Raw genomic sequence first — 144179 nt, 5'->3', positions numbered from 1 at the left:
AATCCTATTAAAAATGGGATACAAAGCTAAACAAAGTATTCTAAACTGAGAAATATTGAATGGCAGAGAAGCACTGAAAAAATGTTCAACTTCCTTAGTCATCAGGGAAATGCAAATTAAAACAACCCTGAGATTCCACCTCACACCAGTCAGATGACTAAGAGCAAAAACTCAGGCAAGAATAAATGCTGGTGAGGATCTGGAGAAAGAGGAACACTCCTAATTGTTGATGGGGTTGCAAGAGGGTGCAACCACTGTGGAATTCAGTCTGGCAGTTCCTCAGAAAATTAGACATAGTACAAACTAAGGACCCAGCTATACCACTCCTAGGCATATACCCAAAAATTTCTCCATCATATAACAAGGACACATGCTCCATTATGTTCATAGCAGCATTACTTATCATAGCCAGAAGCTAGAAATAATCCAGATGCCCTTCCACAGAAGAATGAATACAGAAAATGTGGTGTCATTTACACAGTGGAGTACTACTCAGCTATTAAAAGAATGACTACATGAAATTCTTAGGCAAATGGATGGAACTAGAAAATATCATCTTGAGTGAGATAACCCAGTCACAAAAGAACACACATGGTATGTACATACTGATAAGTGGATATTAGCCCAAAATCTCAAAATATCCAAAATAAAATTCCCAGACCATATAAAGCTCAAGAATAAGAAAGACCAAAATGTGGATGCTTCAGTCCTTCTTAGAAGGGGGAACAAAGTACCCACAGGAGGAAATATGGAGAAAAAGAATGAAGCATGGCCTGAAGGAAAGGCTATCTAGAGACTCCCCTACCTGGGAATCCATCCCATATGCAGCCACCAAACCCAGTCACTATTGCTAATTCCAAAAACTGCTTTGCTGACAGAAACCTGATATGAATGTCTTTTGAGGGACTCTCTCAGAGCCTTTCTGATACAGATGAGTATGTTTGCAGCTAACCATTGGACTGAGCAAGGTGACCTTAATAAAGAAGTTAGAGAAAGGAATGAAGAATCTGAGGTGTTTGCAACTCCATAGGAAGAGCAACAATATCAACTAACCAGACACCCCAGAGCTCCCAGGTCTCAACCCCCAACCAAGAGTACACATGAGTGGATCCAGGGTTCCAGCCTCATATGTAGCAGAGGATGGCATTGTCTGGCATCAAGAGGAGGAGAAGTTTTTGGTCCTGTGAAGGCCCATTTCCTCAGTAGAGGGGAATGCTAATGTGTTGAGGTGGGAATGTGTGGGTGGGAGTGGGAACTTCTTCATAGAAGCAGGGGGAAAGGGATGAGAGAGGGGAGAAACCGTGATAACAATTAAGATGTAAATACATAAAATATACAATGAAAAAGAAGAAAAGAAAGAAAAAGAGCAGTGTAGGAAGTGTGTTGGTCTGTGATTTGGGAATTAAATCAGTAGGGAGTCAGTGAAATGAATGCAGTGTAGTGAAGTTCAGTTCCTTTATGAGATCATTGAGTTTATTGACGGTCAGAAGATGTAGTTGAAGCAATATAATACGAATCAATCAGAAGATTAGAACAAGTTGCCAAAGTTAGATGGAGGCCAAGGAGAACAATTCTGTGAGAAGTTGAATGAAGCCAGATTTAATCAGTCAGCTTGAAGAAGAGTTTGAACTAGAATAGCTGATTTAAATCAACCAGTCACAGGTTGAGAAAGAAGTAGAAAGGGTGAACTTACTCAGTAGTCAGCCTCCAAGATGACAATTACATCTGGCAAATAAAAATTATTTCACAGTTCTCTATTTGATGTGTTTAATTTTATTAAAAATACATTGAATGATTAAACTTAAAACCACACCTTTAAATTATGATTTCACAAAAATATTCAAGTTCATACTTGAAAATTTGTCAGTATGAATTTATGAGAGTACAATGCTAGCTAAAGAGGTGGTTCCCACTAAAAAGTACAAAAAAAAGCATGGCAATTTGTAATATAGATGAGAAACTTCATGATGTAGAAAAATTAACACTCTAAATTAGATTATAATATAAAATAAAGTATAACATTCAAGCTATTTGTTAAATTTTTCTAAAAGATATTCATAGTCACAGTATAGATTTCTAAGGTGTACTTTGAAAATATATGTAATTACTTTATCTGCTATAATATTGATGATTACATTATTAAAATCAATATTCAAGTGTAAAAAAACTAAACGTTTCATTTGATGTGACTTGGTTCATTCTCAGCTAGAACTATTTTATCTCTGGTTGAATCATATTGCTTAAGTTTTTACTTGTTAGTTATCATAATTGTTTCACTCAGTAGACCTCAAGCTGAGACAACCATTGAAGATCTTCACTATTTAACAAAAAACCCATGATAGTGAAAACTTTCTTCAACAATAAAATAACTTCTGGGGGAATCACCATCTCTAACCTCATGCTGTATTACAAAGCAATAGTGATAAAAACGGTATGGTATTGGTACAGAGACAGTCAGGTAGATCAATGGAATAGACTTGAAGACCCAGAAATGAACACACACACCTAATAGTCACTTGATTTTTGACAAAGGAGCTAAAACCATCCAGTAGAAAAGAGACAGCATTTCCAACAAATGGTGCTGGTTCAACTGGAGGTCAGCATTTAGGAGATTTCAAATCAACCCATTCTTATCAGCCTCCACAAAGCTTAAGTCCAAGTGAATCCAGGACCTCCACATCAAACCAGATACACTCAAACTAACAGAAGAAAAGGTGGGGAAGAGCCTTGATCACATGTGCACTATGAAAAATTTCCTGAACAGAACACCAATGGACTACGCTCTAAAATGGACAAGTGGGGCCTCATAAAATTGCAAAGCTTCTGTACGGCAAAGGATAGTGTCATTAGGACAAAATGGCAATCAACAGATTGGGAAAAGATCTTTACCAATCCTGCATCTAATAGAGGGCTAATATCCAATATTTTCAAAGAAATCAAGAAGTTAGACTCCAGAGAATCAAATAACCCTATTAAAAATGAGGTACATAGCTAAACAGAGAATTCATAGCTGAGGAATATTGAATGGCTGAGAAGTACCTAAAGAAATGTTCAACAGCCTTAGTCATCAGGGAAATGCAAATCAAAACAACCCTGAGATGCCACCTCACACCAGTCAAAATGGATAAGATCAAAACTTCAGGTGACAACAAATGCTGGTGAGAATGTGGAGAAAGAGGAACACTCCTCCATTGTTAGGGGGATTGCAAGCTTGTATAACTACTCAGGATTTCAGTCTGGACATAGCTCAGAAAATTAGATATAGCACTACCTGAGGAACCAGCATATACCCAAATGATGCTCCAACATATACTAAGGACATAAGCACTGCTATGTTCATAGCAGCCTTATTTATAATAGCCAGAAGCTGGAAAGAACCCAGATGCACCCCCAACAGAGGAATGGATACAGAAAATGTGGTACATCTACACAATGGAGTACTATTCAGCTATCAAACGCAATGACTTCATGAAATTTATAGACAAATGGATGGAACTAGAAAATGTCATGCTGAGTGAGGTAACCCAATCACAAAAAAACACACATGGTATGCACTCACTGATAAGTAGATATTAGCCCAAAAGCTCGAATTACCCAAGATACAATCCACGTGAAGCTCAAGAACAAGGTTGACCAAAGTGCAGATGCTTCAGTCCTTCTTAAAAGGTGGAACAAAAATATTCATAGGAAGAGATATGGAGATAAAGTTTGCAGCAGAGACTGAAGGAATGGCCAGTCAGGGTCTGCCCCACCTTGGGATCCAGGATCTTAGACAATATTGATGAAGCAAAGAAGTGCATGCTGACAGGATCCTGATGTCTCCTGAGAGGTTCAGCCAGAGCATGACAAATACAGAGGTAAATGCTAGCAGCTAACTATTGAACTGAGAACAGGGTCCCTATTGGAGGAGTTAGAGAAAGGACTAATCCACTACTCAAAGAGTACACATGGAAAGAGCCATGGCTCCAGCTGCATATGTAGCAGAGGATGGCCTTTTTGGGCACCAATGGAAGGAGAAACCCTTAGTCTTGTGAAGGCTGGACCCCTCTCCCCAGTGAAGGGGAATGTCAGGGTGGGGAAGTGGGAAGTGGGAGTGGTTGAGAGGAAACACCCTCATAGAAGATTGGGGAGGGGGTGGGATAGAGGGCTTATGGATGGGAAACTGGGAAAGGGAATAACATTTGAAATGTAAATAAAAAATATCCAATTAAAAAAGAAAAGATCTTCACTGTTACTATTTTAAAATGCTATCTGCATCTCCAAGGTCCACATACTACAATTTTTCCTTTAGATGATATTTTCTTTGTCTAACCTAAAGATTTTTTAAATTATATTGTTTTTATTTCATTTTGTGAATGTGTACATTAGTGTGTCCATTCCACAGGGGATGGAAACCTGAGGCCTCATCCTTATGACAAGCCAGAAGGCCCTGGTGAAAAGACATAGGTAGTTCTATCCTCAGGGAAAACCCGCAAACCTCACAAGCCTCAATTCCAGGTGTGAGTTATGGCATGAAGACAAATTCTACACTTTGTCACTGTATATGCTGAAAAAACTCCAGCTTGGGCTGTCCTCAAAGGGAATCTGTTATATTTAAGAGATAGGCTGTATGTCCAAGAACAGAGAGCATCTAGTAGACTAGGATCATGAATCGAACCTGCCACAGATCCAGGGGTTAAAAACAGCCTTGAGATGTAGGAGTGACCAGTGAAAGGTTTGATGCTGACAAACAATATTCAGGTTGCAGGAGGATCAGCTAAGGCAGTGTAAAGCATAATCCTACCATACAAAAGGAGCTCTTCAGTGGACAGTAACTAGAGTTTGACTTCACTGAACCTAGAGTCAGAAAGTAGATCTTCCAATGGAGCCATCTGCGTTCCATACCCTGCTGTAGAGCTGGTGAATGCTAAAAGCATCCCACTAACCCTGCGACTTTGAAGAAAGTTTCCTGATCATTACATGTTTACTTTATAGGTCTTATATTACCATATTACATTAAAATATCTATATTTTGATTACTCTCCTATAAACATCTGATGTTGTCCATACTTTATCATAGTTACTTTTCTACTTCTGTAATAAGACATCATGACCAAGGGGACAGAGAGAAAACAAATGTTTTTGTGTTTTATAGTGTCAGTGGGTTAGAATCCATGACACTCAAGGCATAGAGTACTGCACTAAGTAGGCAGGAATGGAGCTTGAACAGTAATGGACAGACAGTTAACATCACCAGAGAGTTAAGTTAAGGGGAATGAATGGTGTGAGGCTTGAAACCTCAAATACTTCTGCCAGGGACACACATTCTCCAACATGGCCACACCTTCTAATCCTTCCCAAACAATTCTATCAACTACGGGTCAGCTAATCAAATATATCAGCCTATGGTAATTTCTCTTTCTCTCTCTCTCTCTCTCTCTCTCTCTCTCTCTCTCTCTCTCTTTACTTTTTCTTAATTTTTAAAGTGATCTTTTTTTTTCTTACTAAATTTTTAATAATATCTAACTTTAGCTTACTATTTTTTTTAAGTTTTGATTTTGTGGCAGTGGTTTGTGTGTGTATGCACACACAAATATATGTGACTGTGTATATAAGTGGTATACATATGTGTGTGTATGTGTGTGTGTGTATGTGTAATAAATGTTTACTCCTGTGGTGTGTGGGCTGTTTTTTGACTCTGTGTGTGTGTGTGTGCATGTGTGTGTGTACATATGTGTGTGTTGTGGTGTGTCAACTTCACGAATCTTCCTTTTTCACTCTCCATCGTAGTTTTTGAGCAAGAGTCTCATATTGAATCAAAAGGAAAACATTTCTGCTAGATTATCCAGCCAATGAGACCCCTGAACACCTGTTTTCCTCAGAGTAGTTTTGACAAGTGTGCAGTACTATGACTTGCTTTATCATATGTTCTACAGCTTCAAACTAAAATCTTTATGCTTCCCCATTAGACCTTCTACTTAGCAAAGATTTTTATTTTATTTGACCCTCTTTATTATATTTATCTACAAGTTCCATGTTTATTTCAGCATCATTCACAACAGCTAAAAACTAGAGCCAACTTACATGTGCATAAATACATGAATGGATAAAGAAAGCATGGTGTTCACATAGAATGAGGCTGTTTATCAGAAATAAAGAAAAATGAAATCATGGCATTTGAAGGAAAATAGATGGGACTTAAAAGCACACTGACAGATAAAGCCAGATATAAAAAAATTCAATTCTTCATGTTTACTTTACTATGTTAAATCTAGATTTAAGGTTTTGTAGTGTGTGGATATACACTTGTGTGTGTGTGTGTGTGTGTGTGTGTTATAAGAAAAATAAATGGTGATGGAAAAGAGAGGAAGGAATAATATAAATGGAAAGAAGAGGATTAAAATAAAGGATGAAGAATATGTGTAGCATGAGCAGAAGCGAGAAGTGTGTGGGAAAGAAAAGAGACCAGAGAGAGTTGGGCAGGAAGATTGCAGTGGGCACAAGGGATTGGGATGGATAAAGGAAACGTGTATAGTAATAAGGCAGAGATGTATGGAAATGATGTAATGAAATCCCCCCTTGTATGCTAACTTTAAAATTTAATTTTAAAAGAAAATATATTCTTATTGGAAGTAGGGATACTACTAAGAATTTCATTAATAGATCCTATTGTTATTAAATTATTATTCCAGTGTAAATTACAATGACTAATAATACAAAGAAAAATACCCTTTATTAATGTGTATTATTAAATTGTTTCTCAAATAAGTTTTTGCATTTGAACACTGAATGTGTGAAACAGCAGCACTTTTCTTAATATTTTGTAATTCTTTCAGTGTTATGCTTGTTTTTACCAGTAAATTAATATTTTACTATAGCATTTTACATTGAATACTTTTCATAGTTTTAGTAGTATAATTGCCATAAAATATTAATTTTTACAAGCAATGAATTTCATTATAGCACATTTATATATACCTAAAGTATGATTTGCTTGTATTCAACCCAATGTTTTCCACAACCACCTCCAGCTAGTTCTTTTTCTTCTCCTGTACTGTTTCTTCTATGTCCATTCTCTTTATTAAAAATTTACTTTCTACACATGAAACTACAATATGTTACTTGTCCCTTTGAGTCTTCTTTATTTAAATTAAGGATGCTATTCCATCAATTTTTATGCTGATGACATGATTTTATTCTCTATGGTTAACTAGTATTTCCTCATATATTTAAATATATGTGTCACATTTTCTTTATTTCATAACTTTTCTCGTGAGTAGTTCTGTAACTGATGTGTGTGTGTATGTGCATGTTTGTGTGCCTGTGAGTGTAGCCTTTGTATATGAGTTGAGGGCATGTGTGTGTGTGTGTGTGTGTGTGTGTGTGTGTGTGTGTGTGTGGTATATGGAATGTGTAGAGTATGTATATTTGGAGAAGAGAAGGATGGGAAGAAGTGATGTTTCATCATTATCTCTATAGTCTGCTGACTTTGATAGTTTATAGTGTTTTCCATGGAGTGGTATATAATAATCTCAATTTTACTGGTTTTGAGGAAGTTTAGTACCGATTTCCATAGTGGATGGACTATCTTATATATCCACCCACACTATGTTAGTCACAGTGCCGTCTTCACCAGCACTTGATACTAATGTTTGCTCAATGATAGGCATTTTAACAGAGATGAACAGCAATATCAATTTTCATCAGGTTTTATTTATAGTTATTTTGTGTCTAAAGATGTTGAATACTTTTCATATGCTGATTGACTATTTGCACTTCTTTTGAAAAATACCCGTTCACTTCATTTTTTTCATTGGATTTTTTTTTTTTGACAGGGGCGGGAGTTTGTCTTGATGATTTAAAAATCATTTTTAAAAATTGGGTCATGTAGATATCAATTCTGTGTTGGATTACTAGCTAATAGATTTTATCCTATTCTTTGGGCTGTCTTTGTTCTGGTGATTGTATCCTTTGCAGTTTAGAAGCTTTTTAATACCAAGAAATAACATCATCCCACCTTTGGTAATATTTCCTGTGCTGCGGGAGTCCTATTGTCTATTAGTCAAATGCTCAGGTCTTCCTACGAGTCTTCACCCAGCTTTCAAACACATTTTGTTTAGAGAGAGAGAGAGAGAGAGAGAGAGAGAGAGAGGGAGGGAGGGAGGGAGGGAGGGAGGGAGGGAGAGAGAGAGAGAGAAGGGGTAGGGGTAGGGGGAGAGAGAGAGAGAGAGAGAGAGAGAGAGAGAGAGAGAGAGAGAGAGAGAGAGAGCAAGCTCTTGTCAGTCTTACTCGCATATAATCAGTCTTCAAGAGCCTTTGGTGAGGGAGGGGCTTTCCCTAAAATGTGTTGCCACCAAGCATTGTGCTGCATCTACCTTTACAATTTTCACAGGATAGTGTTACCCTATTGTAAGATATTGTTTATGTATAAATTCTAGCAGTTTTCTTGTTTGGCAAAGATTTTTAATATTATATTGAATCTGTGAATCAGTTTTTGTAAATTGGCTATTATATCAATGTTAAGTATGGCAGTCGATTAGAATCGGGAATTTTTCTTATAGAATCGTTCATTTGTTTCTTCAGGAATTTGTAATCTTCATGGTGGGGACTTTTACCACCTTGGTGTGTTGAAGCTTAGGCATTGTGAGTGCTTTTTGTTTTGTTGTTTTGACACTATTTTGAATAGGGCTATTATTCTGATGTTCTCTGTTATCAGGATAAGTGTAGTTTAATGTTTATTTGTATCTTGCTTCTTTGCTGAAAATGTTTAATCAGCGTTTGCTGAAGGATTCTTTTGGGCTTTTGAAGTATAGCTTCGTACCGTCAGCACCCAAGAATGATTTGATTTCTACTCTTCCTGTTTTCTTATTTGTGCCCCCACCCCCACTCATTATCTCAGTTTCTATGGCACTTCTAGGGCTGCATTGAATGGTGGTGGTGAGAATAAGCACTTTGTTTCCTTGACTTCAAAGAAAATGCATACACCTTTTCTGCTTAAATATAATGTTGGCTATAGATTGTGAGATATAACCATTACCTATATTGAAGTATTGAAGTACATTTTTGCTCAGTTTTATTGTGAGCTTTTGTCAGTAAAAGAAAGTTGATGTCAGAGGCCATTTCTAAAGCTACTGAGATCACATGTGAATTTTGTTCCTCATTTTGTCTATGTGCCATAATACACTTATTGAATTATGTATGTTCAACCGATCTCGCCTCCCTAAAATCAATTCATCTTGATGGTAGCAAGTGGGTTTTGTTTGTTTGATTGATTTGCTGTGCTGGAGTTTGAACTCAGAGGCTTACATGTTCTAAGCAAATACTCTGCCAATGAGCCACAGCCCAATCCCACTATTTATGGTAATACATTTTATGTTGTATCTTTATCTTGTCCTGATTGTTCTGTGTTAATGAAATTCTGGGTTTACAGAATGAATTGTGGACATAGAGCCAAAGCTATTAGTCCCTAACACAAAATACAGGTGACTGGGAAATAGGCCAGACAAAGTTCAGGAAGCAAACATCAAACTAACATCTAAACATTTGCAGACATGATATCAAGGAAGATGTTTGTAAGCTTTATCTTAGAAGCTTACATATAAAAGATTCAGTGTCTCTGTGCAGTAATTCCATGACCAGTATCTTCCTGCTTCCCTCAGATAACATCCAGTCACCATCCTCCATAACACAGGGTTTCACTGCCTTAAAATTCTCACGTGCCTAGCAATGACTCTTCCTTTTCCCATACGGCCATCACCCTCTCAGACATCATGGCAGCATTTCTTCAACCTTACTAATTTGTACTTGTTCTATTTTCAGGTTACCAGAGTAGTTCAGTTACAAATAGTAGGTTACCTTTCCAGATGACAGATGACTATAGCCATTTGAAATACATCATATTATAGCATGGGATTCTTTTCCAATGATAGCCTAAGGTACAGGAGTCACAGCTACACACAAAGCTTTGCACTGCTCTTATAAATGCTTGTGAGTACGTCAGATAGTCAGTGTCTTGTCATCAGGGCTACCTGGCCCATCTTATGTTTATGACTTTTGGTCCTTTAGCCCTGTGGACTCAGGCTTATCCTTGAAGATAATTGGTTTCCTTGTTCCTTCTGTCTTGCCTTTCCATTTCTCCATTGTTTCTAACTGTTCGATCATCTCTTCCTTGATTCCTAATTCTGTATCTTTCTTTTCTTTCTTAACATATACACTTTCCTGTGATTCATAAACTCTTATCGCTTTGACTCACACTCTTTCCATGAGTTCTGTTTCTACCTTTAACTTTCACATATTTGTGATATGTCTACTGCTAGTAAGCTAGTAAATGCAATCTCTTAAAATATATGCATTGTGCACATGTCTACATATGGACATGCAATCAAGAACAACAATAATACTTGTATAACTTATAGTCTGATCTTTATTGTGGTAAATAAATTGATGTGTTCACTGTGTCAGCAAGATCTTAAAATCATACACAGAAGAGGTGCTCTGAATACTCAACGACTCATTTATTTTGTGGATTTCATTTATTCTACTTATAAAAATGGAGAAAGTAATAAAAAGTTGTCAGACTCAAAGAGGTAAATTCTAAAAATATTGTGGCTATAGGAAAATCTGAATCTTTGGTGTATTTATCAGTAACAACAAAATGTAATTAGCCAACATAGTAGCTGGAAAGTGAAAATTAAGAAGAAAATATAATTTTAGCACTTGAAATGCTGAGATGGGATATCATGAGTTCAATGACAGCCTAAGTAACGTAACATGACATTGTGTCATAGACAACAAATACCCATATATACATGGACACTTATATATAGGGTCAGTAAAAAGCATCATTTTTGTCTTGAGTCATGTGACTTGATTTAAGCTATTGTGATGTCCACCAAGCAATTAGAATCAATTTAAATTTCTACACTTTACAAATAGATCAGATAAATGCTATAAGTATTACAGAACACTACATTTTGGTGGAAGAGTCCAATTGAGGAAGTAGATAAAGTTATATACAATAGTGTATACATACTTACATACATGTATATATAAAATATATAATCATATACATGTATAAAAATACATATACATACATATAAATACATAAACATTCACACATATACTTATACATATATGTACATACAGAAACATACCCATATATACCCATACAGATATGTGTGAAGTGAGGAAAGAAAAATATAAGAGAATTTCCACTAATTTTCTAAAATTAATGATTGACAATAGGTTAGAAAAACCAGATATTTGAAAACTTCTAACAAAATAAATAAAAATATAAAAGGAAAGCATAAATATTTATACCTTTAACAAAACAATAAGAAATCACCTAAAAATTGGTCATAGAAAATAAGAAAAGAGTGTTCCACAAAAGTGGTATTGTTTTCTCCTTGGAATCTTGTACAATATTTTCTGAAAGATTAATGGATTTCCCTTAATATTTACAATAAAAAGGAAGTACTAATCAATGCATATTATTTCATTGAGCTGAAATATACCTTCTATTTAGAAACAGTCTCAAAATATGTACTAAAAATGGTCTGTTGGATGTCTCTGAAAAGAGTAACTACATTTGATTTCTTTATGTTTTTATTGAAAATAGTCTTCTCCCATACAATACATCCCAACAACAGTTTCCCTTCCTCCACTTCTCCCAGTTTCTGCTACAATTCCCTCTCCCTCATGTTCACCCGCTCTCCATTTTCTCTCTAGAAAGAAGTATGCTTTCAGAAAACTGCCAAATACAACAAAGTAAGATACAATGAGAGAAGGCAAAAGCCCTAATATTGAGACTGGACAAGGCAACCAAATAAGAGGAAAAGAGCCCCAAGAGCACATAAGAATCAGAGACATGCCCATTGCCACTATTAGGATTCTCACAAAAATATCAACCTAACAGTCAGAACATATACACAGAAGAACTGATGTAGACTAATGTAGGTCCTTTGCATGTCTCTTTACTCTCTGTGAATCCATATGAACATTGCTTAGTTGATCTGGTGGGCCATGTTCTCTTGGTTTTCTTCATCTCCTCTGACTTCTACAATTTTTTTCTTCCCTTCTTTTGTGGGATTCTCCAAGCTCAGAAGAAAGGGACCCAATAGAGACCTCCAGTTTAGACTCTTTCTCTCCACACTGTGTCTAGCTGTGGATCTCTGCACCCACTGCTCTCTGCTGTCAGAGAAAGCCTCTGTGATGACAACTAAAGGAGGCACTTATCTATGAGGACAGCAGAATATCATTAGGAATAATCTTGTTTGTTTGTTTGATTGACCTGCTTTGTTGGGTTCTACCTTAGTTTTCTGGGCTATCCAGTCTGTGGTTCCTGGATATTCAAGCAGAAGATGGCATGGGCTCCCTTTCATAGAGTGGTTCTCAAGTTAAACCAGACATTTGATGTCCACTCACACAAGTTCTGTGCCACCATTGCCTGAGTATATATTTCAGGCAGGACAGATTGTAGGCCAAGTGTATTGTGGCTGGGTTGATATTTAGTTTTCTCTTTCCATAGCCTTCGCACAGCAAAGAGATTAGAGCATGGGTGTGAAGGATCCATGCATGCAAAAAAAAATCTACCTTTCCTCATCATTCAGTAGTGTAGATGTTGCCCTGGGCAATGAGTTCCACTGTCAGTTTTCAGAGAAAAACTAATTGTCATAGTATCAGCCTGGGTTAAATATCTCCACAGGATCTCCTTGGCAAGAGCTCAACTGAAAGCAACCCATTCCGCCACTGGAAGCCTCACCTGTCTACAAAGATGGCTGAGTCAGACTTCACATCCTCTATTACTAGGAATACTCTCTAGGGTGACCTTCTTAGATTCCAGAAAGTTTCTACTGAACTAGATTTCCACATCATCCCCAAGAGCCCTCAAATCCCAGTACCCACTCTCCCTGTACTCTCTCCCTCCATTTATACCCCACAGCTGAACCACCATCATTTCCCTTCCATGCTCCCAGTCTACTTACAAAATCTATTTTGTTTTTTAGAGAGATCTATGTGCTCCACCCCAGCCCCACCCCCGGTACCCAGAGCTAACATCTCTAAGTCTGTTGACTGTAATTTGATTGCTATATTACTAAATCATCATTTCCTAAACAGCTAATGTCTACTTGTAAGTGAATGGATACTGTTTTGTCTTTATAGGGCTGGGTTTCCTCACTTGGCATGATTTTGTTTTTCTAGTTGCGTCCATCACTTTGTTTTTCTTTTTTCTTTTTCTGTTTTATTTGATGATTTCTTTTTTATTGCTTATTTTATTTATTTACATTCCTATGCTGGGGCATCAAACCTCCATCGGACCAAGAGCCTCACCTCCAATTGATGCCAAATAAGGCCATCCTCTGCTACATATGCAGCTGGAGCCATGGGTTCCTCCATGTGTATTCCTTGGTTTGTGGTTTAGTGCCTGGGAGTTCTGGAGGGGTCTGGTTGGTTGATATTGTTGTTCTTCCTATAGGGTTTCAGCTCCTTAGTCCTTCCCCTAACTCCTCCACTAGGGTCCATGTGTTCAGCCCCATATTGACTGTGAGCTCCACATCCATACTGTTAAGGCTCTGGTGGAGCTTCTCAGGTGATAGCTATACCAGGCTCCTGTCAGCAAGCACTTCTTGACATCAGCAATAGTGTCTGGATTTGGTGTCTACAGATGGGATGGATCCCAGTAACCATCTCTTGCTCCATTATACGTGAAGAGAAAAGAATTGTACATATATTTTCAAATACAATACCTTTATCCAGCTAATATAGCAATGAAAATACCCAGTAGTTAGCCCACTATAGCATACATTTTATCTCATACAGAGTACTTGCTTAAATGCTCTCTGTTATCCAGCATCCTGTAGAGAAACTCACAGTCGAACTTTGGAATTCATGTATTCTTTCTTAAGAGTGTCATCATAAGGTCTATGAGTAAGAACAAAGTGCATATTTTGTTAAGTAAGTATTTAAAGTTATTAAAAGAAATAATTTGTGCTCTTATTTGGCAACTGAAGACTTTATCCAGGTATTGTAGGTGGCAAAATATAAAAAATTAAAAAAAATCTTCTAAGCTAATATTAACAATGCACATAAGATTAACTAAAACTATAAACAGCATTCCACAATAGTGATTAGATTAATTATTTTGATAAAGGTTGGAAAGTTGAAGAAAAACATCTAATAATCAATAAATATTCCATTGGATATAGAAAGACGTTTTAACTTCTAGTTCAGTCTTTAACAAGCACAACTAACAGTATAGAGTCAAAGGTCATTGCTCCTTTTTTAGAGGAGTGTAGATGTGAACACCATAAGAGAATGAGCAGTATACATGTATTACTTGACCCTCTGGACCCAATATACTACATGAGAGAGGGAACGACCTGGTAACATACATGTCATTAAAACACAGTGGAAGAAAGCTCAGGTGAAAGGAATCAATAATCATATGAGAAGATTAAGCTTGCGTTTTCAGAAAAAGAAATTGAATATACAGTGAGGAATGAAAGGTGGAGCAAACAAACCGCCTTTATGAGTCAAGATGGCTAGGATCTGCACATGAGGGAGAATATGATGTTTTTTATACTTTTTTATTCTAAGCTTGTGTGATCTCAAAAGAATATAACTCTAATTATTTTTTGAGCTTCAATTCTCTCATGTAATTTTCAGTTTTTAGTGATGCTTAAATACATAAAAATGTTTGATAGTGAATGTTTAATGTCTAATATGAAGTTACACAGCTTCAAAATGGCTATTGATACTCTATAGGAATTCACTGGGGTGTACCGATTATAGATCAGATTAAATTTGGTGGGTAATTTTTTTTCATTTGTGACTTCTTTTTGATAAAGATTTTTTCCTTCTGTTTATACATTTTTATTTAAAGGTTTTACTTATTTTTAAATAAAAAATTTAAAGGTTTTTAATTTAAAGCTTTAAATTTAAAAGCAAGAAAAGATTCACTACAAAGTGTCAGGTTTATAAAATGAGGTTAGAAACAGTAATATCAAGGATAATCCTAACTTGTTATATATGAATTTTTAAATAATATAATTTTGAAGCTAGTGTGGATTTCAGTTACTAACCAAGCTTAGATATTTTGTTAAAATAATAGATTATAGACAATATTTAAATATTTAGATTTAGCATTCTTTCTTTATACAGATTCTTCAATTCTAAATAAGATCCACCTGCCAATAAAAAAGAAAGTGTAAGCGTGGCTTTGCTTAGAGTTCTGAGTGGTGACAAGAAATAATAGAAACAACATACGCATGCCAGGTAGTTGAGAAATTGTCCCTTCAGAAATGACTCCAAGAACAAAATAGAGCCTGGGATCGAAAATAGTAATTAGAGTAGCTGGTGAAGCAGTAAAAACACATGGTAAAATTTAGAAGGGCCAGCAAGGAAGTTCAGTGATGCCAAGCACTTGCCACAAAACCTTACTTCCAGCCTCAGCTCCCTTTTAAGAGGGAAAGGAGAAAGATGACTCCCCAGTGTCTCCCCATGACTTCCTCCTGAACACACACACACACACACACACACACACACAGATGCACATACAGACACATACAGAGACACACACACACAGAAAGACACACAGAAATAGAGACAGACAGATGGACACACACACACACAGATACACATACAGACACACACATAGACACACACACAGAGACATAAAGACACATACAGATACAGACACACAGAAATAGAGACAGACAGGCAGACACACGGACACACACAGACACACATCGACAGATACACACCTAGACATACATACAGACAGACTGACTGACCCACAGAGACACACATGCAGACAGACACAGATGCATACAGAGACAGACACACACATAGACACACAAGAAGAGAAAGACATAGAGACAGACATAGAGACAGACAGACACAACATAGAAACACACAGAGAGAGGAGAGAGAGAGAAAGAGAGAGAGAGGTGAGAGAAGGAGAGGGAGGGGAGAGATTTCCTGCAGCGAATATCTGCTTTCTTGTTTTTATCATGAGCTTGTTGTGTTCACTAACAGAAAAAGCTCCGTTTTATTTGATGTTCATATCTTGATATCATGTCCCTTTTAACTACAGGCTGATGAAATTCAATTGGATTAACACAATTCCACAGATGTGCTAAACTCTGCTGCTATTCATAGAATTCATGATTCTCAGTTCTGTCTCTTTAAATGATAGGTCTGAAGCTTGATAGAGGAAAGTGGCTGTATTTATTACATAGAGGTGATGCATGAACACCGTTTTCAGGGTGCTTATGTCCATTTAACCATGCATCATCCATTTAGTGTTCAGAGAGCATTCTGGCAAACGAGGCAGATAAAGTGTCAATGCATGGCTTTTGCTAAGCCCTGATATGATTAAGATTTAAAATCTCCATGCAGTGTGAGGGTGGTAGAAAGATTCATTGCAGAGGTGGGACGAAAGCTAGCAATGGTGCAGTTAAAGCACCTAGAGAGAAAGCAGGACAGTAACAGCACCGTGGACACTTATTACATTTGGGGGGGGGGGTGTTGTTACTAAACTGTCGAAGTCTACATGCTTGAAGAGGTTTCTGAAGCTGGCAAGCTAGCTGTCAAGTTCAATGTTCTCTTGTAGGATGCATCTCCTTGGCGACACCTGCAGACTTAGAGCCCTACAGTCCTGCTACAAATCCAAAGACCACCACTCCTTTTCCATAGAAACAAGGTACTTAGAACCTCCAATGCTCAGTAGCTTTTCTATACAATTTGAAAGATAGTCACTTTATTACAGAGGTACCCATGCATCAAATGAGATTATGTATTAACAAGCGCTTTAACATCCATTTGTGTCTAATAAACAATAAAAACATTTACGACCCATTAGCAAATACCAGGCAGTGAACACGTGCTTCACATTTAACGCATCCTCAGAATTTGCAGGAAAAAGTTTGAAAATATCTCGTTTCATGAAAAGTCAAGCCTTCTGAATTTTAACTAACTTGTCTGAGATTCTAGAAGTTGCACATGGTAGAGCCACAGGCAGCTAGCATCCTGCACGCTGTACATAGAGACAAGGTATCAGTGGTTTGAATAGATGAGGAGATTTTTTTTCTTATGGCGGTTATTTCTATATATATTCAGAATAGCACACCCACCATTTTGACTGAATTTAAAGAACTGGCAACAAAAGAGAATGCTTTCTATTAAGGGCTGCTTATCTCTGGTAAACAATGCTTTATTTGGCTCCATCTTTCCGCACAAAAACTAACGATCAATCCTAGTGCCACGAAGATGAAAAGAATAATGATAATTTATAACCTACGATGGCTTATTTGCATGGATCTGTACATAACAAACACATATGCAAATGTATGTAATGTTTCGGTTTGAAATGTGGTAATTATTCACAGTCAAGAGCACAGTTGTATATCAATAAGTCATGTTTCACTGAACAATTAGTTTAATATCAGGAGGGTACTTGTTTTTAATCTAAAGATGAATGCTTGCCTATTTGCTTATGGCAAACTAAATTAGATGCTGTGCCTAGGACACTCCTATTGTCTTAAAACTGTGTGGGCTTTCTGATAGTGTCTAAAAATGAGCAAATACTAGTAAAAGAAAGAAAGCAAGGTAGCCCTAAATTTTGTAGAAATTCTCATTATATTAAAATGTAAACACTCCTAATGAAGAAACCTGTAACAATACTAGAAGGAAAAGAAACAACATGGGAAAGTGTACAGACACTATGATCTCATAATTTCTAGCATAGACAATGAGACCCACCATTCATGAATTGTGTTCATTTTATGTATGGACCAGACAAAATGATGTGAGCACCATTTTGAGACATTTTGTAATATGAACAATTTTAATAAGTCTGTAAACCAGAAATAATATTTCCTTTTCGTCATCTCCTGGGTAGCATTATGAAGACAAATGCTGATGGAAATAGTAATTTGTACATTCCCATGTCATTTAACTAGCAGATAGCATGTCTGCAAGTTCCCATAGTGTTTCCTCCACATCTTGGTTATCTACTGAAGAAGCAGTGCTGCTGTGAGGAAAAGGCTCTCCTCAAGGCTCTCCTAGATGATGAGGGAACACAACAGAGGGTACACATGCTCCCTCTCTCTTGAAATCAGCTGAACAGGATGAAGACTAAAACCAGGTCACAAATAGATGCTATGAGAGCCTCGAGTAAACAATCTCAGGTCATATATTCCTTTTCAGGAGATTTCTCCAAATTTGTATTTATTTTTAGAGTTATTTTTATTTTGAGGCATGTGTATACGCTGCCATGTATAGTATCCCCAAAGGGCATTGCATCCCTTAGAGCTGGAGTTACAGGTAAGTTTTGAACTTCTCAACAAGATGCTAAGAGCCAAATTTGTGTTGATTGAAAGAACAGAAATTTATTTTAAGTACTGAGTCATATTTTGATTTTCCCAATGTCTATCTCTAAATTAGGATTTTTCTCAAATTTCAGCAGACTAGCAGGCTTTGGTAGACTTTTTGACATATTTAACATTATTCTCCGTTCCCAATGAAATAAACCTTTTTATGACTCATAGCAATTCTGGGAAAGTATTATTGTTTAGTGATATTACATTTCTTTGTTGATTCCGGCTGAAAAGTCATAAGAGGATATGTAAAATAAATAAATCATAAAAAATTGTGTCCAAATGAGCTGGGCTCCACACAGTTGCTGGAAATTTCAAGGCATTTGCAGAGAAAAGGGATGCAGTTCCAATAAGAGGACAAACCCTGGCTCTTCAGTGCAAGAGTCATTTCCCCAAGAACTGAAGGCAGCTTCTTACTGTAAACCAAACAATGCCAATGATTAATATGAAGAGGTTGAGTCCAGAAATGGACATAAACCCTAGAGGTAGAAAGTATTTTGAGTGCCTCAGAGTCAAATGGTGCTATGAAGAAAACAACTGGTTGTTTGAGCCAGCCAAGATTTTAATCTTAGCTGGTTGCTAATAAAAACATTTATAGTGACCAGAATTGCATATTAGCCCTTTCTTTTCTTTTTTTTTATAAGATATTTTATGTATTTACATTTCAAATGTTATCCCCTTTCCAGGTCCTCCCCTCTCCCATCCCCCATCCCCCTGCTTCTATGAGGATGCTCCCCCTCCCATCCACCCACTCCTATCTCAACACTCTGGCATTCCTCTATACTGGGGAATTGAGCCTTCATAAGAACAAGGGCTTCTTCTCCTATTGATGCCAGACAATGCCATCCTTTGCTTCATATGCAGTTAGAGCCATTGGTCCCTCCCTGTGTACTCTTTGCTTGGTGGTTTACTCCCTGGGAACTCTAGGGGGTCTGGTTGGTTGATATTGCTGTCTTTCCTATGGGTTGCAAACACCTTCAGCTCCTTCAGTCCTTTCTCTAACTTCTTCATTGGGGTCCCTGTGCTTTCTCCAATGGTTAGCTGCAAGTATTATCTGTGTCAGTAAGGCTCTGACAGAGCCTCTCAGGAGGCATCCATATCAGGTTCCTGTCAGCAAGTACTTCTTGGCATCAGCAATAGTGACTGGGTTTGGTAGCTGCATATGGGATGGATCCCCAGGTAGGGCGGTCTCTGTAGAACCTTCCTTTCAGTCTCTGCAGCCTTATTTGTAGTAGGCAGAAGCTGGAAAGAACCCAAATGTTCCTCAACAGAGTAATGGATACAGAAATTGTGATACATTTACACAATTAGTTACTACCCAAGTATTAAAAACAATGACTTCATGAAATTCTTAGGCAAATTAATGGAACTAGAAAATATTATCCTGAGTGAAGTAACAGTCACAAAAGAACATACATGGTATGCGCTCACTGATAAGTGGATATTAGCCCAAAAGCTGAGAACACCCGAGATACAATTCGTAGACCATATGAAGGTCAAGAAGAAGGAAGACCAAAATGTGGATGCTTCAGTCCTTCTCAGAAGACGGAAACAAAATAATCACAAGGGGTAGAGGGTGCGAGGTACTTGGGGCAAGGTAGAGGAGGAAAAGGGAGGAAGGATCAGGTATGGGAGGAGACAGGGATGATATACAGAGGGTCAGGACAGAGGTGTGAGGGATGGGAACTAGAGGTAGCCCCCAGCAGGTCCCAGATGCCAGAAAAGCAGTAGGCTTCCAGGACCCAACAGGGATGAAGCTAGCACCCAACACAGTGGAGGGAGAACCAGTAGAGACCATATCCAGAAGGTAGTTAAGGCCCCCAGTTGGGGCATGGGGCCACCCACATATTATCCCTTATGAGCCTTATATCCTTGAGTTTATGTTTATGTGTAATCTCCTCTTCTTGAATATGGATGTAGTTTGTGACTTGAGAATATGTTCTGGGAATGTTATGCTAGTATACTACACAGAATTTCAATGCACACTATATTACAATCACGCCTATTCTCTTTCTTCATGGCTATAAGGAAACATGAAGCAAACTATGTTAGAGAAAGCTAAATGGAAGGACACTGAAGGAGGCATGAGTTAGCTGAGGTGAAATCTAAGGAAATGCAGAAGCTCTCAGTCTTCCAGTCTTTACCAACTGAGCATTCTTTCCTCAGTCAAGCCTTCAGGGTAGATTTCTGATCTGATATACATTTGAACTGCAGCAATGAGAGACCCTAAGGAGAGAGATTACATGAGGTGTGCCTCAACTCACGACCTTCAGAAAACACAGACTATATGTATGTGTCATTTTGCATTAGAAAGTTCCCAGCACTGTTGGTGCAAAGTGGGTAAGCAATATACCAGTAACCCAATGGGTCTTCAAAATTCTCACAAAGGGATAAGAGTTGATTCCCACTTGGTCTGGCTGCAATTTTAGAAGTAACAACCTCCATAAAATAAGTTCTCATGCAACAAAGAAGCAAATGTATGTACTGGACTGGTTTATACTGGAGATCTTTTAATACAACGTACAACTCATTCTTAATATTAGGACCTGATACCTTTAGCAGAAGCCTTTCTTTTACTAAATGTTGATTTTATTTATCTGTGTCTGTGGGGGTATGTGTGCATGTTTACATGCATGTTACTCATGGAGGCAAAAAGAGGGTATTGAATACCTATCTGGAGTTCCAGGTATTTCTTGACTGGTTCTTTAGCAGAAACCTTTTCATAGTTAATGATGTGAAATCCCAAGTTGTCTTTTATACAAAAGAAAGAAACTGACTAAAAGACATAAACCATGTACAAGGGATACATATGTAGTAAGAGAGTCCAGGCTGGAATCTCAAGGAAGATTTTCCAATCGAAAAGCACGGAAGGAGAAACATCACTGTAGATAGGAGTGGATTTTAACCCCAACACAATAAACAGAATATACCTGCAAGAAAGTTTGTTTTGACAGTCACAAGAAAGCCTAGATGAGAATTTGGCAAAGGATGACATATGAGAAGTTGTGAGCCACACGATTTTGAAATAATGTAATATGCTTAGCATGTATTAATAAATTTAAAAGTCTAAAATTGCTGTGGGAATATGATTCTGTGCATATATACACTAACATTTGACATTGTCTTTCTTTGAAGCAGAAGTGTAATGTGTTCATTAAATTTTACATTTTATCAAATTATAAGATCTATATGCTTATTTTTCTCTGTAGAGTCTCCAAATTCCTGAGTGATTTTTTTTTTTACTTTGCGTATACTGACATGTGCACACTATGATGCACAATTCCAAGGTTTTGCGAAGACCATACACCATGTAAAATTTATCACACTCTAATTTACCTCAAGATTCTCTATGTCAGGAGTTCTTAACCTTTGGGTCACCACTCTTTGGCAACCTGTATGTCCAAAAATATTTACATTACAATTTATAATGGTGTAATGGTATAATTATAGTTACTTCACAACTATAATTTTATGGTTGGGGATCTCTACAACATGAGGAATTGTATTCAAGGGTTACAGCATTAGCAAGGTTGAGAACCACTAAGGGATCCTTTTCTATTCACCTTAGTCTGAAAACCTCAAATATCAGTACCGATCTCTTGCCGCTCATACAGTTTCTCTTTCCCCTGTACCAGTGAGGATTTATTACCTCAATTCAATGCACTACCCTTATATTCCAATCACATGCCAAGAATAGAAGGTGGTTCCTTGCTGAGGGTGAATGGTAGTCAACTGTAAAAATGTACTATAGTTTGTTAAAATTTGTTTTGGGCATATGGAAATTTGTTTGCTTTATAATGATACTTAAGACTCCAAACAATGAAGTTTTACTCCCTAATGTTTACAGAGGTCAGAGATTCAGCATGGGTCTCTCAGGTAATGTGAATGTGCCAATTGTATTTCTGGGTCTTTCCAGCTTCTGCAGGCCTCTTATATTCCTTGGCATGTGACCTTATTCTTTCATCATCAGAGTCAGCTCTGCCAGACTGAGCTGTCTGACTCTACCTCTTTCCCAACCCCTCTCTATTGTGAAGGATGCTTTTGAGGGGTTCTGGTTCTCCTGGATGATCTAGGATGATGCCTCTACCTTTTTCAGTCTTCTGAGTATTTATAATATTATACAAGATTTTAATTCCACTCTGCCATGTCAACAATAGCTATAAATTTCAAGACTAAAATATAGAAATCCTTGGGGAACCATTATTGTCTTCACTACAGAGATATTTTCAGAGTTAGTAATCATAAATCAGGGTGAACTTTTCAAAATTAATTTGGGCAAATACTTACAAGTAAGACTGTAAATTTTAAACTAAAGAATCTGATTTGCTTTCAGAGTGGGCACCCCATCTGAACTTCACACACACACACACACACACACACACACACACACACACACACACACACACACACACACGAGAGTAGGAAAGTTGGATAGTTAGACTTGGGTAAAGATGGTCGTTTTCAGGAGCTCTACCCATTAACTATGTGAGTAAAGCTGTGTAACTAGTTGACCAATCCAATGTTATTCGTTCCAATCCTTTTCTACAAATTGCACCCATGTGAGGATGCAGAATGGTCTTTCCCTACAGAACTCTGACCTGCTGCTCCACTTTCTGACATCAGCTCTTCTCTGCCTCTCAGAAGTCTTGGTTCTTCAGGAATCTGGCTTTTTAGAATTCATTTCTGCCTCCACTCATGTTCCTTTTACAGCTATATCCTCTTTTTCTCAAATGTGGGATTGATGAGGCATGCACTCAATCATCAGCTCGGGGAACAAATAAATACAAGTGGTTTGCATCTTGTAACTCCAGGCATGTGAACTGCTTCCAATATTTTTATTAATCATTTTATTCATTTGCATTTCAAATGATATTCCCTTTCACCAACCCCTATCCCATCTCCTCCTCCCCTTGTTTGACTCCACAGGGGTCCTCTGCCACCCATTCACTCATTCCAGACTCACCCCTCTACTATCCTCTTACACTGGGGCATCAAGCCTCGCTCCCCTCCCATTAATGTCAGATAAGGTCATCCTCTGCTCTATATGTATCTGGAGTCCTGGCTCCCTCCATGTATACTCTTTGGTTGGTAGTCTGGTCTGAGTACTCTTTCAAAGTCTCCTTTTTTAGAAAGCACCTTTCACAGCCAGCTGCTGTCTAGCTCTCAATTGCACTTCCTTCTTCAAGTTTTTCTCCTTTCCTTTCTCACCTGCTGTAGTGAGCAAAAGACAGGGCCCTTCCCTTCCTTGCCTCTCTCTATCATCCTTCCTATAAACAGTTTTCCTTGTGTCCATCCCCTTCCCTATGTATCTTGCATCAAGTAGATGACTCAGTGTTTCTTTAAAAGGAAGACAGGTGTTTGGGTGAAATAGTTTTTTTTTTTGTTGTTTTTCCCAGGGGAGAGAAGGAGGAGGGAAAATGAGGTCAACAGGCATAAAGGTCATCCTCAGGCTGTGAATCTAGCTTGAATGCAGCATTAAACACTAAACCCAGTTAGAATAATATTAGGTAAAGACAATTGCATCTATTAGGAAACCTACTCTAAACAGGTCTGTCTGGAACCCTGCAGGTAAAGTTTTGCTGGGCAAGCGATGAACTTACAGTAAAACGTAATGTAATAACTGATGAGAAAGGAGGAGCGAAGCCAAGAAACAGAAGAGCATCTACTCAAGGTCCCCAAGATGTTCAGGGAATCCTGGCAGTGATATTGCTTGATACAAAATGGTGCAATCTGACCTTTAAGTGTGGCTTTAAAATCAAACCGAATAATAGAAAGAGTAATACGGAAAGGAAGAAGTCAGGTTAAAACTTGAAAAAAAAGAATGTTTGAAAAATTTGACAAAATAAGCATGGAAAATGCCGTCAAGGAGGATGCTGATAGATAATAATTTGCTACATAAATAGCTAATAATTTGCTGAAGGGGAAATTAGACAAAACAACAACACAGTACTTTGGATGGCAGTGTAGACTTGTAAATGCTGTGCTAGGAAGCTTTCCTGAACCTAAAAGAGCACCAAGGACCTGGATTTTTTTTTAATGTAATTACTTTGGAATCTTTTTACTACACATGGGCTTGCTCATTTCCGACCCACAGGATGTTTGGTGAAAGAGCTTTGCACTTTCATCAGGACAGGTTTTATAGAAAATGGAAGCAAGTGATGGGTGGGAGGATGGTCCATCTTGGAAAGGATCTAACTGAATGACTAGCATACGCTGACAGGTGAGGGCTCTGTAGCAAGACCTTATACAAACATGAGCAGTCTGAAAGCACATCTGAACCAGTCAGACTAACCTTTAATTAACTCCAGTTAGGAAGGAGCTAGGGCCAACGGCAAGCCCTGCGGTTCTTCCTGGTACTTGGGTACAGTGTGGGTTCAGCTGCAGGTCCAGGTTTCTCATGACTTTTTTGTTTGTTTGTTTGTTTTTAAGACGGAAGTCCATTCTAAGGTGAGGTAGGTTTGACTTCTCAGAGACTGGAAAAGAAAGGGAGGTAAAGAAACCCAAAGACACAGAGAGATGTGGTGAAAATGAAGACGTGTGTAAAAGGAGCAGAGATATACAGGGAACACCGTAGAGGGAAAACATTGGTTACAGTTCTCCAGGACAGTGACATGTGTGCTCGGCGTTGTCAATTCTTGTCATTCAGATAAACCAATTAAAGAGTTTCATGATTAGACTGTGTGTGTTTGTGTGAGTCTCCTCTCCCACACTTGTCATACCTATCCTTGCCCAGTCTTTCCCTCTCTACATACTTGGCCATTGGTCAGCCTTTCTATCATTTTTTGGTCAATATTTTAGACTAAGTTCATAATACTCTCAACTATTTGACAATATTTTTTCGAGAAGGTTATGCTAGTAATTTTGTTTATCTTACTCCAACCATGACATACCTACTGGCCAGTTGTTGACAAATATGTCATTATACAAAATCATGTGGGAAGACAGTCAGAGTGCCAGACATCTGTAATCCCAACACACAGAAGGCTGAAGAACCATGTTACGTTTAAATCCAGTCTGAGCTACATGGTGACACAGTGATAAATAAGTACAATGTAAGTAAGTAAGTAAGTAAGTAAGTAAGTAAATAAACAAGCAATAAAAATCACAGAATAAATTATAGCACTTAGGAATAGTGGCAATGCAAGTAGTGGACAGGGCAGGACTTGGCTGTAGTGATTCCTGGGCCACAATCTCTGTCTCAGACTAGGTTATGATTGCCAAATTGCCATAAAAATCAGGTTGTCTAAAATTGTGCATAAATAAATACATTATATATAGTGAGTTAAGGCAATCTTGTTTTTGGGCATCTTCTCTTTTAGAGCGATAAATTAAAATAAATGTTTACATAAATGATTCCCTTAAAGGGTTTTATGCAACTATCCCTTATACCTCATATCACACAGTGTAAGCCTTGTTCCAGGACATGTTAATAATTCCTGGCTTCATTATTAGGATCAAGGATCTCTTTATAGGCCATTCGTAGGTCTCAGAAAATCTACTACTGTGCCTCTGGTATTAAACCAACTCTTAATGTCCCTTTGTTAGACAATAGATCAGTGTATATGGTTTCTCAACCATTTTCAGAGAAATTCTTTTTAGGAGAAGGTGACTAATTCTGAAACCTAACACTTGAATTCCTGTTTTCTATCAGAAATTAATAAGAATAAAGAAATCTACAAGGTAGTGGTATCAAAGTACATCCCTACTGTGTTTAACACGGTGTATCAGGCTATGTGGTGTTTGCTGAAGTGAGTTCATCACAGTTTTTCACAGTGAGAATGTATTGCTATGTTCCCTATGGGAGACTTAAAATGGGTTTTATAATAAATATTTCCTATAAAAAGCATGCCCTACCCAATTAACGATAATTTGAGGAACATTTTGAGAAGTTTGTTAACTTCCAAAACATCTTGTAAATTTATACCTTTTACATGGGATCCTGAAAGTGCAGATAGTGCTTATGTATCTCAAGGCCTTGTTTTAATAACTGTTGTGTCCTGACTTTGTCTTCATCATGAATTTGCTTTTTAGAAATACACACAGAACTAGCTTCTGCACTGTTATCATGTTAAATTCAATTATATTTGCATAACATATCTTTCATTTAATTCTCATGCTTCTTTTCTCATAGTTATTGTCTTGTACAACAATCTTATTTTGTGCTGTATGTATGTTGGTGTTCTACCAGTTACTTTGTATCAGTTATAGCTTTTAAAGTACTCTCCATCATCTCTGAATTTTACATTCACCACAAATTATACTCACCACAAATTAATGTTTGTTTTTGTCTTTTTTCTCAAATTTTATGCAAGAAAAGACATTTTTAAATTTTCTTTTTTTAAGTTTAATTTTATTTTATTTTACTTACTCACTTTACATCCTGCTCATTGTTCTTCTACAGGACACTCCTTCCCATAATCCTTCCCCAATTTCCCCTTGCCTTCTCCTCTGAGAGGGTGTGGCCCCTCAGTATCCCCCAACCTTGGCATTTCAAATCTCTGCTAGGCTAAACACTTCCTCTTCCACTGAGGCCAGACAAGGTAGCCCAGCTAAAGGACTTATCCCATATATGGGCAACAGCTTTGGGGATAGGCCCTGCTCCACTTGTTTAGGATCCACATGAAGACCAAGCAGCACATTTGCTACCTATGTGCAAGGAGGCCTAGGTCCAGGCAGTGTATGTTCTTTGGCTGGTGGTTCAGACACAGAGCCCCAAGGGTCCAGGTGAGTTGACTCTGTTGGTGTTTCTGTGGAGTCCCATCCTCTTCAGTCTCACAATCCCTCCAATTATTCTTTCATAAGAGTCCACAAGCTGCATCCACTGTTTGGATGTGGGTGTCTGCATCTGTCTGAGTCAGCTGCTGGGTAGAGCCTCTCAGAGTACAACATGCTCCGGTCTGCAAGCATAACAGAGTATCATTAATAGTGTCAGAGATTAGTGTTTGCCCATGGGATGGGTCCCAAGTTAGGTTGGTGTTTGGTTGCCCATTCCCCCAATCTCTGCTCCATCTCTCCTGTCTGCATGTCTTGTAGACAGGATACATTTTGGATTGAAAGTTTAATGGGTGGGTTGGTGTCCCACAGGGGTTCTTGCCTGGCTACAGGAGGTGGCCTCTTCAGGTTCCATATCCCCAATGTTGTGAATTATATCCACAGTCACCCCCATCGATTTTTGGGCACTTCCATTATCCCAGATCTCTGTCATGTCCTGGAGATGCCCCCTACCTTCCTACCCCTGTCAATTGCAAATTTCAATTCATTTTCTTGGGCCATCTAGTCATCATTCCTGTCCTTCACCATACTTTATCCTGAACTCCCCCTCCCACTTCCTGCCACACCCTCCCTTCATCTGTCTCTTACAAATCTTTTATTTCCCTTTCTAAGTGGGACTCAAGCTTCCTTACTTGGGCCTTCCTTCTTGTTTAGCTTCTTTGGGTCTATGGAAGTTTATGGCTAATATCCACTTATAAGTGAGTGCATACCATGCACGCCCTTTTTGGACTGGGTTACCTATCTCAGGATGGTATTCCCAAGTTCCGTCCATTTGCCTGCAAAATTTATGATTTCTTTGTTTTTAATTATTGAATAGTATACCATTGTATAGCTGTAGCACATTTTCTTTATTCATTCTTGAGTTGAGGAACATCTAGGTTGTTTCCACCTTCTGGCTATTATGAATAAAGCTGCTATGAACAAGTTGAGCAAGTGTCTTTGTGGGATGTTGAAGTATCTTTTTGGTATATGCCCAGGAGTGGTATAGCTGGGTCTTTGGGTAGAACTATTCCCAGTTTTCTGAAATAGCACCAAATTGATTTCCAAAGTAATTATCCAAGTTTGCACTCCCATCAGCAATGAAGAAGTGTCCCCTTTGCTCCACATCCTTGTCAGCATTGGCTATCTCTTGAGTTTTTTATCTTAGCCATTCTGATGGGTGTAAGAAACTATACATTCTCTTTAGTTTGTATTTTGGATTGTGCTCCTTCATTAAGCCTTGGTCAGTGTGTATCTTCTCACACAGTACATTCCTCAATTTAGCTTCTCCCTGGCATTTTAGGCATTGCTCAGAAGTCCTCACCTCCACCCCTCACCTTATTAAATTGGAGTTAATCTTATATTGTAAGACTTGAGAAAAGACCACCAAATCCTGCATTGGGGATGTCACACTCACAGAGTCACAGAGATGGAAATCGATGTAATAAACAAGAGGTTTTACTAGTCCAGGGCACTGGGGTCGTTCTGCAATTGAATCAGAGGCAACCCCCAGGATCAAAGACACACTTTTTATACTGTTTGATGGGTACAAACTACATCAACAAGGTTACAGTTTAAGCTTTTTGGCTAAGCCTATTGATCTTTAAATCTATTGGCTAGTAAGTATGGCATACATTCAAGCTCCACTCAATCTTTGGTCCTGTAGAGGGAGTAGTGGGGGATCCTCGCCCTATTGCGGCTGTGATACTTCTAGAATGGGGTGTTTACTCAGAAAATTCTTGTGGAGCTCCCCGGTAGGAAGTTCCTTGGTCCTTGGTTCCCTGAGGGAAGTCCTAGGCACCTGATATTTTCTAAGATAGCTTTTGTCTGCTTGGTCTCCACATTCCACAGTATTCTTCTTTGAGAAAGCCATGGCTTTTCCCATTCATTTTGATTTTATTGATGTTATTGTGCTTACAGTACTTTTTGTCTAAGGATTAGACTGTCCTAACATTTGCAGTATTTCAACTAACTCTAAGACTGGACTAGGTAATCTTTTCTAAAGACTTTTGTGCCTAGAATATAGTCATCTCGCACTCATATTTAAAGTACATTCATTATGAAATACTAATCTCTGTGATTCCACAGTAAAATAATATTACTCTTGTGTTCTGCATGAATGGCTGCTGTTGAGAAGCCTTTTGCCAGTTTGTCTCTTGAACAGAAACTTTGCCTTGCTGTAAAATCTGGAGCTTTGCTGCGCTTTTAATGTGCTTTCATTCATCGTCCACATCCTGGCTGCTTTATGGCTGTCATCTTGGTACCTGCTTTTCTCCTGAGTCAGTTGAGGGTGATGAGGTACCTCCAGTCATCACAGTAACCTTCTAATGCCATGCAATACAAAGGGAGAGTGTACCCATTGCTGAGAGACAAATGTGGACGATATAGAGAAAAGGCATGGGTGGATGCTTAGGAAGAGCATCCAGTGGCGCTGTCTAGTGGAGCTCCCCAAAGGCACCCTTGGTTGTAATTTTACATATTTGAATGTCAAGAAATATGAGAATAAACAGAGAGGCTGTGATTATTACATTTTATAATTAAGTGCTGCAAGGCAATTGAAGAACCTTCCAAAAAATTACTTAGTGTCGAATTATTGAGGAAAAAAAAATCACATGTCAAATTTTGATTTTATCAGTATTCTTTGCTACTGATTCAAGCCATGTTTAATAGTTTTTATTTCCCTAAAACTCCTAAAATAGCTTCAGTATTCTTATTTATCTTGTCATTTCACAATGCATGTATATTTTATACTATCAGCTGCAATAAAAAAGTTATTTTTATTTTAACATGTTATAAAGTCTGTGTTCATTTTCCTAAAATAATATTATTTGAGTTTACCTAGACATCAGATTATTCTCCCATGGTTCTTAAATTAGTTTGATTTTTAAAAAAGGTTGCATTTTTAATTTATAGAATTCACCTGTAATTTTTTGAGAGTTTTATTTGTTCATTTGTTCGTTCATTCATTTGTTTGTTTGGATTGCAAACTTGAATGATTTCCCCCTTCCTTTTCCTCCATCCAAATCCTCTTATATATGAGTTTGATGGGTTGAAGAGAATGATTGGATAGGGAGGATCAGGGAGACATACCAGGTTAGACCCTAGAGAAGGATGTGGGAATCTGGTTGGGTAAAGCAATTAGATGCAGGGCAAAGGAAGCTTGTGGGTAGTGCCAGGTAGAAGGGATCCTAGAGTTGGGCTGTAGTGCTAGGAATGGTGGCTATAGCAGGCCAGATCACTGGATGGTGGAGCCATGTTAGGTCTATAGGCTTTGGAAGAAGATGTAGGTAGGGAGGGCAAAGGTGGTTAACTGAGTAGACCCTGGAAAGGGATGCGCGACTACTGGATGGATAGAGAAGGTAAATATACTACAGAGGGGAGCTGTGGGGCTACTTTAATCTTTAAAATCATCTGCTAATTAATTTGTGCACCTTTCTTATTTTTTCTTCATCCTTCAATTTACTCTTTGCTCATCGGTCTTTAATATCAAACACACTGTATGAAACTCTCAACTCATAAAAATATTCAAGAAGAATATACTAATGTTGACTACATATCTAACTATGTCCCACATTTATTCTTGTGAAACATGATACTTTTAGTATATTTATACATTTTTTTCTATTTTGAGTTTTCTCCTTGACTTTGCTATCAACTAAGAAAGCATTATTTTATTTTAGGTGGGTTTTGGCAACTTGCTTTCCTTTTAATTTTAGTCTAACAAGTGTGAGAAAGTGGGTAATAAAACAAATAAAGTTTAAAGTTTATTTAAGACTTACTGGGTTGAGAACTCTTATCAAACACATGTTTCCAATTGCATTACTTTCTTCTGAACATTTAAGCTAAAACATTATTGACTGTGGTAACAGGTAATAGGAAGGAGTTCATCGAAACCATGTATTTCAAACAAATGTACTGTATTCACAATGCTGCTGTTTTCACACTCACAAAGATTCTTTGTCTTTGCATCTGTTCCTGAGGCACAGTGACTTTGTAATCATGTTCGAAGTGAAATGATTAGTCCTTTACTATCTCTGAAAAATTTCATGCACACACACACACACACACACACACACACACACACACACACACACACAAAGACACAAATTTCCAGGGTGTGTATATCTAACTTGAAACTTTTAATTTTGTCCTTAGTAAATATTTACTCTTATTTTTAAATAGTTCAAACATGTAGGTCAGGAAAAAGATTTGTCATATTATCTTTATAAATTATAAATTATATTTAATTTTCATTCCTTGTTTGGGCCATTATTTATGAGATATCCATTTATGTTAAAGACTTCATTAACTAATAGGTGTGAGAATAGTTGGGTTCTTCTTCTGGACATTGTTTATTGGTTATTTGCATATTTTATTAATTAACCACCTAGTGTTTTGTTCCCTTAATTGTAAAATGGAGATAATAATTACTTTTATGGTTACTGTAAAGATAACTAAAAGCAATTTCAACAAAGCTTCTAGAACTGTGGAAAATACATATGTTAATTTCATTCCTCATGCATATAACTAAAATCATTGAAATTCCCCTTTAAATGCAAATTTTTTTTCTATAAAACATCCCGAGGCCAATCATATCAATTTTTTTCTACTGCTGCAATACAAACAAAACAAAACAAATACCATGACCAATGAACCTTATAGAAGAAAAAGTTTACTTAGGCCAGGTCCTAGATGGATAAGAGTTCACTGTGGCAGGGAGGCATAAGAGTAGGTGTCATGAAGAGGAATGGCAACCTGGCAGCTCGGGTCACCAATGCAAACACCACAGCAAGACAACTGGACCTTTAAGGAGGCTCTAAGCTCTCAGATCCTGTGACATACTTCCTTCACCAAGGCCACACTCCCTATGTCTTCCCAAACAATAGCAATAACTCGAATACAGACAGACCAAATGTTCATCTATCGCACACATTTTGCTTTTAAACTACAACAACCATCTAAGCCAACTTTTGTGGGGAATACTATTTACTTTTCTTTGTAGATCTAACACAACCCTCTTGTAAAAGTTTAAAATATATGGCTGTAAATGATACAATCTCCTGGGAATCTCAGGGTATGTATACATCAGAGATCAAGACATCATAGAGAACTCCAAAGTGAGAACATTGTGAATATCTGTCAATAAATAAATACATCAAATAGGGACACTACAAAGGATTCGATTGCAATTATCCCATTATTTGAGAAATGGCTCTAAACACAAAACTCATCTTTCAACACAAAGTCAATCAGGTGCTGTTTTCCCTTGAAATATTGATCGCAGCTTCTAGGCAATTACATGACTATCAGAAATAATCACAGATGGCTATTGTCCAGGCTGACAAAGGTTTGCAATGTCTTGGTTGTTGGCAATGTACAAACAGCAATGTTCACATTGACACAGTTCAGTGAGAGGAGATTTGCTAAATGGAAAAGTTTGTTCTCTTGGGGGCAGGTGGCTCTCGCCAGGAGATGGCTTGTACATTTAGAGCTTGGCCTTCTGTGGCCTCCCATGCTCTGCCAATCCCCACTGAGAGGTAGCTAAGGCAGGAGGCCTTTACAAACCAAAATGCTGCTCTTTTATATTAGATACTTATCACAGCATCTACAGGAAGAAAAGAAAGGTGAACCTGAGTGTTTCTACGATTCTTGGATATTTTCAGTTTTTTCTGACTGAATTTCTATTTTGTCTTGATTAGGTGCATGGTCACAGTTGCTAACTCTTGCCAAATAAGAAATGTACTTTCTGACCTTTTCTAATGAGCAAGGACAATGTATTTTTAAAGCCATTTGTTTACAGTGACAATTTAGACTTGACTGAGAGTGAGTGTATGGTTCTATGGTTTTTAGGAAGGAAGATATCTTCTTTGAATATTTAATATTTAAAGAAAACCAAGAAATGAAGACTGGAAGAAGGGCTTAAGATTTAAGAACACTTGCTCTTAACTGTGTAAAGTGCCCAGCACCCACATGGAGATTCACAAGGGACTGTAGCTGAAGATTGAGGGGAGTTAAAGCTTTCTTCATATCTTCGCAGTATTGTGGTTCTCTCTGTATAGATGCTCCCAGATTTTTCCACAGAGTCCTTGATTAATGTAGATATTTATAGTATTTGTCATCTGTTAATGTAGTAGGCAATCAAATGTGGATTTACATTGTAGTTTTTCAACTTTCTTTTTGGCTTTTGGTATTTAGTGTTTTGGTGGTTTTTGTTTTCTTTTGTATTTCATTTTGTTTATAATGCTTCCTTTAGGAGACTGAGCTGGATAGATCTTCAAACTACTGAACAGAACTTACAGTTTTTGTAGAGGATCTGAGATCCAGCATCCATCAGCTCTCAACCAACTGTAACTCCAGTTCCATGATGTCTGAGGACCTTGTCTTGCTCCATGAGGAGCTAACATGCATTGGTGCACAGACATACATGTAGATAAATAATGTATGCACATAATCCAAAAAGAAATATATTAAAAAACATTAACATGCCATTTCCATATTAAACATGCCTTATAGAGCTGTATCATTCCTTCCTAACTCTAATACTTGAACACTTTTTAAATTTATTTTGTTATTCAGCTGTTTTTCACTCCCAATATCATGTTAGCTTATGTGTACTCTGAGATGTCTTTCTTGGTTGCAAATTCCTATTTTCTCTGCAAAAAATCTTTTGAGTCTTATAAGAAGTTGATTGGTCATTTGCTTTTTTGCTTGATACATGCATGCATATATTGCTGATCACACACAGAACTTTTTACTTCACATTTAAAGACCATGTGATGGATTTGCATGTGAGTCAAAAGTCAATAAATGGTTTATAATTTTCATTTTACTCATCAATGTGCATTTACACTTGCATTTATACTTTATCTGGTACTTCTTAATACCATGTTCCTGGCACTTCAAGTCTTACTCCTATAATATTGGCTTACGTCTTCGTATTAAAACATTAACTGAAAAGCCTTATACTATTTTACTAAGTGATGGATACTAGCCTGTCTCTGCTATTCTTCTGAGTTCCAGGCTTTTATCATGAAAGTAGGTAAAATTTAATATTAACAGAAACCCTGAGAAGGAAAGTATATTTTTGTCTCCAAAATGTCCTCATTTTTGCACAGCATAATATGTAGAGCACTAGTTAGTATTTTATTTAAAGTTACTATGGCTAAAATGAAATAGCATTATCAAGGCAACTTGGGGAGGAAAAGGTTTATTTTGCTCACAGTTTCATGTAAATCTCATCATCACCAAAGGAAGTCAAGATAGGAACTCAAGCAGAGCAGGAACCTGGAAGCAGGAGCTGATGCAGAAGACATGGGAGGGTGCTGGATGCTAGCTTGCTCCTTATGGCTTGCTCAGCCTACACTGCCCTCCCTCCTCTACCAATCACTGATTAAGAAAGTGCTCTCTTATGGAGGAATTTTTTCAACTAAGGTTACTTCCTCCCTTATGAATCTAGCTTGTAGTTAGTGACATTTTAAACAACTTTTTATACTTTACTATTATTTTGTTGAGACAAATACATGAAATATTCAAGTCCTATTCTAATAAATTTAAACAAACACCTGAAAGCTCTGGAAAGAGGAAGGGAAACACGATTGAGCCATGGTATTGATAAATTGAAGATAAACACATTGACAAATAACCTGAATTATTTTTAAAGCCTAGTTCGGAATAAGTTGACAATATAGTGACATTAAGATATAAAAAAAAAAAGCAGGGCACTAGGAAATCACGCCCCAAAAGGGGTGGTGATGGTGGTGGTACACAGATGCATCCACATTCAGTTACCCTAGAGAAAGTCATCTAGGATATAGAAAGAAAAAGTGATGAATGGAAAAAATATATCAGCAGGCTAAAATGTAAAATAGTTATTATATTAAGACAAAGAGATTGTGAGGGTAGAGAGGACTATAGTTTTGTATTTCTTTGTTGTATTATACATATCTCTGTCTTTTTGAGGCGCTGGAAGGGAGTCTATTAAATAGAAGCAAAAAAGAGAGACATATAAGGAATAAGGAGTACACGTCAACCACGTGCATGCCAAATTCTCAAAAAAGAGTCATGCTTAGGTCTCCTTATGATGAAAATTTATACACATATAAAATATATGTAAATAGCTTCTGTACTTATTCATTGTTCTGGCAATCTCTTTTATAAGTCACATTCATATGCATGGATTCTTTTTCATGCTATAGATTACTACTTCTGGTTATACTGTTGAAAGTGAAAGCACATTTATCCGACATTCTTGCAAAACATAAGTTAGATATAGGACAGACATGGGGAGACAGAGGGAAGGAGGAGGGGGAGAGGCAGAGAATTGGTATTTTCCCTTGACAGTCTGCAGGTAGGAATTGTGTTCTGACTTTACGATTTTGTCACACAATTTAAGCTACTTGGGAATTGTAAATCTCTGAATTGCTACAAGATGGCTCTTTGAGTCTTGTAGCTTATGCTGGAAAAGAAACACAAGTGTTAGAATACTCTAGAAGTTGAAGGCAGTGATCAAAGCTTCTCATTTTCCTCCAAATTTCCATTCTGAAAGTAAAGTTCTGATATGGGTCATTACAACAATTGAGCTGTCACAGTAAACTGAAGCATTCCCCAGTTGAATTAATGAGGTTTCAAACATTTTCTTTGCAACTCTCTTAGGGGTGAGTGTGTGTGTGCGGGTGGGGTAAGTTCTTTATTTTATTTTCTCTTTCACTGTTTACATATTTTTCTCTTTGGAGTTAAGATTTTATCTCTGACCCTTTCTTACTGGGACTCACTCATGTCAGGAAGTTCACCCCTTCCCATAACATAATAACACAGGAACCAAAGTGTGCTGGCCAGGTTTTGTCAGTTTGACACCCACCTAGACATGCCTGGGAAAAGTTCATCTTAACTGAGAAAAGGCCAACAAATGACTAGCTTAGGCTTCCCTGTTGAGTATTGTCTTGACTAATGACTGATATTGAAGGGTTAAGCTTCTTGCAGACTATACCCCTGGGCAGGTGGCATTGTGTAAGGAAGCTGGCTAATTAAACGATAAGGAGCAAGGCAGTGTGTGGCACTCCACCACTGTCCCTGCATCAGTTCCTGTCTCTGGGTTCCTATCTTGAATCCTGCTTTGATTCCCCCTACCACCACCATTGTAATTTATTCTTCATTCAGACACTATATCTCCACCTTTCTTTCCTTCTCCCCATCTCCCTTCACCTCCCCACACCTCCACCACACTTAGAAAAAGAACCTGCTTCCCAGGGATAGCAACTGAAGGCTGCATAAAAGTTACAATTGTTCTAGGCACAAATCTTCATATCAAGCCTAGATGAGGCAACCCAGTAGGAAACAAGGGTCTCTAAAGCAAGCAAAATAGTCAGACATATCCCTCTTCAACTGCCACAGAATAACTTAGGAGTTCCACATGAAGAACGAGCTACACAACCAAACATTTATGTGTAGGACTTAGTGTAGTCTCAAACAAGCTCTGTGATTGTCAATGCAGTCTCTGTGTGCTCCCATAAGCCCTGTGTAGTTGATTCTGTTAGCTATGTTCTAGGAGTGTCCTTGATCCTTCTCGTTCCTACAATGTTTCCTCCCAATTTTCCACAGGGTTCGCAGAGCTCTGCCATAACTTTGGCAATGTGTCTCTATATCTGTTTTAATTAGTTATTGGAGGAAACATCTCGGATCACAGTTGGGCTGGGCATAGATCAATGAGTATAGCATGATATCATTGGAAATAATTTCATTGATTTTGGGGGCAGGGTATGGTGTGGATTGGTGGGATGGGAAGTGTTAGTTTCTATCTTAGGTTTCTGGGCTCTCCAGTGTCTATTTCAGTCTATCTAAGCTGTGCTGGGTATGGGATCCCTCTAGTGGTATGGACCTCAAGTTAAACTGAAAATTGGTTGATCATTCACGCACCTTCTGAGAGTCACCATTACCCTAGTTCATTTTCCAGGCAGAACAAATGTAAGTTGAAGGTTTTGTGACTGGGTTGGTGTCATAGTCACAACCTGGGGATCCTTGCATGGTTAGTTCAGGCTTCATATCTCCCATTGACTTCTCTTTCTTGATGGATTATAAAGAAAAATAAAATCCAAATTGCTTTTTAATGGTCGTCATCACAGCAATAGAAAGCAAACTAAGGCACAAGTCATAGCCAAAATGAAACAAATTGATATATTAACATGTCGCTCAATTAATTTCCTGCCTCCCTAGTTACAAAAACATTTAAATTATTTGATTACAAGTCTCCTTGGTAATAAGGTGAAGACTGCTAGAGATAAACAAACCATAATAAGTTGATTGTTGTATGTATTTATTCATGTGTGTATCAGTGTGCATGGTAGACACATGTATGTGTGCATTGCTCTATCACTTTTCACCTTTATTTAACTCTTTAGGGATTTCATGTTATATTCTTATCATAATCTTTTCCAACCCCTAGCTCCTCATAGATCCTCTGTTCCTCCTTACCTACCGAATTTCACAATGCCCACCATGTGGTGATTTTGCAGCAGCACAGGAAGAATAAATGTAAATAGATGAGAAAAAGTGTAGAGTAGTAGGTGGCCCTGGGCATGGAGGCCTGTAATACCGAGACTCAAGAAGCTGAGATAGAAGAATCCTGAATTCAAAGCCAGTGTGGCCTTTATAGTGAGATGCGACCCTGTCAGAAGTCAGTAAAAAATAAATAAATAAATAAATAAATAAATAAATAAATAAATAAATAAATAAGCAAGCAAGCAAATAAAGCCTATAGGATCTTAAAATATAAAAACTGAGAAAAGGACTTCATAGCACCCTAACCATAGAAATAGCAATGAGCAGTTAAACTTAGTTTCTGTTAAGAAAACTCATTATGAAGCACTCGTAAGTATGACACAAACTACACGGAGCATGTGACTTTTTTCTATCAAAGTATGCTCTTCTGATAGTCTCCATTAGGTTATCTGAAGATATGGGGTTCAGTCTTCCCCAGGATATGTCCAAAAGACTGAGCTACTATGATCATAGTAAGTGAAAAGATTTCTACAGAAAAAAAGTGTTGAGAGAAAATTATATGTAATCTGAGCGTTGACTTAGAAACAAATGTCAGGAGTTACAAGGGAACAGCAATTCTCAGCATAGCCTGTTGTCTACATTGAGTTCAACATCTGTAGAAGTCCTGTGGATTCATGCTGGATCCCTGGCACTGGAGAATGTTGCAATAAAGAAGTCAGGAAGATAAACAAAGCATCTGTGTTTTTCCAACTTCCTAGAACATAAAAGGCTTAAGGCACCCTTAATGTCATATTCATCTGCTCTATATGTGTCAAGAGATGCTGCTTGCAACAAAGCCATTAAACTTTCAGGGAGAGACTACATTGCCTTGGGGAAAATTAGCAGGGACACGATGCCTTTGTGGTTCTTCCTGTACGGAACATTTGATGAATGCCAAAGGTATAGCTGTCACTTTTCACACTTGTGAAAATAGACTATCTGTTGAAGAGTTGAAAACAAGGCAAAATATATGGCTACCCCAAGAATCCCACCATTACATTAACAGAGCCTAAAGATAGGTAACCTTGGATAGAGTAGAGTACATATGAGCTTATCCCTCATCTGGCCTGATTCTTACTCCTGTGGCAGTACAAAACCCCAAATGCCAGCTATGCTGCCACCATGGCCCCAGGTTTCCCTAATGGCATTCCTCTCAGTGTTTTAGACAGTGTTGTCTTGATGGAATAAGATCAGACGGATCAAATGGCTTCAAGGGATGGCATTTATGTGAGTCATCTCCCCAGGAGGTTGGCTAATCTCTTTCTATCCAACAAAGCATGTGCTATTGAGAACAGTGCTCACAGCTGGCTGTGTTCGCATTCACATGAATCAGAGGGAATTCAGAGTTCTGCTAAAAGCTTCCAATAAACTTCTGTGTATCATAAAAGGAAGCTCACTTGGAACCAGTTATTCTAATTGTCTACTTTAGAGACTAATATCATGGAAGCTAGTGTTTTGATACAAACACAATTTCATTTTCTATTTCTAGTTCTACTTTATTTATGTGAGAACAGGTAAATTGTTTTAAAACATCTGATTTGCACATCTTTGTTATAAAGGTGCTTTCACAATTACACCCTGCCCACCTCCCAAAAAAGTCATGAGCTTAGAATAAGGAAGAGTGAGACCCAGAGAGACTTGGAGATTTCACTCTTGACTAAGGGTCTAATAAAAAAGAAAACAAGCTTCTGAGGGTGAGTGTGTGTGTGTGTGTGTGTGTGTGTGTGTGTGTGTGTATGAGAGAGAGACAGAGAGACAGAGAGACAGACAGAGAGACAGACAGAGAGACAGACAGAGAGACAGACAGAGAGACAGACAGAGACAGAGAGATGGATCTATAAGAGATATAAGCAAAATAACAGCTGCCACACTACCTCTGGTTTCAAATGCCATTATACCAAGTTGGGACTGAACTACTTCAAGGTATATTTGATAGTACATGGTGCTTTGGTCTATGGAGGATGGTAACTTATAGTCTCTAGGAAATCTGTAGCCCTATATGACAAAGTATGTCTTCAGTTTCCAATATTCCCCTAAATCAAATCACTGTAGTTTTCTTGGTTGTGAAATAATGGCCTACTAAAAGTAAGGTGATTGTGTAGAAAATATTATGGAATATACAATGAAAGAACTATACCTTATCAAAACTGTCCTGGGATGCTGCCAACATCATCCAGAATAAGATCAAATGAGGCAGAATTACTATGTCAAATAGACTAAACCAAGAGCACACATCATATTTTATATCAACCATAGTCTTAAATATATGCTAGCAACATGGTCATGTGTCCTGGTCTCCTTCTCAGGAGACACTTTAAATCAAACACTTCACAGAAGAAACTAAGTCTGGGAAAATTCAAGCAACATAATGTATATCTAGCTAGAGACCTGGAAAATAAAGGGAAGAGAACTGTTGATGTATTAGTTTTCAACAAAAACTATAAACCAATAGATCCAAGAAATTAAATCACAAAGAGTAAGGATCCACATGTGGGCCTGTTGTTGCAGTCCAACAAGATGACCCTGTAGGCAAAAGCCTTGGACACAAAGTCTGTCTATCTGAGTCTATCTAGGATCTACAAGTGAGACGAGAAGCAGCTACTCTGTTTTTTCCTGTGACTTCCCCATTCATGCGGTGGCAAGGACCGATGTGAACTTGAGCCCACAGTCCAAACAAGTACATATAAATATACATCTAAGAAATTTAAAAAATGAAATGTGACTTAACAAAGAACACACCACAGCCAAACTAATTAACATAACAGGAAATCCCTGAGTAGTAAGTAAACACTTCAGATTTATAGAATATGACAATGTCAGAATGACAAATTACTTCCATAGGAACAAATAAAGATAAAAATAGTACAAAAAGGTAATGGATTCATAAACATCATACACACGCATTGTTGAAACCTAAAGGGAAACTAGAAAAAAGCAACTCATTTGAGCAAACAAAATATAAATATTAAGATGTTGATTAACTTAAATGTAAGCACATCATCAGTTGTCATATTAAATAAAGCAGATTTAGATGATGCAATAACAAAGATTGCCAAATAATGTACTTAAATCATGAGTATAATGTTATGATTACAACAAGCAGGCTATGAACACAGGTACAAGTGTGTCACAAGTGCGAGTAGAATTTACTTAAATATTAGCTAGCACTAACTGAAAGAAAGGTGGCAGTCTGCCAGAGTAATATCAGAGAAAAAGAACTTTAAAAACAAAAGCAAACATCTGATACATACTATCATTTTATAACCACAAAGAGTAATTAAATCAAAGATGATGTAGCAATTCCCAATGCTTATACTTTTTTAAAGTATATGAAAATTAAACTGACAAAAGTATAAAGAAATAAACAAATATATACTTATAAAGATTTCAACATTCTCTCTTTAAGTAGCTAATATGATCTAAAGATATACAGAAAACTAGAGTGTACTGATCAACCAACTTGTTACAATTCACATTGATTGAACCATAGCAAAATACAGACTTTCAGAAGGCATTTGGCTGACTTATCATAATAGATCAGAAAGTCTTGATCAGAAAGTATTTGGAGATACTTGGAATGAAAAATAAATTTAAAGTAATTCAAGATACACAAAATGTTATCTTACAATGGAAGTAAGTTAAAAAGCAGCAAAATGTATTAGTAGACATTCAGTTGTTTGAAAATGAACTTATACATTTATTTAGTTCAAGGCAAAGCTCGCATTGCCAACTCTGGAACAAAATAAAAAATATGGCATTCATGTTTAAAACTGTCTTTAGAAATGTACAACATTCAGGTCAGTAAAAACCCAAGGCATGTCCTATTAATGGTATGATGAAGTCTCAACTTTAAGAAACTAAAAAGGGGACTTGAAGGAAATAAAACATAAACATTGTAAGGTGAAGCTCAGGAGAAAAGTTATTGAAAGATGATCTCATATCAGATGATCATAAAAGTAACCAATAAACTGCAAACTATGCTTCTTGAAGATGGACCATTCAGGTTGCACAAACCAAATACAAAAAAGCAAGATGCAAAGACCCGTAATCAAGAAAAATTCATGTTAATACAGAAGCTATAAACATTAAAAAACAGAAGAGCATAATACAAAGAATTTTGTGCCACTTCACTTGACACGTTATAAAAATGGGTAAATTTTGGGGTTGGGGATTTAGTTCAGTGGTAGAGCGCTTGCCTAGCAACCACAAGGCCCTGGGTTTGGTCCCCAGCTCCGAAAAAAAATGGGTAAATTTTGCACAAGATACCAACTCATTGAAACAGAAATCACTTTTAAAAAAATTCTGCAGAAGTAACAAAATATTGAAGATATAATGCTTATCAAAGGCAAACCTTTTTTTAGATATTGAGGGTAATGGCATTTACTCCTTAACCTAGATATATGAATCATAAAATATACAAAGAGAAGAAAATAAAATAAAACTAATGCCATGTACCTACTAACTGCTAAAAGTACATGCAAACATGCTTGAAATAAGATAGCATACAGGTTGTCTCCTGAGAGGCTCTGCCAGAGCCTTACTGACACAGATGAGGACGCTTGAAGCTAACCACCAGATTGAGCACAACAATGGAGTAGTTAGAGAAAGGTCTGCAGGAACTGAAGTAGTTTGCAACCCCATAGGAAGAACAACAATATCAAACAACCAGACCCCCCAGAGCTCCCAGGGACTAAACAGGCTCCAGCTGCATATGTAGCAGAGAATGGCATTGTTTGGCATCAATAGGAGGAAAAGCCCTTGCTCCTGTGAAAGCTCAATTCCCCAGTGTAAGGGAATATCAGGGTGGTGAGGTAGAAGTGGATGGATGGGAAGGGGAGCATCCGCATAGAAGCGAGGGACAGGATGGGAGAGGGGACAAGCGGGAAAGGGGCTAACATTTATGATGTAAATACACAAGATATCCAAGAAAAAAAAGAGAAAAAGGTAGCATATAGGATTCCAACTATATTCATAGATTCATTGTCATCATGCAAAGGTACCTAAGCATGCAAAAAATAATATAGTTCCTAGTAGAAAACTATGTAAAATAAGTAATATGATAACTCATAAAATCCAGAAAAGTTACTACATAAATTCACATGGTGACTCTAGACAAAACCTCACAACATATGATAGAAAACAACAACAACAAAAACCCCCTTTTTAACACAATACAGCTCATCTATAAACTACCTATGATCAGCTTCACACTTCATAGCAGGAATCTCGATGCTTTCACTCTCAACTCAATTTAAGACCAGCTCACGTGATCTTGCCTTTTCTCTTGGTTGGTAATGGTTGTATTCAATGCAATAAGGCAAGCAGACAAGAGGAATTCAGATTGAATAGAAAGAAATTGACACTTTCTTTATTCCTAGATATCATATCAAATCCCACAGATAAATAAATAGAAAGGCAAGCATATAGATAGTAAATGCATCAGTAAATAAATAGACAAATAAATACATCAATAAATAAGCGATTCGGGATTTCATGGGTTCAATAGAGTGAAGGATTCAGGATCACTACGAGGAAAGAAATTGCATGTCCGTACTTGAACATCTCAAAACTGGAGATTAGTCAGAACACAGTCCATGAATGAAGCCATGTGAAAAGACTTCTGAGAGCTTGTGCAAAAACTCCAAGTAGACAAGACAAAAGTCTTGTAACCTCTGTTACCCATACTGGCTTATTCTTGCATTGTGCTTTCCTACCCCTCCCAACTCTAGTAAATAGGATTAGATTTCCCTTAGATTGCCCATCATTTTACCTATTATTTTACCTCCAACCATGAGTTGTCATTCTGACTATGTATAGGCTCAACTCACATGACCTTGCTCTTGCGAATACATACAGCTTTAACTTGTGAACTTTACTGATATGACCTTACCTAACTCACAAAGTACCCTCAGAATAAAAAGTGTATGAAGCCCTGAATAGAGACATAAGACTTTAATCTGCCTCAATTTTAGGTTCCACTCTTCCAGGTTTATACTGCCAACTAGAACAATAACAGAAATTTAAATTAAAAAAAAAACTTTTAAACTGAAAATATGAAATATTCAAGAATAAAACTGTAAAATATGTCTATGATTTAGGTAGCAGAATTTTAAAAAGTATTCATCTGCATATAACGTAAAATAAAATATTATGAAGTTAAACCATATTCATGAATACAAAACTTAATAATATATATGTTACTCTAAAGTGGATATAAAATTTAATATAATACTTGTCAAAATGTCCACATACTTTTTGGAGAAATGAAGTATTTTGGGAGAGGGTGGGCTCCACCTTTCCATCTGGGTGCTGGGGTCTTTTATACCCTGCAGGTTCTTGGCCATGTATGCTCTTCCTTCTCATTCTCTTCAGCAGAATCTTTTCTGTGAAGGACAGATGGGTGTTCTGGGCACTTGCTAATGGCCTTATCTGGGATTGAGGGTCAAGAGAATTTTCTGCTCTTCTTAAAGGCAAGGAATAGTTGATTCAGGCCCGAGAAAACACAGAAGTAAGGTAGAGTCTTGAACAAGGTACCCTTTGTTCACATGAAAGACCTGGACATGCAAGGAATTTTCCAAGTTCTCTCTTTATCTTATACCACTGTACACATTTATGCTGCTGGTGGGCTTGCTACGGGGGGATGGAGGGTGAAGTTCGGGCTCTCAGGTGACCTGAACTGCTCTGAATTGATGCAATAGATTGGTTTAGAATGTGGCAACCTTTTAAAGTCAGTTAACCTTAAAGATCTGTACCTGTTTTAGTCATTCTGTTACTTCCATGACTCGTACATCGCTTTTTAAAATAATTTTATTTTTCTTGGATGTTTTATGTATTTATATTTCAAATTTTATCCCCTTTCCCTCCTCTCTGATGCCCCCTCCCACCTTCCCCTGCTTCTATGAGGATGCTCCCAGTCCCACATCACTTCTACTGGTTTCCTTAACCAACACACATGCACACATTCACACACATGCACACACATGCACACATGCACACATGCACACACAAGCACACATTCACACACATGCACACACGTGCACACATTCACACACATGCACACATTCACACACATGCACACATTCACACACATGCACACATGCACAAATAAAACCAAAACAGTCTATATTTGAAAGAGCTGTCACCATAATAGGATTTTTTAAATCTGATAAGCCTACCACTACTACTATGGATGGGCTTGAAATTATAATTTTGTCTACTGGTTTCATTTTCTCATGAGGGTAATAGGATTGTTCTCTTGCCATTGTTTTCACCTTAGGTCAAAGCAGAAATTGATTCAAACTTCAAGTTGCATGTTATAACTTATTTTCAGTTGAGTTATCTGTAACTGAGGAAGTCTGAATAACTTGATTAAGGTCACATTGATGAGAGGTCATGGGACACTGACTCCCACAAAATTTCTGTCCATAATATCTGTTCAAATAGGAGCAGTGGGTTCAGAAATGTAATATTCTTGGCTGCTAAATCTTTGGTATGGAGTGAATAATAATTGCCAAATTACACACCTAAATTAATCTCAAATTTGATATAACAATTCACTGTAATAAACAATAGCTAATATTTAGTCTCATCATTACTAAATAACAGAAGAACTTAGATTCAAAATGTTTTAGAGTAATCCCCATGAATATAATAAATGTATAACAGTTCTTGAGAGAAAAGAAAATTTTGTTTTTACTTTCAAGAAGGTGTCTCTTAGAAAAATATTTAAAATATTAGAAAATAATAGAAAAACATTGTACACATGATTATAAGTGATAATAATTTATATTTCTATACTCTGTTCTCCTAGGGTATCAGGAGTAAGATAGTCTTAAATGGACTCAAAACAGAGACCCAAATTATGGTTATGACCAATGGCACAAGGTTATGGAGTGGCAGTCCTACTTTTCTGCATTTCTATCATAACATTTTCCTAATTTTCTATTGGCACACACAAACTGAGTTTATAGTGCTAAGTTAGGTTGACTTTTCAAAATTGCTTATTTTCTTGTCAAAATGTTGACAATAGACTATATTACAATTGCCAAATCAATAAGTGTCGAAGACAACTTTGATTTGAAGAACTTTCTAATTATACATCCTTGAATAGCCTTTAACATTTCTCACACTCAGTTTCTTTATATTTATACTTATTCTAATAAGATGAATTTCTCAATAGAATTGCTATTAGATAAAACTTATAAAAGAAAATGAGTCAGTGTTTTATTTTTTTCTAACTACTTGACTTCTAAAGACTGAGTAGTGCCCTTGAAATGATAGAGTGAGTAAAGACAGTTGCCACGGAGCTGTAGTACATACACACACACACACACACACACACACACACATACACAGGCACATGCATGTGCGCATGCACACATTTGGCCCTGGTAAAAAAAAAAAATACTGGAAGTTCTACCTGTAAAAGTCGAAGCCACAGCTCTCACAACCCACAGGTCCAGCTGTGCTGCAATAGTGATTTCTCCAGCTGCGCAGGTCAACAGCCAGGAAGATCTTGTCAGGCTGAAAGTTAAAGAGCAAGGTTTCATCCCAAGGGGGAACTTTTGTTTTAAACTGAGATACCCTGAGAACAGGAAGCATCAGGAATCAGAGAGCTGGAATTCAACCTGCTATAAGCCCAAAATGAGAGACAGCAGATTTGGATACTGAGGTTGAACAAAAATAAGCTGAAAAGTCTCTCTCAGACATAAAGGGAAATGGAGCTTCAACTTAGTGCTTGAGTGCAGACCCTGTTCATGAAGAGTAGAGCTGGACACACTGAATCTGAGATCATAAGGTATAGCAAACTCTGCAGCACAAGTATCAGCCACTTACCTCCTTTAAATTCTAAGTACTCAAATGCTAGTGGGTCCCTTGTTATCATATGCACATTTCTCTGGAAAATAAAAAGACTAATACTTAACAATTTTGAAATAGAGACGGGGCCACTATGCATATCTTAGTGGTGCAATTGCTTCCCCTAACCCAGCATACTTAGAAGTCACTCCTACAGCTAAAACAGTTGCTATGCCAGGGCTGAAAACCTGAAGAGTTTTTGGGAAGTGAGAAAACTTACCCAGGTATGAACTGCAGCTCTAAATATGGTAAAAACTAGCAGAGCTGTCAGGCTTTAGAAATTTCTGCAGTACGGGCTTGGCAATACCATAAACCACAGAAACACCAAACTCCAAGTACTTAACTGATCACCAATGATAAACCCACCAGGTGAAAATAAGACCATTACTACTGTCTTTGAGCCAAATCTGAGGCAATGCCTGTATCCAATTTGGGGCAAGCATATATGCTAGTGTACTTTGTGTCTACAAACCTCTCACTTGGTGTGATCAAGCACATCCTATGCAGTTGGGAAAACCAGTCTTGTTTACCAAACTGAAAACATATGTCTTCTTATCTTACATGAACAATGACCCAAGAATTCCAGAAAGTTGTCTGTCTTTGGGCAAGTGGGCATTACAGGCAAAAGACATAGTTGTTTTACAGACCTCTTAAGCACAGTAATTAAGACAACACATAACTTCAGCCTTCACACCATATCAATACACACACACACACACACACACACACACACACACGAGACAGAGAGAGACAGAGAGGACTCCAATTTTCAAAGATCCATAAAGAAATGTCTCAAATATTTCATTTGTGTTACTTTGTATGGTAGAATGGGGACAAAGCAGGTATAGGTATGTATGCCTCTAAGATTTAACATTGTCATCATTATTATTATTATTATTATTATTATTATTATTATTATTATTACTATTATTATTATCATCACACCATTATTTTCCAAGTACATTCACTTGTCAGAATACTTTTGGAAAATTATGCATTTATTTTTTTATTACTCATCATATGATTACCTAATTTTCTTCCCTGTTTCTTCTCCACTACTGAGTATTATGTCTTAAAGTGCCTTTCTTTTATTCTTTTGGCCCCTTTCATTCCCTCCTTTTTCTTTCTACTGTACTTTTAGCCATATTTTGGCTTTATCTTATTGATTATTTAAAAAAAAAACAACTTTTATCTCTTTTGCTTCTTACAATTTCAAATTTTGGCTACAAATTTTCTTATAATTGACAAATATTTTTCTCTTTTCTTTTGCCTAATTTCTTGCAAGTTTTTCCCCTTTATTACATCATGCACTCCTTTTTCCTTCCAGTTACATTTGTTATTCTTCTGGTTTGGGGAATTTCATTTGGTTGGTTTTGGTTTTTGGTTTTCTGTTTGCCTGTCCTGATCCTTTATTTCATTTGTTCACTATTTCTACATTCACCCTAAAAGGAGTTTCACTTCAGAGCATACTCTGCCTTAGATGTGAATTTGCCTTAAAGGTTACTGGCTTTAAGATAGCGATTGTAGGAGAATGTCCGTGTCTGTGTACTGTGATACTGTTTTCTCCTGAGTTATTGGCCTCTGAAGGTAGAAAGGTGCTCACCATTAAGATCCACAGATCAAACTAGCAGAGACTCTGAATCCACAGAAATGTAAACGAGTTCTCAGAGGTGCAGAATGTGAAAAATGAAGGCAGTGAGGACTGAAAGAGCTTGAAGGGGCTCGAGACTCCATATGAACAACAATGTCAACCAACCAGAGCTTCCAGGGACTAAACCACTACCCAAAGACTATACATGGACTGACCCTGGGTTCCAATCTCATAGGTAGCAATGAATAGCCTAGTAAGAGCACCAGTGGAAGGGGAAGCCCTTGGCCCTGCCAAGACTGAACCCCCAGTGAATGTGATTGTTGAGGGGAGGGTGGTAATGCTGGAGGATGGGGAGGGGAACACCCATGTAGAAGAGGAGGGGGAGGGGTTAGGGGGATGTTGGCCCAGAAACCGGGAAGGGGAATAACAATCGAAATGTAAATAAGAAACACCCAAGTTAATAAAGATGAAGAAAAATAATCAGGAAGGCAGTGAGATCCCCTCCACTGACAAATCGTCAGGTACTGAGACAACTCAAAAACTCTGAAGTAGGGAAGATAGAGATTTCAAAAATGTACTAGTAAAAACAGTCAATGGTCTGAAAAGAGATCCAAGCAGATGAATGATGTAAGACTAATCTAAACTAGAACAGAGAGGAGTCAAAGCAACAAAGGAGGAAACTACAACTAAATACATGCGAACATAAACAAAATGCATTTACAAAGTCAAGACATGAAAGAGAAATTGAGTAAGAAAATGAAAGGTTTTAGGGGATAAAAACAAATAGAAATGGTGGGAATTAAAAGTTCCACCACTCAAATAAAAACCAGGTGAAGCTGGATAGACAGCTCTGTAGAGAAAAGAACTTCTGTGAGAGCTTGAGGTTTTACCCCTAGAAGAGAAAGGCTGAAATAGCATGGGCTGGATCTCCAGAGCTGAGAAGCAGGGCCAGGAGCATCTCAGAAGCTCATTGGCCAGACAGTCTCTCCAAAGTACTTAAGTTAATCTCAGGGGGCATCCCCTACCTTAAATATGCTGAGAAAGAGAGGCAGAAAGGCATTCTGATTTCATCCTTGGCTTTCGCATGCATCCACCACATATACAACAAACAAAAACAAACAGACAGGACAAAGCATTACTCAAAAGACTGGACTAAGAAGAAAAATAGCAACCGTTGGGCACAAGCTCATGAAAGAGTTACTTTCAAGCATAAACAAATAAAATAAATGATAACTACAATATCTAAGTAGCCTTGGTTATTATCAAGAAACCAAATCAAAGATTTTACAGAATACAAAAAAGAAAATGACATTAAACTGTTGAAGGTATATAGACCACCAAGTGCAGTTACCACAGCTCCAGAAAATTCCAAACCTTGTTCTGGCCTCTGCAGGCAAATGCATTCATGTGCCGAGACCCCTACTATACAGAGTCATACACATGAATAAAATAAAAAGAAGATTTTTCAAAGATATTAATCAAGGAACACAATATTAAGCACTGTAAGAGAATAATGCTAGCTCACTGACAAAGTCAAACACATGACAATAGTGTTAAATCTCTTTTCAGTGACACTAATAGCTATGAAGGTCATAAACAAAATAGTTCAGACTATAAAGAGTAAAAGGACTGCTAACCAAGATGACAATTTCAGGCAAAGTTTTGTTTAATTTTTAATGGAAAAATAAGGACATTTCATGATAATCATAAATTGAGTTTATTCACAACTATTTAGCCAGCACTGCAGAAGGCTCTGAAAAGGACACTATTTATAAAGAGAAAAAAATTCATTCATAAAGACTTTATAAAAATTATGATTGTGTGACTCTTTAATTCTTGGGAAGTGTAAGACTAAACTGTTTATATTAGAGGATTCACAGGCAAGATTTTCTCTCTCTGTAAAAACTTTGTAGTCTAGATTACATAACATTTTAATTTCAACTGCCTATTTATAAAATGTTGTCAAAGGTACTCTGCTTTCACCATTGTGATAAGAGCTTTTATCAAAAGACATGATCAATATTTAAGGAGAGACAATGAAAGAATGACTCACAGAACAGTACCTAATACTAGATAGGCAATTTTATTTATCTGTAATTTCTCTAATACTCATACAGTAGCAATTTGTGAAACAAAATGTTCAAAGCAAAATCACAGTGAAAGTCGACGCAATCTCTTGACGGACTACTGACTATATGTAAAATATTATTCTTTGTAGGATCCTGTGAACAATGGGTCAATTGGAAGAGATGAAAAAGGTTCAATGAAGGGGGTGACTTGGTCTCCTTACTATCCTTCATTAGGACTGAATTATTTCTTTTTAAAATGAATGATCTTCTTCAGTTGTTAAATGTGCAAATTTCATTTCAAACATGCACAGTGCTCAATCTATTTAAAGATGGTTTATGCCCAGGAATGGTATGACTGGGTCCTCAGGTAGTACTATTTCGGGTTTTCTGAGGAAAACCCAGACTGCTTTCCAGAGTGGTTGTGCTAGCTTGCAGTCCCACTAACAATGGAGGAGTATTTCTCTTTCTCTACATCCTTGCCAGCATCTGCTGTCACCTGAGTTGTTTGTTCTTGGCCATGCAGACCTGTGTGAGGTAGAATCTCAGGGTTGTTTTCATTTGCATTGCCCTGATGAACAGGGATGCTGAACATTTCTTTGGGTGCTTTGAGGCCATTTGATATTCCTCAGCAATCCATGGGCCCAGTTGCATATGTAGCATAGGATGGTCTTATGGGGATCTATGGGAGGAGAGGCCCTTGGTTTTGTGAAGGCTTAATGACCCAATAAAGGGGAATGCCACAGCAGAGAGGTGGGAGGGAGGGTTTGGGTGGGTGGTGGGGCACCCTCATGAAGGAATGGGGTAGGGGGATAGAATAGGGAGCTTCTGGAGGGGAAACTGGGATGGGGGATAACATTTGAAATGTAGATAAAGAAAATATCCAATAAATAAATGGATATTTATTTTTAAGAAAAATATTATTTTAAAGAAAAGAGAAAGAATATTAAAAGCAGTAAGAGGAAAACGGTCAATTAACTTATAAAGGCAGATCTATCAGAATTACACCAGACATCTCACCAGACTATCAAAGCCAGAAGATTCAGGGCAGATGTCATACAGACCCTAAGAAATGTCAGTCCAGGCTACTATATCCAGCAAAATTCTCAATTACCATAGATGAAGAAACCAAGATATTGCATGACAAAACCAAATTAGAAAATATCTTTCCACAATTCCAGCTCTACAAAGAATAATAGATGGAAAACGTTAACACAAGGAGAGAAAGTGCACAGTAGAAAAATTAAGAAAGTAATCTTCTTGCAACAAACCCAAAAGGAGAGAGCCACACAAGCATAATTCTACCTCTATCAACAATAATAACAGGAAACACTCACAATTCCTTAATATCTCTTTACATGGAAACTAAACAACACTCTACCCAATGCAAACTTGATCAAGGAGGAAAAAAAGAAAGAAATTAAAGGGTTTTTTTGTTCTGTTTTGTTTTAGAATTTAATGAAATTGAAGTCACAACAAACCCAATCTTAATGGACAGAATGAAATCATTGTGGTTTTTTTGTTTGTTTGTTTGTTTTTAGTTTTACCAAATATTTTATTGATGTTATTATAGACCTCCAGTATCTTATGTGGATATCAGTTGAAATATCTGAGCGGCTCTTGGAGTGTCCAATTTTGTTTTGTGGTTTTTTTTTCCTCCATCTTTATTAACTTGGATATTTCTTATTTACATTTCAATTGTTATTCCCTTTCCCGGTTTCCAGGCCAACATTCCCCTAACACCTCAATCTCCCCTTCTATATGGGTGTTTCCCTCATCCTCCCCCCATTACCGCCCTCCCTCAACAATTACGTTCACTGGGGGTTCAGTGTTGTCAGGACCAAGGGCTTCCCCTTCCACTGGTGCTCTTACTAGGCTATTCATTGCTACCTATGAGGTTGGAGCCCAGGGTCAGTCCATGTATAGTCTTTGGGTAGTGGCTTAGTCCCTGGAAGCTCTGGTTGGTTGGCATTGTTTTTCATATGGGGTCTCAAAACCCTTCAAGCTCTTCCAGTTCTTTCTCTGATTCCTTCAACAGGGTTCCCGTTCTCAGTTCAGTGGTTTGCTGCTGGCATTCGCCTCTGTGTTTGCTGTATTCTGGGTGTGTCTCTCAGGAGAGATCTACATCCAGTTCCTGTCGGCCTGCACTTCTTTGCTTCATCCATCTTATCTAGTTTGGTGGCTGTATATGTATGGGCCACATGTGGGGCAGGCTCTGAATGGGTGTTCCTTCTGCCTGTGTTCTATACTTTGCTTCCCTATTCCCTCCCAAGGGTATGCTTGTTCCTCTTTTAAAGAAGGAGTGAAGCATCCATATTTTGGTCATCCTTCTTGAGTTTCATGTGTTCTGTGCATGTAGGGTAATTCGAGCATTTGGGCTAATATCCACTTATCAGTGAGTGCATACCATGTGTACTTTTCTGTGATTGGGTTACCTCACTCATGATGATACTTTCCAGTTCCATCCATTTGCCTATGAATTTCAGAAAGTCATTGTTTTTGATAGATGAGTTGTATTCCATTGTGTAGATGTACCACATTTTCTGTATCCATTCCTCTGTTGAAGGGCATCTGGGTTCTTTCCAGCTTCTGGCTATTATAAATAAGACTTCTATGAACATAGTGGAGCATGTGTGTTTGTTATATGTCTTTGAGTATATGACCAAGAGAAGTATAGCTGGGTCCTCAGGTAGTTCAATGTTCAATTTTCTGAGGAACCTCCAACAGATTTCCAGAATAATTGTAACAATCTGAAATCCCACCAACAATGGAGGAGTGTTCCTCCTTCTTCACATCCTCGCCAGCATCTGCTGTCACCTGTATTTTTGATCTTAGCCATTCTGACTGGTGTGAGGTGGGTTGTTTTGATTTGCATTTCCCTTATGACTAAAGATGTTGAACATTTCTTTAGGTGTTTCTCAGTCATTCAGCGTTCCTCAGCTGTGAATTCTTTGTTTAGCTCTGAACTCAATTTTTTAATAGGGTTATTTGTCTCCCTAAAGTCTAACTTCTTCAGTTCTTTGTATATTTTGGATATAAGCCCTCTATCAGTTGTAGGATTGGTAAAGATCTTTTCCCAATCTGTTGATTGCCGTTTTGTCCTAACAACAGTGTCCTTTGCCTTACAGAAGCTTTGCAGTTGTATGAGATCCCATTTGTCGATTCTTGATCTTAGAGCATAAGCCATTGGTGTTTTGTTCAGGAAATTTTCTCCAGTGCCCATGTGTTTGAGATGCTTCCCCACTTTTTCTTCTATTAGTTTGAGTGTATCTGGTTTGATGTGGAGGTCCTTGATCCACTTGGACTTAAGCTTTGTATGAGATGATAAGCATGGATCGACCTGCATTCTGCTACATGCTGACCTCCAGTTGATCCAGCACCGTTTGCTGAAAATACTGTCTTTTTTTCCATTGGATGGTGTGGGCTCCTTTGTCAAAAATCAAGTGACCATAGGTGTCTGGGTCTTCATTTCTATTCCACTGGTCTTTCTGTCTGTCTCTGTATCAATACCATGCAGTTTGTATCACTATTGCTCAGTAATACTGCTTGAGTTCAGGTACAATGATTCCCCCGGAAGTCTTTTTATTGTTGAGGATAGTTTTAGCTGTCCTGGGTTTTTGTTATTCCAGATGAATTTGCAAATTGTTCTGTCTAACTCTATGAATCATTGTTAAGAGAAATACTCATTGCTCTGACAGCCTATAACACGAAACTGGAAAGACATACACTATCTGCTGAACAACACATGGGAAAGCTCTAGAATAAAAAGAAACAAACACAAAAAGAGTGGATGGCAGGAAATATTCAAACTCACAGCTGCCATCAACCAAGTAGAAAACAAAAAGAACTATACAAAGAGTCAACAAAACCAGGAGCTGGTTCTTTGAGAAAATCAACTAGATAGATAAACCCATAGCCAGACTAACCAGAGGGCACAGAGACAATATCCAAATTAACAAAATCAGACATAACAACAGAAACTGAGGAAATATCAGACCCTACAACAAAAGCCTATACTCAACAAAATTGGAAAATCTGGAGGAAATGAACAATTTTCTAGACAGATTCCACATACCAAAGTTAAATCAACATCAGATAAACCATCTAAAAGGCCCCATAAACCCTAAAGAAATAGAAACTGTCATTGAAAGTCCCCCCATGAAAAGCCTAGGACCAGATAGTTTTAATGAAGAATTCTATCAGACCTCCAAAGAAGACCTAATATGAATATTCTTCTAACTACTCCACAAAATAGAAACAAAAGGAACACTATCCAATTTGTTTTATGAAACCACAATTATGCTTATACCTAAACCATACAAAGATTCAACAATTTCTGACCAATTTCCTTTATGAATAACAACACAAAAACACTCAATAAAATTCTCACAAACCAAATCCAAGAACACAGCAAACAATCATGCATCATCATCAAGTAGGCTTCATCCCAGGGATGCAGGGACAGTTGAATATATGGAAATTCTTCAATGTAATCCACCATGTAAACAAACTCAGAGAAAAACACCACATGATTATCTCATTAGAAGCTGAGAAAGCATTTGACAAAATTCAATATCCCTTCACGTTAAAAGACTTGGAAAGATCAGGAATTCAACGTCCATACCTAAGCATAGTTAAAAGCAATATACAGCAAACCAGTAGCCAACATCAAACTAAATGGAGAGAAACTTGAAGCACTCCCACTAAAATTAGGGGCAAGACAAAGCTGCCCAATCTCTCCCTACCTATTAAATACAGCACTTACAGTCCTAGAGAGATCAATTAGAAATCACAAGAAGTCAAAGGGATACAAATTAGAAAGGAAGAAGTCAAAATATCACCATTTTCAGATAATATGATAGTATACTTAAGTGATCCCAAAATTACAACAGAAAACTCCTAAACTTAATAAACAACTTCAGCAAAGTGGCTGCATGTAAAATTAACTCAAACCAATCAGTAGCCTTCTAAACTCAAAGGATAAACATGCTGAGGAAGAAATTAGGGAAATGGCACCCTTCACAATAGTCACAACCAATAAAAACTACCTCAGTGTGATTGTAACCAAGCAAGTGAAAGATCTGTATGACAAAAATTTCAAGTCTATAGAAATTGAAGAAGATCTCAGAAGATGGAAATATCTTTCATGCTCATCAATTGGCAAGATTAACATAGTAAAAACGGCCATCTCGTTGAAAGGAATCTACAGATTCAACACAATCTCCATCAAAATTCCAACTCAATTCTTCATAGGGTTAGAAAGAGAAATTTACAAATTCATTTGGAATGACAAAAAAAGCAGCGTAGTGAGAACTATTCTGAACAATAAAAAAACTTCTGGGAGAATCACCATCCCTGACCTCAAGCAGTATTTAAGAGCAAGAGTGATTAAAATCTGCATGGTATTGGGGCAGAGAAAGGTAGGTAGATCAATGGAATAGAATTGAAGACCCAGATATGAACCCATACATCTATGGTCACTTGATCTTGGACAAAGGAGCTAATGCCATCCAATGGAAGAAAGACAGCATTTTCAACAAGTGGTGCTGGTTCAACTGGAGGTCGGTATGTAGAACAATGCAAATTGACCTGTTTTTCTCTCCTGGTACAAAGCTCAAGTCCAAGTGCTCAAAGACCTGCACATAAAACCAGTTATGCTGAATCTAAAAGAAGATAAAGTAGGGAAGAGCCTCAAACACATAGAAACACATAGGCACAGGGAAATTTTCCTGAAAACACCACCAATTTCTTATGCTCTAATATCAACAATTGAAAAATGGGACCTCATAAAATTATAAAGCTTTTGTAAGGCTAAGGACATTGTCAGCAGGACAAAATGGCAACTGACAGATTGGGAAATGCCTTTACCAATCCTACATCTGATCGAGGGATATTATCTAATATATAAAAAGAACTCAAGGAGTTAGACTCCAGAAAACCAAATAATCTTATTAAAAATGGGATACAGAGCTAAACAAAGAATTCTCAGCTGAGGAATATTGAATGGCTGAGAAGTACCTAAAGAAATGCTCAACATCCTTAGTCATGGGGAAATGCAAATCAAAACAATCCTGACAGGGCTGGAGAGATGGCTCAGCAGTTAAGAGCATTGACTGCTCTTCCAGAGGTCCTGAGTTCAACTCCCAGCAACCACATGGTGGCTCATAACCATCTGTAATGGAATCTGGTGTGTCTGAAGACCGTTACAGTGTACTCATATATATATATATATATATATATATATATATATATATATATATATATAATCAGTAAATCTTAAAAAAAAAACAAAAACAAAAACAAAAACTATCTTGAGATTCCACCTCATACCAGTCAGAATGGCTAAGAACAAAAACTCAGGTGACAACAGATGCTGGTGAAGATGTTGAAAAAGAGGAACACTCATCCACCATTGGTAGGATTGCAAACTGGTGCAACCACTCTTGAAATCAGTCTGGTGATTCCTCAGAAAATTGGACATAGTATTACCTGAGAACCCAGGAATACCATTCCTGGGCATATACCAAAAGATGCTTCAACTTCTAACAAGGACACATGCTGCACTGTGTTCATAAAGGCTGTACTTATAATGGCCACATGTGGGAAAGAACCCAAATGTCCTTTAACAGAGGAACGGATAAAGAAAATGTGGTACATTTACACAATGGCGTACCACTCAGCTATTAAATACAATGACTTCATGAAAATTTTTGCCAAATGGATGGAACTAGAAAATATCATCCTGGATATGATAACCCAGTCACAAAAGACACATATTATATATACTCACTAGCAAGTGAATATCAGGCAAAAAGCTCTCAATATCCATGATACAACTCACAGACCATATGAAGCTCAAGAAGAATGAAGACCAAAGTCTGGATGCTTCAGTCCTTCCTATAAGGGGGAAGAAATTACTAACAGAAGGTAGAGTTTTGGAGGGACTTGGGAAGAAGAGAGGAGGGCGAGGGGAAAAAGTATTTGCTTTTACTAGCCACCACAGAGATAGATAAAATAATGAAAGAAAATGTATGAAAGAAAAAATAAAGTTAGCACAACAACCTTCTTTTTGGACTAAGTCACTCTGATTACCCCAACTACCTTCATTGCTAGTTTATCCCTTCCAAGTAGAAAAATTTCTCCCTGTGTATAGCCCGAAAATTAGACCCGTTATTATTTCATTACTATGCAATCAGTGGCTGTCTAAATTTTTGGATGCTGCAAAAAATATCACAAAAACAAATTATCTTTTGTAGTATATTTTATTGGTTATATTATTTAATTACATTTTTATTGTGGAAGATATATTATTAATATGTAATAATATTCTACCCCATTTATTTTCATTAATTTTTGCTTGAAATCTATTTTGTTAGATATTAAAATAGCTTTGTAGTATATAGTTCCTAGTACACCACTTTAGGCTATGGGAACATGCCACATACTATCAGCCCCCTCCACCAGCTTGCTTCTTAGTTCCATTTGCTTTGAATATTGTTTTTCCATCCTTTTCCTGGAGGAATGTCTATTGCTGAACTATATTTCTTATATGCAGTAGAAGGATAGCTTCTGTTTTAGGATCTATTCTGTTAGCCTGCCTCCTTTTACTGGTGATTTGAGGTCATTCATATTGAGAGATATCAATAAGCAGTGATGGGAAATTCCTTGTATTTTGTTGGTGGCATTGGTCATGATGGTGGTGTGTGTATGTTTGAGTGTGTGTGTGTGTGTGTGTGTGTGTTTTCCTTCTTTTTGTTTTGCAGTTAATGTGTGATTACTTCCTATATCTAATTATTTTTTATTTATTTTTCCTGGATACTTTATGTATTTACATTTCACATGTTATCTCCTTTTCCCCTCTCCAATATGCCCTTCCCTTGGTTTTATGAAATGCTCCCACTCCTTCCACCCACTCCCACCTCAATTCCCTGGCATTCCCCTACATTAGGGAAAAAATCCTTCACAGGACTAAGGGCTTTTCCTCCTACTGATACTAGACAATGCCATCCTCTGCTACATATGGGGTTGGAGTCATGGGTTCCTCCATGTGTACTCATTGGTTGGTGGTTTAGTCCCTGGAAGCTCTGCTGTGGTCTGTTTGATTGATATTGTTGAAAAACCCCTTCAGCTCCTTTAGTCTTTTCCCTAACTCCTCCATTATTCAGCCCAATGGTTAGCTGCAAACATCCTCATCTATTTCTGTACGGTTCTGCAAAGCTTCTTAGGAAACACATGTATCTGACTTCAGTCAGCAAGCACTACTTGTCATCAGCAATAGTGACTGGGATTGGTGGCTGCATATGGAATGGACCCCTAGGTGGGACAGTCTCTGGATGACCTTTTCTTCAGTCCCTGCTCCACTCTTTTTCCCTCATGCGAGTATTTTATTCTCCCTTCTAAGAAGGAATGAGTCATCCACATTTTGCTCTTCCTTCTTCTTGAACTTCATATGATGTCTGATTTTTTTCTTAGGTATTGCAAGCTTTCGGGCTAATATCCCCTTATCAGTGAGTGCATGCCATGTATATTCTTTTGTGACTGGGTTACCTTACTCAGGATGATATTTTCTAGTTCCATCCATTTGCCAAAGAATTTGATGTAGTCATTGTTTTTAATAGCTGCGTAGTACTCCACTGTGTAAATGTACCACATTTGCTGTATTCATTTATCTGTTGAAGGACATCTGGGTTGTTTCCAGCTTCTAGCTATCATAAATAAACCTGCTATGAATACCTGGAGCATGTGTCCTTGTTATATATTGGAGCACCTTTTGGGTATATGCCCAGGAGTTGTATGTCTGGGTCCTCAGGTAGTACAATGTCCAATTATGTGAGGAACCACCAGACTGATTTCCAGAGTGGTTGTACCAGCTTGCAATCCCACCAACAATGGAGGAGTGTTCCTCTTTCTCCACATCCTCTCCAGCATCTGCTGTTGCCTGAGTTTTTTATATTAGTCATTTTGACTGGTTTGAGGTGGTAAAGACTAAGGATGTTGAACATTTCTTTAGGTGCTTCTCAGCCATTCATGATTCCTCACTTGAGAATTCTTTGTTTAGGTTTTTACCCAATTTTTAATTGGATTATTTGGTTTTCTGGAGTCTAACTTCTTGAGTTCTTTGTATATATTAGATATTATCCTTCTATCTGATTAGTAAAGACTTTTTCTCATTCTGTTGGTTACTGCTTTGTCCTATTAACAGTGTCCTTTGCCATACAGAAGTTGTGCAATTTTATGAGGTCCCATATGTTGATACTTAATCTTAGATCATAAACCAATGGTGTTCTGGTCAGAAAATTTTCCCTTGTGCCTATGTATTCCAGGCTCTTCCCTAATTTCTCTTCTATTAGTTTCAGTGTTTCTGGTTTTATGTTGAGGACTTTGATTCACTTATACTTGAGTACAAGGAGAGGATAATGGGTCAATTTACATTGATCTACCTGCTGACCTCCAGTTGAACCAGCACCATTTGTAGAAAATTTTGTTTTTTTTTCCAATAGATAGTTTTAGCTCCTTTGTCAAAAGTCAAATGACCATATGTGTGTGGGTTCATGACTGGATCTTCAATTCTATTCCATTGATTTACCTACCTGCCTGTCTCTGTTCAAATATCATGCAGTATTTATCATGACTGCTCTGTAATACGGCTTACAGTCACAGATGGTGATTCACCCAGAAGTTCTTTTATTATTAAGAATAGTTTTCACTACCCTGTTTTTTTTTTCTGAATGAATTTGCAATTTGAAAATTGCTGTTTCTAATTCTATGAAGAATTGAATAGGAATTTTGATGGGGATTGCATTGAATCCTTAGATTGCTTTGGGCAAGATGGCCATTTTTTCTATATATCTTTCCATCTTCTGAGATCATTTTCAATTTCTTCCTTCAGAGACTTGAAGTTCTTGTTATACAGATCTTTTACTTGCTTGGTTAGAGTCACACCAAGGTATTTTATATTAATAGTGGCTACTGTGAAGGGTCTTGTTTCCCTAATTTCTTCTCCACCTGTTTATCCTTTGAGTAGAAGAAGGCTACTGATTTGTTTGAGTTAATTTTATATCCAGACACTTTGTTTATCAGCTGTAAAAATTCTGTGGTGGAATTTTTCCGGTCACTTAAGTACACTATCTTAGTATCTGCAAGTAGTGTTATGTTGACTTCTTTCTTTCCAATTTGTATCCTGGTGACCTCTTTTTGTTGTCTAATTGCTCTGGCTAGAACTTCAAGTAATATAGTGAATAGGTAGGGAGAGAGTGGGTAACCTTGTCTACTCCCTGATTTTAGTAGGATTACTTCAAGTTTCTCTCCATTTAGTTTGATGTTGACTAGTAGTTTGCTGTATATTGCTTTTATTATGTTTACGTTATGGGACTTGAATTCTGGATCTTTCCAAGACTTTTAACATGAGGGGGTGTTGAATTTTGTCAAATGCTTTCTTAGCATCCAATGGAATGATCATGTGTTTTTTTTTTCTTGAGATTGTTTATGTAGTGGATGATGATGATAGATTTATTTATATTGAACCATCCTTGCATCCCTGGCATGAAGCCTACTTGATAATGGTGAATGATCGTTTGATGTGTTCTTGGATTTGGTTGTGAGAATTTTATTGAGTATTTTTGCATCAATATTCATGAGGAAAATTGGTCTGAAGTTCTCTTTCTTTGTAGTGTCTTTATGTGATTTAGGTACAAGGATTTTGTGGCTTTGAAGAACAAATGAGCTAGTGTTCCTTCCATTTCTATTTTATGGAATAGTTTAAAGAATATTGGTATTAGGTCTTCTTTGCACTAAACCTAGTCATGGGCTTTTTTTTTTTTTTTTTTTGGTTCTTTTTTTCGGAGCTGGGGACCGAACCCAGGGCCTTGCGCTTCCTAGGTAAGCGCTGTCGTGGGCTTTTTGATTGGGAGACTTTAAATGACTGTTTCTACTTCTTTAGGGGTTATTGGACAATTTAGATGGTTTATCTGATGTTCGTGTAACTTTGGTACCTGGTATCTATCTAGAATATTTTCCATTTAATCCAGATTTTCCAGTTGTTGAGTATAGGCATCTGTGGGAGGATCAGATAAATTTTTGTATTTCCTCAGTTTCTGTCATTATGTCTCCCTTTTCATTGCTGATTTTTTAAATTTGGATACTCTCTCTGTGCCCTCTGGTTAGTCTGGCTAACGGTTTATCTATCTTGTTGATTTTCTCAAAAAAACCAGCTCCTGGTTTTGTTGACACTTTGTATAGTTCTTTTTGTTTCTACTTGATTGATGTCAGCTCTGAGTTTGATTATTTCCTGCTGTCTACTCCTCTCTGGTGAATTTGCTTCTTTTTGTTTGAGAGCTTTCAAGTGTGCTGTCAATTGTTAGTGTATGCTCTCTCCAATTACTTTCTGTAGGCATTCAGAGCTATGAGTTTTCCTCTTTTTACTGCTTTCAATGTATCCCATAAATTTGTGTATATTTTGTCATCAGTTTCATTAAATTCTAAAAAGTCTTTCATTTCCTTCTTTATTTGTTGAGCAAGTTGTCATTGAGTAGAGTATTGTTCAGCTTGCATGTATATGTGGGCTTTCTGTCATTTTTGTTGTAATTGAAGACCAGCCTTCATCCATGGTGATCTGATAGGATTTATGGGATTATTTCAATCTCCTTGTGTCTATTGAGGCCTGTTCTATGACTGGATATAGGGTCAATTTTGAAGAAAGTATCATGAGAAGGTGCTGAGAAGAAAGTATATTCTTTTGTTTTAGGATGAAATGTTCTATAGATGTTTGTTAAATCAATTTGTTTCACAACTTCTCTTAATTTCAGAGTCTCTGTTTTGTTTTTGTTTCCATGATCTGTCCATTGATGAGAATTGTGTGTTGAAGTCTCCTAATATTATTGTGTGTTGTGCAATGTATGCTTTGAGCTTTAGTAATGTTTCTTCTGTGAATGTGGACGTTCTTGCATTTGGAACATAATTGGTCAGAATTGAGAGTTCGTCTTGGTTGATTTTTCCTTTGATGAGTATGAAGTGTCCTTCGTTATATTCTTTGACAAATTTTGGTAGAAAGTCAATTTTATTCGATATTAGAATAGCTACTACAGCTTGTTTCTTGGGACCATTTGCTTGGGAAAAAAATTCCCAGCCTTTTACTCTTAGTGTCTGTCTTTGCCACTGATGTGTATTTCCTGTATGCAGCAAAATTCTGGGCCCTGTTTCCCTATCCAGTCTGTTAGTCTATGTCTTTTTATTTGTAAATTGAGTCCATTGATGTTAAGAGATATTAAGGAATAGTGATTTTTTTCCTGTTATTTTTGTTGTTAGATGTGGAATTATGTTTCTGTGACTATTTTCTTTTGGGTTTGTTGCAAAAAATTACTTTCTTGATTTTTCTAAGGTATAGTTTTCCTCCATGTGTTGGAGTTTTTCATGTATTATCTTTGTACAACTAAATTTGTAAAAAGATATTGTGTAAATTTGGCTTTGTTATGGAATATCTTCGTTTTCTTCAGCTATGGTAACTGAGAGTTCTGCTGGATCTAGTAGCTTGGCTGGCATTTGTGTTCTCTTTGAGTCTGTATGGCGTCTGTCCAGGATCTTCTAGCTTTCAGAGTCTCTGTTGAGAAGTCTGGTGTAATTCTGATAGGTCTGCTTCTTCTTCTTCTTTTTTTTTTTTTTTTTTTTTTTTTTTTTTTTTTTTTGTTACTTGATCTTTTCCCCTTACTGCTTTCAATATTCTTTCTTTTATTGTGTGTATTTGGTGTTTTGACTATTATGTGATGTGAGGAATTTATTTTCTGGTCAAATCTGTTTCAACTTCTGTAGACTTATGTTCATGGGCATTTCTTTCTTTAGGTTAGCGAAATTTTCTTCTATAATGTTTTTGAAGACACTTATTGGTCCTTTAATTTGGGAATTTCTTTCTCTTCTATACCTGTTATTCTTTTTTTTCTTTTTCTTTTTCTTTTTTTTTTTTTTTTGGTTCTTTTTTTCGGAGCTGGGGACCGAACCCAGGGCCTTGCGCTTCCTAGGCAAGCGCTCTACCACTGAGCTAAATCCCCAACCCCTATACCTGTTATTCTTTGGTTTGGTCTTCTCATTGTGTCCTGGATTTCCTGGATGTTTTGGGTTAGAAGCTTTTTGCATTTAGCATTTTCTTTGACTGTTGTGTCAATGCTTTCTATGGTATCTTCTTCCCCATAGATTATGTCTTCATTCTCTTCATTCTGTTGTTGATGCTTATGTCTATGACTTTTGATCTTTTTCCTAGTTTTTCTATCTTCAAGGTTTTCTTCCTTGGTAATATCTTTATTGTTTCTATTTCCATTTTTTAAAACCTGGATATTTTTGTTTAATTCTTTCACCTGTTTGGTTGTGTTTTCCTGTAATTTTAAAGGTTGTTTTTTCCTCTTTAAGGGCTTCTACTTCTTTACCTGTTTCCTGTATTTCTTTAAGGGAGTTATTTATGTCTTTCTTAAAGTCCTCTATCATCCAGAGGTGTAATTTTAAATCCAAATCTTCCTTTTCTATTGTACTGGGATATTCAGTATTTGCTGTGGTGGGAGAACTGTGTTCTGTTGACACCGAGTAGTCTTGGTTTCCATTGCTTAAGTTCTTGCATTTGCCTCTGGCCATCTGTTTATCTCTGATGTTAGTTGTTCTTGCTTTCTCTGGATGGAGCTTGTCCTTCCTGTGGGCCTGTGAGTCTCTGATATAGGAGTGAGAGACCACCTGGGAGACCAGCTCTCTTAGGGCAAGTTTTGGATCCTAGAGCTGTGGGATAGGCCTAGCTTTGGGCTCAGATGGATACCAGAAGTGTCTTGTCCCATGCTGTTCTGTGGCTCCTATGCCCAGTTCCCTCCAGGTGTGTCTCTCCTTGGACAGTCAATGGAGAGAAAGTGGGATCCCACCTGAGGGCTATGGGCTTAGGAGAGGCCTCCTGGCAGACCAGCTCTCTGCTGGCAGGTTTTGTGTCCAGTGGCTGTGGGACAGCCCCAGCTCTGGGCACAGACGGAGACCAGAAGTGTCCTGTCCTAGGTTGCCCTGCAGCTCCTGTGCCCTGTGAGCTCTTGGTTGGTCTCTCCTTTTTACATTTCAAAGGTTATGCCTTCCCATTTTTCCCTCTGAAAATCACCTATCCCACCCTTCTCCCCCCTGCTTCTAAGGGCTCCAAGTTACAGAGTAGATTCCTTCAAAACAACAGTGTTTAAGAAAACAAAAAGCATTTCAATAGAAATCAGCCATAGAAAACATCAACAATCTCAGGGCCCAGTCCTCAATTTATCTTTAAAAATAAGATAATGTATTAGCAATGAAATTTCATTAGCAGGAAAATGAGAAGCTGCCCTTTATTTAACAAATAATGTTACTTGACACATTATGACTTCATTTTTTTTTGTTTGTTTTGGTTCTTTTTTCGGAGCTGGGGACCGAACCCAGGGCCTTGCGCTTCCTAGGCAAGCGCTCTACCACTGAGCTAAATCCCCAGCCCCACATTATGACTTCTTTATACAGACATTTAGTTTCCTTAATACAAATTTCATAAAGCAGCTAAAAGACTATTTCTCTTTTCTATTTCCTCTGATTTTTCTCTCCTTCCCTCTTCATTCTCTTCCTTCGTTCTTACCCTCCTTTTCTTCTATCTGTTCTCTCTCCCTTACTTTCTTTGTCTTACTTAGAATGAAACACAAAGCTTCATGCACAATAAGCAATCACTATATTCTTAGCTGCTTTTAGCTTTTTTTTTTTTTGGCAGGATGTCTCTATGTCAACCTGGTTGAGTTTGATATTACTTTATAGCATAAGCATATCTCAAATCTGACTTGCCATTTCACCAACCTGAGTGAATGGTATCAAAGGTCTTTAATATAAGGTATAGTTACTATAGTAACTATCACTGAGATAGTTAATATTGTTTGTCAATCTAATTATATCTGGAATCAAACAAAATCCACCCAAATGGGCTTACTAGTTAGAATATTTCTTGAAGTGATAGTATGATATGAGTAGAATCACCCTAAATATAGACCACACTTCCTGGTAGCAGTCAATATGAGAGGACTGAGAAAAAGGAAACATGATGTTTGTCTGTTTGTCCTCACTCTTTCTAGGAATTTCGTCTATCCTACTGCTGAGAGTTACCTTTCCCCATATGAGAAACTGCTTCTTTGGGATTCCAAAACAGACTAAAGACCAGCAGCTCTTGAAATATCCTCTGGGACTCCAGCACTAGAGTGAGGCTCAAGAGACATCCTGTACTAAAACATCTATGGGGATCTCGGCCTTTCCATCATGAGATAGCCATTGTTTGGACTACCCAGGCCACAACCTACAACCTACTCTAAAAAATTCAAAGCTATATAGATATCTTACATTTGCATATATATACATATATACATATTTATACACATATACACATATTCTATTTGTTGTTATTTTAAAAACCCTAATTCAACTGTCTCTCTTGCTTAACCAGTATTAAATGAAATTAATAATAAAAGATCTATTCATTTAGATTTCTTATTCTTTTAATTGGTCATTGCATAGTTGCATTGCATAGTTGATTGACGGCATGGTTGAATACCTCCACCTGCTCTTTTTCTTCTTCATATTCAAATGATATGACCACTATGAAGATATTAAGGAGACATGTTGGGACTTCCTGTGAGTCGTTGGTGTCAAAGGCTCTTTCTGATTCATTACTCTGCCATCCTCAAAATGTAAATTCCATCCCATGGTCTTTATGTATTTTGTCAGTTCCGACTTTTGTAATCTACATTCTAAGCAGAGAGGAAAGAGCAAAAACTAAGAGTTTATACTTATTCTTTTCAAGGGCAGGCCCTAGAGATAGTACTTACCTCATGTTTTCTTTTCCTGAAAGTTATGGTTTCACTTTATCCGTAGAATAGAGGAGTAGAGACAGAAGTCTTCAAGTGCATGACTTTTGGCTGTTATGTTTTGAGTATGAATAATTTCCTTAGGATGGTGAATTTAATGCCTGTTTGTTGGCTGGTGACTCTGTTTTGAGAAAAGGTGAAAACTCTAGGAGGTCAGGTTTCCTTGGAGAATGAGTCAACTGTGGCTTGTTAGGAAGATTATGCCTAGTCCCTAGTCCCTCCCTTACTCATGAATACTCATGACCATCAAATGAAGAGTCTCCATAACATGTTCCAGTCACTCTCATTCTTGACCATCCTTTATAACTGAGCAAAACCAAACTCTTTCTTCCTTAAGTCAGTTTTTCAAGTGTTTTGCCATGACAATCGAAGCCTGACTTAAAGTAGCCACATTTTATGATGATTCTATCATGAAGAAAGTGCTATAGAAAATGAGCATTAATGACCATACTCATAATGACCTTTTCAATTACCATAGCAGAGGTAATTGTGTTCACAGGCAATTGACAGGAAAGAGCAACATGTCTGATCCCAAAATTGTATTACAAGAAAAGTAATGATGGCTATGCTAGATTCTGTAATATTAATGCCAATCAATGGCAAATCCAGCTTCATCCTTCTCTCCCTTTGAGCACAAAGTACTTAAGAAGTATTATAAAACCTTGTTGAGTTATTTAGATAAATTTTGCGGGTGGAAAGATGATTTATCAGTAAAGAACACTTGCTGCTCATTCAGAGAGACCTGGACTTGCTTCCTAGCACCCATCCTGGACCCTACACAGTCTCGTGTTACTTCAGTTGTGTGAATCTAATGTCCTTTTATGGTGTTCATGGGCACTCCCTTCAAGCACATAGTGGGCCCTCATGCTCATATAACCATACATTAAAAATAAAATCAAAAAATATTTTTAAAGTTACACATTTTAATTTAGATGATATAACAGCCTAAATTTGGAATTTCTGATAACTGAGTCATTTCTTCATATTTGACCTAACTATGAATTCTTGACCAAAACAGTTAGAAGAGATTTTGTTAAAAGATCAGGGTGGAATAATTTGTGGATTTTGTGCTCGGAGCCACCAGGAAACAAGCAAATTTTATGTGTCAGAGCACTCTATCAAATATAACTCTTATGGTTATAAAGGGCGTACTTTCTAGTTTTAGAGATAGTGTGGGTGGCCTGGTGGCAAAGCAGTAGACGTTTTCCTATTACCTCTATTAAAGTGCGGATTATAATTCAGTAAACCTGCACACATTTCCACCCCTAAACAGCAGTTTCTCATCATAGAAATTATCAGGTGACATATGAATAATGTATAATAAAAAGATTCTAATGTGTATTAGTGAAAATCGTGTTAAATCATAGTTTACTGGTTTATGAGCGAAACATCTGCTCATTCTGAAAATGACGCTCAGTAAAAAAGATCAAATTCTCTGTCATTCCATAGATTTGCCAGAACACAGACACCAGACCATTGAGATTTTTTGTCAGCAGTAACTAGAGCAATAGTACAGGTTCTCCCTATCACCAATGCTCGAACAATAAAAGAAGGAAGATGTTCTATCTTTATATGGGCACTCATGGTTTCTCTACTGAGTTGTTGATAGTTTACCCAAGTGTAACCTCCATACTGACAAGTCCAAATTATGAAATGGTGCTTACAGATCTAATAGTGTCTATCAAAATATTTATAAATGTTTGTGTAAAAAATTTTCAATTCATTATTTACCAAGAAAATATGAAAAATAAGGGAAAAACTCTATTGATATCATCTTTTGAGAACTGATATCCTCATGCTTTGGAGAGAGATAAGTTGACAAGGACCCTTTCATACAGCAGATGTCTTCTAGATTATCTAGTGCCTTAAGAATATTCTTTTCATGATGTTTTAAAGTATCCACAAAGGCTACATAATGCAAAAGTTTTCCCATGATACCCAAGGCTTAATTTGAATGTGACAGCAAAGGGTATGGCTTGAAAGGCTAATCCTATCAACCTGGGCTCAAAGCCCTAATGCTCAATCAGACAGTAGAAAACCTGAATGTTTGACTGTACCAATCTTCACTTTCATTATATCTTTTAGCTTTTTCTTATTCTTCTACTTCTAGTTCTGTTAATGGGACTCAAATGAGGTACAGAAATTGACAAAATCTGAAAAAAAAAAAAGAGCTGACCTGACAATTTCCTGAATGAACCTCAAGAAAGGAAAATAACCAATATTAGAGTCTGCAAAAATGGAAACCTCCTCTGAGCATGGAGGGAGGAAAGTTGCCATCCCTGGAAGGCCTGGTATGTGCCTGGCGCTCCGTGGGTAGCTGAATCAGATATTCTTTCTGTCTGTGCTACTTCGTCATGAACCTCATGTGTTGAAGGCTTACTATGCTGACATTCCTCTAAAATCCAGGTTCCCAGTATCTAAAAAGATAGCCACAGTTTCTCCCTTTGAATGTAACTGTATTTGAGACACTCCCCTTAGTCAATATCAGAATTCATTCACACTCAAGCCAGCCCCTTCACACTCCTCTCCATTTTGTATATGTGCCAGGAAATCTAGTAAGAAAGGAAGACGTAACACAATGGTGGCAGCTTAGACCTGGCCAGTACTGAAAAGCAATATAATTTAATAACAGATAGGAATAGTGCCAGATCTGACTGTATCCAAAGATGTCAAAATTAAAGTTTTCACTGCCAAATAGAAATGGGATCTCATAAAGAAAATTAGCATGTCAGAAAATAGAGAGCCTCAGTTGAACACATCTGTTTTGTGACTACAATTTATTTGTGCTATAAATTATGTCATCTAAATTAGCTAATTGGACCAACAAATCCATATCCCTAACCACACTGTGACAACAGTTGCTGATGAGTTACATTAGGTTTCAAAGACTCCCTGAAGCACTCTTTCAAAGTGGAAAATAAAAGAAGCAAAAGAACTATGGTGGATGACTACAGACTGTCTTTGTATCCATTGTTAAACATGTCATTCCTTAAAATTGACACGACATCACTTATTCTCTATAACCTCACAGGATCCTTAAAATCAAGACAAGCTGTTTACTTACACGATGTGTTCTTTCCAGTCATTCTCAAGTAATCAAAATTTCTAAGGTTCTTTTTTTATAGTTTATCTTCTAATGAATACAGAAGAACAATACACATCAACAGGCTGCTATGGAATTTTTGATATATTCATATATATATATGTATATATGATAGTAAGCATTACATAGCAGCTCATATATATATATATATATATATATATATATATATATATAGTAATGTTTTATGGAATGTCTCAATATGTTAAGGGAAATTATTGTAATGACTTACAGTCAGTAGTCCAGCTAACCCAACAATGGGCAGTTGTGAATGGGAAGCCCAAGAGTCTAGTAGTTGCTTGTTTAGACATGGGTAGTTGTTTTAGTTCTTCTGCAAAAGCTGGTATCCTGTAAAAGTAGGTCCCAGTATGTGCGTTGGCAAGTAAGCTCAAACAGTCAAAGAAAAGCAAGCTTTCCTTCTTTTATTGTTCTTATGTAGGACTCAACATAAGGTTTAGATTTAGAACTTGCTCTGTCCCAGGCTGGCTTTCAACTCAGAGATCTTGTTGCCACACTCTCCTGATTTTAACAGCCTATACAATCTTGCCCGTAGCTAAGATTTTCAAGGCCACTATACCTCTGGATTGCGGGTGTGCCCGCCATTTATGGATTTTAGTTCACTCCAGGTGTAGTCAAGTTGACAATCAGGAACAGCCACCCCATATTCCTCCAAGAAACACATCATCTTGCAACATAATTTAAATGTCATAAATATGCATGATCACATGCAACATTGCTAGGTCGTTTCCCTTTAATCTGTCCATAGGGCGTTTTTCTCTGTTATAGCATCCCTATCAGATGGATCTAAAGCTTATGGTCCTTCAGAAGTGTTCATAATCTTCTTGCATAATGCACACTTATATCCCAGGTATCCACCAACGATTTTTAGTTTGTTTTCCTTCCTGGTCTGCATGACAAATCATCAGTACTGGCATCTTCAACTGTCACTGTTTTATTGCTCTCTCCTTCAGTGAAAATAACCACACCTTATCAGGCCCTTAATACTCACAATCAAATGTTTTACAGTTTATAAGGTTTTTGATTGTTTGGCTTGTTGTTGTTTTCTTTTTAAGGACTTAAATTTTATTGGAACAGAGAGAAAGAGAGACAGAGAGACTGAGAGAGACAGATAATGACAGAGAGAGAGAGACAGAGAGAGAGACAGATAATGACAGAGAGAGAGAGACAGAGAGAGAGAGACAGAGAGAGAGAGAGAGAGAGAGAGAGAGAGAGAGAGAGAGAGAGAACATGTACCATAAAAATTTTTTTCAATTTGCATGTGGTACTGAATTCTTTTGTTATCAGTACATCAGTACATCAGGTCACAGAAACAAGGCTATCACTGTGACTTTTGCTTTTTTGCCTTAATGTATTTATTTATTCATTTACTTCACAGCCTAATTGTAGCCCCCAACTCACCTCTCCTCCAAGTCCTTCCCTTGTATCGCCCAACTCCTTTCTCTTATCCTCGGGGTTGGGGAGGTGCCCCATGGGTACTATCCTGCCCTGGTACGGGATTTACAAGTTTTAATACCAACAGCTCAGTATCTCTCTCACAGATATGTTCAGCTTTACGAATTCCTGACTCTGTTTTTCTCTGCATCTCCATCCCCATCACATCACACTCAGCTCCTGGCCTCAAGCCACAAGCTTATAATATTCTAGTCTCATTCTTCCTAGCTCATGGACAGCAGAAGTTTGCCACCCTATCCAACTTCCAACTACCCTTTGTTTCTGTCTCTCTGTCTCTCTCAAACAGACTCACAACTAACTTTGACCTTCAGCTTTCCCCTCTCTTCACTATCTTATAACTGTAGCTTCCCTTCACCTGTTTTTTTTCCTCATGTTTGAGATAAATTACACTAATTCTTGTGTACATGTCTTCATTCCTTTCCCACTTCATGGTATGTATTACAAAAGCTTATAGCCATCTACTTTAATCTACTTTTTCTATTCTGTACCTGGGTTCATAAATGATGTACAGTTAGAATATATACAAACCTGACTAAAGGCCACTTTAAATCATGGCGGTACACCTACTCAGTTATTACAGTACAACTAATTTTTTCTCAACATATATATATAATAAATATATGTTAATATAATATAACATAAATAATGTAATATAATAATATGTGGGTTATATAATATGTTATATATGTTATATGATTATGTATTATATATTTTATTTCAATGCATATATATGTATATGTATATGTGTATTGTCTTGGTAATGTTTGTATTTTGATTTTAATTCTGCTTCCCCAAGAGGGACTGTCTAGGATGAGGAGTAATCACATACTCAGGTTCACCAGAACCTTTTCCCCATTTTAACTTGTAAAATAAAGACTATAGCCAGTGATTGGGCAGTAGAAGGGAAGATGGAACTGAAAAGTTTGAGGGAGAAGGGGACAACAGAAGGAGAAGGTGGCAGAAAAATGGAGCTGAAGTGCGTGGCCTGGAGAAACCACAAGTTATAAGCGATCTCATAGCTAAGGAGTAGAGTAATGTAGTGGTTGATCTGCCCAATCTAGATGCATAGCTTATACTAATATTAATTAAATTGTGTTTTCTTTGCACAGGCTTATTTGAGTTGGAGAGGTTACTGCAACATATAAATATGTACAAATTTGTATATTATATATTATATACTATAGAATCATTTTATACATATAATCATATGTATATTATATATTTATATTCAAACATGAGTATATATTATATAATAAATATATTCATATTGTTTCATCTATGAAAATATATTGTTTATATATGTTAAATATATAATGTCTCTATAAATTAAAAAAGTATACATATGTACTTTTTGCTCATCTTTCATAGGGAGCTGTTTTTGTGTATTGTCATCTCCTAATTGGCAACATGCTCTGCTCCATGTTTCCTCAATCAGCATTCTTGATGTTTGCTTCACTGAGAGCACTTAGGTGTCTACTGCAGCCTATGCCTACTTCAACCCAGCCTTACTATCACTTACCCTTCTGTATTCTTATGCAAAGTCACTTCCTCTACCTCATTTCTTTTTGTCTCTCCTATGCCTAGTTCTTTCCATTAGTTTATTCCCATTATAGAAAAAAAAAGATTTCATATATTTTTCCAATCATAAAATAAAAATACTCCTCCCCAAATCTCCACAGCAAAAAATAAAACAAACAAAAAGATAAAAACCCTGGATTTCCTTGTCAGTTATTTCCCACCATTGATGCATCTTATGTCCTTTTGTATTGTTTGCATCTTGTTTTGGTGACAAAATACCTAGCAGGCAACTTAAGAAAGGACGGAAAGGAAAGGGTTCGATTTGATACTACAGAGTCCCATTCGGTAGTGAATTCCTCATGTCAGGAAGATGAGGCATCTGGCCCTATCATGTCCTCTGAATGTTTTCTCAAGACCTAGAATCTATTGGTTATATTTTTGTCCTTCTTAAACAACTACCAAAATGCTCAAAATATACTTATTTAATAAATAATGTATTAATATATTAATCATTGAATGTAGGCAATACCTTAATCCTAGATCATGTTTAGGCTTTCCTCTCATTTCTGGGATATTAGGAAATAATCAACATCCAAACTTTTGTAGACTTTCCCCCGACTCAATCATCTGGGATACGTCCTGTGGAAACACTGAAAATACATGTGAATTAGAGACCGTGTCATTGGAATGGGAGTAGGTTCAATTCAATTTCAATCTAAGGCTTCAAGTTTCTCACTTGCCTTCAATTTCTTGTTCCTACTATCAACTACCACACCCCCACACACACACTCAGAATCTGACCTACTTCAGTTCATATTCTGTCAGCATTGTGTCCCCAAGGCATAAAATTGCTTTTTCAATAGCATGTTGAAATATGTCTTACAAGGGCTCTAACTGCTTAACTGTGAATTCAGTCCACCTCTGCTCAGAACAGGATTGAAGAGAAATAGGATTGAAGTCAGTTCAATAAATAAATACTAAAGACAAACCATAATTTCTTCATATCATAGTCCTTTCCCATTCTGTCTGACCTGTAAACTAGGATTCATCCAACTGCAATTTTCATTTAATTGGACAAGTCAGTCTAGACTTCCCAGGACAAAAAGTTAGACAGAAGGGTATTCTTTGGCTTACATACTTCCAGAGCTAAGTATGCCACAATGGACCTTCTTTAAATAATGTCTGGGCAGTCTAGGTTTATGACAATTTTTTTTCATTTCAATTTAATAAATATTTTAAAAGAATGATTCATTATATAGGATTAGTAAATAAAAATATTTTTAAACAATTAGAGTTTTAGTTACTTACTCATAAAATATCTGTATTAATTCCTAAAGTATTTAACTTCCTTAAGAATTTATCTCCTTTGATTTGCATTTACCTTATGACTAAAGATGTTGAACCTTTCTTTAGGTGTTTCTTGGCCATTCTGGATTCCTCACCTGTGAATTCCTTGTTTAGCTCTGAACCCCATTTTTAATAGGGTTATTTGTCTCCCTGCAGTCTAACTTCTTCAGTTCTTGGTATATTTTGGATATTAGCCCTCTATCTGTTGTAGGATTGGTAAAGATCTTTTTCCAATCTGTTGGTTTCCGTTTTGTCCTAACAACAGTGTCCTTTGCCTTACAGAAGTTTTGCAGTTTTATGAGATCCCATTTGTCGATTCTTGATCTTAGAGCATAAGCCATTGGTGTTTTGTTCAGGAAATTTTCTCCAGTGCCCATGTGTTCAAGGATCTTCCACATTTTTTCTTCTATTAGTTTGAGTGTATCTGGTTTGATGTGGAGGTCCTTGATGCACTTGGACTTAAGCTTTGTACAGGGGGATAAGAATGGATCAAAAACAACCCTGAGATTCCACCTCACACCAGTCAGATTGGCTAAAATCAAAAACTCAGGTGACAGCAGATGCTGGTGAGGATGTGGAGAAAGAGGAACACTCCTCCATTGTTGGTGGGATTGCAGACTGGCACAACCATTCTGGAAATCAGTCTGGAGGTTCCTCAGAAAATTGGACATTGAACTACCTGAGGACCCAGCTATACCTCGCTTGGGCATATACCCAAAAGATGCCCCAACATATAACAAAGACATATGTTCCACTATGTTCATAGAAGCTTTATTTATAATAGCCAGAAGCTGGAAAGAACCCAGATCCCTTCAACAGAGGAATGGATACAGAAAATGTGGTACGTCTGCACAATGGAGTACTACTCAGTTATCAAAAACAATGACTTTATGAAATTCATAGGCAAATGGATGGAACTGGAAAGTATCATCCTGAGTGAGGTAACTCAGTAACAAAAACACACATGGTATGCACTCATTAATAAGTGGATATTAGCCCAAGTGCCCGAATTACCCTAGATACAAAGAACACATGAAACTCAAGAAGGATGACCAAAATGCGAATGCTTCACTCCTTCTTTAAAAGGGGAACAAGAATACCCTTGGGAGGGAATAATGAGGCAAAGTGTAGAACAGAGGCAGAAGGAACACCCATTCAGAGCCTGCCCCACATGTGGCCTATACATATACAGCCACCAAACTAGATAAGATGGATGAAGCAAAGGAGTGCAGGCTGACAGGAACGGGATGTAGATCTCTTCAGAGAGACATAGCCAGAATACAGGAGATATATAGGCGAATGCCAGCAGCAAACCACTGAACTGAGAATGGGACTCCCATTGAAGGAATCGAAGAAAGGACTCAAAGAGTTTGAAGGGGCTCAAGACCCCTATGAACAACAATGCCAAGCAACCAGAGCTTCCAGGGACTAAGCCACTACCCAAAGACTATACATGGACTGACCCTGGGCTCCAACCTCATAGGTAGCAATGAATAGCCTAGTAAGAGCACCAGTGGAAGGGGAAGCCCTTGGTCCTGCCAAGACTGAACCCCCAGTGAACGTGATTATTGGGTGGAGGGCAGTAATGGGGGGAGAATGGGAAGGGGAACACCCATATAGAAGGGGGGAGAGGGGTTAGGGGGATGTTGGTCCGGAAACCGGGAAAGAGAATAACAATCAAAATGTAAATAAGAAATACCCAGGTTAATAAAGATGGAGAAAAATAAAAGAATTTATCTCCTTTATCTGTTACTTAAAATACTATGCATATGCTTTAACCTCTGCGTTCTGGAGGCAGACCCACATTCTCTTGACTCTACATCCAGATTGCTCACTTCTGAGGTAATCAGCATTGGCCTTTGATATCAGGTTCATCTACTGAGTATAGCAATTTTCATGTTTATCCCCACGTCCCTTACAAATGATGAGATTTTCTTTGTTACAAACTGAGTGATATAATGTTGGACATTCACATCACATCTTTTTTTTTCTTCTATTCACCTGTGGATGAGCATTAAGGTTGACACAATGTATTGACTACTGTGAACAATGCTTCCACAAATACGAACAGGCACATACTTTTATGCACAGAAATTTTACCACTATTCGAGTTTTACCAATGAAATTTTGATTGCCTTGAATCTGTAAATTGCATTGTCTACTTCAGATATTTAAAAGTCATTGTTTGAACTTTTAAACATAGAGGCATGAAGTCGCTCCTACCTGAGGTGATATTGGCCACTGATGGATTCTTATGAGAGGCAGAGTGAGTTTTCTTCAGGTATTTGGCTTCTGAGAGGCTTTCCTTTCTTCAGTAGACGTTCCTCATGTACATTCTGACAGCACCACAAGGAACCAATGGGCTTTAAAAGGAGCACAGGATGTTGTAAAGAATCACTTCATTGTAGGGGAAAGAAGAAGAATAAAGGGATGGTTCTGTACAAAAAAATAAAAATAAAAATAAACCAAACAAACAAAAAAATACCAAACAAACAAGCAAAAAACCATTACATGTATGCATAAAATTCTCAAACAACAAAAAGAAAAGAAGTACTATGCATGCTATAACTTTTCATTCTGTTTCTCTTCAATTTATTTTATTAATGGTTCATAGATTTCAGGGTATAGGACTTTTCTCTCTTTTAAACCTTTTAAAGTATTTGAAATTAAACCAAAACAAATTGATTTTTTAAAACTTAATTTTTTTCAGATAGTTCACTGATAAACTGAGAAATACTGATAACTTTTGCTCAAGAATTTGGTAATCTATAAATTTCTTGAATAATTGGCTATATTGAACCTCATCTAAAAACAGAGTCAATTACATTCCTTTTCAGTTTAGAAGGCTAGAGCACACTATGCTGAACAGAATGTAAGAGGAGAAATCCATGTATTAATCATAATCTTAGAAAAATTCAACTTCCCACCACTGATACTACCTTGAGTTTACCATAGGAAATCTTTGTCACAGGTGACTTTCTACTCCAAATTTGCTGGCAGTATCTTATGAAAAGATATTTTATTTTCTCAAATACATTTTTATATCTATTGTGATAACTGTGTGGTTTTGTCATTCATGTACTGAATGGGATAATTCTCTATTTATTAATTTCCATACATTGAGTTAACTGATTCTCATATATATATATATATATATATATATATATATATATATATAAGCCTATTAGGACTATTTGGTATTAAATATTTTAATTATAATTTTCCCTGTTGGATTTATATTTGGAATTGACTATTGCTAAACTGATACATATACATATATATATATACATATATATATATATCCTCTAAAAGTATCAAGTTATTTTTTTGAAATATTTTAGTATTAGCTTTATATAGTTAGATGCAATGATGTTGAGTACATATATTTTCCAAGTTGTACCTGCTTGATAAGTTGACTCTTTTATATAATGATGCTCTATTTTCTTTTGTTTCTTTCTTCTTTTAACTAGTGTAAGTATTGGCAATTCATGTGACACATTGCTTTCATCGCAACTCTTGGTTGAGTGTGTCTTTTTTTGCCACAACTCTCTGGACAAGAACATAGAAAAATCTTCACTTTACTCAGCTCTTTAAACACTTGACACTTTTTAGTATTTTTATTTACACCGATGTGAATGCAGTTGCCCATGGAACTGCAATTGTAGGAATTTGAAAGCTGTTTTACATGGGTGCTAGGAGACCAACTAGAGTTATCTTTAAGAGTAGTCTACTCTTTTACTCACTGAGCAAAGTCTCTTCTTGCACATTTGACATTTGTTATTTCACTCCTTACGTTTTTTATATTGTATATCTCTTTAGAAATAAAATATATCATTTTTAAAAAAGTGGTCTTACAAACATAAAATACTATATAGCAAACTTAACCAGATCCACAGTCTACACATCACAATAAACTTTTATGCAGTTAGAAAAGCCACTTCAAAGCTGTGGCACTTCTCATTGGATTTTACACTTTCATTATCAAATATAAATTTTTATTCATGTAAACAATTCAGAGGGAACATGAGGCAATGGGATTTGTGCTGGCTCTAAGATGTGGCTGTGCGAGATACTTTTGCCTTCTTGTTACAATGCAAATGGAAACAACTCAAGAGGGGAAAGACTTACTCTAGAACAGTTCTATGTGTTTCAGTCCACCACAGCAGGGAAGGCATGGCAAAACTGCTTAGTTCACTGCATTCAGAATGTATGACCGAGGCCATTCACATTGCAGTGGAGCGCAAGGCATAAATCAGGACAAGAACCAACACATGATTGAATCCACGACAATTGTTGTGTGGCAAGAGTTTTCCTTGAGAGAGGCAACACATATCTACTCACCTCTGATAGAGGACCCATGACAGACCAAATTCAGATACCACCAAATTCCAATTCACTTTATTGGGGTTACTTACAAGACTATGGGTGAATGATTGTATCCAGAAGTAGAAATGACTCACAGCCAGCTGCAACACCAAAGCCTAGTCCATCTTAGATAATAGCTCACAAAAGCCAGGAACCTCGAATTTACTATACAGCTTGCTGGAAGCTTAAAAGGTTTGACAGTGTCCTTTCCAAGTAACCCAGTTGAAGCTTTTCTGGGAAGCTGGCTGATTTCTGCTTCTTCAAGGCAACTGATCTGTTTTGAGCATCATCTTTGCACCTTGGGTCGTCTAAGACTGACACTCAATAGTTCTTATTGTTTACTCTTAAGAGAGAAGAACCTACCGAATCTGGTCAGTTTTGTGGATTTCATGAAACGATTCTGAGTTGCTTACCTTCTGGTTTAAGGAGCTTTCCCTGCAGAAATGAATGGTTTGATGTCAGAGAAACTGTTCCACACAGAGACCTATTTCTATGCTAATGCCTTGCCTTCTAAAGATTCAACAACCTTTCAGAATAGTGTTCCTAGTTAGAAAGCAAGAATTCAAAACCCAAACCTGTGGGAGATTCTTCAGATTTGAACCACAGCAAGTATGGAAGCTCTATCTGTAGGTAATGTCATGAGATTTGGAGTGTTGTAGGCCAGCTGACATTTCTCTTTATTAAGGGAAGTCTAGAGTTATTGATTTTAAAACAAGTCTCAATTCTGTTACCTTTCTTTTTTCAACATGCAGGGCATTTCTCTCTACACTATTGTGTCTGAAGATAAACGAAAGGTGCCTCAGGTAATATAATCTGTCTTTCCTACCCTTTTCAATGTGCCTTTTCTTATTTCTGTGTGATGTGTAGATGGTGTAACCTCTCACCTGTTTTGTTTAGTTCTTATGAAGGTATTTCATGCCTGGATAGTTGTCTCAATTGATATTTCTGCAGAAGGACATACTCTGGACAGTTCTATTCGGTTGTCTTGGTGACATGCTTCTTGGTAATAGCACATTTTCTAATGCAAGTTGACTTCTGGCCTATATAGGAAAAGTAGTGCAGATTATAAGGCTAAAAATTAATAACTGAAGAACTGGACTCTACATTTTTATTTTGATACAAAGAGTTATAGTTTAGTAATGATTTCTAATGAAATAAAAAAACAGAGTTTCTGACAGTTGAGAAGGGCTTAGAAATGGTTTCTAGTTACAGATATTGTTGTCATAAATAAATGCGACATTATAGAGACTTATTGCTAGTTTCTTAAACTAGCTTATTAAATAGTCTTAATTACAGCCTGTAAACAAGGACCAAAACGGTAGTGGGAGTGATAGCAATGGGAGTGTAGACCCTATGATATATCAAATGGCTTCTAAACAGAAGTGGTGCTTTTAAAGCTGTGGTGAGATGACCTGATGTTATAAGTATATGCAGATTTTTGTAATCCTTGGAATTCCTGTTCTACTTCAGAAAGAATTGTAATTGAACATGTCTAAGAGAAAAAATTCCCATATTTAGCATTTAGAATTGAAGATAGAGAGATGAGGAGAAATATAAACATATCATACAATTCAGGAAGAAATAAGACAAGAATGAAAGTTAATTCTTTACTTTGAACACAGAAGTAATAGAGATTGAGCACAGGACCAATGATGTACAAAGGTTACATTATGTTATATTTTGAAACAAGTAAGAGAGACCCTCAAAATTGTTCAGTAGCCTAGAATATAGTAACATACAAGTGTATGTGTATATGAATTTACATGCAACTTTTAAGGTGATTATTTATTTTACATGTATGGATGTTTTGTCTGATTGTATGTCCAACCACATGAGTGCTCATATCCATGAAGCCAGAAGAGTCTTCAGACCTTAAGTTAAGGATGTTTGTGAATCACCATTTGAGCACCCAGAAGAGCTGTCAGTGCTCTAAATCACAGAACCAATAGTCAAAGACCCCTCACAGTAGCTGAAGATGACAGAGTCAAATAGTGAAAGGCATAAAACTCACTTGAGTAAGGTACATATTTTATAAAACACCCTTTTTCATTAATGAATATGTAAAATCATACAATGAACTTATAATATCTTGACCTATGACATAATAAAGTATTTAATGGCCCTCATACTATTTTTCATGTACTTGAAGATTCCAAAGCATTATATTTCATTTCTTTGATATATTATTTTTATATTATAATTAATAGGGACTATTAGAAAGTTTTGTGATTGGGAATAAGAACAAGACTGAGAAATGTCCAGAGACCAATTGACTACATATTTGTACAATACACATTCTCAGACTTAGAGTTATAATTTTATATTCTACTCATTTTCAATTTGATTGTTGCAACACCAACAAACGTTTATTTGGGATTCAAGAGTTAAATAGGCACACTTGATTTTTTACTCTATTTCCTAATGCAGATCCTACTTAATGACAATAATGAAGTGAAACTACTTATAGTTGTCAGAAATTGGGATTAAGCAAAGATCATGACTTCATGTTTAATTGAAAAAGGGGTCGGGGGTTCAGTCAGAGAAATATCTGTGGAACCAAGGCTGTGTGGAAAAAGCAGCTTGTTTGCTCATGTGTGTATGATCCCAGTTGCAAGTTTAACCCTTTGGTGCCAGTGTTTTCAGAACAACTCATTTCCAGTGCAAATAAACTCAAATATAAGCTATCAGTGAAATGCAAAAGTATTTCATTAGATTAGAATTTTTATCTTCCTTCTTGCTGAAGTGACAAGTCTGTGATATGTATTAAAGGAAATGAAAATCCCTCCACAGAAGCCAGCCAAAAAGACTCTGCTTTCAAGTGTACTCATTGGGATCCAATTTCTATTATGTTTCTGCTCTAACATTAAATTTGTGCTTCATCTTATTAAGTTCATTTACATCAGAGTGAAAGTCAGTGTAATAATAGAATAAATTATTTTGAAATTAATGTTAAAATACTAAAGACTCCAAGGCAGCTTTGATGATTAAAGTTGATTATAATGGCTAAATGTTGAAAATAAAATATATTCTCCAATTATTTCTCTGAATATTACAGCTCATGATACATTTCAACTTCTTTTGTTATTCCTTGCATTCAAAAAGGCATCAATGAATATATATATATATATATATATATATATATATACACACACACACACACACACACACATATCAAAATTAAAGTAGGACAATCGAAAATATAGTAGCACTAAAATGTAAATAATATGGAAAGCTAAATAATATAGAAAATCAGAAATCAATGCTCTGCTTCTATTTCTGTTAAGATGTATTGAAGATGGGCCATGGCTGCCATGAATACAAAAAGGCAGGGTGCTCTCAGTCTTTCTCTGTCTCTCTGTTCATCCAGACCCAATCTTACAATCTCTTCTTTAGTATTTCACCAAAACAACAGCTGCAGTCTTCTCCCCTTTCCCGCCCACATCTCCTATGGATCCCCAGACTATTCCCTCCTTTCCCCTCTGGCTGTGACTCTAGTTCCAACAGGCACCTCACATAACACAAAAGCCATCCTACCTAGGGCAATAAGAAGACTGAAGGCAGATTTACAAGGAGGCACATTTACAACTCTCCTAAGGAGGACTCAAGTTACCCTGTCCTATTCCCAGAACTGTAGCTAAAAATCTGGTGTGAGCTTCCTTTCTGCTCTGATCCATCCCCAGTGGATCACAAAGACCTTCTCCTTCAACCTTCCTTCCTCCAACTCAACTACTCAGCTTCCAATAACAGAAAGCATTTCCTGTGAACATACATGCCAAACAGTCTAGGAAAACAGGCAACAGGCAGCCACCACAACTCTGAGAATCCAGAAAGGAAAGAGAAAACAAGGACAAAACAATAATCAGCCAATAAAGACAAAGCCAAAAACCAGCATCTAGAACTTTCATCATTCCAAACCCAGGTGCCAAAACATCAGCATAAAAACAGAATCAATAGTACCCCTGGCAACAATGGCAACTAAAAGAACTCAGCTATCCTACATCAGCAGGCTGTGGATATATTCACATAGCTGAAGTCTAAGAAAAAGACCTTAAAACAACCCTTATAATATGAGAGAGATACTTAAAGAAGAAATGAATAAATCCATTAAGGAAGTCCAAGAAAATGTAAACAGTGTAAGAAAATAAATAAAACTACCCAAGACCTAAAATTGGAAACACAGGCAACAAAGAAAACACAAACTGATGGAATTCTGGGTATGAAGAATTTAGGAACTCAAAGAGGCACTACTGAGGCAAACTTCACAAACAATAAACAAGACGTGGAAGGGAGAATCTCAGTTCCTGAAAGTATGATAGTGGGAATGGATACAGTGGTCAAATAAAGTATAACATCTTAAAAAACTCCTAATACTAATCATCCAGAAAATCCAGCACATTGTGAAAGGACCAAACTTAAAATAATAGGTATAAAGGAAGGAGAAGAAACCTAATCAAAGGGCCAGAAAAATGTCTTCAACAAAATAATGGAAGAAAAATTTCCTAACCTAAAGAAGATACCTATAAAGTTTCAGGAAGCACACAGAGCACCAAATAGATTGGACCAGAAAAGAAAGTCCCCTCGCTCCAGAATAATCAAAACACTAAATATACAAAAAAAGAAAGATTGTTAAAAGTTGCAAGGGGAGAAAAGTAAGTAACATATAATGACTGAACAGTAAAAAGTATACCTGACTTCTCAATAGAGACTCTAAAAGCCAGAAGAGCCTGGAAAGATAGACTATATACTGGAAAGATAGACTATGTACTAAGGAACCACAGATGAGAGCCCAAATTACTATAACCAGCAAAACTTCAAATCACCATATAGGGAGAAAACAAAATATGCCATGATAAAATAAAATTTAAAACAAATCTATCTATAAAGCCAGCCCTATAGAATGGGCTAGAATGAAAACTCCAACTTAAGGAGGTGAAATTATGCACAGGAAACATAGGAAGCAAATAATTTTACAGCAACCAAAGCAAAAGAAATGAAGCACACACATGCAAACTCACATACAAACACACACACTCATGCACACACACAAACATACGTAAACTACCACCATCACTACCAAGAACAACAAAATAGAATAAATGAATAATCATTAGTTTTGGACCCTCTTAATATTAATGCTCCCAAAGACACAGGCTAACATACTGGATATAAAAACAGGATCCACTCTTCTGCTTTACCCATAAACACACCTCAACCAAAAAGATAGATATTACTTTAGGGTGAAGTGACTGAAAATATTTTCTCAAGCAAATATACAGCAAGCTGGTATAGCCAGTTTAATGTGTAATAAAACAGACTTCAAACTGAAAACTAATCAAAGTGATAGGGATGAAAACTGCATCCTTATCAAAGGAAAAAATCCACTAAAATGACATTTCAATTTATGATATTTATGCCCCAGAGACCAAAGTACACAGGTTTGTAAAAGAATCAATGCTATGGGTTAAATCACATATTGACCCTCATACACAGGTAATGGGGAACTTTAGTACCACTCTCACCAATGGACAGGCCATCCACACAAAATCTAAACAAACAAAAAAAATACTGGAACTAACAGATATTATAAACAAAATGGGCCTAACAAGTGTTTATGGAAGATTTTAACAAAACACAAAAGAATATAAGTTCTAGTCTGCACTTCATGCAATTTTTCTCCAAAATTAATCACATACTTTGGGACAAAGCAAGTCTGAATAAAAAGAAAATATTGAACTAACCCCTGATTAAATCTGGGTTTCAACAACAACAGAAACTATAAAACACCTAAAACTCAGGGAAACTGAACAACTCTCTAATCTATGATCACTGTGTCAGACAGAAATAAAGAAATTAAAGGCTTTTTAGAATTCAAGAAAATGAATATACAGCATAACTAAATGTATGGAACACAGGAAAACTGGTATTAAGAGGAAAGCATTGCACTAAGTGCCTACATACAAAACTTTGAATGATCTCAGACTAGTAGTTTAACAAGACCCCTGAAAGCTCTAGAACAACAAAAAGTATTCATATATAAGAGAAGTGGATTGGAAGCTGAAATGAATCCAATTAATCTTGGTTGCCAGAGGTCTCTAAATTCTTCCCAAGGCAAAATACAACCTCAATAAACTTAAAAACAAAACAAAATAAAAGAGAAGTGGAGGGCAAAAATGATCAAATTGAGACCGAAATCAATAAAACAAAGAGAACAAAGCAAAGAGTCAATGAAATGGTTGTGTTTTTGAGAAAAGCAACAAGACAGACAAATCCTTATACAAACTATCTAAAAGACCCAGAAAGAGTATCCAAATTAATAAAATCAGAAATAAAAAAGAAGACATAACCACAAATACCAAGAAAATCCAAAAAATCACAACATCCTTTAAAAACATATGTACCACCAAATTGGAAAACCTAAAGGAAATAGAGAATTTCTCCATATGTAAAACTTAACAAAGTTAAATGAAAACCAGATAAACAATTTGAATAAATTAATATACCCCAGTGAAATAGAAGCCATCAATAAAAGTCTCCTAATCAAAAGAGAACAGAGCTCTTTAATCCGTAATTCTACTAGATATTCAAAGAGAAGATAATGCTTTCTTCTTTAAGTAAAATCTCTTTAAGTAATCAACAAAATAGAGACAGACAAAACATAGCCAAGTTCATTTCATGAGACCACAATTATCCAGACACCTAAACTACATAAAGACTCTACAAAGAAAGAGAATTATAGCACAATTTTCCTCATGAACACACACACGCGCGCACACACACACACACACACACACACACACACACACACACACACACACACACACAGATATATATATCTCCAACAAAATATTTGGAACCTAAATCCAATCCAAGAACACATCAAAAAGGCCATGTACCACTATCCAGTAGGCTTTATCCCAGAAAAGCAAGGATGATTCAATACATAGAAATCTGTAAATGTAATCTACCATGTAAATAAATTGAAACAAACAAGCAAAAAAGGACCAAAAAGAAAGAAGCAAACAAAAGCAGAATTAGAGGTAGAAAAAGTCTTTTAAAAAAATCCAACAATGCTTCAGAAAAAATGTCCTGGAGATATAAGAGACATGGAAACATAGTAAAGCACACCTATAGCAAATATCAAATTAAATGAAGAGAAATTCAAAACAATGCCACTAAGATCAGGAACAAGGAAAGGTTGTCCATCTTTCCATATATATTATATTGTACTGGTCTAGGGCAATATGAAAACTAAAGGAGATCAAGGGGATACAACTGGAAAAGAAAGAAGTCATAAGATCGTTATTGTAGATGATATGATAGTGTAGGTAAATGATTCTAAAAATCCCACCAGGAAACTTCTGTACATGATAAACACTTTTAGTAAAGTAGCTATACAAAAAATTAGCTAAAACATCAGTAGTCTTTCTATATACTAATTACAAACAGACTGAGAAAGAAATATGGGAAATAATACCTTTAACAATAGCCTTGGTTAATATAAAGTATCTTGGGATAATTTTAAGCAGTGAAGTGAAAGTCTGTACTATAAAAAACTTCAAGTCTCTGAAAAAAAATTTAAGAATATATCAAAAGATGAAATGGTTTCCCATGCTCATAGATTGTAGTATAAACACAATAAAAATGTCTATACCACCAAAAGCAATATACAGATTCAATGCATTCTCCATCAAAATTCAAACACAATTCTTTATAGCCCTTAAAAGGACAATACTCAATTCCATATGAAAAACAAAAGTCAATCTGAACTAAAAGCCAATACAATTCTGAACAATAAAAGAAATGGGAGATGTATCACCCACCATCCCTGATTTCAAGTTATTCTACAGAGCTATAGTAATAAATACAGCACAGCATTGGCATAAAGAAATTGATCAGTAGAATGGACTGATTAAACACACATGAATCCCCACAACTATGAAGACCTGAACTTTTTTTTTAAATCCTTTTAGGATTTATTTATTTTATGTATGTGAGTACACACACACACACACACACACACACACACACACACATGAGAGAGAGAGAGAGAAAGAGAGAGAGAGAGAGAGAGAAAGAGAGAAAGAGAAGCATCTTTAAAAAATGGTTACCATCAAATTAGATATCTGAATGTAGAAGAGTGCAAATAGATCCATATTTACCACCCTTCACAAAACTCAAGTCCAAGTGGACCAAAGAGTTCAATATAAAATTAGATACACTGAGTCTGATTAAGAAGAAATTGGAGAATAGCTTTGAATACACTGGCACAAGAAACAACATTCTGAATAGAACATCGATTATACAGGCACTAAGATCAGCAACTAATAAATGGGATCTCATGAAATTAAAGAAACATATGACAAAGGAGAGTGTAAATAGGACAAAAAAAACCAGTCAGCCTACACAAATTCTATACCCAGTTGAAGTATAATATCCAAAATATATATATAGGACTCAAAAAACTAAGTATTAAAAAAATTCCAGAGTAGGGATGAGAAATTGTAGTCCAGTGTAAAATAATATTAACAAGCAAACAAACAAAGAGATGGATGGATGGATAAATAGATAGACAGACAGATCAAATGGGGGGACATATCTAAACAGAGAATTCTTAACAGATGAATCACATAAACCTAAGAATCATTTAAAGAAATGTTCAACACCCTTAGCCATTAGGGAAATGCAAATCAAAACTACTATGAGATTACTTTTACATCAGTCAGAATAACTATGATCAATAATGTAAGTGAAAGGGCATGCTGGTGAGATGTAGAGCAAAGGGAACACTATTCTATTGCTGGTGGGAGTAAAATTTCAGCCACTATGGAAAGCAATATGGCTATTCCTCAGAAAAATGGGAATCAATCTACCTCAAAACTCAGTTGTATCACTCTTGGGCATATATCCAAAGAATGTTTCATCCTACTACAAGTGTACTTGCACAAATATATTCATTTTGGCTTTATTCATAACAGCCAAAAACTATGAATAATCTATATTTCCATTAACAGGAGAATGAAAAAAGAAAGGGTGGAACATTTACATGATGGTGTATTACTCAGTTGTTAAAAAAAAAGATGTCATAACATTTGCACACAAATGCGTGAAATGACAAAATATTATCCTGAGTGAAATAAATCAGATCTGGAAAGGTAAATATGGTAAATGTCTGCTTATAAGGGGGTATTTGTAGCAAGGGCCTTCTGTTAGTGAATAAAGATTTCAGGGGACCAATCATTGGGTGAGGCATAGGCAGGACGTCGAGGTTGTGGGGGAGAGAAGGAGAGAAGAGAGTACGGAGCGGAGGAGGAGGACGATGGAGGAAGAGAAGGATGACCCAGATCCATGTGGCTTTAAATAGCCACGGGTAGCTATGAAAATCTTATAAGGGATGGATCATTACAGGACAATTTGTTTTATCTAGGTGGGCAGTTTGTATCAATATCAATTGGCTCTGAGTTTATTGTGTGGAATGTTTGGTGGGGTGAGAATTTACGGATATAAATCTGATTGATAAATTACAAGCCTGAAGAGTTTTGATTTTACTGGGTTACTGGGAAATGTGACAACTAACCGGGAAAGTGGCAGTCATTATATGGGGCTGGCATGGTAATGACCTACCATGGGAACTTAGTGAGTAAAGTAGAAAGATTTCAGAACCACCAGGTTGGAGTAGACAGTTGTAGTGTGGGAAGATGATGCATTTTTTTTATTATTTATCACTACAGGTATTAGGCATTAACTAAATGATAACTAAGTTGCAATCTATAGACCAGAAAAAGTTGGTCTACAGAGGTGCAAAGAGAAAGGGTGTAGCAGGGATACAGCGATCTCACAGAAAGTGGCAGATATAACAGGTTTTATGGGTAGACCACAAAAGCAGGAATGAGGGCAAGTGAATCAGGTTGTGGAGAGATGTCTGGAATTTGAGGTGGGGCATTTCAAAGGTGCTGTGGAAACCTAATGCAATGGATACTTCCTGGAATCTGTGAAGGTGACCCCAATGAAGGCTCCTAGTAATGGGAGATACAGAGACTCAACCTCCTATCTCTTTTAGCCAGGGTGGGGAGTTGGTCACATTTAGTATGAGTGATTCTAGTAATGGGACTTGGTTGGTTACATTTGTTATGAGTGTTGGCAAAGGCTTGTCCCATGGAAATCTCCTAACAACCGAAGCTGTTGCTAAGACAAAGAGTTGCTCTCTGCAAACTGACAGCAGGGTACCATTGCTCAGACCAACACCCACACAACTCATTGAACATGAATTCCAGCTGCTGTCTATATGGAACTGTCACTCATACATTCCAGTCTCTTTGATTCAGAAAGGTACTTTGTAAATCTTGGGAAAAAAATGTGGGCACCAAACCAGCCACTAAGTATTTGACCTAAAATATGTTCTGCCTACAAAATATGCTAGGGCAATGGTGTCACAGAACTTGACACCATTGTGGCAAGTAGCCAGCCAAAACCTGAATTGATCTGAGGCCTACTCCATGAGGAAGAATTAATACCTGACAATGCTTAGGTAACCAAGAACCAAAGACTAAACAGTCCAGGGACCTCAGATAAAATCAACACTACTGGTCTTAAACAAGCAAGTGAACAAACAAAATAATCCCTTATAACAGTTTGCTCTGTGAATAAATTAGTGACTTTTCCATTTATAATTGAAGAGAATTCCTCAGGAAGTCAGAGGGAACAGAAGCAGACACCCATAGTCAGACCCAAGTCTTTTATCTTGTCATGATTGTTTATTTCTCAGAACCCTTTTCTAGTGAAAGAAAGAAAGAGAATAGAGCCAGAGGTCAAGGTGGAAAGAGAAGAACTGGGAAGAGTAGATGGAGGGGAATATATAATCAGAATATATTATACAGGAGAGGAATCTATCTTCAAAAAAAAGATATATTATATGGAGAGTGAGTCTAAATTAGAGGTTTCTGTTAAGTCCTTCCCCTCTGAGCTCAGAAAATCATGCCTAAGATGAAACAGAAATATTAAAGAGCCCGAGGAGATAGAAAATACCAGGAACCAGGAGAACATATCCCATTGAATCAATTAGGCAAGGTACATACGAGCTCACATACACTGAAGCAGCAAGCACGAGTCTTGCATAGTCGGCACAAGGTCCTCTGAATAGTTATTATAGTACGATAACTTAGTGTTGTACTGCAGCCTAGTGTTTTTATGGAACTTCTGAAAGTGAGAAGTGACTTCTGTGTCTGTCCTTAGAACTTGTTTTTTCCTGTTAGACTGCCATGTCCAATTCAGTACGATAGCTTGTTCCTTTATCGTTTTTTTTATCTTGTCGTGTTTGTTTGTTATTTCTCAGAACCCTTTTCTTTTCTAGTGAAAGAGAGAAAGGGAAAAGAACCAGAGGGCAGGGGAGAAAGGGAGGACCTGGCAAGAGTAGATGGAGGAGAATATATAATCAGGATATAATGTACAGGAGAGGAATCTATCTTCAAAAAAGATATATTGAAGAATCAATATATAAATAAGAAAGCAGTAAAAATAATCCACTCTAGGATAATTTTATAGAGATATCTAAATATATCCATTCATAGGTTTGGAATTCTTGAAATATCATCTCAATTGTGGGGGCCATGATGTATGATAGGGAAGGTGTATGTGGGCTGGATAGAAGACTCAGTGGTTAACAGCACTTTTTTTGCAGAGGAGCCAAGTTGGGTCATCAGTACTCACATGGTCCCTCAAATCATTCATAACTTCTGGGGTATAAGTCATTCTTTTTCTTTCCTCTGTAGAAACAAGACCCTTAAATAAAGCACATCTATAGATGCTGGCAAACACTTATAAACACAAAATAAAAATAAACAAATCTTTATAAAAACAGACAGCAAACATTCCACTCATCTTTGATTTGCTTACTACAGAGAATAAAAGTTTGCATTTTAAAACATCAGTATAGAATGTAAGAGAGTGTGACTATTGTACTTGTTTTCACATGCATTCTCCTTTCTCTGAAAGCAAATGAAACAAACCAATAACCTTTCAATTTTAAATCAGTCACCAGGGTCCTCAATATTGGATGTTGTAATAAGAGTATTTATCAAGCATTCTTATATGTAATGGAATCCGATGCTGAAAAAGGAAGCCAACAAATTAACACTGATTCTCTATTCATTTACACATAGAGCAAGCACCTTGCTATTTTGCAAACAGTGTGTGGTATTCTGGAAGTAGAGTAATGAGTGAGACTGTACTCTGTCTCATTTGATCAAACAGACTCAGAAAGAACTACTGATAATACCATCGGCCAAGTCCTGCATAGATGCAGAAGGGATGTCATGACACAGTTCCCAATCCTGTAGCAAAGCTTTCAGGGTATGTGCCCACATGAGTGTTGACAGCATAAGGCTGGTTTGTATAATAATGTATATATTTCACTTTATGGTCCTTCTCTGGGAAATATTCTTCCTACCAAGTGTCGTGGTTTGCCCTGGAGTTATCTATATTTTGATGCTAATTCCACTGCCTCAAGGACAGCTGCTAGTCCTGTACTCAGGAATCAGGTGATTTCACCAGAACCTTCTCCCAATTGAATTTGTAAAATACAGGTGAGGCAGGTTCAGGATAGAAGGAGGCTTGTCATTGGAGGAGAAGGAAGGATGGGCGAAAGAGAAATATGAAGGAAGAGGAGGAGACTGGAACGGAAAGGAGGAGACAGGAGGGAGAAGGAGAGATGGCGTGGCAGAATTATGGAGGCTGACGTTAAGATTCTACTCTGTGTATTTACAGGTTGTTATTAATATTCTTAAGGCATGGATGGTACTGGTCTTTGTACGTTTAAGTGGGCAATTATATCTTACCAATTGGGTCAAAGATTATTGTGTTGTGTGTTCTTTTATGTGTAGATTTAAGTAATGTAATGGAGCGTGGGGTGACTGATCTGGGCTGCCGCAGAGTTGGGATGTGTTTCCACCAAGATATCTAGCAGATATCTTGGGGCACTGAAGTGCAGACCAAGTGGGGTAAAAGACAGCATTACTCTTTTTATTTTTATATTTTTACAACAACAACCAAGTTATTGGAAAATGCTCTCCTTGCCAAAGTTAATGACTCCATGACAGACACAACATGAAGACCAGGAGAAGAGGAATGTGGCTAATGTTTATCAGCAAGGTGGTGAACACTGCCACCTTCTGAACAGCTCTTAAGGCTGTAGGAAAGAACTCTGAAGATACCAGTTCAAGAATATATAAACAGGATTTCTCAACTATACCAAATATAAAGATGCAACATAAAGGAACTGTATGAGAGACCTCATGAACCCAAAGGAAGAGAGACAGATGCACTAATGAGTAGGTGAAAGGGAAAAGAATAGTTTAAAAAAAACATAAAAAAAAAAACAAGGCTCATGGTTCAGAAGGAACATCAGAAAGTGAGGGAGTAGTAATCTCTGAACAGGAAACCCCTTCCCCCAAGCTCAACTCATTGTTTGTGCTTACAAAGAAGACAGATTTTAGAGTTCAAGGAAAGTCTGGTACAGAGTCAATTTAGATCCAGGTGTGGTGGAAATGGTGATCTCAGTATGGGATACCACACAGCTAGTTTATTGTCTGTGTTTACAAAGGCAAGCAGATCTCTGTATTCATTTGCTATGTTTAAAAAAAAAAGAAAGAAAGAACTGAGCCAAGATTTGATTTTCTAGCTAAGACATTTCTTGAGATGAGTTCAGTAGACAGTGAAGCAACATACAGTGTAAAGGTGGTGAGTATGGAGGATTGTTTAGAGAGCAAGAGGAAGGCACATACATGGTACTGGGATAGATTGGCTCAAATAGAGGCATGCAGTTTTGCTTCAATACCCGTTCACAAATGCTTTTGCCTAGAAAAGAGCATTAATACTAGAGTTGGATCTAAGAAATGACAATCCACTCTGTGGAAATGACAAGGAATCAAGGATTCTTCTCTCCTTCTAGAGGAATGATGTAATTTGGCCAGACTTAGATTTGTAAGACCCTGGAGTGATGATAAAAAAAGAAATGAAGTGAAAGACCCCCGGAGCAGGGAGACCCTCACTTAAGTCTTGGGATGATGCGACCCCCCAAGAACTCACGTGAGACCGTCCTTGCTGTAACAAACATGAGGTTTATTGATAGGAACCAGTGCACTGGGGTGGAGACTCGTATCCCACGCAGGGGCAGTGGAGTTCGACCCCAAAAGGCTGGGAGAAAGGGTATTTAAAGAGAGAAACCACAACCCAAGGGGGCAGGGATGGCGTCATTGGAAAGTGTCGAAAATACTAATGAAAAACCACAAGGAGGAGCTTCCTGCTTCTCAAGATTATTCTCTAAGATTTTAATCTAACTTTATGGTCAGCTAGTACAGGTAGAGGGCAGGGTCTGGAATTTGAGGTATTTGGGGCTTTTTTAAACTTCTGACTTCTTAGCTGCATTTTTATTCTTTCAGAAGGATAAGACAGACCACATGAGCTTGAGTGGGATTGAGCAGGATTTTTTTATCCACTTGAATTTTAAAATTTTAACCATGGGATCCTTTACAAATGTCACTAAGTCAGTCTTTCCAGTCTCAAAACCGTGTAAACTTTTCTTTGTAGATGAACGACATGCATCCTTCTCCATCATCAATTCCTCCTTAACATCCATCCATCCTCCAGTGAACTTAGCACACTGGCTCTGCAAATTAGTGCGGGATCAGATAGGTCTTCTAGACCAATCAGATGAGTGTAAAAAGAGGATAGTGGGAGAAAGGAAGGTCTGGAGACAAGGGAAGCTGCCTGGATTAATGAGGTAAGAAAGAAACAGAGAGAGCCAAGGATTTAATGGGAGCTAATGGATCCTGGACTTTTCCTGCTTGGAGCAACACTTTATTTTTTTACCGAGTGACAGACAGTCCGGATTACTCACCCTGTTAGCAGGCACCCTGCAGCTCTGGGGAGTTTAATCTTCACAAGACAATTACTATTAATGCACATCTATCTGGCTGGAAATCACCGTCTGTCCTCTCCTAGAGTGACTTCAGCAGCATGGGTGGGAATTGTGTCGACACATGGTAGTTTATTTGTGTGGAAAATACTTTACTGGAGCTGACAGAGCAAGTTTGGTGTAGAGGTTTTCTATTCAGGCTGCTTTGCTCTGAGAAAGCATGTGTAAATCAGTTAATAGCCTCCGAGTTTCTTGCAGAAATGGAAAATGCACTGAGAATGGAATTGTTCACAGGGAAAAGGAGGAGTCAAATGTATTCTGAACTGTAAACACCTGCTCTGTGTGATTCTATTTAACTTCCTGATAACAAAGCACAGTATACAAAAAAAAGTTTCCTATACCCTATACTGCACTGTACTGTCAAACAATTTGAAATGTCTATCTCCCTGGACCCCAGAGAATTCTGACTAGCATTTCCTCTGATCAGATCCATAGGCATTTTATGTGTGTGCATACACTCTGCACACCTCTCCAGGGTTTCCTCTGCCCCTGTTGAACCTCAATATCATCTTGATAATGATGTAATAAACTCCTAGGCATAATCTATGGCAGTCTCATTTCAAGCCAGAGCTCTGGACTCCTGTTCACACACCTTTCTTGTCTACATTCTAGTCCAGCAAAGAATCTGTCTGGCAGGATACCACGTTATAAAACTGGTAGGCTCCTCTCTTATTTCTATCTACTAAAACTTGATTTTTATGATATTGTACCTCAGATAGACTATGTCAGACATTCTGCTACTAGTGAGACTTGAGATATGACATTGATCTGAAGTACACTTGGTTTTCAGGGACATCTTCAAAAATGTAGTCTATACTTATAAATTTGAGCAAAAGGAAAAGCCCCGAAACTCAAAGCCATAATATACTTTACAACTGAATCAATGTAACATTGCCTGTTACTCCTTAATAAGACCTGCAAATGTTCACTAAGCTACAAGGTGCTACCCCTGCCTGTTATCTGATCATCTGTCTGGTTGCCTATGATGTCTATGGCCTCTTGAGGCTTCCTTTTGCCTCATTTCATCTGTTATACTTTCCCTTGCTTTGACTTTTGCTTTCCTTACCAGGATGTCATTTTAAGCACTATCAAGGGTATCCTATAAACAGAGGCTTGATTCCTGTGGGCTCCTTCACTTCATACACTTTGATAAAGTGGATATTGTCACAGTCCAGCGCTGTTCTGGAGAAACCAATCTGAATGTAGCTGTAGAGATACATCCAGCCTTGTCTGGACAGATAGGGTCATCTTCAGTTCCAGAATTTCAGTTAGCTTGTGGCTTTCCATTTTAGTGATAAAATGAGCCAAAACACTGCTAAGTAGAAGACTTCGAGCTACACAGCCCTCCCTCTATCACGCTGAGCTGTTCACAAGAGCTTGTCCTGACAACTCTTGAACAAGCAGTGTTCCTTCAAGAATCAGGAATCAAGCAAGAGGAATGCCAGTGGCCCTATTTGGAACAACAGAATTCTAAGGCCTAATACAGGAGACTTAGTTTAGTGAGACACTAATTTCTTAGGAAAAGTGCAAGAGAAATAACAAACAAATCATTTTCCTAGAAACAAGCTATTCTGATATATGTATCAACACTTCTCCCTTCCTGACTATATAGGACTGCTTAGCCTGGAGCTCCTGATATAAACAAGGGTAGATCTGAAGTCAAAGGATTCCACAACTACTATAAAATATCACAAATAGATTTTAATTTAATTTTGACAAATTTCATCATGTTATGATATGTGTGTTTACACTTACCTGCATACATATTTGTGTATCAAATCAGTGTATGTAATCTATAAAAATACCATGTGTGAAATATCTTTGGGCTAATATATAGTAACTTGACTTTAGTTTATCGAAGTAATTTTGGTCCCAGGGCAAAGAGAAAAATTTACCAACAAAACTAGTCAGGTTGTTAAATAAAATTCTGCATACTTTCTCCAAGGGGTCATGAGTCTATGCTTTCTAATATTTTTAACAAAATACATAAAATGAAATAGACTGGAAGTAAACGGAGTAACCGGCACATAAGTTATGCTTGAGCTCAAACTCTGGCTCTCACATTACTATCCATGAAGTTTTAACCTGAAGCTCAAATCGCCAATAATAAACTGGTGATTTACTACCACTGTTATAAAGTTTTTATTAGCATAGATTATAAAATCATAAAGAAATGTTGTCTAGTAAAGACCACTGCTACTCTTAACTGTACAACAGTCACATTTTACAATAAATTCTTTGTTTTTACTAAATGTATTTCCAAATATATTAATGTCCAACTTATTCATGTATCAGGTTTAGATGATCATAATAGGTTGTTTGACAGAAAAAGTCCTGTTATCTTATTTAGGAAGATATAGAGACAGAAAAATGAGAGGCGGGTTCTATTTTGGTACATGCCCTCTAATTACAATTAAAATGTCAAAAAGTATTGCAAAGAGTTCATATGTTAACTTTAAAAGCAGATTACGGGACCTGGAGAGACTGTTAAAAGTACTTAATGATCCTGCAGAGGCCTCAGGCTCAATTTCGAGCAGCCATACTGTAGTTTAAATGGTTTATGATTCTAGTTTCAGGGAACCTAATACCACTTTCTGAACTTGGCAAGTATGAAGCATAAATATGGTTCTCATACTTGCAAGTAAAGCACATATTTACATTAAAGTAAAATAAATAATAAACTAAAACACATTCTGATTGTAAGAAAGGTTATTTGCTCATGATTGTGTTGGATGGCCACAATTACAAATAGGTATTCACTTAACACACATAGTGTTAAATTCTAATTTGTGAAATAAATCCAAATTACATAAGTAAACAGATATGTAAACGTATACTCCCTCTTGATACAGATGAACGTGGTTTTCTACATCATTTCATAAAATTGAGGGTGTGTATTCTCATTGGGAGCTATCACTGCCTCTCTGAAATCCCGAGCTGTGAACGCCCTACACAGGAGGCATTTACCAATACCTTGGGAGCTCCTCACTTGTGCAGAGTCTAACTATAAAGATCACTTCTGATTTACAAGGTTTTCCAGTAATATTTCAGGTCTGTTGGGCCATGGGACTAATGTGTGCGTTATAGAGTATTCATTTTCTACTGCCAGATAACATAGTGATAGCACAGAGAAGCACAAATTAAAGGTGTGAACTCGTTATAGATGACAATGTCAGGACAGGTGGAAAGCAAGATGGATGAGAGCAGTCCACAACAGACAAAAACCCGGGACCCCTGATCATTAGAGTGATGCCTTGAAATGATCCACAATTAGGTACTCAGAGTGTGAATTACCTTCTGAAAAACTACATCGAAGTTGTGCGATGATGGAAAGTCATGGGTTTTTATGATGCTTTGCATTTGTAATCCTTTAGGTTTTATGTTTATAATCTAATTTCATCATCTCTCACTCTCTTCCCTCCAAACCCTTTCATATTCTCTTTCTTGCTATCTTTAGAAATCATGGCCTCTTTTCTCACTAATTGTTATTACATGCAGATATGTATAGACATATATTTTTATTAAGTAAAACCTGTTCAATATTCTAATGTTCCTTGTATATCTGATTTCAAGGTTGACTGTTTTGTCTTGGATAACCAATTGGCAGCATATTGACCCTGGGCAAGACTCTCCCACACACAGCATTTATTCGCGTTTAATTCTTGGTGTTGGTTGGGGCCTCATGGTCTTTTCTCTGTATGCTTTTGGATGTCTACAGCTATTGTCTTTGACGAAGTCATGTTTAGACAGTCATGTTGACTTTATGGGTGTAGCCTTTAAATTACTAGGAGATACAATCTCACAAGACATGTCCTTATCTTCTGTCTCTTATAATTTTTCTTCCTTCTTTTCTACAAAGTTCTCTGAGCCTTACATGAAGAAGTGTTTTGTTGATGTATCCATTGAGACTGGGCTCTAAACCCTGCATTTTGATTAGCTGTGGCTTTCTATAAAGGTCTTGGTCTGTTACAAAGAGAAGTTTCTCTGATGAGGATGAAAACTACACTTACTATGTGTATAAGGATTTTTATGAGCCAAAATGATGATTGTGCATTCATATTTGAAAGTTGCTTTGGAATGTATGGCCTATTATGATTATGTTTTATTCACATCAAGTACATTACCGAGGGAGATTAAACAGAGACAGAACAGAAACATGGAGGAAAAGGAAGAGAAAGAGGAAGACAATGAAGTTTGAGGACAACTGCCTAATGTGCACTATTGATTTCTGCATGGGAATTTGGTCTATTGAACAGATTATGTTAATAGAATCCATGACAATGTAAGGACTCAATACACTTATGGTTTTTCTGCCCTAACAGTAGGAAGAATGCCTCATATTATTTCTTTCTTTCAGGTGATTGTGGCACAGATATAGTGAGGATAAGCAGGAAAACTGAAGACAGACTCAGAAGTCTTATATTCTTTCAGGCTTCTACCCACCTCTGATGAAAACTGTAAAGAGCAGTACAAGGAATTGTGTGTCATGACAACTTCATCCCCATCACAACTGATATTCATTATGACAGAAAGCTGAATAACAAGTTTGCTGTTGCAATATTTAAATGCTCCTTAATCTCTCTCCTTCTCTTCTAAATTATCAAGGACAACCAGTTAAAGCATTAGCACCCGTAGGAGTGAGACACAGCATTGGTCTGTTCTGAGCATATGGTAAATGGGTAGAAGAGAGGGGATTCACGTCTCTGGACAGGAAGGACAGAATGATATATGTGATTGTGGTATCAGAAATCAGCATCAAGTGAAAATAAAAGGCAATATAAGCATTAAGTGTCAGGGACTCAAGCCACATGAAAGAGAAAGAGAGGGGGCGTTGGTGGGTGGGGCAAGACAGGTAGAACTAGGAGTATGCATGAAAAGTGTCTAACAGGAATGGTTAGTGGCAGGACCCACGGTGCAATTCTCTGAGAGAAATAAATGAAAAGGTGAAACCAACAACCACCACAAAAACAAACAATGGAAAAGGCAAACTATGGAAAGATTCGATCTTAGAGAAACAGAAAATGTTGTGCTTGAAAAGTCACATGGTGTGACTTAATGTGTTAAGAAATACAAGGACTGTTGAAGAGATGAGAGTACAATGGGACCCTGCAAACTTGAGGGGCAACTGCTTGGTGCTAGGATAGGACCTGAGGGGTTCAACCATTAGCAAGAGGATGGATGTAAAGGCCAGCAGACCAAGATAATCTTTTACCTACTTGTCTGTACTTAAGTGCCTAACCTTTAAGCTCCATCCTGCTGATAGGGTCTCAGACAGGAAGTTGGATATGGGTGTCTGGACACAGTGATTTTACCCATTACACACTACCCATTGAAGTGTATAAAATTTTTTATCTGGGAATAATATTGTCAGCCTTAAGTAACTCTTTATATGTATTCCTTCTAGAAGGTACCTTTCCAAGGAACCAGGCACTGTCAACATATGTTTCAGAAAGAAATAGAAAAGAAACATGTGGGAATTCTCCAGCTTGAGAATTCTGCCCCTCCTACAGATGAAAAACTGTCTGACAGATGTGACAGCTTCCCAGGCATCACATACCTCTTTGCCAGCTCCTGTCATGGAAAAGTTTTTGTCACTGAGTTATCTCCAAAGTGAAGGGACCAGAGACTCTCCCTAGATGCCAAAGGCACCTCCCCACAACCAAAGCCCACACAAGAGCTGAAAAGGGAAGCAGACTTCATGGTGAAATCACAGATGTGAAAGGCAGAGACTTAAATATAAATAATTCTTTCCAACACCGTGAGAAAACACAGTCTATAATTTACCTACGTTTTTGTGTAACTTGTTTAAAAGGATAGGTCTTAAGCAAGACTCCACACAAGACAGCCAAATGCCATTGTTTGTATCATTCGAGAAAACAAGCTCTGTGCTCTTGAACACCAGAATCAGTTTAGAACCCAATCCAAAACAAAGAGAACAACAAACTACTAAGAGAAAAGAAATATTACATCCTTAGATGTTTTAAGAGTTTTGAGGTCATACCTGACTTTTCAAGGTGCTGGGATGAAACCCAGTTTCCTTAGGCATGTTGAGCACACCTACAACTGCAGCTAAAGGATGGAACTTCTTAAGGTTCAGTAAGCTTCCTGAACCTTGTGGGCAATATTCAAATGCAGAAGGCATGCAAAACGACCGGGGAATGGAGGAGGGGTCCGGGATGCATCATTTCAGCAAGTTTCCAGGAAAAACAAGGACACTGCTTTCTGGATTGTGAATGTAGACTTCAAAGAAAAAAAGATGTTGTAAGTGTTGTATTTTATAAAAAGAGAGCCTGGATATATGGGAAAGGATGATGCAGAAATATACTATATTCGATCATATAAAACGTGATCTTAGTATCACAATACATATCGAAGATATTTACTCTTAAACATACTTGCCTTTACAAGTATTTATAATCCATTTGTACAATCACAACACATACTCTTCCTATACACAGTGTAAAAGCTGTCAAGTCAGAAATGCTGAATATTGAGGAGAATATTGGCACAATGAACTGGGTTACTTTTTCCTCAGCATCCTTCTCTAGTAAAGGGACAAACACTTAAAATGTTGCATGTACTGAGATCATATTTAAGCTTATGTGAGTGCCTGTCATGTAAACAAGCTCTTATTAAAGTGAAACAATATTTATAATCATAGTGGATCAACAGAATTTGAAAGTGTTTTTTGTAAAGTCTTTTTAATTCTTTCTCATAGGTTAAAAGTCAGTGGTTCTTTCTAAGTTTTGGAGTAAATAGAAAAGGATGATAAATAAAATCTTTAGATAAGTGCTTAATACAAGTTTGAAAATAATACCTTTATTAGTGACTTTTTGAATAACTGTGTAATATTTATGGCAGATTATATATTTATTGTATTTGGTATGACATGGGATATAGGTAGGGCTGGGTTCACTTTATGACTTAAATCTGTGTCCTTGAAAATTCGCGTTGCAAATTAAACTTCAGTGCCATATTCTTGAAAGGTAGACTGTCTTGCAGATGATCAGGACATTCTTACAAAAGACTCAGTGTTCTGTGTTCTATTTCTAACTTTAATGCTGGAAGCAAGAAAGCATCAAGCCTCACCTTACAGTACATATGCTTCACCTTAGAATGTGGTGTTTCTATTCCCCAAGTCTCTAACAATTAGAGGTCCACTGTTTATAAATTACATGATTGAAGGTATGTGTTACTAGAAAAGAAATATATTCACATTATATCTTAATACAGTCACAGAAGTATATGGTAAAAGTCCAACTATTAAAATAAGTAGCAGCATCAATTTTAGTAAATCTATTCAGTTCAATGCAAACAATTCATGTATTCACCTATGACTTTTATGGAATGCTTAAGCTTTTAGTTTTCTGCTTTTGGATATTAAAATAATGCTGGAATGATTAAAATTAAAATCATTGTGTATATTTACTTATGATTTTGGGTTGAATTAGGAAGCAAACATTGCTGAATTAAAATAAATTCCTATTTTTAAAGCTTTTTGGAGATTATCACCTAAAAAGCCCTATAAGGTCTGACCTACATATATTCCAGGACATCAGTGGGGCAGCAAATGCAATGTAGTGGAATGGCTGGGAAGTGTGGTTGGTAATCAGAGTTCAAACATATTAGGTCATTCAATGGACTTTAATTTTACTCTGAACAAGATGGAGAATGCAGATGATGCAGTTATCTCATTGAAAAATTAAACAAATTAAACAATTAAGTAGAAGTTCACAGCAGAAACAAGAAAGGAAGCTGATTCAGTAGGACAGCAAGAAGGAGAGAGGCTAGAACTACAAAGTCCAAATGGATAAACACTGGATTCCGGAATCCAAGAAAGGAAAAGATAAATAAATAAAATAAAATAATAAATGAATAAATAAATAAATAATAAATAAATAAATAAATGTATGGGGTATGAGAAAACAACACTAGGTTGACTTTAAATTTTTAATTTAAGAAATTAGGAAAACAACAGATTTGACATTTTCTTAGATGGAGAAACCTTGTGGTAGACAATCGATTGCAATTCAATTTGGTGAAATACAGGCCATTTTTGAGACTCTATGTAAATGTGGAAAGAGTCTATCATTACTGGTCTGTTAATACATAATTGTTCTTTGAGATGTTACCATTATTTTCAAAAGTAATTATGTTTGTAATTACTTTAGCCTCCTCAGCAGAGAATAAAGCCTCTTATGTGTATGTGTGTGTGTTTATGTGTGTTATATTCCTATGAATATGCATGTCATATATTCATATAGGACAGCATGAGCTTCAGGTCTCCTCCAGCAGTATCACCCTCTTCTTATTCCTTTGAGACAGGATCATTCCCTGGACATGGAGCTCACATTTTTTTCTGCTAGACATGGAGTCAACAAACTCTAGCAATTACTTTGTTGTTGTCATCTACAACATGGGGATTCCAGGATGTATAAGGCCTCACATGAATTTTGGATATACTGGGGTCAGAACTCGGATTGTTACCCAGCTGTCTCTCTATCCTAATAATCCACTCTTTTTCATTAATGTGGATTTGCGTACATAATTTTCTTTTCATTCTTGGATAAGTACACAGATCTTTTTATATTGTGACGGTTTCTTTCCTTATTTGCTTTTCTTGATTAATCTAGCTAATAACTACATTCATTTAAATTCATTTTCATAAGTCTGTATATTATACCATTTTTATTTACAAATTTCTTAAATTTTGTTTTGTATTGAAATAGTTTGCCCTTGTGTTTTCTAGTATTCTCTTACTCCTCTGCTGTTTGCTTTGCATAATTACTTAATCTAATTATTTCTCTTTATCAGGAAGATTACCTAAGACTGTGAATTTGTGACTAATAATTGAGTTGGCAGAAACCCAGGCATATTATCTGCACCGCTTTTTACTTTTGTATTTTTTTCTTAGTGGTGGCTCTGCATCCACTGACCTGACATTTATTTAACATATTATGTTTGTTCTTCACATACACACTTGTTTGATGATTTAGCTTATCATCAATTTTTCTTTCTCTCATGATGCACAGGCCATAAGAATCCTGCTTTTTGCAATGTTCTTCTGGGTATTTAGAGTGTGTCTTGGGAAGAATGCACAGAAGGTGGTGCTGACCAGATATATTATCTCTCCTGTCAACCCTGTTCTTATTACCCTGGAATATAAGAGGCTTTATTCTCTGCTGTGGAGGCAAATGAGAAGCATTAGACTCTAGCTATAATCAGTGATTCCTGTCTCATTTTGAGTTGTTATCTTTATACGTCCAGTGCTCTGAACTATTACAATGTTGAACCTCTTTTACTACATCAGGGTTTTCTCCTTTTATTGCCTAGGAATCATGAGTCAAATATTTTACTGAGAATAATAAAACTTCCCAAGACTCTATGAACAAAACTTAAGAGATCAGAAAACCAAACTGATTCATTTCTCATTTTTGTAACTTTTAGAAATGTTATATACATATATACAATGAGATATCATATTTATATTTCTCTGGTTATCTCTGCAGATATGACTGCAACATGCTCCCATCCAAACTCAATATCTATTATCTTCGACATCCTATTAACTTTAGTTAGAACTATTCATATTTGCATGAGTGTGGAACCATCCACAGGAGCATAAGAAACCTACCAGTGAACATAGCCTCAGTAAAGAATGATTACTTCTCTCTTTCCCATAAAATAACTATCTACTTCTAATCAATAAGAGAAATAGCCTAGAGATCGTGTAGCCCATCTATTCTGGAATTTAGTTAGCTTGTACAGGTAACCATAGCTGCTGTAATACCATAAATATGTGCAATGGATATATCATGTCTTGAAGACAGCATTTCACAGAACTCTCCCTGTCCTCCAGCTCCTATTCTTCCTACTTTTTAGGAAGGAATACTTTACCTCATGATATTCCCTATGCTTAGTGTAGATGTTCCAATTAGAGCTAAGTATGCTGTGGCTTATTCTTAAAATATTGACTAGCCTTTTATGAGTTCATTCACTCACTTCTCCTTTCACTGCTTCTCACTGCTTTCATCAAAGTTGAGAATAGCACAAATCTATGGGTATAAATATAAATATTTAGAAGGCAACTTGACAAAATGACCATTTAGCAAGACAACAATAGCAGATTCTACCCTAGAGCCTGTAACCTAAGCCATAGGATTTTGACCAGGACTAAGATACCAGACAGAAAATACCCTCCTGCAGAGAAGGTCTCAAATCTAGTCACAGTATAGTAAGATGCCACAGAGAAGTCATTCCATTACTATGCTGGTGGGCACTTCTTGCCCGGCAGGTGGATACCGTAGCATGCTCGTCCAGTACTGGTTGAAACTATTGATGCCTTCTATCTATCAATAGCTCAACTATCACCTGAGGGGAAGAAAAATGCTCTCCAGAAGGGGGAAAGTTTTTCACTGGCTTTGAGATTGATTTCTCCATGTCCCATAGCCAAAGTGTGTGGTGTCTTCAGCAACAGGGTCTTCTAATGATGTAGTCAGTACGGGTAACCAAGGGCAGTGGCAACTTTGTGCTACTGTAGAGACTTCTTTTGCCTCCTTGACCAATAACTCATAAAAATATATCTCATGTATTGAACTTTTTACTTAATAACTGATGACCTCTGTTACTGGCACTGCCTATTTACACAGAGTAGTTTTGTTTGAACTATCTTTAAAATTATATTTTTCAATTACCTTACTAACTACTGGATTTCCATGAATCTTTTAAAAAGGTCTTCATTTTGGTTAACCTACATTTTTTTCTATCCTCTGTTCTCTTGCTACATCCTATCTTTATGCTTTAGCACTCAGTAGTATCCAGCCCTTCTTTCTTTTAAGATATGTTCAAATATCCCTTTGTTGTTTTCCAACTTGATACGTTTCCATATAGCTTTTATATCTCTTTCCTGTGGGTTATTCCATCTCTTAATTCCCTGATTTCCACATACTCCTCTACTCCCCCACTCCTTTTACTTAAGTCTTTCTGTCCTTCTTTTTTTTTTTACTTTCTACTTTCATTTTCCATCTAATCATCCATTCTCCCTTCTTGAACAAGCCATCCTAGAAAAACCCTTACTACTTCTTGGCTTCTATTCGTTCTCTAAATTAAATATGCAAAATAGGAGCTTGGAATCTATAATCAACTTATGAGAAAGAACATATGGCATTTGCCTTTCTGAGGCTGAATTACCTCACTCAGTATAATTTTCCAGCTCTATACCTTTACTTGAAAATCCTTTATTTCATTTTTCATCACAAATCTTGCTTATGGATTGGAAGAATTAATAGTGTTAAAATTACTTTCTGACCAAAAGCTACCTATAAATTCTAGCATTCTCCTTCAAAATTCCAATTCCCTTCTTCACAGCCATAGCTGGTGGAAAAACTCCAAAAGTTTATAAGGTGGCATAAAAGTCAAAGGATAGCTAACGAAATCCTGAACCAAAGAGAACACTACATAAGATATCAGAATATCTGATTTCAAATTATATACAGGGCCCCAGTATTAACAACAGTAGGTACTGGCACAAAAGCGACACTTAGACCAATGGAATAGAATTTAGGCCTCAGATGCATCTACAGTTCCCTTATATTTTATAAGAAAGAAAAAACGTATAATGGGGAAAAAACAACATATTCAACAAACGGTTCTGGAAAAATCTGCATTTCAATGTGCAAAACGAAATGAAATTAGAACTGTATCTCCTACCATGCTCAAAACTCAATTCAAAATGAATCAAGGAGCTAAATATAAGGTAGGATAATTTGAATTGCTATAAAAATAGGGGTATGCTTAAGCTTGTAGGTACAGGAAAGAAATTTGTAAAGAAGACTCTGCTAGTAAAGTAAGTAAGGCCAATAAGCTTTACAAAGGATCTCATGAAACCAAAAAGCTACACAGCAGGGAATGCTGTGAAAGAAGTAAATAGGATGCCCACAAAATGTGAGATCCTTGCCAGCTGTTTAACTGACAGAAATAGTAGTATCTAGAATATACAAAGAACACAAAACCTAAACATTAAGCAAATAAGAAATGTAACAAAATACACAATAAAAATGAACAGTAGATTCTCTAAATAAGAAATGTAAATGGCTAGAAATGTGATTTTCAAAAAATGATCAACATCCGTGCTAATTAGGCAAATGCAAACTAAAATTATTCTAAGGTCCCACCATAGTCAGAATAGCTTTCATCAGGAGTTCAAATGACAGTACTTTGTAGCATGGATGGGGTTAAAGGGACACTCTTTAACACTGTTGGCAGGAGTACAAACTAGTACAAACAGTTGCAAATCACTCTGGAGTCTCAAATAAAACTAGAATAGGAATGCTATATGACCTAACTCTAGCACTCTGTAGCTCATCACCGTATTCTACTACAGTGACACCTGCACACCAATGCCCATTGCTGCTGTAGACACAATAGTTAGAAAATGGAATTAATCTACACGTTGAATGACACATGAATGAGTAAGAAAATGTGGCATAAATACACCAAAAAATAATACCAGCTTTAAACAGACATGTGAAATTCCTTCCCTCTCATTCTTGATTTAATTTGAAGAAATATATCTGTCAAACTGAAAAGGAAATTTGCTCTGTGATTCTTATCTGTACACAGAAGTTCTACAATGGCTACAGTTAAATATCTATTCATTATGGTCCTCAGTATTCACACCCCTTGAACTCCAAACTTCCAAATGAAGCTTCTCAGAATTCTCTCTCTCCCTCTCTCTCCGCTCTCCCCCTCCCCTCTCCCCCTTCCCTCCCTCTCCCACCTCTCACCCCCCTACCCCTCTCTCCCCCCTCTCCTCCTTCCCCTCTCACCCTTTCTCTCTCTTCCTGGGTGACAGATTGTGAAGTCTCCCACTTGACAGGGTGAGCTGAGCTGGGGAGAGTTAAGACAGGATTGTTTGGATTCTTGTTGCTATATGCACAAAGTAAACAGGGTTTGGTTATAGGAACTGGAACAGAGAGAATAAGCTTTTATGATTGTCAAATTTGCCACTTGACCTGCAAGCCTACACATTTTAGTAATGAGACATACCTGTTGGAGAAATTTGATAATTGAAGATTGTCATGGAAGAGAAAGTAACATGGGATGGGAAGAATGGAAAGGGAAAAATGCAAGTGGTGTGTTTGAAATGGATATGATAATCAATTTGTTAAAGTCAGATCAAGTGGAGAAGAGATATTAATGTATCCCATATCATTCATTATTCATTTGCTTTTGTTTCTTTCAGTGTGCTTGTACTAAGTATTTTCAATATACCAGTCATTTTAACACGAGACTTGGCAGTAATTAAAAGTAAAGTATAAAATCTGTTTGACTGAGATAATTGATTTGTACCTAGCAAATATTGAAATGACTGTCATTTGTGATTATTATTTTGGGAGCTATGGATATTTGTAGAAGACTGTTTTTCACCTCAGCTGCGTTAGCTGTCGGTTTTTATTATTATATTCTAAATACCTAAGAGAACAACGTAAGGAAAAGGTATTAGTTTTATGTTATGATTTCAGAGAATTTAGTAGATGATTTATTGGCCTTGTGGCCTTGCACCATCAAGTCTTCACAAAGATGTGATGGGCCTGTTCTTAGCAGGCAGAAACTGTGAGTAGTAGATATACTAAGGGTCAGGGTCAGATGGTGTTCCAAGGACACGACACCAGGGGCTAACTTCCTCCAAAAAAACTCAGACTCCTACCTTTTATTACCTTCCAATAATTTATTTATTTTACAGATTACCTAGAAATTAATCCACTGATTAGGCCAGAAACCTCAAGATTGAAATGTGTCAGGAAATAGTGCTACAGATATCCAGAATTGTTTATCAGTTCTTGTCAATAGTGAAATAGTGAATTACTACAACCTCCATTTGCAGTAATAATAAATCAGTATTTTCTACCCCATCTTAGATCATTCAGTTCCCAGATAAAACACACAAAACATATTATATATATATATGTTTATAATAAGCCTTAATTACCTCTAGAGATGGACAGATAACAACTCTTTATGGCTATTTTGTCTGCTTCCCGGTAAATAATCCTGAGATATGACATACCATGCTCCACTTTGGCTGTTCTTGCACTTACTCCAGCTGGCCAACACTCACAGCCAGTTCTCACAAACTTTTACCCCATGGCATCTTTTCTCTTTTCTCTCAAAGTCTCTCTTCAGACGACAAATCTCCGGAACTGAAGCCCCACCTCCCTCTCTTCTGCCCACTTAAAGGCTGTAGGCATCTTTATTCACACAATAGCTTTAAAGAGCAAGGTTGCACACCATCATTTGGTGTACATGAGGAGTCCCTCATCCCTGAGGCAACCGGATGTTGGGTGCCTGTTTTGCATCAGAAACTATATATAGTCTCCGAATCTGGCGATGTTTTTGCCCGTAAGCAACAAGGACCCGCGTGCCTTTGTTGCCATGGCAACCGCTACATGCTCACCACATATGCCTTACCTGTGCACTGATTAAGTCACGGCCTAAATAAAGGGTAGAGCCCCCAACCCCTTCCCCTCTTCTTTCCTTCTTCCCTTCCTCGATCCTTCCAATAAGCCTCTTTTCATGGGACTGTGTTGGCCGGGTATGAACTGTTCAGACAGGAGTCACTTTCTAACACAACATTTGGTGCCGAAACTCAGGAATCCCTAGCAACCATCCAGGTGTGCCCACAGCGACTGCAGCAGTGGCCACAGTCACCACCACCTCTGCCACCACGTGGGCCACCGCAGCCTCCACAGACTGCTGCCACCGCTGTGGGGCACAGGGTCCTCTACCAGCTGAGCTACCTGCTGCCACATGGGTTAAGTCCCTAGGGCTGAACCTCTTTCAGACAGGTCCATCAACTGCACACTCCCACTCTTCCTACTACCAGATGGCCAGACTTTTGCACAAGCATTGATGGACTGGTAAGGTTTTCCCTCTGATCAGCAGGGAGGGCCCCTTCCCCTAGAGAGGTCTGGCCAACTTCTCTGGGCTTAGGCATGGGTGTTTCAAGGTCCCTATGACCAGCCTCCTAGTCAATGTACAAAATATGACTTAACATACACACACACACACACACACACACACACACACACACACACACACACACACACACAGTAGCTGTCTTCAGACCCACCAGAAGAGGGCATCAGATTCATTACAGATGCTTGTGAGCCACCATGTGGTTGCTGGGATTTGAACTCAAGACTTCTGGAAGAGCAGTCAGTGCTCTTAACCACTGAGCCATCTCTCTTTTCATAACCCCTCCCTTGGGCTTTTGAAGCCGTACTACAAATTATTAGGCTTAGCTGGGCTGCTTTCTCCAGGGAGTCCTGGACTCATCACAATCCCCTTGTGTCCGTGTGATGACCTGGCCATCTACCCTGGCTGAACATTTATAATTGGTTGTTGAACTTTTTCTCAATATCCCAATATGAATAGTTCAATAATTTCCCTGTTACCCAATGAGCACCTTGTCATCTTCAACCATGTCTCCAGGTTTCCCTCTGGTATGTATCCTGGAAAATCTCAAACCTCTAAAGCTGACTTGAGGGCATCAAAACTTGTATGCGTGTGCAAATAAGGTCTGGATTCAGTACCCATTAGACAATGGCTATAAATGGCCAGTTAATGGCACACTAGATCCAATTGTTTTAAGGGATCTTCATACATACTCCCAGCAGTCTGGTAAATAGAAAGAGGTCCCTTATGGCCAAGCTTTTACCTAGCTTTGCTCCAATCCCTATCTGTTCTTGTTCTTCAACTCGCCATCTCCTAGCTATGTCTCCTAGTATGTCACCTCTACCAGATGACACTACAACCTTCGATTCAGCTAAGGAACAACCTCCTTTCCACAGCAAATTTGTCTCTAGGCCTTCCAATAGCCAACTACCTTCTCAGCTGCTGCTTCTCACCAGATTTCCCCAGAGCTTTCTTGTTCAACCTCTCTTGACTCCTCCCCTCCTCCTGTGCCAGTTGCAGGTTGCTCCAATCACCCTACATTAGCACCTACTTTTAGCCCTCCCATGAATCAGTCCCTCCCCCTACCCTCAGGACACCTGACCCAGCACTGGTCCTTCCTTTAAGGGAAGTTGCTGGGGTAGATGGTCTAATCAGAATACATGACCCTTTCTCACTGAATGAACTGTCTCAAAGAGAAAACAGACTGGAATCCTATACCTTTAACTCCTTTGCCTTTATTAAAGAGTTTCAGTACATAACTCAGTCTTAGCATGAGTTTCCAAGATGTACATATGATCCTCACTAATAATTTATTTCCTGATAAATGCAGGCAAGTTTGGGAGCAGGTAAAAATACATGCTGACAAGACTCACCAAAGAGATGAACCAGATCTGAGAGTACCCGACCAAAATCCTCGATAGAATTGGAATTCCCCAGATGGTATTTTAGCCATAACCTGCCTCCTGGCCAGTCTTCATAGGGTAGCCTTAAAACCAGTAAAATTGGAAAAACTCCAAGAGGTCATCCAAGACAAAAAAAACCCGGATCAATTTTTAGATCTCCTTATAAAGGTCCTATTACAATATACTAATGTAGACCCTGAAAACACAGAGGGTAAGCAATTCTGGATACCTACTTCTTTTCCCAAAGATACCCTGACATAAATGACAAACTTAGATGTTTGGAGAAGTGACCTTTAACTCCAGAAGCAAACTCTGGGTGCTGGTCTTCAAAATGTACCATCAGAAAGACGAAAAGCCCCACAGACAAAAATACCATATGCTGGCAAAGGCGGTGTGACCAGCCCCAGCCACTGCCCCAGACTCCTGGTCTTCTAAGGCTCAGAGACCATGTTGTGTTCAACACGGTCATTGGGCTAGGACTTGCCCTAAACTCCCCAAGCCACAGGAGCCATGCCCTAGGTGCCAAAAGGAGGGACATTGGTCTGCTGATTACCCTCACATCACACAGGACAGAGCGACATCACTCCCAGGTAACCTTCCAGCTTATCTCCTAGGCCTGGCTATGGACGAATGAAGAGGCCTGAGATCCCTTGACACAATCACTTCCGTTACTAACTGAGAGCCCTGGGTAGTCATCATGGTATGTAGGCAATCCATTTCCTTCTTGAACACTAGGGCCACTTACTCAGTCCTGATGGATTTGGGGGACCCGCTTCTCCCCTATGTTCCCCTATTGTCTGGGTTGGACGACAACCATACCTTTCTCACAGACCTCACCACTTAGCTGTATTTTCGAGGTGTTCCTCTCACTCATTCCTTTTTTGCAGTGCCAACATGTCCTGTCCCCTTACTGGGAAGGGATCTAGCTAAGTTGGGAGCCTCCATTTCCTTTGCTCCCCCATTCGCCTAAACCCAAGCTCGCCAGCAGCCCCTCTGCTCCTCCTTCTAACCAGTCAACCTACTAACATTAACATGTTCTTTTTACCAGCTTCTCAAGTAGACCTCCTTGTCAGGGATGTCCAGAACCCCTCTGCTGCTAAACATTCTCCTGTTGTCAAGCAATTACTGAATTCTACCAGGTACATCACCCAACCTCAATACCTGCTTTCACTCCAGAGCCTCAGGGGCCTTAAGTATATCACCTCTGATCTCTTAAGGAAAAACCTCCTTTGCCCTACCTCTTCCCCCTTTAAAACCCCTACATTAGCAGTTAGGAAACTTAGTGGAACCTATCTCCTGGTTCAAAACCTCAGGTCCATTAATTCTGCCATAGTTCCTGTACATCCTGTTGTGGCTAATCCTTATACACTTCTTCCCACTATCCCCTTGGGGAATTCTCATTTCTCAATCTTAGATCTCCGGATGCTACTTTCTCTATCCCTCTAGATACCCAGTCACAGAACATATTTGCCTTTTCCTGAACAGATCCTGACACCCACTTTTCTACACAACTTACCTGGACTGTTCTACCTCAGAGATTCCAGCACAGCCCACACCAATTTGGCCAGGCCCTGGTTTCTGAATTACCTTCTCTCTTTCTCTCCCTAAATCTAGGACTGTCCACTATATAGATTGCATTCTTCTGTGTAACCCCTCTCAAAAAATTTGCCAAACTGACACCTCTGCTCTTCTGAATTTCATTTTCAGTAAAGGTTACAGGGTCTCACCTTCTAAAGTCCAGTCCTTTGGTCATCTATTTGGGACGAACAATTACCCCAACCTAAAAAGCTATTACCCTAGATAGAAAGATTCTGATCCATTCTCTAACTGTTCCTTCTACAAAGGAAGATATTTTATCATTCCTAGGAATAGCCAGGTTGGTTTTTTGTTTGTTTGTTTTTAATATATTCCTGGGTTCCTTCCTTTTCTCTCCTTTCTCACCCCTTATATGAAGCAGTGTTAGGTCCCACCTAGAAATTTCTTCTCAAACCTGTTACCCAGGTTTTTCAAGCCACTGAACTCCTTATTCCAGAGTCAAAAAAACTAAACTTTGGGTCGGCCATAATCATATTCTCTTCTCATAATCTCTCACAGCTTCTAACATACAAATGTTTACACATTCTACCACCGTCCTGAAGTTCTTTATCTTCGGGTAGCACTAATAGAAGACTCTACTCCCACACTCCAGTCATGCCCACCTCTTAATATTTCCTAATTTCTTTCTTGATCAAATAGTAACCACTCCCTAACTCACTCCTGCACTGAAAACTTAGAGGAACTATTTCCTCATCCTTCACACATACAGGAGGGCACATTGCCTCAGGCTATCTATACTTGGTGTACAGATGGAAGCTCTTTTCTACATGAAGGGACCAGAAGATCTAGCTATGCTATAATATCAGACACAGAGGTGATTGAGGCACAGACCCTCCCTGTTCATACTTCCAATCAACAGGCTGAAGTAGTAGCCCACTTGCCTTGCCTTTCAACTGGCACAGGGACAGTTTCTCAACATCTACACAGACTCCAAATATGCTTTCCACATCATCCTGTCCCACACTGCTATCTGGAAGGACCATGGGTTACTTGCCACAAAGAGTATCAGTAACTAATGGAAACCAAATTATGGCCATGGTAAAGGCCTCCCATATCCCCATAGTTATTGGGATTGTCTACTGCAGATTCCACCAAATAGATGATTCTATTGTCTCCAAGGGAAACAACTGAACTGATGAGTCAGCTAAAGCTGCAGTCCTTAAGGGCCTAGATTTGTCTAACCCTGACTGGGACATTCTTACACTCCAACCCACATCTCGCTCTCACTCCCTGACATTCATCAAACTCTGTCCTATTTTTACCAATTCTTTCATCCTAATAGCCAAGCGTTGTCTTATTTTGTTAAGACTCACAAACGGCCTACTTCTGAGGACTTACGTTTCTTAAAATCTATCACTGCCTCTTACAAAATCTGTCAGATGTCAGACTCCAACTCCCGGTATCATAGCATCCCTTTTCCTACCCATCAGGCTAGAGGCTCTCGTCCTGGATCCAACTGGCAATTTGACTTTACCTACGTGCCCACTGTCAAACAGGCCAAGTACCTTCTGATCTTTGTGGACCTCTTTTTGGGTGGGTGGAGGCATTTCCCACAACTACCAGAAGGACTCAGACAGTTTCTTATCTCTTCCTCTGAGAGATCATTGCCCTGATTTCGTGTCCCAGACTTCCTCTAGTCAGACAGTTGTCCTGAGTTTGCTTTCCAATTTTCTCAAATTCTATCTAAAGCCTTAGACATGCCCTGACATTTTCATATTTTCTACCACCCCCAGTCTTCAGGAAAGGTAGAAAGAACTAACCCACTCCCTAAAATCACTCTTGTCTAACTTTCACGGGAACTTCACCTCGAATGGGTAAAAATTCCTACTACTGGCTCTTTTCAGGCTACAAGGTATCTCTTTTCATCTAATCTTTCTCACTCATGTATGAATGTCTGGTCCTAGCTACTTGTCTTTTATCTAAATGATCTCCCCTCCCTGATCATCTACTTACCCCATTTCTTTGCCACCTTCGCTCGCTCTCTTATGGAACTTTGCTGACTACTGCCTATCAAGGCCACACGCCGTCTTCTGTCCATTGCCTGTAGACATTGTAGACCAAGTTCTTGTATGCCCTCTAGACCTTTGGCTCTCACCTCTCTCGCCTAAATGTCTGGGCCGTCTGGGTTTCAAGTTAATTCTTGTGACTCCTACAGCTCGAGGGACTCTCTCATTGGGTCCACCTTTCTCAACTCAAACCTTTCACCCCTCCACATCAAAATGACTCTTCTTCCTTTCAACCCCAACAGGATGCTGCTCTCTTAAGCTCCAGAAGATGTTGAGACCTCCCACCTTGTCCCCTCCCACCTTGTCCCCAATTCCAGAAAATGAGACTCCACTCTGGTAACTGTGCTTGACCCCACTGGATTAGACGTGGGCTGTGCATCCTCCTTCTAATATTCATTTCCAACCGGGGTAGTCCTTACATCTGGAGAATTGAGGTTCAAGGAACCCCAACAGATAGCACACAGTCTTTCCAAATATGATCAGAAAACTGCTCCATAGGCAGATACTGGGAACCAATCCAAATTGCTGTCATGCCTATATCTGTTTTTCCATATAAATATAATGGTCTCTTTGCTTGATTTCTCTTTGACCAGACAAAAGATGATTGTAAAAATTGGCCAAACAAGTATGGGCTGTCCATATTGTTCTTGCCAGATGTGATACGCTAGGATCACAGACCAATCATTTCTTCTATCAACAATGCAAGACCCTCTTCTTCTATATACAAGACCCATGGAAACCCAGTGGGAGACAAGAGTTGTTAGTAAGTTCTACCATAAGAAACAAGGTGACACCCCACTGAGTTCTATCCACATCCATAGAAAATAAGTCTCAATTGCCCAACCTCTAGAGAGCAGAAACATAGGAGAAGTAATTAAACACTCCTCTGAAGGCCTTACCTCATAAATGTTACTACTAACTTGTCATTTCACCCTTTGCTTCAGACCTTGACCTTGGTGTACCAACTACTTAATGTCCCCTGACCTGGTCACTTTACAGAATGTCAGCTATGCGCATCCTCGGAACCTACCTCACAATTGTCACTTACAGCTAGTGATAATGCCAAATAACATCATCTCACCTTGTATTAGCTGCCCTGATTCCAATGCTGCCATGACCCCATACCTTTTTTACCCCTCTTTTTGGCATGGCAAACTGTTTTAAGACATCCAGGATATGTTCTGTATGAAGACTAAGCTCCCTAGACTGCAATAGAACCACAACCCTTGATATTTCATCTCTGCCAGTGTCCTGCATTCCGACACATCAACTCTTTGTGGTATTTAGGTATGTCATCGCCAGCCCGTCAGCTGGTCAGGAGTTTGCATGGTGGTACTCCTTTTCCCTGAACTAGAAGTAATTGAGGGAAATGATGCCCTACCAGTCGCAGCTGTAGACACCATACCTGCCCAACAAAATGAGAGGGCAGTTCAGATTGTGCTACTCTTGGTCACTTCAGGAGTAGCTATAAATACTGGGGTGGGAAAGGCAGGGCTGACTACTTAATGCTACACAGTAAGTTCTCTTCCGAGCTTGGCTACAGTTTACAAGAAACCATGCTCTCCATCCAGAAACAGATCATTTCTTTGGCAGCTGTGGCAGAACCAACCAGGAACTAGATGTCTTGACAGCTAAAGAAGGTGGCCTTTGCATGTTTCTCCTAGAAGAATGCTGTTTTTCATCAACCAGTCTTGGATAGTAAGAAATAAAATCCAGCAGCTACAATCACACATTCAGAATCACAGGGAATGTGAGGCCTCCAATTTTAAGAAACACCTTATATGGAAATGGATACTGCCCTTTGTAGTGCCTTTTCTCCTCATTTTTCTGACATTAATATTTGCTCCCTGCCTTATGAATCTTGTTTTCACATTCCTTCAACCTCAGATTAAAAAAAAATCTCTAACCAAACATTTAATCAGTTCCTTTTAAATGATTACCAGCCTCTGTGCACAGAGAAGTCTGATGTGAATGACTACTAAGTGGACCCAGAGGGTGAAAGTCAGCTATACCCCAAAATTGACAATGTCCCTAGACATCAGGAAGCAGTTTAAGAGATCTGACTGCCCCTATTGCCCTTTCAACCATAGGCTTCCCCCCTTTTCCCTTCTCTTTATGATAAAAAAAATGGTGGTATGTAGGCATCAGAAACTGTTTATGGCTAGTCCCCAAATCCAGCAATGACATCAACCCTAGGCAACAAGGATCCTCTTGTACCTGTTGTCATGGTAACCACCACACACTCCCAGTGTATGGGTGTATGTTTCACCTGTGCAATTCACCTGTGCACAGTGGTGCATGTGATTATGTCACAGCCTGAATAAAAGGCAGAGACCCCCAACCCCTTCCCTCTTCCTTTCCTCCTCCTTCTCTTCCTTGCTCCCCCCAATAGACCTCTTCTTATGGGACTGTGTGGGCCTGGTGTGATCTGTCCAGATATGAGCCGCTTTCCAACATATCACCTGTAGCGGTGAGTTTAGTTACACAGCTTTACCTTTATGGTCCAGGCAGGCAACATGCATGCCCCCACCCAGGAGCAATGCAGATTCATGAATCACACACATGCACGCGCGCACGCACGCACGCCCAAGTCAGTTAACTTTTGACATGCCGAAACTGGGCACTTCTACACCTTCCCCTGTTAGCACATGCTCCTCTCCAGTACTTCTGAGTCTCCTCACTAAACCTCCCTCTGCTACCCCAGGTCTAATCAGAGAAGTGGCCAGTGACCACTTACTCAAATTCTTATATGGTTGGTTGGCTTTCCCTCCTCCAGCTCTTCTGTCTCATCTTTCTCCCCTGAGTCATGGCAATTCCCTGTTTCTGCCCTCCTCTCTGGTGTCCTAGCCCAAACAAACCTATGGCCCCTGCTCTGTCTCTCTTTGCCCAATCATAAGCCTCTGGCATCCTTATTGATATATCAAAACGAATTGGGGTCAAGGACTTTCAGTGTTTGGACATGCAGATTGCCAATTAAATCAAAGCATTAGAACCATCCCCCAACAAGTGACGCTATTTAGCGTTATAATATGTAGGAAAAGACCAAACCTCAACACCCCAATGAACTTAAGCCCTTTGGGTTCCAAGGTCAAAGAAGAGAACACCTTGATGCTATTTGCACCTCATGCATTCCCACCAGCAAGAACCACCCAGTTCTCCTGAGCAGAATTTCAATCAGGTGCTTATCAGGGATGCTTATCAAACTCACTACTGTAATTCCCATTTTATGCCATAGCTAGGGCCTTTTTTATCTATCAACTCAACTGATAATTTATTCCTTGAAAGAAACAGAGAACGAGTGAGATTCCAAACAACAACCAATAGTTAAAGATCTCTGATCTGCATGTTAAATAGATATGTATAATCAAGGAAATTTGATGAGATTCAGGTGGAATCTTCCTTATAAAATAAAATGTAATCAAATAAGAATTATGTTCTGGCAAAAATGTCTGGCATCAAGGACTTTTAATGAGTAATGGGTAGTGTTTGAAGGGATCACACTATATGGTTAGAGAAATATGTTTTATTTTAAAATTGCTTTTATTTTATGCAATTAACTTCAAGTTTTTAAATATTTATTGTGAGCACATTGAGATTATCTGGAGATATACAATTTATCATTAAAAACAAACTAGCTTATAGGAAACAATTTTAAAAAATTAAATTAAAAAATTAAAACACAACCTGTAATTCATTACATGGACTGAATTAAATAATAAGGAATATTTAGCTTGAACCACTCACTTCAACACAAAACATTCATTGGTATGCTTTTCTGGAAGCTAACCCAAGAAACAAGAGCTATGAGAGTTGATTTTTAACACAATGGAACCAGAAGGAGTTGAAGTACTTTAAGGTTGACCCTTGAATTCAGAGCATCATGGAAGAGTGTCAGCAAAATTGAAGTTAAACAGGTGTGTTTTTGAAATCATTTTGCTGCTGAGGCAAAAGCAAGATTAATCAGTGCAATGAGCTTCATTTCAAAGGCGAACTAAGCATATTTGAGGTTTTCTTTTTGTGCTTTTCTTTCATTCAATAAGGAGAAGAAAAAACATAATATTTTGAAAAATAAAATCCCTCTCATGTTTATTTCTTATCTAAAAGAGTAAAACATAATAATTGAAGATTATAAGGACACTGCTTAATGAAGGGTGCCAAATTATAATGTACTTTCAAAGACAGTGTGGCCTAAGATTCTTCCTCCATTTCCCACTTATACAGACAAGAAAAAGGCTGAAATTCTCCAGGGATGGCCTGAATATTTAAAACATTGGAGTGTAAACAAAGACATGATAATTTCTAGAACATATTAAGGAAAACATGTGTTTAGGAAAACATATGTTAAGGAAAACATTTTTATAATTATTATTGTTATTTTTGCTTTGTTTTAATGGAGGTGCCACCCAAATTGGCTAACGGAACATTCAAATAATGTCGACTAAGATCCTCAATTAAATTAGTAGCTGTTATGTGCCAAATACCATGCGCAACTATTGTCCTTTACTTTCACAATAATCTAGTGCTGCCACTATTGTTCTGATTTATAGTGGGGAAGTTGGAGGGACAAAATCAGTTGCACAGGAAGTCATGCAGCTGAAAAGTGGCCACATCATCATTTTATTTAGGCAACGGTGTTGAAACAACCATTCCTAACAACTAAATTAAAAGTTCACAACAAACTAATGAAAACAAGATTCATTTTGCTCACGATTGAAACATAGATTAAGTGCAATTAAAAATGCCACACGTCAGCTTCTGCCTGAAATATTTGTGGTAAATTGTTGGGCAGGACATGTAACATGTAAGTATGTATTGGAGAGTAAATTGGCAACAAACAGTATCCATAGAGTCTCAGAGTATCTTATGATTTTCTGTCTAAATCCCTCTGGCAATGAGGGTCTCTAAACTAATGTTCCATATTATAACTCTCTATGTGTCAGACACATGCTGTGACATCTCAAAGGGTAAAGCAAGGTCCATAGTGATCTCGGATATATTCTCGTGTGTGCCTGTTGGTGCCTTTCACTTTTAGGATGCAGAACTAGGGCAAAGTAGCTCCAATTTCTAAGGTAGTAAATTAGACTTCATATAACCTATAGCCTGTCAAATAAACAAACCATTGTTTTCTTCCAGTTACTTAGCAAGCATGGACAATTAATCTTCACAATTTCTCTACAGTTTTCACATGAATAATTAAGGATGGATTTTCAGGCTACTCCCTGTTGTTTAGTTTTCCCCATGACAAAAATATGTTTCTCTTAAAGAATGAATTTTTTTTTTGCAGAGTCCAATGCATTACTAGAGAATTCCTAGCTGTACTCAAACTCAAACCTGACCAGGTTATTTCTATATTACAACTACCTTTTGCTGAGACAAAAGCCCAACACATGCTGAATTTCTTGCAAACAGGTAAGAACTCTTCAAGTCCTCTCTCCTCTCTCTCTCTCTCTCTCTCTCTCTCTCTCTCTCTCTCTCTCTCTCTCCCTCTCTCTCTCCTCCTCTCACTTTGGACCTTTAAAAAAAATCTATTTAACTCTGATTCCTGACATATTGTGTTTCTGTAGACTTTAAACATGACTGAAGTCTATGTGTGGTGTTAACCATGAGTTCATGTCTATGGTGATCTCCTCCTGGGTGCTTGTGATGAATATTCTTGTTGGTCAGCCTGAGTACATTAGGAATTATTGAAAATACAAGTGTATACCCATGAAGAATGTTTTCCTAAATAAATAACTTTAAGAGGGAGGAGCTACTTTTAATCCAGATCCTTTGAGGTGACAATATATAACTTTCATCCAGATTTTTGAGGTGATTCAGCTTTAGTCTGGACCCGACATATGCTGCTGGCAGTCTATGGAAAGGACATGGAAGAAGGACACTTGCTCTCTTCCTGCTGGCTGCTTCTCTTGCTCTCACTGGCATGTCAATTCCTTCACTGGCATTAACATATACTTCTTTAGAAGACCAGCTAAGACATCTAGGCATGTGAACTGAATAACTGCTCGATTCTTGAACCTTTCCTTGGTAGATTTCCATTGTTGGGATAGCCAGACCACAACCTGAAAGCCATTCTAATAAGTCATCTTTATATTGATTAATTTTGTCAGTTCTGTTCCTCTAGGGAACTCTGACTGATATAGTGCTATTAGTCCAGGATATCCTACGATTCCTTTGAAAAGTATTTACCAATGCACTTGTATGTCTATCACTTGTATAATAAGTATCATGAATGTTGTGTTATCAAAGCTATGGCAACTTCAAAAAGAGAGCAAAGCCAAACGTATTGTTTATGGTGACAGGAAAAAGTAAATTCCATACAGCAAAATTGTTGCTTGATGATACTCAAGAAAAGGGGTCCATCACTTAGAATCTTTGGTACCCATGAATCTCACCATTAATTTACATGGTACTAAAACTAAAGATCTGGCTTCTTCAGAACTCAGGAACATAAAATGTTCTTAGAAACAGTAGTTGGAGTTTAGAATTGGATGCTGTTCGCAAGACATGCAGTGTATGCTGGGCTGAGGCTTTGTTGTGAGTAACAGATGGTTATAATTTAGAAATAAAACTGTGAGGTTGGCTTTTAAGTACAGAAGTAGTGAAGGAAAGGCATGATTTGCTAAATAAGAGAATCATTTCCTTTCTTTAAAGTGTGCAAAGATAGCTTGTGAGTTCTAGCATTATAGGAACCCAAACTAGAGCATGCTTTCAAAGCTGAGCCTTCCGTATACAAATGCTACTGTGAGAACTGAACTTTGAGTATCATTGTACATCTACTTCTCTGTCCAGTACATACGACAACTATTATTTCTGTTATTGACTCCTGAACAATAAATAAAACAAATATCACTTTAATCCACATCTTTGTCTTTATTCATTGATCCTGGAATAGCTCTGCGGTTTAATTCACAATTTTATCCCCTTTCCTCTAATACCCATTCCCAAATGCAAAAGCAGTAATATATTTCATTATCCATATTAAGTATATTCAAACTAAAACATGGACTATTGTGATAACCATGTTAGTTTGTATATATTTTACTGAGTAACATAGTTCTTTGTAAAATTCATGAATATATGCAATATTGTATATACACACATCTCCCATTATCTAGCCCTACCCCTTTCAAGGGGTCCTACTGAACTATCACTGTTTCTTACTAACAAACTAAGGAAGATAGGCTTTATCGCCTTCAGCGGTACACCTACCAATTACTTACCAGGCCCCAATGGCTAGTATAAACCTAGTGGCCACACAGATAGTCCTGGTTAAACTAGATTGGCCACAAAATAAAAGCTTGATATGTATTAACTGTAAAAAGAGAAAGAGAGATTGTTGCTAATTGTTTTAAAGTTTAGAAGACTTTGGTCTTCCCCAATCTTTGAGTTTATACTTTTCAACATGCAATCTTAGAGCTACTGTCTAAGTTCAAGTGTCATGATGTAGCCTCTGCATTCTTCAAGTTTGAATCCCAAGTATTATTAAATTCCCAGGATAAGACTTACTGTTTAATACCAGAAGTTCTTATGGAACTCATAGAATAAAATAAGACTTAGAGAATAGAGTGGGTAAAACACAGGCTATGGTTGATCTCACTCATATTACATTTTAAACCTGAATCAAAATAGCTATGAAAATTGGTGAGCATCTGAATTTAAAAAATAAGTGTTTTTATTGATTTTAATTGTAGAAATCTTTAAGCCATTGCTATAAACTATCTTATACCATCTGAGTAAATATGTATTTCTAAACATACAAATTTAGGAATATATTAATTTCTCCTTTAGTAATTTAAGCATAGAGAACAGCTCCACATTTATCTGTAAAATGATGGCTACAAAATATTCTTTGTTCCAAATATTCAATATGCATAATACTAAAATAAACTCTTTCTTGGTTTTAATAACTTCCTAGGCCCTAATCCTGAACCAAGAGTTCACGGTATATATTCCCTATGCTTGTTTTACCATTCAGTGTTTTAGTGAAAATAAATCTAGTGTCATCATTTTAAAATGAAGGATTATCTTTGAACTTGATTTTGGTTCTAAAAGTAAATGGCCTGACACCCAGGATGCTGGTCTTGAACTAATGGCCATTCAGAGCCTGCCCCACATGGGTATACAGCCCATATATTTATATACAGCAACCAAAATTAGATGAGATTGATGAAGCTAAAAAATTAAATGCCAAAAAAGTTAAATGGCTTGTTGAATGCTGTTTTGAAATCTGGGAAACTCTACTGCTGTTCTTTTTTATTGAATATTTTTATTTAAATTTGAAATGTTATTCCCTTTCCTGGTTTCCCAGACATAAGCCCCCATATTCCATGCCCCTACCCTTCTTCTATAAGGGTGTTTCCCTCCACATTCATGGCCGCTTACCGCCCCCCCCCGAGACATTCCCCAACACTGGGGGTCCCATCTTGGCAGAATCAAGGGCTTCTCCTTCCTTTGTTTCCCAACAAGGCCATCCTCTGATACATATGTAGTTGTAGCCTTGGATAAGTACATGTATGGTCTTTGGGTAGTGGTTTAGTTCTTGGGAGCTCTGGTAGGTTGGCATTGTTCTTATGGGGTTGGAAGCACCCTCAGCTCTTTCAATCCTTTCTCTAATTCCTCCAACGGGGGCCCATTCTCAGTTCAGTGGTTTGCTGCTAACATTCGCCTCTGTATTTGTCATACTCTGGCTGTGCCTCTCAGGAGACAGATATATCCGGTTCCTGTCAGCACGCACTTCTTAGCTTCATCAATCTTATCTAGTTTTGGTGGCTGTATATACATGGGCCTCAGGTGGGCCAGGCTATGAATAGCCATTCCTTCAGTCTCTGCTCCAAACTTTGTCTCCATGTCCCCTCCTAGGAATATTTTTGTTCTCCCTTTTAAGAAGGAGTGAAGCATCTGCGCTTTGGTCATCCTTCTTCTTGAGCTGCATGTGGTCTGTGGATTGTATCTTGGGTAATTCAGGCTTTTGGACTAATATCCACTTATCAGTAAGTGCATATCACGTGTGTTTTTCTGTGATTGAGTTACCTCACTCAGGATGATATTTTCTAGTTCAATCCATTTGCCATTGAATTTCATAAACTCATTGTTTTTGATAGCTGAGTAGTGCTCCATTGTGTAGATATACCACATTTTCTGCATCCATTCCTCTGTTGAAAGGCATCTGGGTTCTTTCCAGCTTCTGGCTATTATAAATAAGGCGGCTTGAGCATAGTGGAGCATGTATCTTTGTTGTGTGTTGGGCATCTTTTGGGTATATGCCCAGGAGTGATATGGCTGGGACCTCAGGTAGTGCAATGTCCAATTATCTGCGGAACCTCCAGTCTGATTTTGAGAGTGATTGTCCAAGTTTGAAATCCCACCAACAGTGGAGGAGTGTTCCTCTTTCTCCACATCCTCACCAGCATTTGTTGTCACCTGAATTTTTGATCTTAGCTATTCTGATTGGTGTGAAGTAGAATCCAGGGCTGTTTTGATTTGCATTTCCCTGATGACTAATAATGTTGAGCCTTTTTTTAGGTACTTCTCATCCATTTGATATTCCTCAGCTGAGAATTCTGTTTAGCTCTGTACCCCATTTTTATTAGGGTTATTTGGTTCTCTGGAGTCTATCTTCTTGTGTTCATTTTATATTTTGGATATTAACCCTCTATCAGATGTAGGATTCATAAAGATCTTTTCCCAATCTGTTGGTTGCCGTTTTGTCCTAATGACAGTTACCTTTGCCTTACGGAAGCTTTGCAATTTTATTCAGTTCTATTTGTTGATTCTTGATCTTACAGCATAAGCCATTGGTGTTTTCTCATTTTGCAACTATATTAAGAGACAGATTATACAAAAAATTAACTCTCATGTTTTCAAGAAAACTGACAAAATGTAATCTCTTATGGCTAATTATTTCCCTTCTTTGATTTGCAGAACACATTGGCATAGACTTTACCAAAGGCTCCAAAGTATATTCTTGAAGGGTCAGAAGAGAGAAATTGCCCTTTACAGTATATTAAGAACAGGCATATTTTTTCCTTGGTAAGGAAGTTTGTTATGTACCTGGGTGATTTGAATCTAACATTGCTGAGGAAATGCTGGCTATGAAATAAGAACAAAAAAAAAAGTAAAACATATCTACTACATGGCAGGAAAGGAATCTTAATACTTTTCTCTGCTGATTGATGGACCTAAAATATATTCAGGCATATAGAGTTGTCAAATATTGCAAACAGAAGATCTAGAAAAAGACTAGATCTCACCAAGCTGGTTTTTTCTATTGGTTGTTAATTTCAAAGAGAGAGATAGCACAAATATTCAGTGGTAGGAAAACAACTTAATTTTAGTCAGATGTCGTATTCAGGGAAGCTGAATGCTCAAAAGTGACATGGAAAGCACAATTGAGTCAGAGGACTTGTTCCTGCTTAAACTGTAGCATTCTCAAGAATTTCTCTGGGTACTAAGACAGTCAGGCCACTTAGCCAGCACATGGGAAGTCACTGGAATAGAATGTGAGGAAGGATGTTCTAAGAATGCTTAGACAATTTGAATTGATCTTCCTTGTAGTTGCTTTGAGCAAGTCAATACGTTAGAATGAACATATATTCTTGTCAGTTAATACATCCTCCTTCACATATTCAACGTTGACAACAGATTTTCATTTCTTAGATACGTTAATGTGTGACTGGATTGACATATACTATATTGAGCACATGAGTCAAAAACAGGATGAGAAAGTCACACTAAGAGCACCAGGCATGTTGTGATGGTTCGTGGCCAGATTTGGGAAGGCAGTCACAGAAATGTGTGAGCCACACGTCTTGCTAGAGAATGCAGATGCACATTGCTGAGGAAATGCTGGCTATGAAATAAGAACAAAAAAAAAGTAAAACATATCTACTACATGGCAGGAAAGGAATCTTAACACTTTTCTCTGCGGATTGATGGACCTAAAATATATTCAGGCATATAGAGTTGTCAAATATTGCAAACAGAAGATCTAGAAAAAGACTAGATCTCACCAAGCTGGTTTTTGAGGATCTGGTTACCTTTGTTCAGCACCTGGTTGCCTACCGCAGTTTAAAAAAACAAAAAACAAAACAAAAACAAAAACAAAAACAACCCCAAAAAACCAAAAACCGACAAAACAAACAAACAAACAAACCCCCCATCCCCGAACCAAAAACTGCTGGCAACTATTTTACTTAATTTTGTTTATAAGGCTTTGTTATTTACTGTCCAGATGCTCCTCATGGGTTTCTAGAGCAGAAATCATGAGGTTTAAGCTGTTTGCTTGCATTCATAAGAAATATTCCAGTCTACAGGAGACAGCTAGACAGCTTCTCACCTCTCTGCCATCTGAATTCAGTCAGGGAACAATTCTAAGACATCGCTTTGGTTTGCAGTCATCTCTCTTTCCTTACATGCGTATACGTGTTCTAAGTGGGCCTGCAATATCACTTCAAATGAGTGTTTTGGAAAAGATATTCCAAGTTGACATTGGTGTCTCTCCCTAAGATTATGGTCACTAAAGAGCATATGCGAAATCCCTAATGGAACCAAACGCCTGAATGACAACTAGTTGTCATTCACTAGTGGGAGAATGGTGTTTAGGGAGAAGAGTGGTTTAAAATTATTTATCGAAAACTTTGAAAATGCCTATGCCTGGCTTGGATAACAAGGCGGTGTGCGTATGCTTGAAGAGTGAGATAGAATGTATTAGGATTTAATTGCTGCCAATGTTCTTAGTTCAGCTACTATGCAACTATCTTGGCAGGAGGTGGAGAAAAAAATAAGCCATTGTTTGGCTAATGGGGAGGAGGTCAATACTCAGAATGTGCTAAGCACTGTGCTAATCATTTACATCATGCATCCAATTTTCCTAAAACTTGATGAAGTGTTATTGATCCCTCTCAATAAATGGAAAAAAAGAAGAAAAAGAAAATCATCTTTTATTAAAATTCTTGAAGTCGATGAATTGAACCAGAATTTTCCACCAACTGTGAGTCAGCTCACAGAATTCTTTTATTAAACAAGAGGTCTTCATTCATTCTAACTCCAATCAAAACTCCTCTGCTTCTGAGCTGTCCAGCACAATCTAATGTCTACACATGATTTTTTTCAATAGTCAAAATGCTAGCAGAAAACACAGAAAGCATGAGTTAAACAGATGACTCCTGAATATTGTCACTGAAGTTGTAATTGCAGTCCAGGTTTTAGACCAAATTTAAACACAATAAGGTGTCTGAATTCCTTGTGGAAAACAAAACCCAGAAAGCAGATAAAACTTATTCAGGTACGCTCATTAAATATGAACTAGGTACTTAGTGAGGTTCCCTGGGTGCAGAGGGGCGGTTTCTACTGTCAGGAAGCTCATCTTATATCTTGAGGAGGCTGCATCAATAAATAATTACAGCAGAATGATAATGTATGCATGCATGTTGAGTGATGAGCAAGGAACAATAGGGGACAGCTCAAAGAATAATTAATCATCTGGTGAAGATATGAAGATGTCAAGTAAGCCCCCATAAAAGAAAGCAAAATGGTTCTAATAAATGATCAGGTATCATGACAAATGACAGTGCCCTTGGAAGTAATGCTGGGCATTGCTTGAGGACAGTAATGTACTGGAAAATAAGTGTGGCACCATTATCAGCTGTTTGCTTTGCCTACATCTCAATTTGTAATTTTAATTTCTGGGGCAAACATAACAGTTTAGGCTTCCAGACAAGTTCTCTTCCATCAACATAATGTGTTTAAATCACTGGCTTTCCAGGCCTCTCCAGGCCTCACTCTTCTCCATTACATTGTTAGGCACTATTTTTTGCTTCCTATGACCTGGATGACCTTGTATTCTCTTCACTGTGCATGCTGTCACAAGATATGATGACTCATTGAGCATTTTAAATCCAAACTGACATAACAACTGCTTTATTAAAAACAACAGTTTCTCAAGATGTAAACAAATATCAAAACAAGGTGAGGTGTGTTTAAGATTATAAAAAAAAAAAAAGAAAACCCACAAATGTGTACATGAGATAGAACAACCAGCAAAGAAGAAAAATGTGTCCTAGAATGGACAAATTCTAAGAATTAATTACTTGTTGGTAAGTGTTACAAAAATGAAGAAATTCGTGAAGTTTACAGTTCCAAATACATCAACCTCTAAAACAGGAAAAAGCAATAAATAAAAAGATATATCACCTTGTCAGTATGTGTTGATAAAGGGTTAACTGAGCTTGCTTAATGCAATTAAACAATCCAATATATTTGAAATTGTGCCATGGAGCCTGATAGGCAAAACATTGTTAAACCAGAAGTACCAATTAATTACTTTATTGGACCATTAAACATCTGGCTTGCCTTTGTTAGTCAATTAACTTAAACAGTTCATTAAAAACCAATGAAACATGACAGAAAAAAATTAGAGGCTTTGTTTTTTTTTTTCCTTTGCGTTTACCTATGGATTAAAAGATTTTATTTTCTTGTGAACTCTGATATCCAAAGGTATAATAGGAAATCAGAGGCCTATTTGATTGATGGGAAATTCTATAGCCAAGATCAAAATAGGAAGTCAAAGATCCATTTGCTTTTAGTAACTGAACACAAAGAATACTACAGAAATATGTAGAGGAGGAAAACCCCTTTTCTAATATACCTGAGCCAGATCCTTAAGAGAATGATTTCTAGTTCTAGTGGTAAAATTCCTCAGCAACCATTTCTTTCAGGAAATGATCAGAAAACTTTAGGAATATTGAATAAGCATATATACCTGCAATTAAATAATCCAATATATTTGAAATTATGCCATGGAGTCTGATAGGCAAAACATTGTTAAACAAGAAGTACAAATTAATTACTTTATTGAACCATTAATCATATGACTTGCCTTTGTTAGCCATTTTACTTGAATAGTTCAATATATATTATGTGATATATATGTATATAATATGTATATATCATGTATGTGCATATATATGATGATAGTGTAATTAGATGACTGAACTTCACCTCACTAATAACCAGTATTTCTTTTATCTCCACAGGTATACCTATATTAATAAATGTGTCTATACTTAGATCTGTGAAGTATAAATATATATTGTATAACTTATTTCTAAATTTGTATGTCTCACCTTCATATCTGAGTTTAGGGTTATTAGATTCTTGAGGAGTCTATGGTATTTTATTCATTTATTATTGAATCAAACAACTGGAACTATAAGATTATGTTATTAATATTTTTCATTTTAAGTCCACTCAAATGAATATTTTTATAAAATAAAATTCTGCTCTTATGTAACTATATTCTTTGAATAATATGTGAGATACAATATCAACTGGTTACTGGTAGCTACCCAAGGTTTTTGTGTACATTTTCAAGCTGGAAAGCATTAATTAAGTAGAAGTAATTAAACCAGTAGGTATACCAATTAATTATTAATTAAAATCTCAACCTTGAAAGTTCTATTTAAACTCTAAGGAACAAAAAAGTAGATCTGATTATTTCCAAATCTTCATATTGATGGACAAACTAGATACCTAAAAATTAAGACTATAACAGCATTAGCAATAAAATTTTGTGGCCAATTATGCCTACAGGCTTCAGATTGTAATGAAGGGAAGGACTAATTTTATGTAGCCACAAAACCTACTAACAACGTCTTACATAGGTAATTAATAGGGAATCATAATAAATGATTGAAAGATAGGACTATTCCATTATTCAAAAAATTCTCCATGTAGCCCACAATTCTCAATGTCTGCCAGAGCTGACCAATATTCAGTATTTGAGGATACAAGTATTTTAAGATCCTGAGGAAACGGAGTATTAAAAGACTGAAATAAAGAGGTTGGTCTGCTTTGTTAACTATGAACCCTAAAAACCAACTTCCTAGTGTCCATTGTGGGAATAGAAATCACAAGGAATAACATCAAATTTAGCAAGGAGAGGGCTTACGAAAAAGAATAAAGATTAAGCCATGGGGGAGAGCACTGCACTCTCCGAAGTGCAGATGATCCTGAGAGCTCAGAGGAGACAACTATTTCTGCCCACATTCCTAAACCAAGAGGAACCGGCCCAGTGCCCTCTGTGCCTTCTGGACACAGGGACCTAGCAGCAGTCAGGGGCTGGACCATGACTGCTCCAAAGCCAAAAACCTGTTGCCAGGAGCACCTGAGAGTCGAGGTAAGACCAAATCTGCTGCCCCAAGTGACCCCCCTGATGGCTTTAGGACACACAAAGGCAGAGGTCATCTGGAACAAGACACTTCTTGTTTCTGGCTGTTCAAAGAGCCGAACCAGTCCCACAGTTCTCTGTACCTAAAACCCATGAGGGACAGAGCTGGACTCTCAGAAATGTGGACAATCCTGAGAGCTCAGAGGAGACAACTACTTCTGCCCACATTCCTGACCCAAGAGGAACTCCTTAGTGTCCTGTGTACCTTATAGGCAGAGGGACTTAGGAACAGTCAGGGACAGGACCCTTCTAGTTTCTACCTGTACCAAGAGCTGCCAGGATTATCTACACACCTGAGAGCAGAGGAAAGACCAACTCTTCAGCTCCAGTAGACCCAACTGTAAGCTTCAGGTCACAAAACAGATATCTGTTCCCAGATCCAGCTGAAAGAAAACAGGTCTACAGGAGTTCTGACACACAGGCTTACAGGTGGGTCCAGGCACTGTCCAGAGACAGCAAGAGACACACACAGGAACTTAAGCAACTGAAACAAGACTGCATAGCATCATCAGAGCCCAGTTCTCCCACCAATGCAAATACTGGATACCCAAACACACCAGAAAAGCAGGATTTGGATTTAAAATCACATCTCATGATGATGATAGGGAACTTTAAGAAGGACATAAATAACTCCAGTAAAGAAATATAGGACAAAACAGGTAAACAAGTAGAAGCCCTTAAAGGGGAAACACAAAAATCTCCTAAAGAATTACAGAAAAACACAAACAGGTGAAGGAATTGAACAACACAATCCAGGCTCTAATAATGGAAATAGAAACAATAAAGAAATCACAAATGGAGACAGCCCTGGAGATATGAAACCTAGGAAAAAGATTAGGAGACATAGATGCAAGCATCACCAATGGAATACAAGAGATAGAAGACAGAATCTCAGGGGCAGAAGATACCATAGAAAACATGGACACAACCATCAAAAATAAAGTAAAACATAAAAACCACCCTAACCTAAAACTAGTAAATCTATGACACAATGAGGTAGTACAGGCATGAAGTTGATGCCTCCCACAGTCACTACTCTCACCCATCACTACTTCAGGCAGTAGGGAGAACTGGTCCAAGGGTCATGAGCATAGAAGTGTTGTGTTAATAGTCATTGACTGTACCACTCAGCAGAGCAGCTCTACACCTCAACTTGGGCAGCCCAATATAGCTGGGATGTACTAGTGAGTCATCCCTGAGGTGAGTGAGTCACTTACCCTGAGATGTCATTGGTGCAGAGGTGATGCCCTCCCCAACACCATTCCACTTACAGCAGACAGGGGAGTAGACCCTGGGTTCATGAGAGGTAGAGAGCTGGTCCTGCCCATCTCAGATTATAGCACTCAAGAGGATAAACTCTTTACTTTACCTGGGCAACCCAGTGGAGCTGGCCCTGTTGGCCAGGACACAGATGAGCCACCCCAAAGGCATGAGTATAGGAGAGATGATTTGCCCACTAATCTGCTGTGAGTTGGCTTAAGTGTAGTGGTGATTCCCTCTGCCTTACACCCCTCAACATCTGAGGCAGTAGGGACAGCTGGCCCTGGGTCATGAAAGCAGATGTACTGCCCCTGCCCTTCACAGCTGCAGCTCTCAGGAGGCTGGGCACAGTACTTTACCTGGTCAACACACTAGTGCTGGCCCTGATGGTAAAGACATCCACTAATGAACCAGCCAGCCCTGAGGGTGTGAGAGCAGGAAGATTGTCCTATCCCCTAATTGGTCAGAACAGTTATCAGAGTATGCCCTGTCTGTACCTTGACCGGGCATCACAGTGGAGACGGCTCTGGCTTAGGTGTAGGAGCCAGCCTGAAGGACATGAGAGTGGGGGAGCTGACCCTGCTTTCCTATGGTGGCTACATTGGGTAGGCTAGCCAGAACAGTGCTAGACAGCTCTGACTGGTGTTTACAGGTATGGGTGAACTGGCTTGGTGACCAACTCAGCTACCAGGTCTAGATGCAGGACATTAAGTTGGTCCATCCCAAAATCTATATCATCTGCCAATGGTTGCTATGAGTGATCCAGTCCTGCTGATTCAAAGCTGCAGGATCTCCATGATACAGGGCAACAACAGGATAACTGGCAGAAAGAATACAATATTGATGGTGTCGCAGAAGCTAGAGGTCTCGAACCAGGCCAGATGACTCATTGCAGTGAGTATTTGCAAGTAAAGATGTGTGGACAGAGGAGTATACTGTAGGACATACTAGGACACACTACAGGGCGAGATGTTTTCTATACTTTATTGGGCATTGCAAAGATAGAGGGTGTATAGGAAGGGATAGGGGATGAGGAAGACTAGGGTGCATGATAGGAAACTCACAAAGAATCAATGAAAAGTTCAAGTAAAAATGGGAAAGGATGGGGAAATGTGCACATTCCATAAAATAGTGTAGTGTAATTTTGAAGTCAGCAAGAAAGGACAGGAAGGGAACTCCATGAAATGAGAAAGACACCTGATAATCATGGTTCCTCCTATGAGTTCAGAATCACATATCAAATGGTGGCAACAGACAAGTTTTAGTATCTGTTCCCATAGTTATTTCAGTTTTTTAAAGGGCAATGTAAGAAAAAAGGTGACATGATTTTGTACAGGGAGAGCACACCAGAAACTTATAACACACATGCACCCAATCTGCACCCTCCATATGAGCTGAATCATGAAGAAACCATTACAGGGAATGGGCAGAACTGCACAAATGCTAATTTACCTCAGGTGCGGTGTCAGAATATATGCATTCATTGGAAAATAAATAACATGTTTACAGGGAAACTGATTAGAAATGACAAAGTACACAAAATAAAGTGATAACTGAAATATATAAATAATTACAAAGACTTAAAAATTTGCAAATATGGTTAATGTGTATAAGAACTTAGATAATACTTATGCTTTGGCAGAGAGCCAGATAGTTGTTTGGGGACATTGCAATATATGTCTTGTGCAATTTTCCAAGTCACTTTGGTAAATATTTTTCTATTTAAAAAAATCTCTGCAATTAATAGATTGTATCCTTCCTACACAAAAGTCAGAGTGGCTGACGAATAAAGCAAAGATTAAGGAACCAGATTCCAAGAGCAATAGTTCACGAGTATTCCTAAAATCATTAAAAGTGTATATCTGAAACGATACAATCAAGGACAGCCCACATATTAATAATTGTAATCACACATGGACTGAGATTCCTAGAGTGTATGTAAAACAAGAAAGCATTTGCCATCCACTGGCCATGGTGATGGGAGGACTGAGATAGTTTTAAAGGAATACAATCCTATTAGCATTGTATGTTTCCAAAGCAACATGTGGCCAGAAAACAGAGCAATGTTTATATCTTCAAACAAAAAAATGTTAGTCAAGGGTTTTACACACAGAAAATTGGACTGTCAAGTATAAAAACTGAATTCACTAACAATACAATACTGATACATGGTGAAGAATTAACTAGATAATGAGCTTGGGCCAAAAATAATGATGAAGAAAGGTGTCTATAAACTGTAATGATCAGCAAACATTTACTTAATTGGAAAAGTAAGGACAAATCTCCATCAAGGGAACACAGTTTGCTAAGGGTTGTGTTCATTCAATATAGATATTGATATCCTATATTTAGGAAAGAAATTTTAACCTTTTTTGATCAATTTGTGACAGAATTAGCAATATATGGACATAAGTATGTGACAGTTGTATCCATACACAGTCATAAATTAAGCTGTATTACAGTAATTTGAACTCAAAGAAAGGATTATTTTCACTTACTGACAATTACCTATTGTCAAAATAGGTTTCAAAATTAAAATAAGTACAGAGAGGTTTAGAAGCAAACACTTAGTTGCAAGTTTCTTTCTTTTCATAATGCATATTCTTTTTATGTGAAGACCAAAGCAATTTATGGCTTTCGGGTGTTCATTGTATGTGTACAGAGCACAGAAGTTACTTGTTGGACCTGGATCTGGAACACCTATGAAGTCATCTCCTCTTGGTGTGTCATGTGTCCTCCAAGTCAATCTTCTCTCAGGGTAAGTGCTACTGTCCCAACAACAATGACAAGGTTTTAGAAGTGGTAAGAATGAGATCCTTTAGAAAACACCCTTGTATACTTTGACAATTTTATTCAAATATAATATGGTATCTTTTACTGTGTAAAGGAATATTACATAGGAAAAAGGCTTGGAGTGATAATCCAGTCCAATATATCTAATATTTTAGAAATGATAATGACCCTATGGACATCACTACAAACACCTTGCAGAAGATGTTCACATTGTAGTTCCATGTGCAATCCTGTAGTAGACATGCTCACCTGCAGAGTATGCATTTTGATAAGTTTATCAGCCATTTTAATGGTCCTTTTATGTATTTGGTTGACTATTTAAAAGTCCATTTTTTATATGGCTTTTCATGCACTCGGGATTGTGAAATAATTGTATTACAAATGCAAATTTTTAAAATGGGCTTAAATTTAGTTAGCCTTTTCCTTAAGTATTATTAATACTCCTTTTAAGTGATACTATTTTCTGCATTTAATTATATACCTGTTGATGACAAAAAAATTTGAAATACAATGAGCTTCTCATGGGGGCTGTTTATCAAGCCACTTTGTAAATGTATATGGTGTGTCCAGAGTCATCAGGAGCGTTTGCATTGTGTTCATATACTTTTCTATATTTGCCATTTGCTTCCTGCTTTACAAGACAAATAACTGCTGCACACTGATGGGAAATGGGAAGTGCTTTCAATATAATCTAATTAAATTATTCTCCATTACAGCACAGAGTTGCTATTTAATTCCTACTTTGCAAGAAGGTTTAGAATGAATACATTCTGTGATGATCATATGCTTCTATTTAGCTGTTTCTATAGTGATTGTTACTATCATTTTTTTAAATTTAAGTGATTTTTTTTCTTTCTGGACAAAATGCACCTTAATGTGAATGTTAAATTAGGTTGTAGTTGATTTGCAACTATTTTTCTTAGAAAATTTTATTTAAGTTTATGAGTAACTGGCTTATTTTTTTAATTGTATTTTTCTTGGATATTTTATGTATTTATATTTCAAATGTTATCCCCTATCCCCCCTCTCCCCTATCTCCTCTCCCTGCTTCTCTGAGGATGCTGCCACTCCCACCCACCCACTCCCACCTCAATGCCCTGGCATTACCCTACGTTGGAGGAAACAAGCCTTCACAGGACCAAGAGCTTCTCCTCCTATTGATGCCAGACAATGCCATTCTCTGCTACATTTGCAGTTGGAGTCATGGGTTCCTCCATGTGTACTCATTGGTTGGCGGTTTAGTCCCTGCAAGTTCTGGAAATCGAAACCACCCTGAAATTCCACCTCACACCAGTCATAGTAACTGGATTATAACACGAAGACTGGTTTTCATTTGTTGGTGATTTAGTCCCTGGGAGTTCTGGAAATCAAAACAACCTTGAGACTCCACCTCACACCAGTCATAGTCACTGGATTATAACATGATGACTGGCTTCTTGGATGGAATATGTTGGGAATAGAGTGGGTTTAATGGTACCCACAAAGGGAAATGACAAATTCCTCTTACCCTGAACCCATATCTGCAACTTTACTTAGGAAAGGATCTTTGATGCCATCTGGAAATACAGAGATGAATAATTCTAGATTGAATGTGAACTCCATGATAATGACAACTGACTCTAGAAGAGAAAGTGGAGGATTTGAGTCAGTACCAGGAAAGATGTGAAAATAGAAGCATGAATTAATTGATGCTGCTATGGATTAAAAAATTCCAAAACTAAGAAACCAGAAAGCAAGGTAGGTTTCTCCTTTAGAGATTTAAGAAAAAGCATCATGTGTCTGGTACTTGGTTATGGACTTATACACCCTCTAAATGTACCATTAGGTTCTAAGTGTTTTAAAGCATCAAACTTTTATTGTAGTCATTTATTAACTAATCCTAAAACACTAACAACATTTTTCTTCTTCAATATCAAAGAAAATTAAGATCTCTCATGGCAGCAGTACAGAATGTTTCTTTTCTATCTTCAAAACAGCAACAAAAATAAAAACAAAGCAAACAACAAACTGAACATAATGACAAAATTTTTTATCAGAAAATATCAAGGCTTGAATTCAGTGGCATCATACTTATTAAATGTTAAAAGAAAATACTTGTTGATGCTGTGCCCTACATTCATTCAATAGCCTTAATAAACAAAGAGTGAATCTGAAGAAAAACAACCAAGGACATATGTTGTCAAAAGATCCATCCACAATGTAGACTAATGAATTTTTTTCAAATAAAACGATGTCTGATCATGGAACATTGGTCAGAAAGAGAAAATACAACAAAGAAAACTAGAGATATGTATAATGATTTCTTTTTCTTCCTTCTCTTGATCTTTTAAAATACGATTTATTTGAGCAAACATTTTAGCAGGAATTTTTATAAGTAAGTAACAAACAACAAGAAGAAAAATAACAGGAAAGACAGAAAATATTAAAAAAAACTAAAAAGTATATTTAAGCACCAAAATAATAAATGTCATACTAAATATACATGATACACATGTAATTTATATAAACTATATTTGAAAGATAGATTATGGTCAAAAACATAAATAAAACGATAAAAATGGGGTACATGTTTAAACAGAGATTTCTCAATGGAGGAACTACAAGTGCTGGAACATCTTTTAAAGCAATGCTGGACATCCTTAGCTGTCAGGGAAATGCAAATTAAAACTACCTTGAGATAGCATCTCAGCCCCGTCAGAAGGACTAATCTCAATAACGCAAATTCATGATGGCAAGAATGTAGAGCTAGATGAACTCTCCTCTATGTTGGTGGGATTGTAAACTTGTACAGCCATTATTGCTATCAGTACGGTGGTTCTTCAGAAAGATGAGAATTATTCTACTTCAAGATTCATCTATACCACTCTCGGAAATATAACCAAAGGATGCTCCATCCTACCATAAAACACCTCTCATCCATGTTCATTGGTGTTCTATTCTTAATAGGTAGGAATTAGAAACAACCCAGATATCCCTTCATAGAAGAATGCATAAAGAAGATGTAGTACATTTAAACAATGGAGGGTTGCTAAGCTGTTGAACACAAACAGCATCATGAAATTTGGAGGTAAATGAGTGGAACTACGGAAAAATATGCAGAGGAGATAACCCATACCCAGAAAAGTAAATATCATATGTATTCACTTACATGTGGATATTAGCCATTGGATGATAACCAAACTACAATCTGTGGACCCAGAGCAGTTAAGTACAAAGGAAGAAAGTAGGGCAGTAGCATAGATCTCCCTTGAAGGGGGAAATAGAATAGTTTTCTGGGTGTGTTATATAGGAACAGGGGCATCAAGTTGGAAAGGGGAAGAAAGATGGTTTTGAAAGCAGGAATGTGAAGAGAAACAGCTAGAAAGATTTGAGAGTCATTTGAGGGGCGTTACCAAAACTTAGTGCAGTGGAAACTTCCTAAAATATATACAGGCAATTCTAATCAAGTCTCCAAATACTGATATAGCTAGTGTCCCAACTGTCCATCTCTTGTCATCAAATGAAACTTCCAGAACTAGCTAACAGAGCAATAGTGATAAAAACTGTATGGTATTGGTCCTGAGACAGGCAGGTAGATCACTAGAATAGAATTGAAGACACAGAAATGAACACACACATGTATGGTGACTTGATCTTTGACAACGGAACTAAAACCATCCAGTAAAAAAGGGATAGCATTTTCAACAAATGGTGCTGTTTCAACTCGAGGTCAGCATGTAGAAGAATGCAAATTGATCCATTCTTATTTCCCTGTACAAACTCAAGCCCAAGTGGATCAAGGACCTCCACATCAAACTAGATACACTCAAACTAGTAGAAGAAAAAGTGGGGAAGAGCCTCGAACACATGGGCACTGGGGAAAATTTCCTGAACAGAACACCAATGGCTTATGCTCTAAGATCAAGAATCGACAAATAGGATCCCATAAATTTGCAAAGCTTTTGTAAAGCAAAGGACTGTCTCATTAGGACAATATGGCAACCAACAGATTGGGAAAAGATCTTTACCAATCTTACATCTGATAAAAGGCTAATATCCAATATATACAAAGAACTCAAGAAGTTAGACTCCAGATAGTCAAATATCCTTATTATAAAATGGGGTACAGATCTAAACAAAGAATTCTCAGCTGAGGAATATTAAATATCCGAGAATTACATAAAGAAATGTTCAACATCCTTAGGCATCAGGAAATGCAAATCAAAACAACCCTGAGATTCCATCTCAGATCAGTCAGAATGGCTAAGATCAAAAACTCAGGTGACAGCAGACGTTGGTGTGGATGTGGACAAAGAGGAACACTCCTCCATTGTTGGTAGGATTGCAAGTTGATACAACCACTCTGAAAATCTGTCTGAGTGTCCTTAGAATATTGGACATATTACTACCGGAGGACCCAGCTATATGATTCCTGAGTATGTACCCAAAAATGCTCTACCATTCTTATAACTGGGAGGGGCAACAGACAGAAGGATTGCTGAGCTGTCTGGCTTCAAGCTTAACCAATGGAAAAGGAAGCTCATGTTCATGAAGAGAGAATGCCTCAAAAGAATTGGTGGAGAATAATAGAAAAGCATACCAGCGATATTTCCTGCCTTCCACAGGTGAAGAGGCACACACACACGAACACATATACACACACACACACAAACATATACATACCATACCACTTATACATATACCATAGAAACACACACTATGCCATATTATACACACACACACACACACACACACACACACACACATATTCATCATACTTTCACATACAAGCCTACATAAATCAAAGAACATCTCCACACCATGGTCAATTGAGTGCAAGAAACCCACATTGACTGAGAGTTCTACCTAATGGACAGTGAATGACAGTTTGCCCACATGCTCAGAGAACATATACTATAATATATTCTATCCTGGGTCACAATACAAAGTTCAACCAGTGTAAGCAAAAATACAATGAAATGAATTCAGTAAGCAATTCAAACACAAACTAGAAATTAGTAACGAGGTAAACAGGAAAATCACCTGTGAACTTCTTAAATAATTCACAGGTGAATCATAAAACATCAAAGAATTTTATAACTGCTGCACTGAATATAAATGAAAATATAGCTTATCAAAAACATATGATCAGCTTTAAACAAACAAGTGCAGAGAGGAAAAGTCACAGTACTGCATGCACGTACTAGAAAATCGGAAAAACTAATTATGGAAGTAACTTGGTCCAGTTGCTTTGGAAACTTATCTAGCAATCTTATAAAGCTGAAATCTCACACATTTCCTAAGCAGCAATTCTATTCTTGGATGAAAATGTGTCTAACAGTAGCCAAGTTCACAAATGCAGGTGTCTGGCATGGACCCACTTCCTGACTCACAGAAGCCGTTGTTGTTTTCTCTAAAGTTGGAAAGGGCAAGAGAGTTTTTTAAGAACTCATCCATAAGGCATCAGTTTCACTGTGAAGACTGTCCTAGTGAAGTAAGCCTCTTCTTGACTGAAGATCTCCTAATGGTTACAGTAAGGGTTAGAACACCACCAAAATTTCATTCATTTCAGAGCTGTGTTCCTGTGACTCTTGTTGTATGTCTTCAGGTGTAGATGTAAAATTTATAGCTACAAACACAGGGAGAGAAATACAAGACAGGTTTGCATTCAGGACATCCAGAAGATTCCTGAAATATGGCATAGTGCCATCTACTCTCCCATCCACATACTTACTTTACATTTTTAATTATAGATTAGGTATAACAGGATATTAATGATAATTACTGAAGCAAAATATAGCAATTATAAGGATTCATTATATTGAAAGTTGCTTATTTTTTCTTTAGTTCTTGTACTTTCCATCTATTGTTTCCCGACCATAGATGACCTATGTTACCAAACTGCAGTTATGAGAGACTATGTATAAGTAGTGACTTCAGTGTGCTTAAAAATAAACTATTGAAAGAAGCAGAAATTTAAGGCCATCTTAAAATACAGACAGAAAACATATATCAAATAATAAGCAAGCATGAAGTGGGAAGGCTCACTCCCATCATGAATTCACTTCTGTAGCATTGTGAGAAGGTTACCCCAGTTGGATGCATCTCTCATCTGGGATATTTTTTTTTGCAGTCAGTGACTATTAACATAGGGACCCATAACAGAGAATAGGAGCTTTAGAGTCCACTTCTCCATACTAAACAGAACATCTACATCACATTCCTTCCTTCAAAGAAGGAGAAAGCATTTTGGAAGAGGCAGGAGAGGATAACAGAGAAACAATTTTTTTTTTAGGTATTAGTAACAAATATATTGGTATGTTTCAAAAATGTGAATGACACAAAAAGCTGTTTGCTGTGGTTTGTGCATGGAATATCTCCTGTCATGATAAACTGTATCGCCTCGAAATCTAAGCCAAATAAGCCGTCTTCCTCTCAATGACTTCTTGTGATGGATTTTGCCACAGCAATGGCAGAAGCAGTACAATGTTCATGGAGAGATCTTGTTCCCATTCCAAATCCATTCTTTGCAGTTAGTTATCCATTTATAAAATTAAAAAATGGTTCCATGGTTCCTTTCTGAAAACATATACATGTTCTTATAGAAGACAGCACAAGTAGACTGTGTCTATACCCACCTATTTGCTATGTGTCACTTGGTTGCAGTCATGAGATTATGAGCCCAGGACCCAGTTAAGCTAGGCTTACCCTCCTGACCAATTGGAACTTGAAGGTAATGGGTGCACACTCTACTTAAGAGTATTAAGCTCGTGATAGTTATTCAAGAATAGGAAATTATAACAGCAATCCATCAGATTGCTAAAATACAAATAGACAACAGTCTGTAACAGGTTTTCTTTTAAGATGTCCTTTCATAGTTATAAAATATATCTTGGAGAAACAATTTTTTAAGACACAATTTTACATTTGCACATATACACTCACATCAGATATGAAAGCATGCAAGATAAATTTTCAAGATTAAGTCAGATAAAATCTTGGTATGGTGGGAAAGAAGGTCATCAAATCCCACCTTTAGCTAAGGAGCTATGGGCTACTGAATATGGTTGAGAAAGGGAGAGTCAGTTTTCTTCAGGACTGTATCCCCTCACAAGCTACCCATGCACACATTGGCAGTATGAAGTGGGCTCAAAACAAAAAGTAAAACCAACAAAACAAATCCACATACCCATGAAATTGGGAAGATAGGAAGGGAGAAGGGATATATTGGGGATGAGGAAATGGGAGGTAGAATTTTGTTTTAATTTAAATTTTAAAGGTGTACATGCATGTATGAAATGCTGAAGCAATAACAGTAGTATAAACATGGCTGTGTGTCTGTGTTATCCCAGCACTTGGGGGTTAAGGACATGAGGATAAGGAGTTTAAGGTCATTCTCAGCTACATAGTGAAACTGTGTGGAAGCAAATGACAAAGCACATACAGTGAAAATTATAGAAATGAGATCATTTCCATATCTGCAAATGAAAGTATAATGAAAAAGAAACACTCTGATCTCACTCAAAATGTACAAGATACAGTAAATGAAAGTTTATAAATGTTTAGAAGCGAATTAACAAATGAAAGATAAGTGTTGACAAAGAACAAAGAAAAGTCATAATTCTGAAATCAAGTAAAAACAAAACCTGATTAATTTCATTTTGAAAATAATGGACCTTTCTGATGAAGCCTCATGCATCCTTGTTTGGTTTAGGCCCTCATAACTGACCTTAGCATTTGACTGGTAACGCAGCAAGAAGTGCAAACCAGCAAAACTGAAAGGGCAGAGTCAATAAGAAAACTTTTATATGCACGTGTAAAGTATGAAGGCTACATATTTTATTGACATGCTTTTTTTTAAATCAGGAGAAATCTTTAAAGTGTACATATAAATTTTTTATAAAAATTGATTTTATAGTACAGCAAAGAAAAGAAAATGAATCAAATCACCAAAAATATACAAGTGATATATTTTAAAATGGAGGGTGAATATTGTAACATAGTGGGAAAAACAAATAGAAGAGTTAGAATGTCTATTTGCAAAGTCACTATAAATTAGTTCTATAACAACATTGTAAAGCAGACATTATATCAGAAAGTATTTTTAGTCAGCACTGTGCAGGTCCTCTACTGCTAGATTTCTGTGTCTGAGAAGCATACAGATTCCTTTAGAATCTTCATTGTTCTGGGCTGAAGGTCAGCTGTGGCTTTGCTCCATGCTTCAGCTCTCTGCCAAGGTAGTCAGACTGTAACCAAAGCATTCACATATGCTGACTGTTGGCACAGCATTAGTCAGTCATGTGTCAGAGAGCACAGATATGGCACCCTTACAGGACATGGAAGGAATGAATATTTGGGGGGAATGTTACAATCTCCACGGCATGAAAGCAACAGGCAGAGGGAAGTGCATCTGAACAAATGAAGGAAAATATGATGACATCGATATCTGGAAAGGTCTTTTGATACAATTCTAGCAAGTAATTGTAATGAAAAAGTTAAAAAAGGGTCTGGGAGGAACCTATGAACATTTCATAGATTCTGCATGGCAAGAATGTTAGAGGCCAGGAGCAAAATTAATGACAGGTGTAACAAGATCTGTGAGTTGTTCTCAACAGCCTAGACAAGAAGGAAGTATAGGAAGGGGAAAGACAGACGTAAAATCAACTATCCTTGCTTGTAAACAATCTACTCATCTCCACAGAAGCCAGAAAGTAATATTTACATTACTTGAGGTGTTAAAAGAGTTTACCGGAAGAGGTAAATTAACAATGATACACAAAAATGGCCATGGATGCACTGCATATCTTTTCACAGCACCATGAAAGCCACCAATGGGCTCTAGGGAGCAGGACTGATCAGAGAAATTATGAAGCACAACTCCCAAGTTCCTGTGCTGTGAGAAAGAACGGAGTCAAATGCTGTGTCCTTGAATAGTTTTCATGTTTAGCAAAACTGCAGTAGTGATATACCCTTTAATTTGGTTGGCAAAAATCAATTAGAAAAATTAAAGATTGGCAAGCCAGTAAGCAGACATTTACTTTTCAAAGTTGATATATGAAAAGCTACCCCAGTGGAAGAGTTAGGGAAGGACTAAAGGAGCGGAAGGAGAGTGCAACCCCATAGGAAGAAAGATATCAATAACTGGAGTCCTCCCAGAGCTCCCAGGGACTAAGTCATCAAACAGAGAGTATACATGGAGGGATCCATGGCTCCAGCTGGATATGTAGCAGAGGATGGCCTTATCTGACATCAAAAGAGAGGCGAGGCCCTTTGTCCTCTGGAAGCTGGATGTTCTGGTGTAAGGGGAATGCTAGGGAGGTGAGGCAGGAGTGGGTGGGTGGGTAGGGGAGCATCCTCATAGAGGCAGGGGGAAGAAGAATGGGGTGGGATGGGGAATTTGTAGAGAGGAAACTGGGAAGAGGATAATATTTAAAATGTAAATAAATAATTCTTAAAAAGTAAAAAAAAAGATCTTGGTGATAAACAAATAGAGATGTGTGGGTTGACAGCAGTGTAGTTGTGTGTAAAATTGGCAAGGAGTCAATCATGTCCCTAAATCTTTTGTTTTGTTTTGTTTTTTGTCACCTTGGCACAAATTAGACTCATCTAGAAACAGGGAGGCTTCAAATTATGAAAAAGTCCTCCACAAAATTTGCCTGTACTCAAATATATGAGACTTTTGATGGATGTTGGATGTGAGAGGTTTCTGTCCACTTTGGGTGGTGCCACCACTACACTGAGCAAGCCTTCATAGCCTCTGCTTCTATTCCTAATTCCAGGTTCCTATCCTGACTTCTCTCATAACCTGTACTAAGAAATAGACCATTTCCTCCCCACTTGGCTTTTAGTCATTGCTGTTCATCAAAACAATAGGAAGTGAAGTAGATCAATAGCCTACCTATTGAATACCAAGACAAACACTCCTAGTACCGGCTATACTTTTGTTTTGTTCTCAATGTAATAGGTTTCTAAATTGTTCTGTTTTTAATATTAACACATTGTCCTGCCAGTTCCATTTCGCTTCTTATTGTCCTGTACCAGTTAATCCATTGCTATTTTCTTTTTTTTGAAACTTCTCATAACAAAACAGACTAGAATTATCTGACAATGCTTTTGGTTTTGTTGTTGTTATTGTTGATTGGTTGGTTCATTTGCTGTGGCGCGATCACATCTTCTGGTTGTTAATTTATTTTCTCATCCTTTGTCCTTACCACGTTGTACTAGCTTAAATGTTTTGTGTTTGATAGTGATCTGATCTCTCTTTTTTGTTTCTTCTCTCCTTGTCTCTTAGAGTAGTTTCGTGCCTTTTTTCAACATGTAAATCCAAGAGGGCTCATCCCAATATATTTTGACCTGCATTTAAATCAAACTGTGGCTGGACTCTCTAATTAATTATCTAGAACAACATGGCAAAACTTAGGTGCATTCGTTTTGCTTTTCTTACTATAGCACGAATCTCCTTCAGCAAACAAATTGACTCAGGAATATAAAACATATTTTACTTTCTTTTTTTGACAAGGTCTTGCATTCTTGACATGTTTTTCTGTGACTTGCTTTTAGACATAATAACAGATAGCTAAATTGTATCCAAGATGCATGGTCAAATTGTCGTTTTGTTTCATTCGGGAATCTAATGTGAAACCATTCCTAAGCCATCATAACAGTATCTCTCCTCTTCAGTATGGGTATTTCTTTGCTGTTTCCAGTATTTTTGCTATTTGCATTCTTGTATATAGCAGTTATTACTATATGTACAATTGTTTATGATTCTTAACTAAGAAGGGGTTTTCTGAGGTATGAGGTAAGTGAAATCATATTGTTACAAGAAAGTGTTAGATTTGTTTCCAAAGAAAACCAACACCTTGCTCTCACCACAATAAAGAGCATCCTCCAAAGCTGTAGCCCTCCTGAGAACTGGTGGCACTGGCAAGCTTGTTTTTGAAATTGTATTTTAAAACCTGAATTCTGTAAGATCTACAGTTGCAATTTTATGATTCTGATGAGACTTCAAGTTTTTCTTTTTAAGATATAAAAATTAATCTAAGTTATTTTATTTATTTAGTCAGTATTTCTTGCTCATTCTGAGTACTTTAAATATTTTATACTAACTCCTTTGATATTATATGGTTTGAAAAAATATAAGACCTTTACTGCTTAAAAGTAACATGATAAACAGAATTCCTTAAGATCACATTTATGCATAAGCTTAGCACCAAAGAGTAGAAGAAAATTGTCAACTGACAATAGATTATAAAATGTATAAAAATACACCAACATTTCTGCCTCAGCGATCCTGCTTCAGCAAAGCAAAGTGCATAAACAGGTAAATAATGAAAGAGAAAATGGAATCATATCAGAAGAAAAAAAAAGAATTGCTGTCCTGTTATTACTTCCTCTAAACTACCAAAATAGGGAAGATTTTTTTTAAAAGAATTAAAATACAGTGGCTAAAGAAATACTGAATATATAGTCTATCTCGCCACTCAGTAAACCAAGAGCATTGGCCTCACCTTGAAGCATGTTAGAACTTCAGACTCTCAGGCCACACTCAACACCTAACTCAGTCAGATATGGTAACAAGATCTCTAGGTGACTTGTATACCCATTAAAATTCAAAATAGCATCACTCAAAAATCTCACTTTCAAAAACAACTGGGCTACAGGTCTGTTGGAAATATAACCGACTAAACTTTTTGAGACAAAGTGTTTGCTCGACTCTGTTGAAGGCTTATTACAGAAAACAATAAAGCATGCAAACTCATAGAAACTGGAAAAACAAGGCACATCCTTTTTTGTAGTTAAAAAAATGTGAGTTTACAATAAAGCTTTCCAAACACAAAGCAATACCCAGGGTATAGCTGCCTGATTTATGTTAAAATACATTAAAATTTTCATCAACAGCAAAGAGTTATTTCCAAATTCTATTCATACCTTTGATGTACCCTTTTCAAATATAATTTTCATAAAGTCTAATGACTTGGAAAAATTAACAGAAGTCGAGTCCAATCCCACACATGGAATTGAAAGGTATTTACTGCTCCATCTGTCGTGTGTGTGTGTGTGTGTGTGTGTGTGTGTGTGTGTGTGTGTGTGTGTGAGAGAGAGAGAGAGAGAGAGAGAGAGAGACTTGTGCATCCCAGTCTCCCACAATACCAATCTCCA

At 37.5% G+C, this 144179-nt stretch overlaps 2 long non-coding RNA genes across 51 annotated transcripts; one reads left to right on the top strand and one right to left on the bottom strand.

Annotated features, from left to right (window-relative positions):
- Positions 1-26684: 26684 nt before the first annotated feature.
- Positions 26685-114442, bottom strand: LOC102556133 (uncharacterized). 50 transcript variants are annotated; one of them, XR_001841589.3, is made up of 14 exons: positions 113659-114442; positions 112707-112794; positions 78716-78871; positions 78245-78266; positions 76867-77015; positions 75690-75902; positions 72649-72769; positions 69361-69476; positions 65990-66149; positions 65716-65911; positions 46060-46163; positions 43893-44023; positions 37020-37166; positions 26685-27253 (listed from the first exon to the last, which is right to left on the bottom strand). It is a non-coding gene; the product is annotated as an uncharacterized LOC102556133 (long non-coding RNA). The 50 variants fall into 50 exon arrangements; XR_010058616.1 differs by lacking the exons at positions 78245-78266; positions 112707-112794; positions 113659-114442 and adding exons at positions 105627-105687; positions 110203-112658; XR_001841592.3 differs by lacking the exons at positions 112707-112794; positions 113659-114442 and adding an exon at positions 110184-112656.
- LOC102546465 (uncharacterized) lies at positions 113792-132902 on the top strand. Its single transcript, XR_360372.5, has 3 exons — positions 113792-114046; positions 118044-118168; positions 122681-132902. It is a non-coding gene; the product is annotated as an uncharacterized LOC102546465 (long non-coding RNA).
- The last annotated feature ends 11277 nt before the right edge of the window (positions 132903-144179 follow it).

Source organism: Rattus norvegicus, chromosome 16, assembly GCF_036323735.1.
Source record: "Rattus norvegicus strain BN/NHsdMcwi chromosome 16, GRCr8, whole genome shotgun sequence".
In the NCBI taxonomy this organism is placed as follows: Eukaryota; Metazoa; Chordata; class Mammalia; order Rodentia; family Muridae; genus Rattus; species Rattus norvegicus.
Note: the sequence above shows the minus strand (reverse complement) of the source record. Positions and strands in the feature narration are given on the sequence as shown.